The sequence below is a fragment of the Buteo buteo genome, chromosome Z, assembly GCF_964188355.1.
Source record: "Buteo buteo chromosome Z, bButBut1.hap1.1, whole genome shotgun sequence".
Taxonomy (NCBI): domain Eukaryota; kingdom Metazoa; phylum Chordata; class Aves; order Accipitriformes; family Accipitridae; genus Buteo; species Buteo buteo.
This window is the reverse complement of record NC_134204.1, coordinates 42,544,172-42,688,350: the sequence shown is the minus strand read 5'-3', so window position 1 is coordinate 42,688,350 and position 144,179 is coordinate 42,544,172. Positions and strand designations below refer to the sequence as shown.

Genomic DNA, 144,179 nt, shown 5'->3' with positions numbered 1-144,179 from the left:
ATTCCCTGTTGAGTGTGTCCTGTTCTAGATAGGTGGCTTGCTCAGACACTTGCTCTCGTTTGTCAGATAACTTCAGTGAGCATATCATAACTTAGAGCATCCTTACTGTAGAAGGTGGAGCAATATCTTCCTAGGCTGAATCATTTGGAGTATCTTGCTCTGTGTTCTTGTAAGCTAGAAGAGTTCACGTGTTGTGAACTGAATAGGACATCTCACTGAAGATTTCCTTTATGTTTTGGGCTCTCCAGTGAAGTGATACCTGAAGCTGTGATAGCTTTTCTATAACTACTTTTCAACTATTATGAAGAAGATCACTTTACTTGTAAAGCTGCTTAGATTTTTCAAGTTTTCACTTTCAAAACACTTCTTGGAGGCAAAAGCAGTAAAACTCCTCATTGTCTTGCAAAATGGTTCTTCCACCTCACTGCTAAACTATGTTTCTTATTAACAACAGTGGAAAACTTCTGAACCCTTTTGTCTTTCAGTTTAAAGTATGTTCATAACTTTAATTCAAACCAGTTTTATTTTCAAGTCATACATGCATACATATCCTAGTAGCACATTCCAGCAGCCTTAGGCTTGTATATTACTCTAGCTCTGGGATGGATCCAGACTGTCTTAGAGCTAAGCACCCATCTGGACAGTTTAGTTTTGGCTTTCAGCAAGCTGAAAGCTATCTGTCAAGATTTTGTTGGTATACCAGAGCGCTGCTTCCTTCCCTTCCTTTTCCCCTTCCCTGTATCTCTAAACATTGCAGTCCCAGAACGCATGGGAGAAGAATGGGTTTATTTATTCTGCATAAAGCAAAATATAGTTTGTCTGAATGTGGGTGTGGCAGAAATACAGGAAAAGGTTTTAAATGTGTTAGTTGACACCTTGAATTAAGAAATTTAGCCCCAAAAAAGATTTTTATTCTTCACTGGGGGGTGACAAGCTCAGTAGGGAGGACAGTAACTTAACTTGGAGACTTTGGTAATCAGCCAAGACATACTTTTCACACTTACCTTTAAATTGTGAAATAGTATTAAAATTATAGCACCGAAGTGAGTGTGTGTCAGTGCCCTACTTTCTTCGTATGCCATCAGTGTGATACTGTGATAGAATCTGATCCTTCTTTGATCTGTGTGCCTCTTAATGAAATTAAAAGATCTGACTCGACAACTTGCAGTGTTCTGCTACTCCTTTTGCATGGCCTGATTAAATTGTAAGATGGCCTACTTTCTTTTTCTAATTAGTCCACTGCATGTTATTGCCTGAAGTCTTTTTCCTCGTAGTATGTTTTTACAAAGAAAACTGTGCTTTTTAATAATCTGTGGCATTCTTCGTAGTTAATAACATTTTTTCATTAATCTCAGTTTCATGAGTAAACATAAATCTGCAAGAATTATTATTTGCCATTTAGTGCATGTATGTTCATGTGACCCTTCATCATTATGAAACTGGTTTAGAGCCCTTAAGACTCTTGGTTTGTATTTCAAGATGTAGTGCCTGATAGACTCTCAGCTGTAAATCCATTTCTTCCCTTGTTTATCTTATTCAAGAGAAATAGATTTGAATTATAAATCCGATGAGGCTATACTGAGTTGACAGACTTTGCTAGTGTCTCTCCAGGGCTTTTACTTACTGGGTATATGTGGGATTGAGCTGGGAACTGTTTCTGTCTTCATGCCCATGGAGGAGTTAAGTATTGAAAGTTCTGAGAAATATAACTACTCTGTAAGGGGTCATCATACATAGAAAATAAGACAAGTATTCAGACTGCCTGGTATTCAGAGTCCTGTGTAGAATGACTCTTAAGTGATACATCATGAAATTGCACTCCCATGACAAAGATCTGCAACTAAAGAGGTGTGGGTTTCAGTCCTGAAGAAAAGCACGCATGGCTGCCCAACAGTATTTTAACTATGATTCCTCTAACAGGCAGTACTCAGAAACGTCATCTCTCCTCTCTCAAGTATGTGTCTAGATCATACCTAACTAAGCATCTGATTTTGGTGCATAAATACAAAATTAGAAGAATTGTTAAGGACAGTATATTTAAACATATCTTTCAAAAATTTCAGACGATGTACAGATTTGAAATGCCTTTCTCTTTTTAAATATATGTAAAAGGAGAGATAGCTAACTGTTCCAAATTCTGCCCTTAATAAAACAGTAAGTCTGTCTAGATTCATTGGTGGAAATCAGGACAAAATTTGATCCAGAGGACATAATATGCTAATTACATTAATAGTTCTGTAAATTAAGTAAATCGTCCCTCAGTCAGATATGATGTGATGAAGAACATGTTATAAGTTAAATTATCAGATACTTGACCTTTTCACTTTTTCAGAAAAGTCTGACAGAATTAGAGGTAAGACAAAAAATGAAGGAATCATCTCTCTGGTAAGTTAGTTTATGATGTATTATGTCCTCTAGGTCAGGCTTTTGCTCTGTATTATTCCAGCAGATCTGGAGAAATTTGCAGTTTTATCAAAAAGAACAGTTTAGAACTTTTCAATTTTTAAAATCAATTTGTTTTCTTAAATAAAGGATTTTTTTCTAGGTAAAGTATATGAATCCATATTCCAGGATATGCTGCATTTAAATATGTATCGCAGGTAGCTCTTCTAAACATATAAAATCTCATGGTTTCAGTGCAATAAATGCAAAAATGAGTTCCAGCTTTATAAGAGAACCAGTAACCACTTGCAGTTATGGAAGGACTGGAGACATTACATACCTGTAAAATCTGGTTTCATAAAAAAGAGATTTTCATTATCTTTGCAGAGCTTGTTAAGTACTTCGAAATGGCAAAATAAAGGATGGTATTTATTGATGCTTGTACATATTTTTTTTCTGCATTAAGGCATATATGATTTCATATAGCTTGTGTAGGTCTATGGTGGTTATGAAAATGTGGGCTTTTTATAGGTAGAGATCCTTTTTTTCCTGTGTTCCCAGAGGAAGAACAGAAAAGACAGGATGCAATTTCCTCAGTTCAGCTAAATTAATGGATTAATAGGCTAAGAGAATTTTTGAAAATTTCTAAACTATCAAAAAGCAGATACTGTCTTTCCTGAGGTATCGTCAGAGGCTGCAAAGCTACAGAGGCATTGGACAGCATAAAGTACTCACTATTAAAAGAGAATTTTTAGAAGTAAATCAGTATGAGTATTCTGAACATCCATTGCACAAAATAAATTGGGGGAGAAATGCCAGTTTAGATTATTTTGGTCAGAGCTGATAGATTTTGGTTTAAAAAAATAATAGAAATACAGTTGTAAAATGTGAAGTTTTAACAGGATTGGAGATAAATGTTGCTAATACTTAAAACTAATATTCCTTCCACTTTGAATTTTGAGTAAGGAATTGCACTAATGCCCAGCATTATAAATACATACTATGTATCCTAGATACATATGACTATCTTATATATGCATCTCTGTGCCTTAGGAGAACAATGATTTTTTTCATTATTTTACTTGTTAAGCAGTTTCTCTTCACTGATGAATGAAACCACGTATAAAAGAACCATTGAAGTGCCTCTTCCTTTGTTAAAATAGTAACATTAATATAACTTTAAAAACTTGTTTTTCATAGGGTGGTTTATTTGCTGGGTTTTCACTGACCTTGAATAACAAAGCAAATAGAACCTATTTTTCTGTTAAGGTCTAATTCATTTATATATCCTATCCAGACAGGTAATTTGCAACCCTTTGAAGAGGTTTATTAAGAACAATTATTGATTCTTTTTAATCGGAGATTCTTGTTAAGTAGAGTACTGCTCTTTTTATAAAAAAGCTTTTGTTTTAAACCTTTTTTTTAAGCTTTTGTTTGTTTTTTTTAAAGCTTGTACTATGTCTTAATAAATTTTATTTAGCTGCAGCCAAAATCGTTAGTGTTAACATAATAAAGTGTAACTGAATTTCTCTTAAACCAGTATTTCCTTCCCTTTAATCATCAGAATTGTCATCTGATTTGCATTAAAGCTTTATAGAAAGTACCACCTTATAATTCATGTATTTACAGTTTTGATCCCAGATTCCAGTTCTTGCTGAAAATGTTTGTAATGTATGAAGCAGGCTGGAATGGCTTAAGAATTATGAGGTTTTAAAATAACAAAACTGATTCCTTGGCTTAAGAAATCCTAGAAACATGCCTTCAAGCTATGTCTAATATTACCATTACTTCCTGTGTGTCCTCCTTTCACACATGTTAAACTATTATCTAGGTTCTATCTTTTCTGTGATCTTGACAAAAGCCATATTGCTCAATGGACAGCCACAAAAATGATGACATAAAAATAGTTTTCCCAGCTTCTTGCTTTTGCCTTGTGTTCATCTGTCCACTGGCTTTCACTTCCTTATGATGTGGAACCAAATGGTTTGTCTGCTTTAAGGGCCTGCATCATCTAACCTGGTATGATAACCAGATTGAATCTTTTTCGTGCCAGTCTTGATCAGTCATCTTTAAAATATTCCAACAAATACTTTTGCATGTGTTACCATTCTCCTCATTGTGAACAGGAGGTCCCCGGAGACTTGCCTAATCCTGCTCCGTTGCTGCTGTGTAATACCCAGTGGTGTAGCAGCCAGAGCTGTGGGAAGACTGCTGCTTGCACTGTTGTGAATTCTGCTTCTATAACTTGATGCTCTCTCATTCTGTTTTCAGCATCCTGTTGTCTTACAGATTTATCCTGAATTTATAAACTTTTAAAGCAGTGGCTGTTACTTAGCAGCAAAGTGCAGCTGTGATCCCCCATCAAGTCTTGATGTTCCTGAAATGTAGACTAGCCCGTTCATTTACCAGTAGCAGATGTTTGCATGGCAGTAGCAGTAGAAAAGCATAACATTTTTGAGATGTGAACAGAACCAGAAGTGACTCAAGCAACATTTCCAAAAGTCATTGCACAAACCTTACAGAAATTCAAGGGGGTAGGCAGACGAATGGAACAGGAGAGGTGGAAAGAAGAAGGTACATGTGACTGGTGGAGTCCCTTTTGGAAACAGTGGAGCTAAATAACCTGGGAAGAAAGTTGTTCTTAAAAATACTTTGTCCAAAACATTACCAGCAGGGGATCATTAAAACTGTAGTGACTTAATAGTCTGTAAATACAGTGGTCCTTGGTAAAACTGTGTTTAGCTTGGTGTTCATAGATCAAGAGGGTTGAAACATGATAGCTACGTATGAGTGTGTGAAGTAGAATTGGTTGCTTAGAGGGGTAAGATCTCCGTCCTGGAGAGAGACGTTCAAAGCTTGACTGGACACAGCCATGAGCAACCTGATCTAATGACAGAGTCCTGCTGGGAGCAAGAAGTTGGACCAGATGACTTCCACAGGTCCCTTCCAACATAAATTTTTCTGTGATTCTAAGTAGAAAAATCATAGTTTGACAACTGAAAGGATTTTTTTGTTTGTTTCTTTGGGGATCATCTTTGTGATCATGCCATAAGGTTTTGCCATAGCTTCTTTAAAACCCTGAAGAACCCTACTTAATTCAGATATCCACCATGAAATCAATGTAGTTACATTCACAGTACTTAATTTACACTGAAAAGCTGCCTTGTGAATTTATTAGAAGTAACACTTGTATGAAGACAAAATAGGATATTTAGAAAATTAGGGCTTCAGTACCTCAGCCACAACTGCAAATTGATACTGGAGGAACTTTGTAGAGTGGTTTTCTACAGTGTTTCTGTGCTTCAAGTACTGAACAAAGGCACAGTGCAAGGATGTCAGTTCTTTAGACTGATGGAAAATTTTATTATTCTTAGGTTGTTCCAAGTAGAAAGGATCAGTGTTGCTTGGTTTGTTAAAGAATATTCCAGTTAAAGTCTAATATATTAAAATTACATGAAACCCAGGATAGGTATTTTTACTGTGGATTCATTTGTGTGTGCGTACAGGTATGTAGGTGCAGGCATACATGCTCATGTTTTGAATCTGGACAAAACACATCTGCAAAATAGAGGAATATCCAAAGCCTAGATGGAACTTCAGTAGTGTTCATCAGTGCACTCTGTTAATGGGTGACAAATTGGTACAATGTTTGAGTTGCATTTTCTTTTGATATGGGACAAAAGTAAGAAATGACATGAGGCTACAGAGTTCAGAATACTTTCAGTCTTTATGGAGGTGATTATCTGAAGCATGTATTTATTTTTTTCATCAGAACATGCTTCCACTTCTCTTCTAGCACTATGTGTTCCTTATTCACAGGCTAGCCCTATATAGCTTAGCATGAAGGCTGAAAGAAAACAATGTTGAGATCAGAGCACTTCTCTTTTTCTGCATTGTGAATAAACATAATACTTCAGTTGTTTGGTTTTTTTCATCAACATTCAGCAATCCAGAACAACTGAGCATAGAGCAGAGGGATAATATGAACTCCCAGATAGAATTAAAATCCTCAAATGGTCTTCATAATTATTTAACAATGTTATTTCCATGGGAAATAAAATCTCCAGAACTCATTGTTTATTGCTGTGTGTATTGTATCTGTTCATACCTCTTCACACATATGCATGTGTATTTTCTTTTTGGTTTGTGGATAAAGAGCCTTCCAAATGTAAAGTATCAGTAGTGAGAAGCAATTGCATGAGGAAGAGCCAGAGCCTCTCTGTCTTTTTGTTTAAGTGGGTGGTTCATAATGGAAATGGGAGGTTGAATGACTGTGAACCAGCTTGCAGAGGCTGCCAGAAATGCTGCTGGTAAATGTTGCTATTGGCAGCAATTGCTGGCAAAGACAATTGCCACTTATTTTATTCAATAACCAGTGTCAAAACTGTCCAGAAAAGGGCCTTTTCAATGACAATTTAATTTTAAAATATTTTCACCCACTTTTCTCAAAAATATGTAGGTATTAATGAAAAAACATTTATTCTGACATTCATGTTATTTCATCAAAATTAATTTAACAGACTTTTTTTATTTAAAACATTTGACAGCAATGTTTGGACCATGTTTTTTGACCACTTTATTTTGAACAGTATTTTTGTGCTTTGATGGTTGTTGAACATGTTGATTTGATGGATTTCAGCTGTCATTTGGTTCATCTGTCCCTCTGCTGGGTACATAAAATTGCCATATAATTGAGAGTGCAGTGTTGCAACTTTAAGTTGTTGGAGAGGTGAGAGTTATTGTCCCAGGTGATTTAAAAATACAGTTCCCATCTACAGAGATGTCTTCCAGTCCTCTACCAGCAGCTTTTTTTGTCAGGCTTGTTTGCAGAAAGATTCAAGACCAGTGAAGAAAACAAAGGAATTATTCCTGAGCTCTGTGTTAGAAGTTGTCTTGTTACTGCATTTGAGTTAGTCATCAAAATATTTGTACAACCATTGCAGTTTTTTCCTAGATGACTAGTTACAGCAGTATAGCTGCAAGATTATACCTTGTACTGGTGGCAGAAATCTGAAGTGCTTCCAGTTTTGATACTGTGTTTACTTTTTTTACATAGTGGAGGACTCTGCACTTACCTCCCATTTCCTGATTTCCTCTGTTATTTCCCAACTTTCATGTAGCAGCTGTATTAAATTTCTAGCCAAGGAATACACTGTAGGTCTTTCTGTGCAGCCAGACAGTGCTTCTACTTAAATAATTGCTGGAAGTCTTAGTTAGAGAACGGAGACGTTCCTAATTAATACAGACTTTCGCACAAAAACCATTCACATGCACAAGATTTTGTCAGGTAAAATGATAGACTAAACATTACTAAACAACTTCTGAAATATTAACCCCTGCTTTTTTTTCTGAAGCTGTCTTGTGTCAGTACCTCCTCTTCTACAATTAGTGTCTCTGAATGCCCTCTCAAAAGATTTGTTACCAGCATAATGTAGTTATATACACAGTCCAAGTTGTTGACTGAAAAATGCATCTTTTTTACCTCTGCACCACCTTCTCTCTTATCATATCAACAAAATTCAGTCTTTCAAAATTCGTGAAATCCTAATTTTAACAGACAATATTTAAATTACTAACAATTTTAAGAGAAAAATTAATTACATTTTTTGTTGAATATGTAAGTTACAGTATGCCCACTAGATGCCACTCTAGACAGTCATAAAGACAGTAATGGGTGAAACTCCACTACTGCTTCTGTATGGTTTCAGATTAATGTTGTACTTAGTCTTTTCTGTCAAAGCACTATGTTTGTTGGCTGGGAAATGCCGCTTTCCCTTCACTGGGGTACAACTTTTAAATGCTATGTTAGCACTCTTCAGGTATTTTTCAGGATTAGACTTCTTAGAGTCAAATGCTTATAAATTATGCCAATTCTATTATTTCTGTAATTGCAGGAGTAATTGCGTATTTTTTGAGAGCAACAGATAGCAAAGGGAACTTCAATATATTAATCCAAACTATAAATCCATCATTTTAACATGAAAACTGAAAGTATAGGATCTAAAAAAAAGTGGAAGGAAGTATACTCTTTTTTTAATCTATTAAAAAATGAGGAAGAGTAAGAGTTCACATTTGGATAAAAATGTGAGAAAATGTGATTTGTGTGTCTAGTTACACTTGTGTTAATGTTTAACCATCGTACAAAAAATTATCAGCATAAAATCTTTTATATAGTAAGAGATACATGGTAGAAAGCAATTTCACTTTATTTATGTTTCATAAAAACATGTTTCTAGTCATAAAACTGGACGGTCCCATGATTCATGAATAACTACGGTGGTTTGTCTTGATATTTAATAAGAAATTGGAATAATCCTGTCCAAAATCATATGATCTGTTTATAGTTAACAAATTTGTATTCACTTGTGGAGTTTGTCGGCTGTGTTTTTTATTCTGTATTTTGTGATGGTATTTTTACATTGAACTGGTGATGGTGTCAGGTTGTGTGGAGCATGGGAGAATTTTATGCTGGCATCTGCATATTCTAACAAGAAAGATGGAGTAATGGCTGGCAATGCCAGTATGCCTTTATGCAGTTCAGGACTGACCGACATAAGCAAAGCAGGGAAGTTGCCCAGGCCAGCAGATCTTGGGGGATGCTGCAAACAGTGATCCCGCTGCTCATTTTCTTTGTGCCAGCTGCCTGCAAAGCCAGGGAGGCCACTATGAGCTGTTGCTGCTGTCAGAGGGGGATTGCTGTGAAGACTGGCGTCACTGCTGAGAATGGCTGTCAGCTACTGAGAAAGCTTTGAGCCAGCTACAGCTGCCCATTTCTGTACATAGTTATTCACAAGTTTTTTTCTGCAGCCTTTTCCATTGAAGCTGAAATAAGACTTTTCTGGAAGCAATTTAGTGAGGTAGAGCTGGCTTATAGAATCAGATCCAGTGCTTGAACAAACTATTAAATACTGCCTGCTCCCCACCATTCATGTCCTCTTTTCAAAGAGCCACACTGTCTTGCTTGGTTTGGCAAGGCTTCCTTCGCATTTCATCTGACAGAAGGTCAGATCCCCAGTGCTGGCCTTTTTCTATATTCCTTGTAATCCTATCCCTATTTCCAGTAAAAATACTGTAACATGAAGCTGTTTCTTACATAAGGAAAAGTGCATCCTGTTAATGACAAGTGTTTTTCAGAACAGTGAGTAATTCAAAAATTTCATCTTGTCAAACATTCTTTAATTAAACTGATTAAAAATATTATGGCAGTAATGTTGCATAGATGTTTAATAAAGGAAAATGGTGAGCATGGAATGGTATGAGCTATCACTAGCAACAGAAAACCTGTTTATGAGAAATTTCAGAGAATATTAAGCAGTATTGTTGGGAGAAATTACTTCTGGAACAAAAATAGTTTTATCTGCCATGACATCCATAAAAGCTGATTTGCCTTAGAAATTGGATAAACAGAGAAATGAAAGACTGCAGAAGGTTAAGCAGAGATTGCTTAGTCAAAAAATTAATTGCTTCATATTTTTTGATTAATCCTCGAATCATTCTAAAATGAAATAGTGAAGCCATGTTAGAATGTTTAATCTGTTATGATAAACTCAGGACCTATATTGCTTTATCTGCTCAAGCAGATAAAATCTACTTTAAAATCTCTAGGCCATCTTTCAATTCCTGTAAAACATCTACAGAGTACACATCTGAGTGACAAAATACAAAATGTCTGTTTGCCATCCTTAATACAATTCCCTTCCATTTCCCTCTGAAATAATTGCAAAGGGTTTATAAATGCAATTTTATGATCCCATGAACTGTTCAGGAAGGCATGAAGGTCCCAGAGCCCATATCCTGTGAAAACAGAGGGACCTGAGCTTGTTCGATCTAATGAAGAGGACACTAACACTTGCCCACAAGTCTCTGAAGAGTTGCAAGTGTACCATGGAGCTGAAGTTTTCTAGGTAGACAATATAATAAATGGTAGCTTGGGAAGTTCAGGCTGTATATTGGGAAACATTTTTCCCTTGAGCATTAGTTTAGCATTGTGACAGGGAAACCAGAGAGGTATTGAAATCTCCTATCTGTACAGGCTTTCAAGACTTGCCAAGACAAAGGCATGACTGATGTGCTCCTGTGTTGTCAGTAGTCCTACTTGAACTAAGACTAAATTAGATGAACTCTAGAGATGCCTTCTAGCCAACATTTCAGAGTCAATACTCTGCTGCAATTTCAGTGGTGTTTCAGTGGAAGATGTGTGAGTCACTGTGAGCACTTAGAGCTGTTTACATTTAAAAAAATTGAAGGTGGAGTTCTTATGTTTCCATGTTGTATGGTGCTTAATGGCATCAGCAGTGCTGCAGCGTCCCTGCTGATGTGTATGTACGTAATCATGCTGTCTGTGTTCTCTTAGGTTATAATAGTCACTGCTGTCATCTAATTGTAGTGTTTTTACCACTGGCAGACCTACACCTTACTTGGAAGCCATCTAGGTAGCCAGATCCTGAATGTATATTGGGTAGGAGCAGTATTATTGTTATCTCAAGAGTCTGATTTTGGAACTAAACTGTAAATTACTGTTTCAAATTTTATAATGAGTAGTTTCTGGTGAAGCAAAGGCAAAATTCTTCTCTAAATATAAGCGTCCCAATGTCTTAGTGCAGAGAATGTAGAAGGTTGCTTCTTGGGAAGAGCTACTTAGAAATGGAAGAGCATATGATGATACTACTTTCCTAACGGAGCATCTGATAGCAATATCTTGACTTAAGTCTAATAAGTAAAGGAGTAGCTTTGCAGAAGTGCATGCGTATTTATAGTTAGCATTGTGCTGAAGTACTTTGCTGAATCCAGCTTCTTTACATTTTAACAACATAAGAAATTAATTCTTCTCTCAGTGTTCATCTTCAGAGCTTGTGTTGGATTTTTATCAGCTACACCCACATAAGTTGACTGCACTTGCTCTTCATTATAACTATGCTGAGTTCTTTAGTGACAAGTTTAACAAAAACACTCCTTAAATTCAAAATACAGATTGCAATTTTTTCCTAGGAAGTCCATCACTTTCCATTAGTACTGAAGCTGTAATGTTTAATCTCTGTGCTTCCTTTATTGTGCCTTGGCCTTCTTTTAAACTTTCTGACTCTTCTGTGTTAAAACAGAAAACTATGAAAAGCAAATGGATTGATTCAATATGTGGGATAGTTTCAAAAGGAGAAGCCAGACGCTGATTGTTTTTCGTAATGTTACATATTAATTTCAAGTTTACAGTGCTGGCTTTTGGGACAGTTTTTAAAATGTTCTGAGAGTTTAGTATGTATTTAATGAGATCCTGTCTACTTCCTTTTAAGGATAGGGAAAGGGAAGAAGCCAGTGAGATTTCCCATAATTCAAGCAACTAATAAGCATTTTTATTTACTTGCTAAGGGCTCATTTACAGAAAAACCACTGACCTGAAGGTGGGAGTTACAGGGAGAGAGGGAACAGAAGAGAGAGACCCTTTAGGTTTTAGTATGTTACGACTACACACCAAGAGAAGATATAGGTATGGTCAATATACAGTGAGTATCTGTTTTCTCTTTAGGGCATGTTAAGTACTTTGTTTTCTTACACTTTGATAGTATTGTCCATACTGTAAGTACAGTTCATGGAACTAAGGCAGAAAAAAATAGTAAAAAAACCCCAACCTGAGTATGAAGCTAGGACATCTATTTACTAAGTTTTTTCCCTTCCTCTGAGTCCCCTTGAGTTTTCATCTGTGATATTATTATTAGGTCTATGCATAATAAAGTTTATAAAAGAACTGAAAAAAAAACCCAAACCCAGAGTTAACATTCAATTATGGATTTTGGATTTACTTGGTTTGATCTTTAGATGTCAAAACTACGATGTTAATGTCACATATGACTGCAATAACAGCCCTGTAATTTACAATGCTGTCAGATACAACTGACATTTTTCATTCAGACAATCCCCATGAACAATACAAATGCTAAAATAAGCAAGTTCTGTAGGAAGAGGTGAAAATTTTATTAGACTAGCTGATACAATCAGAGAAAACAGATGAGCCCGTGGACAGTTCCTTCATGATGTCATTGCATCTAAGATTAGTTTTTCTTCCAGTTAGATAAAATTGACCTTAGCAGTCATTCAGTAATACATACATAATGTTATGTATGTCATACAATGAACTGAAAAGGAATTTTCTTGATTAATATCTTTATGAGGCTTTGCAAGACATTTGTTAAATATACGAATTACATGAAATCTGCATTGAATCCCTGGAATTGACTGATCTGCCTTTTTAAAGCTCTAGCAGTACTATTTATTCCATATGTCTTTTGTAAAGGCATATTTGTTTGTGGAGCATTGCAATGTGACATACATTCAGAGAAGATAACCAATGGTATCCTAAGTGTTTTTTCCGTGCTACTATTGTAGGGACAGAATATAGCATTGTGTGGTCTTTTCCTTGAGAAGGATCATGAAAATTCGTAGACCTGTCAATTACGGATCTTAAAGAGAGTGACCTTTTTCTTAACTGATTGGACAGCTTGTCATCTTTTGCCAACTCTTTAGAAAACATCTGCAATCTTCCTGATGTCTTAATCCCTGCTGTATGCTTCATTCTGTGGATGATGTTGTGGTGGGGGACATTCTGTAGTGATGTACACTCTGAAGTAATCCTTATACTGAGATAGTTACTGTTCCTCAGAGCTACCATTTGGTGCTCAAGACTTTACTGTCTTAACTTCCCAATATCTTCATCTGGTACAACTGTACAGGGCAAGATCCTTGTGCTGTAAGAAATAATTCAACTTCAGTGGGCTCTGGCAGTGTAGTATGCATTTTTTATCTTTTCCCACAATTCTCTGACTCCCAGTTAATTTGGTTTAGGACCAGATAATTTAATACTAAATTAGCAAGAGCAACAGTCTACTGCTGTTGCCTCTTTAAAGCCTATTCTCCCAGAATCAGGAACAGATTCAGAGTTACCCTTGCTCTTCCTGGAAATATAGTTAAATGGATGACTTTTCGAGGCAAGTGGCTTTGAAATAGAACTTTGACTGTACTAAAGAATACAGTGAAGTGAATGAGGGTGGGGTAATCTGGTAATGTTTTTTTGACTTCAGTTACTGACATTGTGAACTATTAATTTTTTCTAAAGCAGTTGAGCATTTCTTTCAGTTGTGTTAGACTGCAGATATTGACCACTTCTGTAAATTCCTCAAGGCTGTGATTACTTCCTTTGATAAAGCATAATTTTTTGTGAAGCAGCTCTTTTACACTGCCTTCTTGGTAGTATCCTTTCTTTTTTGGCAGCCCAGATTGGGTTTTAATTAACTGAACTACCTTTGAAATCATGGAAACCTGCTTTATCTCTGATCTGTCGGTTGGGTGGAGTCATTTGTAGATATCAAGAAGATGCCTCAAATCAAGTCTGAAAGGACTCAAAGGAAACTTACATATTTAAAATAGGAAAAAAGTGACTGTGGAACACAATTCGTATTATACAGTATTCATAACTAATATATAACACAAGACATACTCTTCTTACATTGAAGACACAGTATTTTGTTCTTTATTGTGTATGTCTCCTGGTATTTTTATGACACACAGCACTTACAGAGTTAATGTTTTAGCTGATAGGATGCCAGAAATTGTTTTAGACATGATGTCAATAGAGCTTCAGTCTGCGTGCCTTTTCTGCTTCATCTTGTTTGGCATCCCCTTCAAATAGAAAATGAAAATGTGCTCTGGGTCTAATAACAATGTTTGCAAAACAGTTTTCTTGAGCTTTCCTGGAGGAAGGGTCATAAATTTATCCAAACTGATTTATTTATTTTATCTTTGCAACTCTGTGTTATGTATATGGAAAAAAATTGGCATTATAGATGAAAATATTGCAGCCCTCTTGAAGGGTTTTTGTGAAAAGCAGGAACACTTAGTCTAGGTAAGTAATTTATGTTTTCTGTGCACTTTTCTTGCTGAAAAGTTTTCAACAGCTTATAAATAAATTCACTGTGAAAGATCACTGCTGTTTGAGTTGTGATGCTGTTTTACCTTCTGAGAGTCACATTAGAACATAGCAAGTGTTAATGAGTTCAGGTAAATATTTATAATTCAAACAGGAGTTTGTAAGACTATATTGTCTTCTCTTTTTCATCAAGCTGTAAAAGTGAAAACTATCCTGTGTAGTTCACATTGCCTTTCTCTAAGGCCTTGTTTAGAGAAGAATTCTATATAGAATGTTGAGAAGAAAACATGGTCTGATTAACAGTGTAAGGACTTAGGTTTTATACTCAGCTGAGTTGACATTTCAATTTTTCTCCTTCTGAATGAAATCCTGGCGCCATTGAAATCAATGTGAGTCATAAGAACTGACTGCAAGAAGGCAAAGGTTTTACTCCTCTGCATTAGTTTCTTAATCTATAAATTTGGCTATTTATTTTCACCCACCACTCCAGCATGTGGTAAAGATTTATAAATTGCTTGAAAATTCTGTGGTAACGTAAGAGACCAAACAATCAACTTCTACAAAATGGAATTTTTTTAGGGTTTGGTTTTTGTTTTTTTTGTTGGTGGTTTGTTTGTTTGAAAGTTCCTATTCTTCATGTTTATGTTGGTTTCTTTAAAATGCAAATTAATGCAAGTAAAGCTACAGTTATTACAAAACTGAGTTATCTGACAGATTGTTGTATGGCTCAGCAACAGCAGAATCTGCAGGTTTCACCTCCTTGCTGTTGTTCTTAGGAGCCCTGTTTGGTTGTGAAACAGGTTTTTTCAGGGGACTGCAACTCTAAATAATAATAATAATAATGATGATGATGATAAAGAGTAAGTTAATTGCTTTGTTTTGAACTCAATTTGTTCTGACTCTGTATTAACCATATCATGTCAGCCTAACAGTTCTTCAGAACTTTATCAAGTCATAACATAATTTTACAATGACAGAAAAGTGTTAAAAATAGAACTGTAGGCTTCACTTGCATTTCAGCTATAATGCAAAGTGGTTTTCAGGAGCAGTTAAGCAATTAAAGTAAAGGCTAACCCAATGTTAGAAATGAATTTAGCAGTTTCCAGATTTCAGATTTTATGTCATAAGCCTTTGATGTTGACGAAATTATCTCAGGTTCCAAATTTACATGCAGTTATTGTAAAGCTGATCTCTTTCTAAGAATTATCTAACTCTGCATTTAAAGTTCAGGAAAGGCCTATAAAATAAAGAATGTTCTTAAACCTTGAATTGATTATTATGTCTTCTTGTGGTATACTTGTCCCTACTATGAATCACATGCATTTCAACACCCACCAGTTCATTGGCTGGTCATAATTGTGCGTACTCAGACATTACAAATGTACCTGTTACAGCTTTAATGTTCATGGCCTGTGTTTTACACTTGAGCAGTTGAATTTGCAAAAGGAAAATGCCTGCATATTTGTTTAACTGCTTACTTATTAACTGTAATTTAATTACTTGAACATTATGTATTGATAGGAAGGTGCAAAACATGAAATGGATCCGTTTACCAAATGAAGTGAAATTGCATGAAATTATTGCAAAAAAATTTTAAAAATTACTTTCATGACCACCAAAATTTCACTTTTTTTTATTCCAGAATCGAATGGAAGAAAGCAAAGCACTCTTTAGGACAATTATCACATATCCGTGGTTCCAGAACTCTTCAGTCATTCTGTTCTTAAATAAAAAAGATCTCTTAGAGGAGAAAATTATGTACTCCCATCTAGTTGATTATTTTCCAGAGTATGATGGTAAGTATAATGACATCAGAGCTCATGCTCTATTTACACTAATGACACGTTGTAATAGCCTTGTCCAAATGCCAGACAGATAGATCCTTTGATATATCTTGCTCTTTAAAAAAAATGGTGCTTTGCAATTTTTAATCATCTAAATTTTTAAAATATGATTGAACTCTTGTGGGATTTTTTAGCATGCTAGGATTTCATTTTATACTGTAATTTATTGTGGGTACGATGGCAGAACCTTTCATAGGAAATTATTGACTTTTAGATAACTATTGTCATATTAGTAGTGAACCACATTCTGTCCTTCATCCTAAGTTGGGGTGGGTTTAAACTGAAGTACAAAAGCTAAAAAGAAATAAAAATGCATTCCTCACTTTTACACATTGTCTCCCATACTCTTTTTTTTGAGGTTTGGTTTTGTGTAAGGCTGAATATCTGAGGGGAATTGTCATAAGCTCTCTGTGGCAGTCAGAGAAACTAGTACCACTCCTTCCACCCTTTTACCATACCTCTTTTTTTCCTTTATTTTAATTTTACTTTATTTACATGAAGCTTAATGTGTTTGTCCATAAAATAATTATATGGATTTTACAGCTGTTTCTCCTAAAACTGTACTTCCAGAAAGTTCTCCTAGGGTAAAAAGCTAGGTATTTTGAGGTAACTGAATGGAGGCCTTGGTAACAGAGAAAAACTCATATAATAAGAGGTCTAAAGAACTAAATGCTTGTATTTTTAAAAAAAGAATATCTGTTTTGTCCCACCAGGGAGCAAATAGCAGATTTGAAATCTGAATAAAAGATTGAATCTCTCATGTTCTGATATGGAAAGTAATAATAGGAAAAATGTGCATTTTGTTTCCTGTTTAAGGGGAAGGAAACAGTGAACAGCCTGCAGGATCAGACCATATTATTTATGAGTCAGTGTAAGTTTAGTTTTGTAGTGCTTTGCAGAAGAGAACTGGCAGTTGAATAGAAATATGCACGTTCTTTTGAGTTTACTTTGTATGACAGGTTCCCTAGATGATGTCCTGAAGGTGAGAAAACTCTACAGTCTGCTTTGTTACCACCACCTAAGTGACGATAAAGCCTGTGTTAAATGCTTGCCCAGAAAAAACAGACAAAACTCAACCACTCATCTCAGAGAAACCCTGTTTCTCCTGTCTTTTGCCATTGGTGAGGGAAAAAAAAAGATAATGGATTGGTAAGGCTGTTGCAGTCAAGACCTGGAAGTCTTCAAGAGTCTTTGTCTCTTAATTCTGCAGATTTTGCTGGATTTAACTCCATATACAAAGTTATGGTTTGATTTGATTTCTTCTGGTGGCAGGATGGGGTCTGTGGCTTGCAGAGGTCACCATGTGGTCCCCTCTTCTGTCCCAGCACACTGGGGAGAGGTGGGAAGATCTGAGGAAGGGATCAGAATTAGCTATTTTTCAGCTGCATCACTTCTCCCATCTGTTTTCCTGTGCAAGGGAGAAAGTAGCATCTGGATGAGAACTGCTAGCCAGGATTGCAACTGATCAAATTAAGCTAGGCGGTACTGCTGCACAGTGTATTCTCACAGCACTGAAAGGGGGACTGAAGCATGCTCAGGGGTTGGTGTATCGCATGAAGACATCCTTGCATGGCTAGTAGTAGAAGACTGACTCACAGACTGGAATGAAGAGCTGGAAGAGGGAGAGAGGACAAAGACAAAAAGGCACCAGAGCTGGAAAGAAAAGAAGAGAAAAATATTGATGCAGTACTTCTTATATAGACCTTGAATGTATCATGTAGAGACATTCTTCGCAAGCTGCTGATTAGGGAGCAGTGGACAAGAAATGTACTGATTTATATAGTAGTTCTTTTCCAAGACTCCATATTACTTAGATCACAGCCACTTTGCAGTCTAAACTTAACATTGACTCATACAATTTTTTTCTACATTCCTGAGATCGTAAACATTCTTTCTAACCTCAGTTTTCTGTACTTCAACTTCAGTCAAACCAAAATTTAAATTACATGATACTCAGTAGAGGTGTGATTAAGTAAGCAAATTTGGGTATAGGCTTTGAATAGTGCAGTAGATTTTGAGAGAGTGCTCTGTCTAGCTGCTATGAAACTGTTCAATAAAATTGTAGGAAGTTGTTTAAAGCAGTGGTTTATTTAGAAGAAATCTAAATAGTTGTCTTTGAAGTTCTAAGAGTTTTCTTCACAAATACTGCAAATTTGTTCATGGTAGTGTGAGACTTACTGTTGCTGCTGTTTCTATAGAATCTGGGTGACCAACTCAAAGAAAGGCTAGAGCCTGTTGTGTTTTAGAAGCTTTATTGTGTGTAGAAGTGTTGAACAGTCCTCTGTCCTGCTTCAGAGAGCTTATGATCCCTAAATCTCAGGAAATGTGTCATCTGTGTATGTGTATGTATGTACATATATGTACATGTATGTTCATGTGCATACACCCATATATTGCAGAATCTTACTCCCCCTCGAGATGGATTTAGAGCACACCAGAAAGTATGTAATTTCTTTTCCATGCATTCCCTACCTACATTTTATGGAGTTATCCAAATTGGAAACGTTAGCAATTGTAAGCTTGAAGTATTAAAAAGAAGCTTTATTATCCAGTTGTTGAAAAATATGTGGGCATGTGCTAACCCCCAAAGTACAGATTTCATAACTACTGAAGGACATATCTACATATAACAGCTGAGTGCTGGAATTTATATTGCCATGTAACAACAGGAATAATGAAGAGTATAGGAGGAGGAGGCAACGCAGAAAACTTGCGTGTTCTGTAGAAATCCACATTACAAAAACAGGAGAGCAAGGGAGTAATGGCCTTTGGAAATGGCACTGGAATAATAGAACAGAATTCAACAGCTTGGGGCTAATGTTCTTACTTCTGCACTGCTCTTTTGGCTGTGAACGTGAATGAATCTGCACTGTTCCAGGCTGGAAGTCATTACTTTACATTCTGTCTTCTGTAAAGCTGAACATGTGGTTTGGTTGCATACATTCTCCATCCTTCAGAGAATTACAACCTTAATTTAGGTCTGATAGGATCATTATCATACCTAATCTATATAACAAGTGATTTGTTAGAACATGAGCCTTTTGCAATCAAACAGCTTCAGCTGGAGAGCATGTGTATTTTATTATCACTGAAGTAAATAAGTTCTATTGGTGACAGTGTCAGACCAGTTCAGGATATGGCTTCATTATGCTACCTATTAAAGTCTTCATAAAACTAGTAAATGTTGCAGTGCTAAAAGAACTTAAGTATAATTTAAATATAGTAGGTGTAGACTGAACATTCACCAATTCTATTAACATTTGAAAAGATTTACTAGTATAGCTAATTTTTCGTTTTCATTCTGTGCAGTTATAAATCACCTGTTTTGAACATTATCTTATGAAAGAACAAGGATAGTCAGCAGGAAAAGAACAGCTTTGACATGATAGTTCTAACTTGATGAACTTCTGAAATTTCCTTCCATCTTTATTTTTCGTAGTTCCTATGAGGAAGAAAGTAGCCAATATATGATACTATTGATGAGTAGAAAGTAGAAAGTTCCCTATCTTCTCTTATGTGAGGACCACAGACTAAGTCTTTCTTGTTTTCTGTTAAAGAAGTTCAAATATTGAATCGACTTTAGGAAAACTGACTTTCTCTTCTTAATTATCAGGACCACAACGGGATGCACAAGCGGCACGAGAGTTCATCCTGAAGATGTTTGTAGACCTGAATCCAGACAGTGACAAAATTATCTACTCCCACTTCACGTGTGCTACAGACACAGAGAATATTCGCTTCGTCTTTGCTGCTGTCAAGGACACAATCCTACAGTTAAACCTGAAGGAGTACAACCTGGTCTAACTGTGCCTAGGAGGCCCTCCAAAACCAACTTTGCGTGATTGAAGATATACAAGAGGGACTGTATTATCTGTGAAAAAAAATTTGCATAATACTAATTTATTGCCGGCCTGGACTCTGTGAATGTCCACAGAGTTTGTAGTTAATATTATGATTTTATTTAAACTATATGGAGGAAAAACAAAAGATGCTGAAGTACATTCACAGCACGTTTCCTCATTTTTTAGGCAAAACGTGACTCAATGTGTTTTAAATTCTCAGTCGTACATTTACAAAAGATAGCAGTTTTTTGCTATTGAAGCAAAATCAAGCTGGTTTCCTCTTTCCCTGACCCTTTCTCTCTCCCTCCGTCCCCTCCCCCCTTCTCTTTTACAAGGTACAATGGCCTGTTTTGTCCCAGTTGCATTTCTGGGTAAAATATTTTCTGTTGAGTGATTTGGTCAGGAAAATACTATCGTCAGAATCAGTCATTATAATTTTACAGTATGTACTTTCTCTGAAGGATCAAAAGTATTGATACTGTGATTTTTAAATTCTTGACATGGGTGTCTTCATTCTGTCTTCACTTTTGAGAATAGAATATTGGGATTGCAAAATAGAACTACAGTTGTCTAAGGATGTTAAAATTAACCATATTTTCACAGTTGGGAAAGGTGCACAGAAGACAGTAATGAAATAATTAAGACACAACCTGCTATGTACGTGGAATATGTTAGAATCTCTTTTTAATTGCCATGTGCCATTTTTTCTCTCTTCTTTTATTCACAAATGCCAAATAGAAATGTCATAGACACTACATTTTCCCCAGTGGCTACAGCCTGAAACAGTGGGTTTTTTTTCTTAAGTTAGAGCTTTTTTTTAAGTGTTCTTTTTCCACAGTAGAAAAATTATTTTTATTGTATAGAATTAATGTTGCCAAATCTGGCTTTTTTATAAAACCAATGCTCTTGAAACATAAGATACTGATTGAAATGCCAAACTGATGGGTTGGGAACTGACCTGATTGAGTCAACTGCCAAATGATAAACAAACACAGTTTCAGCTCATATGTTCCCTTTTTTAGAAAGTGTTCCATTTTCTAATGCCAAAACCAACAGTGTGAGTGAAAGTGCTACGAGGTGCACCATGCACATGCATGTGGTCTACTAATTTAAAGACAGTTTAAATCTCCTTATGTCAGATATGGCATGAGATTGTTTTCTGTAATAATATCAAGGCACCTTTAGTTGTATAACAAGAAATTATTGATGAGAGATCATATTCAGGAACCTTTCTTGATAAAGTTGCTTGTTAACTAACTGATTTACAGACATTTGATAGGCTTTCATGCAAAATAGCCTCTCTTAATGTTCTTTAGAAAAGATTTATTAATGTAAATGAAACAAGGAGAAAATGATTCTTGAAATTTAAATGTGCAATTTTTTAACAACAAAAATGCAGCACACATTGATGAGCCTTTATTCTGCAGCTTAGGTTGAAAGGTGTTTTTTGACCAGGTGCATGATTGCTAGCAAGCTATAGAAAACTCAAGAGTTCAGACATGTAATTGGATTGATTATCTGCAATGCCAAGTAGCACTAGAGTGCACTTAACACAGAAATTGCTGCCTTGTAGCAGTGCATGGGAGGTGGAAAAAAGAATGGCTTATTAGTTGATTACCAAAGTTAACAATAAATACTAATGAGGCATTTTTCATCCTTAACCCTCCCAACTCCAAAACAGTAGTAAGAACAGTTGCTATTTTTTGCTCCCTCTTAAAACACCTTGTAATTTAAAACTGGTTGTAGGTATAGTGCAATTATGAATGCTATAATCATTGTACATACATCTATATATATATATGGCAGCATCCATATTGGCTTTGTAATCATTAATTTTTGGCAAATTGAATGTGCTGTATTGATATGTATCTATGTAATTGTATTGTATGTCATAGCTAATTCACATTTTAAATAATGTTATTTTATTTACTTTTTTAAGAGAGAAGAATGTAAATTTTGTCAGTTTATTTCTGACTAGGGATTTGTTGTTTTTTATTTACAAAACAAAAAAAAATACTATAGTACAGAGCGGTACTAGCATCGTGCTGTATAAAATCATTTGCACATTCCTGAGTAGAAGTAAATTGGAGACACCCAGACAAAGGCCATTCACATTCAAAATAATGCTTAAATCTTGTTAGGGCTTTACACAGGTGTAGAAACCAGTCTTATTAGAAGAGCTTATGCCATTATATCTAGGATTGGAACATAAGCTTTTAAATATAAATTTAATTTCTATTTGACAGGTTCATGTTAGGTTACTTTTACTTTTCTAATAGGCTTTATTAGAAAAGTAAATTTAGAGATCTTTCAAATCATTGTACGTAAGTACTAATGAGTATATGCTGTTGCCCTAAAAATACCATGAAAAAGTACGGAACATCAATCAAACAGTCTTTCAGAAACTGCAGAAACCTTAGCTATAACACCAACAACAACCAAAAAGTCACTATTGTTAATGATTTTAAGGAGTTAAGGAGTTTTATTTAATAAAGCTAAAGCAGATAGATCTAGGTTATAAAAAGTAACACTGACATTCTGAACTGGGGATCAGAGCAGTGACTCTTACATACAGCATAACAAAATTGGTCCTGATCTTGCTATAAATGCAACAAAGCTTCTGTTTGCACAGTTCCAGTGTTGATAATATCCCTTCTTTTAACCTGGGAATACATTCGCCACGCTGGATTCAGTGCTGTAAATGGAACTGTAGCGAAAAACAAAAAAAAAAAAAGAAGAAAAAAAAAACAAAAACAAAAACCCCCAAAAATAGACAGTGGTGTCTAACGAAAGTTAGGGTTTGTTTTGTTTTTTTAAATTTGTTTTCTTATGGGATATTGGGTGGGGGAGAAGGAAATGTGGTTCTGAGTTTTGTATAAAAACAAAAACAAAAGTTTACTCATGCTTTATAGTTCTATTGTGATTGCAAAAGTTTTCAAGAGTGTGTGCCACTGGGCTACTTCTGGTATATTTTAGGTAAGTTAAACCTGTGGCAATGTTTAGATCATTTGAGCATGTTCAAAAAAAAAAAAAAAAATCAGTACGCCAAGGCAAGCTTTACATGAATCACCTAACACAGCATTGCAGTGTGACAGTTTACAGAAACATTTCCTTTTTAAATGACACAGCTGTTCCCACTTGCAGTATATTCTATTGTGGTGGTGGTGGTGTTGCTGTTGTTTTAATTGGTGGTTTCTACTATGCCTTATAGTGCTTAAGTCCAGAAGTTTGTGCCTCTAACATGAAGCTGAAGGCAAAAACATCAAGACAGAAACCCTTCTAACTTTGCCAAAATTACGTGATTTCTTTGAATGTCATAAATGGGGGAGGAGGGAAGGAAAACATCTTGGGAATCTGTTCTAGATGTTCACTAGCACAAGAAAGCTGTAATACGTGTTTTACAGAAACCTTAAACTTGCCTTTTTCACAAATTAACTGGCGCTGTCCTTACATATATAGAATGATGCAGCTATAAGGGCAGTTTACTTTTTATAATTCAGACTCTTTTGATTGTCAAGGTGTATGGACTGTAATTTTTAATCATACTGCCACATGATTGTGAATCACTTAAGTTTGAAAGTAGAGGAGAGACTTTTTATGCTGGATATCAGTCACAGTTGACTGCATGATTTGCAAAAACTCTAGATGGGGGGGAAAAGGGCTGCATATAAAGACATTGCTAGACTCCCAGCCTTTGATTGTAAGGTGCAGAAGACATTCGGATTACTCAAACCTCAAACCTTTCCTTGTTACACATTCTTCACAAAAGAATGAAGTATTAGGAGACAACAAAGACATGTTATCCCACATGAAAAAATAAAATTTAGCCAATTAATTTATTATATGTGCTGCTGTTCTTGGAGCTCTGTGCATGGTTATCCTGCAGACTATTACATTAGTGAACTAATCAAGTGTGCACAGCATATTAACAAGGCCTACAAATGACCTACCTCTAGCTAAGAGACCAGTAAATTAAATATGTTTTGGAGAGACCATCATAATTTAGGAAATTAAAATGTCCTGGTGTAGGTAATGATGGTATTTTAGAAATTCACACTTTTGTAAATACGGTCCCTCTTATGACGTAAACTATAAATTCTAAAATTTAATACGCATTAAACAACTAAAGCCATCCGTCCCTGTCCAGTTTGTTAGTTTAGAAGAGATCTTGCAAAACCATACATTTAGTTTGAGAAGAGGAGCTACTGATATTTCCTCTTTTTTGGCTTTTGGTTACTCATAATATTTTGAGTTTCATCAATGAAACCAGAAACATTTCTACATAGTTAATACATTGAGGGTCACTATTTAGCTAGTTAAAGGTATTTTACTGTAAGTTTCTCTCAAGCTTTTTCACAGTAGCCGTGCTGCAGGGAAGAAAGGAATAGAGGGAGATTTCAAAGATAGTGTGAAAAATATAAAGTCAGCCAGATCAGTCTTACTGTAAATCTGTTGGTTTGTTTTTTTTCTCTCAAAATAACAGTTTAAACTGAAGTCTGTTGCTGGATTCCTTGTCTACCATGCTGCAGGAAATCTTTATTTGACCAATCCAATTTTATTTTTTTTGGGGGGGGGGGGGGGGGGAGATACATTTTTAAACTTGCAGTATTTAAAAATAAAGATCATATTTGCTGTTCTTAAAGTGTCATTTAAATGCATGTATTGTGTGTTGTTTGAGGGACAAAAATAGGGGATTTGGAAAAAAACTAATATTGTACAGTTACTGCCCCTCAGAAATGTTGCTGGTTAAAAGTACAATATTTTTGGCCATAACTTAGTACTATAGTATCTTCATTCCTTGAAATTTAGCTTTTCTGGAATATTATTTGGGCTTATTGTTGTCCCAAAATGTTTCTTATTATGATAAATGTTGGATAGATGTATTATTCCATTATTGCTTTTCAATTATATGTGCTCTGTCATCATTGTCTAAATATTAAAATTTCCAGAATATCTTTACTAACAGCCAGAATGTTCAAAACAATTAAGGTTTGTTACAGTGGGACAGTTATTTGACAGTATTATTAAAGGGGTTTTTTGGCATGTGTACAATGGAAACTTGGAAGCATGGGGGGAAAGAAATAATAGCCTATATCTCACTAATAGAAAACTTGCAGAATTTGTAGATGGCAAGGTGAATTTCATAAGCATTTTGGCTGATTGCAGTAGTACTGCAAGAGCAGACTATTTCTTCAATCTTATTGTTCACCTATGTGACGATAGGAATAACAGAAAGATGCCTACGTGTTGCTTTTCAGGAGTCTGGCTCATATCTGATCAACAATCAGTGGATCTCAAATCCTCATTACTGAAGAAAGATTATTTCAGGCCAGTTGCAAAAATAAGTTTGTTCTCTGTTACATGATCACAACAGTTAAAGTGAGATTCTTGGAGTCCAAACGGTTTGCCTAAGCAAGGACTTGAGTGAATGGTTCCTGATTTTTCTTTCCTATTGCAGAATGTAATGGAGAGGGATCAGTGGGGAAGGATTTATTTTATCTTTATGTCTGAGTGAAGATAATGTCAACAAAAATACAGTATAAGTGGTGATACTTAGATACATGAAATAGATGTAGAAACTGTATCTGTGTGATAAATTGTGCATAGTTGTGATAAAACCTTGGATCACATAGTATCATCATATCACCTGAGTGCCAACTGCTTTGTAGGATACTGTCCCAAAAACCTAGGACTTCCAGAGTATTTGTAGACTGCCACAAAATACACAGTTACCAGCTCCTCAGGAACACATCTGGTATCAGTATCTGGTATCAAGGCAGCTGACCCCATCTCATAGCTTGTTGCTACCAGAAGGAACTACCTGCCGCTTGGCCAGCCAATAAACTGGGTAAAAAAAAACCACTCATTTTTGCTCTTCTTGCTTGACTGGTTCAGTAGCCTTGATTTTCAGGGGTTTCAGCAATTTGTCTAAGCTGACTAAGTGGAAGAGGTAGAATTGTGTGGCCAAAAGACTTGGAAGTCAGGAAAAAACAGAGCAACACTCCCCTCCCTTTAAAACATAGTCCTGAAGAGTGTGTAGTATCTAAAACTTCCATTTTATGCACTTCATGGGCTGTTAGCTGTTCTGGCTTGGAAGGATTGCTGTTTTCACTTTCAAAGATCTTGTTTGCATTTTTATCCTGGGGAAGGAAAAAAGAAATGATAGGACAAGGAAAACTTTTTGCTGCTACCCTTGAAGAATAGCAAGTTTGTGTATACATGGACTAAACCCAACTGTAGTCAGACTGAAGCCAACAAGTCACACTTGGTGATGGGGATGGAGAAATACAAGAACTGGGCTTTCATTCATCTCAGAAACAAACAAACAAACAAACACCCAAAAAAACCACCCAGTTCTTGTTCATTTCTAGTAAGATCTTTAAAAAAGTTTTCCATCTTTAGGTATTTACAATGACGTGTCACTGTGCATGACATTCAAGGTGTACTGTATCTTTCTCCAAGGCACTCCTTCCTTCTCCATTCATACTCATCTATCACACTGATTAGTTACTTCCTGCCATCTAAGGAAAATATTTTTACAGTACTGCTTTATTTATGTACACAGGAATACTTTCTGATCCTTGGGAATTAAAGGTAAATTGGTCTGCTAAAATTGAACAATTGATGAAGTGTAACACAGCTGAAGAAGACCGCACTTCTTGCTTAATCTTATTTCATGTTCCTCCTGCCATCTTCTTCTAATTATTTTTCTATATCTTTCCTTTATCCTGTTTGCCACAAAGAGAATGTTGCTTGACATATAGGATTCAGTTCTGCTAATCATTACAGAACTGATTATACTGGCTTAATTAAAGACAAATTGTGAATAATAATAGCTTCAGAAAGTTCCTGTAATCGGGGGCAGATCCAATTAGCCTTGTGGACAGGCATTCAAAACTGTTAACACTATAGTTGTAATACAGTCAACTGAAGGATATAATAGGCTAACATGGGCCAAATTGGGCCAAAATACCCATTTTAGTATGTCAATAGAGAAGTGTTTGCCAAGATGTTCCTAAAATTTGCTTTCTTTCCTACAGTCCTGTATGAGGTGGTTAATGCAATGAATGATCAGACTGGCACTCAACTGAAGGAATGCATTAATTCAACAATAAGTTCAAATGTATTCTTGCAGAAATAAGTTATTGCATAAGATTACTTTATATGATGCTAACAACAACAACAAAAGATTACTTGCATGCAGTAAATATTTAAGATATTGCACTTTTATACATTTATTATAAAGAGGAATCACTCTCTCCCTAAAAATAAAATTCCATTTATCTCAAGATAAAGTATCTGGAGTCTCTTAACAACTGTCAGTTAACTGTGCACACAGGTATGATTATTGTATACTAGAGGTTAATCAATTTGTTACCACATGCTGTAGAATGTTTGGTTTATTCTAAATGCTGATTTTGGAAAGGCAGAACAATGTTTTGTATCAATAACTGGATTGCTACTTTTCTCAGCATGTCGTAGGAGAACCTTCATGGTTACTGATAGGACCTGATTTATTTTAGCTCAAGAAATTGACTGCCATGTAAAATCCATTATTAAGGTTTTTCTTCAGGTACTTCAGGACTTGTCTGTTTTATCTGACTTTACCTAAGTTAAGCAACCTGAGTATAACTGAGAGGCAAAAGGCCAGATACAAATGTAATCAAATTGGATACTTCCCTTGCATAATAATCTTTTCTTTAACACATAATAATATCAGTATAATTTAGCTGATGAAGCTTTTCCTCTTGAATTGCAACAGGCTATGGTGGTACTAAGAAGAAACCAGTTTTTCTCATCTTGCATACATAATATTATTCAGATTCTTTACCACATGTCAGAAGTGTTCAAATGATGTTATGACTAATACTTGTAAAAGCAGCTTAATTGATTTTCAGTATTCAATATGGTCTAGAAATTGTTTGCATCTCCCGTAGGGAAGTATAGAAATGGTGGCACAAGTGGAAGATTTCTCTTTTAATATATATTCACATTCATACCTGCTGATTTCATTTCTGCTAGTATGAAACAAAAGCAACTCCACTGAAGATAGAAAATGTAATTCTCAATGTCAAACTAGAAGAGCAAAACATTATATAGGTCTAGGAGGTGAATATAGGACTCATCCTTGATGATAGTGTTAGAGTATAAATGAACACACCAAATTTCATAAGCAGAGAAAAGCTTAAGTAGACTGAGAAACCATTTTTTAAATTATATAGGTGAGTGTTCACTTGGTTAATAGGAAAATAAAAACTGGGTATGAGATACTTTGTTAGGATACCTCTAAGAGACTTCTTTAAACATGTGTCACAAAAATTACCAAGTAATCCAGGTTAAGAGTACTTTCTCCCTTACTCTGGTGTTCAAGAGTTAAATCATACTATTGCAGAGCACTCAAAATGAAGGACACCTCCAAATTGTAGCAGAGAGTAATAGTGTAATGCTGCAAGGCATGGAAGGCTTACCATACACCCCCAAACAAGCAAGTGAAACTGATTTCACTCGCTGACCTGCAAAATATGCATAATTCAATTACTTGGTATGTCTTCGCAATAGAAAATATTATTGTGACATCAGTAGCCTAGCAGATGATCTTTGTAATTCTTTACTCTTCAGTCATTCTAATGGAAATACGAAACAACAGTTGTCTTACGCTAGGCTACAAAAGCAGAAGGTGAATTCCTTTCCCCAATTCCCAGCACTAAATGTCCTGATTTGCTGTCTTACAAAGCTACGAGTATAGCCTTTATTTACTCTTCTGTTGCACAGCAAGTGAAACGACAGGTCTCTGCCACTAGAAATTAATGAAATGGCAGACAAGTTTAGCTGCTGCAGACTTCATTTTCTGCAATCTATTCATACTACTTTAGTCTTTGCTTTCAATAATCCTGTGCCCACTACAGTTTAGTAGGAGGAAAATAAATACATTTGTCTGCCTGAAGGTCTTTGAGTAAAAATTTTACTCCACTGAGATCTACAAAAAAGCTTCTTCTCCAAGGAGGCTTCTGTTAAGAGCTGATCATTGGAAATTTCCCATTAACTTGCTAGTTTAAGTTCTGCAAGTAATAGAGATTGAAGCATTAGTGTAAAGAAAGCATGCATTTCCATCACCAACATGAGTCTGTCTTGACCAGACTGACTCAGACTGACATGGCATTATTTTAAATGCTCATGGTTATTATTTATAACATTTAAAATGTACATGAAAATTCCCATATGGCAGACTGCTGTTACCGTGACCCACTGTGCCACCTGTGAACCCAGGGTCCCAAAGGGTGGAAATTTTAACAGACAGTCTTAGTGTCTGATGTTTCTGCATTCAAAGCAAGAACAGTTCCTCTATTCCTTTAGTAGAACAGAGTTTCTCTACCATGGAGATACCTCATTCACTTTCTGGATTTTTCCTTTCCCTCTCTCTCATTTTTATTTAAAAAAATAACTTGCAAGAGCACCAGGAAGGCTAATGACATCCTACACTCACATTCCAGACAGCAGTTTTCAGTAGTCTTGTTTGAGCCCACAAGACACCGATAAGTTTATTAATAAGATCACCGCCTATTGATTTTGAGCCTGTAATTAAAACATCAAGCCTGTAATGTTTGGTGGGATTCAATATGTAAATACCCCTTGACCTTTGGGAAGATGCCTTTACTGATACTTTAAAAGGTGGTTCTCAAGTGGCCAGAAAGGAAGTAATTGATGATAGATGGCCATTTACAATGTACTGAGGTCTACATTGAGAACTGGACACTAGACTGTGAAGTATCTACACACTGAAGTTACTGATGCAGGAGGAGGGGACTTTCTTTTTGTAGAAAACTCACTCGGTAACTACTTATGCTTAGGCCAAAAGTACATTGAGAAAACAGCAACGTGGAAATCATCATGCCACTTAATAAAAATTCTTTTGAAAATACAAAAAAGGTAAAATCTGAGGCATTTGCCAAAACTTTGAGGCTGTCATTAAAGACAACACAGGTTCAGAATGTATCTGTACAGCCATATACCGCCTAGCTATTAATGCAAGAGCTGTGACACTTAGGAAATGGCATATATAAATAATGACATAAAGAATTTAACACAAGGCCAATGACAGGCCACACAATTTTACACCTTTCATCACAGACAGGTACAAACACTTGTAAGTATATTTGTCTATATGTACATACACATTTCTATTGGCACAGCAAGCATATCAGGCATTTTATGATGTCTGAGAGCACTATAGTCTTGGAGATAACGCTTACCTGCTTACCTATATAAAGAATTTCCAGAAAGCTATTGTAAATCCATTATAATTTCATAGATTTTAATGAAAAATAGAAGTCATGTTTTCATGGGGTTTGGGGTTTTTCTTGCTTTAAACTAAATGGAAGTTTATTTTAAAGATGTTTTCTACAAAAGCCTGAGTTTCTTGATATGTCTAAGGACAGCGATGGTTGTTCTAGTGACTGAAGGGTATTAGATTTTCACAAACTACAATGATGATGTGAAAATCATGGATATTAAAGTAGTGTGTGGTCAAGAGACCAGAAGTACTTTGTGAATGTCTGAAAACAGAAATAGTCAGAACATACATATTTCCCAAATGGTTTTGTATATTTAATCATTTAAACTTCGTCATTGGGATTTTAAGTTTCAGGTGTCCTTCTCAATGTCTTTGGTGTTTAATACTACATGTATTGATTTTTAGCTTCTGATTTTTTAGAATGATACTGAATTTGGAACTAGTTGATCAATCATTTTTTAAGCAACTTAACCTATATTTATTAGCATTTACTACAAAATTGCATTTGTGTTCAAAGAAAAATGTTAATAGTGTGGGAATTATTTATCCACCACAGAATTAAGAGTCTTTTTTTATCATCCATGTTCTAGCACGGCGAACACTGTCACAGTGAATACTGTAAAAACAAAAAAGCACTTAGCAGATTCTAGAAGTCATGTAATTCTCATGCATGACTTCTCATTAGCAAAGGGCTTGTACTTTTCCCAGACTTAAGTGTTAGTTATAGGGTCACAGCACATCTGAATATCAAATTCAGAAGAACAAAACAAAAAATACTTTCTATTTCTTGATTGAATTTCCATCCTCCCTGGACTAGTGTTCAAGCAAATGTCTTGCATTTATAATTTGTAGTAGTTAGTGCTGGAATTCTGTCATATAAGTGCCTTGACACTGATTTCATAAGCCAACCCTCACTGTTGCTTAAGCTCAGGACAAGCACCACTTTTGACCTATGGGAGCTATTGGAGAATATTAGAGTTCTAGGATTGGTGGTGGCCCTCTGAAGAGCATCTGTTGACATTGGGCCTTTGCTTCCCTCTTTGTTGGGGTAGAAATCTAAACATCTAGTCCTAAGTGCACGATTTGGGGACTGCAACTCATTGTGATTATCCAAGGAGTTTGGACATCAGTACCTGCAGATCTGGTACAATTTCACAGTAAGTGAACCAGTAAGCAGATAGCTTTACAGAATTGCAGTCCATTTTGTTCACAGGGAAAATACACTGTAAAAAAATAGTCTACACAAGTGCTAATGAGTCATCCACAAAAACCCTGACCATCACTGTACATAACAGGCTCCTCATAAGATTCTTAGCAATTTATTTTTACCAAATTCCGATACCAAAGGTATTTTCTAATTTCTGCTGGAACCGTATGGACTGCTTTGTTGTGGATGAATGTTCCTACTTTAAGTATCAAAACAACTGAAAAGTAAATTAAGCATGCTGTGATGGAGGTTATTCCAGGCCTTGCCCTCAGCTTTGGTACTTTTTTTCACAATTTTTCCCTGTGCTCAGTGGGCACAAATGAAATGTTATGTAATTTTAAAATTTCACCAGTAGTTACAAGTGAATGATATGTCAGTCACTTTTCCAAACAAAACTAAAGGTCGTCAGCTACCAGGATGATGCAAAATCATGTCAGAAATATGGAGGATGTTTTCTTCCTGGCAGAAAAATTAACTATATAAACCACCAAAGATGCTAAAGATGTAGGAGTTAATGAAGCAGTTATTTCTCATAAATAGATCAAGATGGGAATTTTTTGGTAAACATAGAATTTGTATTTTGATCAAATTTGCTATTTAAAAAGAACATACCTATCTTATATGTTGTTATAAGGACAGAATATTAAAAATCTGTACATTTTAATAGATCTAGAGCATCATTCATGGCAAAGAACCTGTCCTTCTGTGCAGTCACCTGTGCATGCTTTTTTGATACCTGCTTGAGTCTTCTGAGAACGATTGATAGATTAAACATTCCCATAGAGATTGACTCTGTTTAAAATTCATTAAGTTAAGATAGTTCTCTGTTTCCTCAGTTCCTGAAACCTATTACTTCCTTATGTGGTCCCATTTTGAGGCTGCATAGACTGCAGGAGTATCTTCCCTGTACAGCAGATGTATTGGTGTGGTGTTTCTGTGCAGTCTGCCTATGAAAGGATCTGACTGACCAGCTAACTAAATATCCAACTACAACTTCCTATCTTCTGAAAGACTTTCTTTGCTTCTCCTTAGCACCATGTAATTCCCCACTGAGTTCTGGAGGAGGACAAATGCTGAAGGAGGCTTTAGCTAACTGGGAAGCAATAGAGAAGCCTCCTTGATGTCACAGTGCACACCACTTTCTCATTAGAATTGCTACACACCGTTAGCTGTCAAAGCCCAAATCTTTGTGGTCTCAGAGGTATAAAATTCAGCCTACATTCCACTATTCTAACACATGGCAAATGCAGTCTAGTGAACGCCATACAAACCATTACTGTACCAGCTGTCCCTAAGTTAATACACATGATGATGCTAAACTGCTACCATTTTACTCAGAAAGGTTATGTTTTTCAGCCTCTGTATCTTGTATCCTGCACCTTGGTGAGTCACTGTATTTGCTTTGTCCAGTGAGGAGTGCCTCAGCTCCCTAGGCAGACCAACATGGGCAAGTGGACTTATTTTTTAACTTAGTGTATTTCTTAGTTACCATCCCTTCCAGAGGTCTCAACTGCAGTGAGATTAGGGCATTTATTGACCTTGAAAGAGCAATTACCTAACTAAGGCACATCTAGCATCCAGGAAAGTGTTGTTCTAAGTTGCATAATGTTAATGTTTCTTTCCTGAAGAAAGACCCCATTTTTCAGAGGATTTCTCTTTTTCCTCCCCCATAAGCCTTGCACTCCATGAATAATCACACATCGAAAGGTTAAAATTCCAGTGCTTTTTTTTTTTTTTTTTTTCCTGTCTTGCATATGGCTAAGGCTGCCAGATAGTCTCTGTGGCTCTTCAGGTCAATTTGCTAAATTTTTAATGATAAAGATATTCCGAAAAGGAGAATGTCTAATTTGATGATGATTAGTATCACGATAACCAGACTGTTAGTGTAGTTTTATGACAGAAATTAGAGTATACGCTCTACAGAGCTTCAGGTGAGTACATCAGTAACCCTGCTGAAGAATATCTTGATTTTGAACATCTGTGCATCATATACCCCTAACACTACTCTCACATATACCAGCTGCTGCAGTGTTGGGAAGGTTCTGTCTGTTGCATCTGACAAAGGAGTCCCTGGCTGACATCCAGTCTGAGGGACAGTTGAAACCTATCTTCAAGTTATTGTCAACATGAGAGAGGTCGTTTCTTGGAGTTGCTCAATGTGACTGTATGTGTGACTACTCTACAGGAAAAATGGTACTTTGCCAGTAATCAGAGACATTCAGGTTACAAAGAACGTACATGCACGTTCATCCCTTCCTCCATCAATATATGATGTGTGCCATCTTTTGTATAAGCCAGATGGCAAATGAGGTGAGGTAGGATGTATGCATGGCCTGTAGATAGCACCTCAACCAAAATTTCTCTACTCATGCTAATAACTTTGTGGACAACACATCATTTCATTGCATCTCACAGCTTGTGCTACTGAACTGATTTTTCACATTTTAGATAACGTAGTATAATAAAACTGTATATGTTTCAGGTTTATGCAATACCCATTTCTACATGGATTCAGAGCTTTTAAATGAATGTTTAAAGTTTGCAAGCAGAAGGCCTAAGGAAAAGTAGGCTCAAGTTTTTCGTTCTAACATCTCTATTTTTGTGAAATGCAAGTGAATTCTACAAGTTAATAGGAGAAGGGTTTCTTGTCCGTGATAGATCAGGACCTGGAACTCTAATACAGGTCTTTATTCAGTAAATTGCCTGAAGTCACAAGTGTATTTAGTTTACCTGCAGTACTTAAAAAGTCACACTCACAAGAACATGTGTTAGAGAAAGATAAAGAAAGAACTATGAGAATAAATTAGTCCCACAGGAACGTTCATTATGTAAAGTTGTCCTGGTTTCACCTGGGATAAAGTTAATTTTCTTTCTAGTAGCTGGTATAGTGTTATGTTTTGGGTTCAGTATGAGAAGAACATTGATAACACACTGATGTTTTCAGTTGTTGCTCAGTAGTGTTTGTAGTAAGTCAAGGATTTTTCAGCTTCTCATGCCCAGCCAGCAAGAAGGCTGGAGGGGCACAAGAAGCTGGGACAGGACACAGCCAGGACAGCTGACCCAAACTGGCTGAAAGAATATTCCATACCATATGACATCATGTCTGGTATATAAACTGGGGGGAGTTGGCCTAGGGAATCACTGCTTAGGAACTAACTGGGCATCAGTTGGCAAGTGGTGAGCAATTGTATTGTGTATCACTTGTTTTGTATATTCCAATCCTTGTATTGTTATTGTCATTGTATTATTGTTATTATTATCATTATTAGTTTCTTCCTTTCTGTTCTATTAAACTGTTCTTTTCTCAACCCATGAGTTTTACTTTTTTTCCCCCGATTCTCTCCCCCATCCCACTGCGGGGGGTGGCGGGTAGTGGAGTGAGTGAATGACTGCATGGTTCTTAGTTACCAAGTGGGGTTAAACCACGACAAAAATACAGGCAGAGTGCCAGTGGTCTCCTAGTTCCAGCACCAACAAGCCAAACTGGCTTACACCTCAAGCCTTTGTGCAGCTGTAATAAATACTGTGATAAAATGCTTTACCACTTCAGACTTTTCACACATCTGTGCCTCATTCAGACCTGTTCCTTCACCACTAATGAGTCCTCTGTCAGACCTGGATATGTCTTCTGATTATCTGTCCATCTTCAATTCTTCCAACCCTATGAAAACAAGTCTCCAGTTTCTGAATGCCATCATGTCAATATATTTTGCCTACTGAGACTAGCAGAAAGCAGTTGTTGCTGAACTAGAGTGAGTCAAGATCATGGTCACAGACCCTGGGGGAATGCCATAAACTGCATTCACAATGGTTTGATTTGTTGACTTTGTAGATTTTAAGATTGCTGTTGGACAGAGAGTTAGTGAAAGGCTTACTGGAATGAAAAATTTCCAGAAACTGAAAGCCTACAGTTCTGAACAGAAAAAAGTGACAGACTTGATTACAGCTCAACTTAATAATTTCCTTCCAAGAAACAGAAAAAAAATTGCTTTTAGATACAAGTCTATAATTTTTTAAAGTTCTTTTTAATTTACAGTATAAATAATTTCAGAAAGCCAATCACATCCCAGGCTGCATCAAAAGAAGCGTGGCCAGCAGGTTGAGGGAGGTGATTCTGCCCCTCTGCTCCACTCTCATCAAGACCCCACCTGGAGTACTGTGTTCAGCTCTGGACTCCTCAGCACAAGAAAGACATCGACCTGCTGGAGCAGGTCCAGAGGACGGCCACAAAAATGATCAGAGGGCTGGAACACCTCTCCTACAAGGGCAGACTGAGAGAGTTGGGCTTGTTCAGCCTGGAGAAGAGAAGACTCCAAGAAGACCTTACAGCAGCCTTCCAGTGGTTAAAGGGGGCCTACAGCAAAGATGGGGAAAGACTCTTTATCAGAGAGTGTAGTGATAGGGTGAGGGGTTAAAGTTCTAAACTGAAAGAGGGTATGTTTAGATTGGATGTAAGGAAGAAGTTCTTTACTGTGAGGGTGGTGGGGCACTGGAATAGGTTGCCCAGAGAGGCTGTGGATGCCCCATCCCTGGAAGTGTTGAAGGCAGGTTTTGATGGGACTTTGAGCAACCTGGTCTAGTGGAAGGTGCCCATGGCAGGGGGGTTGGAACTAGATGACCTTTAAGGTCCCTTCCAACCCAAACCATTCTTTGATTCTACAATTCTATGATAATTGAATGGTAGGAATAGGTGTAACTTTAGAAGTGGTAGGTGAACATAAGACAAACAAAACAGTAGCAATAATTCTGAGATGGCATGGTTCAAATATTTTACATACAGTATTGTATGAGAAAGGCCTCTTTCTTCCATGCTTTCCATGCTTCCGCATTAAAGTTAGTCTTCCCCTTTCAGATCCCTTTTTGTCTAACCCAAGATAGGACCAGAATGGCATTAATGATATTCATGGTAGCAGACCTACAAACTGGACTGTGGAGTTCATTAGCAGGAACTTGATGATGCTAAAGTCTACTGAGCAGTGGCTTTGAGCTCTTAGGTGGAGACACAGGCAAAATAGGCAGCACGTTCTCATGTGCTAGACATGAGACTGTCTTTGATAAATAAGCAGTTGATATTTTCTGTAATGAACAACCTTTTTGTCATATAGAAAATATTTTAATTCTGTCTGGATGGACAGTCATGGTGAGTGGCACAAAGACATTCAGGAGACACTAGTATGTTCTCCTAATTTTATTTTGATTACACATTTCTTTAAATGTATTGTGTTTTGTTTATAACCTGGCTTTGCATAATTCTATGCACAGAAAGAGTTGTTACCCACAATACGTATAAAAATATATATATTACTATCAGAAATACCCATCTATAATTGGCCTTAGAACCTCAAAGGAGTATTCTGGTAACTGCCAGATCTTCCTTGAGTCTCTTCCCAGATGAAATGGCAATTTGTAACATGAGATTATGTGTCACCAGTGTGAAAAAATGTGAGGGATGAGCCAAGAGCATTGTGCATAACATTCTATTATTTTATGAAACATACGCTGGTTGCAATCAGATGTAGTATAAATCTGATATATGTTTGAGGGAAAACAATTTAAATATGACTTACGTTTATTTCATTACTGATCTTATTAGCCATACTATTTAGTTATTTCAAAATGTTACGGGCAGAACTTAGAATCACTTGTGTTGCTGTTTCTTTACCAGTCATCACTCAATCTGATATCACGTATGTTTCTCCAGCTTTGACTGCTATTTTTGCTAATCCAGTTCCCCCCCAGCTGAATGCATTTTTTTTTAACTAAAGGTAAATTAGCCTTTTTTTCTCCTGAAATAAACCACCATGGACGTGAGTTGGCATTGCTGCTGACATTATCAGCAGCTCTAAAGTTTTTCATGGTACCAAAAAATCAGTGTGTATTTTAATCACTTTTATCTGTCTATTTTTTATTTTTTAAGTCAAACTTTCTTTCACATATAGTGCCTAAGTCATGCCGGATATTTGCTTCAAATATTTTTGGAAATTTTGTTACTCATTTCCCAGATTATTTGTTTTCTTTACTTGTTTCAACTGAAGGAATCCAAAAGCCTGTCTTCATTAATGTTTCTCAGTCTGTGATAATTAAAATGGATAGGCAATTACCTGCTCTGTTTCCACTGCCTGGTTTGCAGAACTTCATGTTTTAAATGTTTGATCTTAAATGCATCAATGGTCTTTTAGAGACCAGGATGTATATTCATAAAAGGCAGCATTCATTTTTGAAAAATTCTGTTTACAGCTGTTGAACTGTATTGTAAGCTTTAAGCCTTTTCATTTCATCTTGATAGTGTCAACCACGTTAATTCATGCCTACTACTTTCCATATAACTCTTGTGTTAAAGACAGGTTTTCAATTCTTTTCCCAATATTTTATGTGGTTTTGATTCAATGGACGTAGACATGATTTTGTTTTCTTCCTAACCTGTTCCTTCTGAGTCTTTGAAGGTATTATTGGGATAGACTTTAAATCCTACTGTGATATAAAATTTCAGTATTTCCTTTGATTACAGTTGCATCTTAGATTTTGCCAAAAATTTCATCCCTCAACAATTCAGACTATTTCACCTATCCCTATTTGATTCCTTTAAATGCTCTTCTTTACCCTTACCCACAAACCCAATTTTATATTTTAATGGTAGCTTTCAGAGCTCTTCCTTTAATATGGTTTACAACTTTTACTTATGTTGATTTTTGTAACTTAGCTTATGGACTGGTTTGCAGGAACGGAGCAGATATATCTGATTACAGCCTCTGCACTAAAAAAATGCATAAACCAAGCTGCTTGGCATTCTTAGTTAAACACACCTTTTCTCTGTCTGTAGTAGCTGATGACTCAAAGCCTTGAGGATCTTAAATGTACCGATACATTAACTAAAAAAAACCCAAAGCTGGCCGAATTAAAAAGGGAGAGAGGAAGGATATTATAAACCATTGAATTAAACAGGAATACAAGTAATTACTCTTAAATCTACTGACAGTAATGTGTTAGAAGATTGTCTTCTGGGGAGTATGAACCTAGCCACAAAGAAACCATAATTTCATTTTCTAAAAATTTTATGCAGGAACTTTCAAAACACAAAATCTTTGCACAATCTAGAGTAGCCTTTTTAAAAACTGAATGATGTTGAAGTTGAACATAAGTTCAGACCAGAAGCCAGTTACTGCGAAGAAACCTGTAGTAAAAATCTGATTAAAATCATAGAATTGTTTAGGTTGGAAAAGACCTGCAAGATTGAGTCCAACCATTAACCTAGCACTGCCACATCCACCACCAAACCATGTCCCTAAGTACCACATCTACATATCTTTTAAATATTTCCAGGGATGGTGACTCAACCTCTTCCCTGGGCAGCCTGTTCCAGTGCTTGACAACCCTCTTGGTGAAGACATTTTTCCTAATATCCAGTCTAAACATCTCCTGGCACAACTTGAGGCTGTTTCCCCTCAACCTATCACTTGTTACTTGGGAGAAGAGACTGACACCCACCTCACTACAACCCCCTTTCAGGTAGTTGTAGAGAGCTATAAGGTCTCCCCTCAGCCTCCTTTTCTCCAGACTAAACAACTCCAGTTGCCTGCATTTATTATGGGCAAGAGAGGAGAGTTCCTAGAAGTAGTATATATACCTGCTTCAAAAGTACCAATTTACAAAAGCTAGGGTGTCCTGATTTCGACTGGAATAAAGTTAATTTTCTTCTTAGTAGCTGGTACAGTGCTGTGTTTTGGATTTAGGATGAAAATAATGTTGATAACACACTGATGTTTCAGTTGTTGCAAAGCAGTTTATACAAAGTCAAGGACTTTTCAGCTTTTTGTACTGCCCTGCCAGTGAGGAGACTGGGAGCGCACAAGAAACTGGGAGGGGACACAGCCAGGACAGCTGACCCAAACTTGCCAAAGGGATATTTCATACCATATTATGTCACACCCAGTATATGAAATGGGGGGGAGTTGGCTGGGGGCACCACGGCTCAGGGATTGGCTGGGCATTGGTCAGCAGGTGGTGAGCAATTGTATTGTGCATCACTTGGTTTGTATATTCTATTATTATTATTATCTTATTATTATTACTGTCCCTTCTTTTTCTGCCCTATTAAACTGTCTTTATCTCAAATCACAAGTTTTACTCTTTTTTTCCAATTCTCTCCCCCTTCCCAGAGGGTGGGGAGGAATGAGCGAATGGCTGCGTGGTGCTTAGTTACCAGCTGGGGTTAAACCACGACAGCCCTTTTTGGCACTCAACGTGGGGCACAATGGGTTGAGATAATGACAGATCTTAATGGAATGCATTAGAACTGATTTGTTATAAGCATTCATTATATTGGTTCAATAGTCACGGGTCACAATGTTGATTTATTTGCTCTCAAAGTCGGCGCACTTGTTCCTAAAGTTGGATTATGTAATACCTTACTTGCAGTATGTGCTCCCTGTTGTGCTGTTTATCACCGTGGGAACTGGGCTAGAGTTATCATGTTGTTGAACTTTGTAACAGTGGCTTATGATACAATAGCATTGTTAGTTGTGAAACTAATCTGGTATTTGTACTCAGCATTGCCGTCACCTGTGTACTTTGGGAGCCATCTATCAGAAACTATTAATAATTACAGCTTTTACCTTTTCTCCTCGGAGAGCCAAGCCATGGGGGAGATACCTCCCTTCATCTTCCCCTTCTCCTCTGGGTTGATTACAATAGCTCTTGAGAACTTTGAATATCCTTGGGATGTTCAAACCAGCATGTTCCTATTGCTATGTCTCCTGAATGTGTTCCAGGTCTTGTACAAGGTTAAACAACTCTTTAAGGGTATCACCCAGAGATCTGCCCTGAGACTGCATAGTCATGAGTGGCATGTCATGTGGGAGAATATGGGCAGGTGTCTAGAGAACTTCTCTCCTCCAATGGTTTGGAGCTTCACTCCCGAACAACTACAGGACCCTCATAAAGTGATAGAATATTTGAAAGGAAAATGCTGTGGCTCTTGAAAGAGGCACGGCTTACTGTGCTGTGCTGGGCCCTGGCCAGTATTTGCCAAACACTGCTCAATATTATGCAGCACCCTCAGGGGGAAGGGAGGGAAAACAAACTGACAGGCACTGCGGCTATTCCAACCCCTGTGACAAGCACTGCAGCTACTCCAATCCCAGCAACAGGCATTGCGGCTGAACCAGAGAACCAGCCTGTACTGGTACCAGTCACCCCCATAGAGAAGAAGAAATACACAGAGAAATCAGTTTGCTTAGAGAGGAATGAAGATGAACCAGGGTGATCACGAGAACAGGAGGAAGAGGCAGAACCAGAGATAATCACCCAATCCCTATCCCTTGGGTGAGCTGCAGGATATGTGAAAGGATTCCAGCTGCCACCCAGGTGAGCACATTGTTACCTGGCTGCTCCGATGCTGGGATAACGGGGCCAGTAGCTTGGAATTAGAGGGTAGGGAAGCCAAGCAGCTGGGATCCATGTCCAGGGAAGGGGACATTGACAAGGCAATTGGAAAAAAGACACAAGCCCTCAGCCTTTGCAGGAGAATCCTGTCAAGCATGAAGGAAAGGTACCCCTTCAAGGAAGATGTTACATGTCACCCAGGCAAGTGGACCACCAAGGAGAGAGGTATCCAGTACCTGAGGGAATTAGACATGCTAGAGATGATTTATTATGACCCGGACAATGAACAATTACCCAGAGATCCAGATGAGGTCTGATGCACGTGACCAATATGGTGGAAGTTTGCATGGAGCACATTATTGTTGTATGCCAACCCATTGGCAGTACTGACCTGGAAAGATGAAGAAGCATTGACGGTGGACGAAATGGCTCACCAACTCTGGCAACATGAAGAAAATATCTCTTCCTCCCTATGAGCCTGCATGCTGGCTGTGGAAAAACTGTCTGAAAAGCCCAAAACACTGATCGAACTGATTGAAAAGTCCTACTCCCCACCTGTATGAACCAGTATCTCAGCTATTAGGAGTGAGCGTTCCTCTGCTCAAGACAGAAGATATAGAAGGTACACACCACGGGGTACCCAGTGGTTTTACCTGTGTGATCACAGAAAGGACATGAGGAAGTGGGATGGAAAACCTACCTCGGTCCTAGATACACAGGTTCATGAGTTGTGAGGAAAAACAACCAAAAAAGGGGAATCTTCCAGGAAAAATGGCACTCCAGTTTCCAAACAGAGCAGAAGGACTGATCTTATTTCTGATCCTCTTGAAGGGACTTCTGAGTCATTTTTACAAGAAGTGAGTAACAAATACTCTGAGCAGGATTAGAGAGGCCCTGCCTCCAGCAGGGTGGAGGAGAGGGACAACCGGGTTTACTGGACTGTGGGGATCTGATGGCCTGGCACATCAGACCCATAGGAGCATAAGGCTCCAGCAGACACAGGTGCACAGTGTACCTAATGCCATCGAGCTATAAAGGGGCAGAACCCATCTGTATTCCTGGGGTGACAGGGGGATCCCAAGAGCTAACTGTATTGGAGGCTGAAGTATGTCTGACTGGGAATGAGTGGCAAAAACACTTCATTGTGACTGGTCCATAGGCCCCGTGCATCCTTGGCATAGGCTATCTCAGGAGAGGGTATTTTAAGGACAAAAAGGGGTATCAGTGGGCTTTTGGTATAGCTGCCCTAGAGACAGAGGAAACCAAGCAGCTGTCTACCCTGCCTGGCCTCTCTGAGGACCCTTCTGTTGTGGGGCTGTTGTGGGGTTGCTGAGGGTCAAAGAACAACAAGTACCAATCCTACCACAATGGTGCACCAGCAGCAATATCGCACCGACTGAGACTTCCTGATTCCCACCCATAAGTTGATTTGTCAACTGGATAGCCAAGGAGTGATCCGCAAAACTCGCTCACCTTTTAACAGCCCCATATGGCCAGTGTGAAAATCTAATGGAGAGTGGAGACTAACAGTAGACTATCGTGGCCTGAATGCCGCTGCTGAGTGCTGCCATGCCAGATGTGCTAGAACTTCAGTATGAATGGGAGTCAAAGGCAGCCAAGTGGTATGCCACAGTTGATATCTTTAATGTGTTTTTCTCAATCCCTTTGGCAGCAGAGTGCCGGCCACAGTTTGCTTTCACTTGGAGGGGTGTCCAGTACACCTGGAATCGACTGCCCCAGGGGTGAAAACACAGCCCCACCATTTGCCATGGACTGATCCAGGCTGCACGGGAACAGGGTGAAGCTCCAGAACACCTGCAACACGTTGATGGCATCATTATATGGAGCAACACAGCAGAAGTTTTTGAGAAAGGGGAGAAAATAATCCAAATCCTTCTGATAGCTGGTTTTGCCATAAAACAAAGTAGGGTCAAGTGACCTGTGCAGGAGATCCAGATTTTAGGCATAAAATGGCAAGACAAGCATTGTCATATCCCAAACGATGTGATCAAAAAAATAGCAGCTATGTCTCCACCAATTAGCAAAAGGAAAACACAGGTTTTCTTAGGCGTTGTGGGTTTTTGGAGAATGCATATTCCAAATTACAGTCCAATTGTAAGCTCTGTCTATCAAGTAACCCAGAAGAAGAACTATTTTAAATGGGGCCCTGAGCAACAACAAGCCTTTGAACAAATTAAACGGGAGATTGTTCATGCAGTAGCCCTTGGGCCAGTCCGGACAGGAGAAGATGTTAAGAATGTGCTCTATACCGCAGCTGGGGAGAATGGCCCTACCTGGAGCCTCTGGCAAGAAGCACCTGGGGAGACCAGAGGTCAACCCCTGCGGTTTTGGAGTGGGGGATACAGAGGATCCGAGACTCATTATAATCCAACTGAAAAAGAGATATTGGCAGCATATGAAGGAGTTCGAGCTGCCTCAGATGTGGTTGGTACTGAAGCACAGCTCCTCTTAGCACCCCGACTGCTGGATGTTCAAAGGAAGGGTCTCCTCTACACATCACGTGACTGATGCCACATGGAGTAAGTGGGTCGCGCTGATCACACAACGGGCTCGCATAGGAAACCCCAGTCGACCAGGAATTTTAGAAGGGATCACAGACTGGCCAGAAAGTGAAGATTTTGGAATATCGCCAGCGGAGGAGGTGATGTGTGCTGAAGGGGTCCCACTGTATAATAAACTGCCAGAAAATGAGAGACGATATGCCCTGTTCACTGATGGGTCCTGTTGCACTGTGGAAAAACATCAGAGGTGGAAGGCTGCTGTATGGAGCCCTCTACAACAAGTCACAGAAACTGCTGAAGGAGAATCAAGTCAGTTTGCAGAGGTGAAAGCCATCCAGCTGGCTTTAGATATTGCTGTCCGAGAAAAGTGGCTAGTACACTATCTCTAGACTCATGGATGGTGGCAAATGCCCTGTGGGGGTGGTTACAGCAATGGAAGCAGAGCAACTGGCAGCACAGAGGCAAACCCATATGGACTGCCCCATTGTGGCAAGATATTGCTGCCCAGCTAGAGAAGCTAGTGGTAAAAGTACGTCACGTAGATGCCCACGTACCCAAGAGTCAGGTCACTGAAGAACATCAGAACAACCAGCAGGTGGATCAGGCTGCCAAGATTGAAGTGGCTCAGGTGGACCTGGACTGGCAACATGAGGGTGAATTACTTATAGTTCGGTGGGTCCATGACACCTCAGGCCATCAAGGAAGAGATGCAACACATAGATGGGCTCATGATTGAGGAGGGGTGGACTTGACCATGGACACTATCGCGCAGGTTATCCATGAATGTGAAACTCACGCTGCAATCAAGCAAGCCAAGCGGTTGAAGCCTCTATGGTATGGAGGGTGATGGCTGAAATATAAATATGGGGAAGCCTGGCAGATTGACTATATCACACACCCACAAACCCGCCAAGGCAAGCACCATGTGTTTACAATGGTAGAAGCAACCACTGGATGGCTGGAAACATATCCCATGCCCCACAACACCGCCCAGAACACTATCCTGGGCCTTAAAAAATAAGTCTTACAGTGACATGGTACCCCAGAAAGATTTGTGTCAGACAATGGGACTCATTTCTGAAAACAACCTCAAAGACACCTGGGCCAAAGAGCATGGCATTGAGTGGGCGTATCACATCCCCTATCATGCACCAGTCTCTGGGAAAATCAAATGATACAATGGACTGTTAAAGACTACATTGAGAGCAATGGGGGGTAGGACCTTCAAGCATCAGGATGCTCATTTAGCAAAAGCCACCTGGTTAGTCAACACCAGAGGATCTGCCCATTGAGCTGGCCCTGCCCAATCAAAACTTCCAGTTACTGCAGAAGGGGATAAAGTTCCTGTAGTGTACATAAAAAATATGCTAGGGAAAACAGTCTGGGTTAGTCCTGCCTTGGGCAAAGGCAAATCCATTTGTGGGACTGCTTTCGCTCAAGGACCTGGGTGCGCTTGGTGGGTGATGTGGAAGGATGGGAAGTCCAGTGTGTGCCTCAAGGGGGCTTTATTTTGGGTGAGAATAGCCAATAGATTAAATTGTATGATGTTAATTGCTATATAACCCTGCCACTATGAGTCATCATTATTATCGTTATGTGCTATATCAATGTTATTACAGTAAGAATCACTTAGATTAATGAAGAATGAACTTTGATAAAACCGAGTGAAGTGTAGTAGTGATGGAACCAGGACTGACTTCAGCATGCAACAAGCCAACACTACACACCATCCTCCTGCTGTGCCCAATCTCACCCGCCCGCAGCTCCCCACCAAAGCCCGATCCTGCTCTGCCAACTGAGCAGGCTTCGCACCATCCCTCCTGCCCAGACAGACTGGTATGACAAATGGAGCCCAAAGTCATGGGCTGAATGATATTTCATACCATATTATGTCACACCCAGTATATGAAATGGGGGGGAGTTGGCTGGGGGCACCACGGCTCAGGGATTGGCTGGGCATTGGTCAGCAGGTGGTGAGCAATTGTATTGTGCATCACTTGGTTTGTATATTCTATTATTATTATTATTATCATCTTACTACTACTACTACTACTACTACTACTACTACTACTACTTCTGACCCTTCTTTTTCTGCCCTATTAAACTGTCTTTATCTCAAATCACAAGTTTTACTCTTTTTTTTCCAATTCTCTCCCCCATCCCAGAGGGTGGGGAGGAGTGAGCAAGCAGCTGTGTGGTGCTTAATTGCCGGCTGGGGTTAAACCATGACATACGGAAAATTATGAGTGAGGTATGGAATGAAAATAAGCACAGAGTACTGCAAAGAAAAACCACAATTTCTAAGAAATTTATTAGATCAAGAAAAAAAGATTCAGTAACAAGGCAGATTTGGCTGAATGTTCCTCTTAACTCAGTAGCAAAGGGAGGGGAAAGGAAATGCAACATACAGAAAAGAATTAGAAAGCTTGCCATAAAACATAGGAATTCAAAGCTAGGGAGTACATAAAATGTTAAAGGGAAGTTTAAACACCAACAGGTCTTGAGGATAAGGTGACACTAAAAAGGCAGGTATTTTAAAGTATATTAGAATATATTAGCAATTTTAAAGGTCCTACATGGTTTTACCCAAATGGTAAAACATAAGGATGAAGAAATTACGAAGCAGGCATACCAGATGCTGATATCTGGTATATGTCTGAAGGGAACATAGTGAGGTGCTGTCATGTGAGCATGATTAAATACTTTCTAATCCATTAGTAACTAGGGATAATTGTGACTAATACTGAGCAGGAATGAAAGCAGGCCCAGATAACTTGCAGCCAAAAATTCTGAGGAGTTCTTGTTCTGTTTGATGTGAAATTTTAATAAATCATGAACTCCAAGAGAAATACCAGAAGACTGGAACAGTGCTCCTCTTGTGCTACTATCAGCTGTAGTTTAATTAATTAAACACTGCCATCAGTCAACACAAGTAAACACCCTGATAAATTTTAAAAACTGGTTGCCTGAATGTTACTGAATGCTTTATGATAAACTGTAAACAGGATGAGAAGTGATATAATCATGCTTCTTGTTCCAGCTGTGCCATTGTCATGGTGTGATCCAGTGGAAAAGGATTCAGTGTTCTCTTGCCTTTCAGATAGCAGCAGTGGAGCACAGGGAGTAAAAACAGTCCATCCAAACAGGCTTTTGTAGGAAATGATGATGCATTAATTTTAGTGAAGTTTAGACTACACGATAAAAGATAATATCTAATTGCAAAACTTTATTGTATTTGCCAGCAACAGAAACATGTATTTTTTTCCAAAACATATTTTAATCCAGTACGTTTCTAAGTCTCTCTTTAAACCTGCAATTATTTAACGTGTTTTTATCAGCACTGTAAAATACTCACACCTGACAAAATCTAACGACTGCTGTTAGGCCTCATCACTGTATCAGGAGATGGTGGGTTTAATTCCTCTGCAGATACTGAAACATTTATGTAACATTAATTCTAATTAGTGGTTTTAATAGTAGAATATGGGATTTCTTTCCTCATACAACAGGATTGTGGGCTTGTAGTTAAATGTGCATTAGCTCCTTTAATCCTGCACACCAAAAGCCTTTACAAAACACATTAATAAATCATAGCAGCAGCATGCACGTGTGGAGTTACTCAGGAAAAAATTTCCTGTCATCAAACCTTTAGGATCTAAGAGAGGAGTCTTTCTCTTATCCTTCCGCTTACGAGAATGATAATCTGAAAATTCCTTTGCTTTCTCATTTGCTCATGTTCCTTAATGTCTTTTTTATTTCTCTCATGAGGTAAGGTACACCAGCAGGTTTATTTTACTCTCATAATTTTTTATTTGTTTGTAGTGTTAGGGTAGTGGGTAACTTCACATTGCAAAGATGAGACTAGCCTACCATGCAATTAAATTAGCAAAATTTGGCTACAGTAAGTCTCAGACATCTGTTAGAAAGAAACCTGAGCTGCTGGTGGTGGTGGTGGTTTTCAAAGTATTCCTACCACAAGGACCAGTTTTACCTTTTGAGAATTAGACTCATTTGTGATTTTTATCATATTAATTTTTTACTTTCTAAGTGCTACTTGAACTGGTATCCTTTAATCCAGGCATTTCTGTTGAAGGGTAAGAGTATATTGAAAAATGTGTGCTTGGAAGGTGGTTGAGTCTGGGATATTTTTCACTGTACCAGTATTTGGGGTCATTGAACCTGTCAAACTTGTTTGGGCCAGTAAGAAAGTTTCTCTAAGTCTACTCCTTTTAAGGAGTGCAGCTACTGTGAGTTACTGAGCAATGACATACACAAAGTACACAGAGCAGCAAAGAAAATAAACAAGTCAGCTGGAGTGAAACTTTATCACTGTGTAAAATAACAAAACAAATAGAAACTAAACCACTCACCCTAAAGAGAAAGCCACACATGTTTCTTAGTGCAAAATTGAGTTTATTTTAATCTTCCAGTTTTGAAATATGCCTAACATTTGGGGTCTGTTTCTCTTTGAATCTCTGTATCCTACATAGCTGTTTACTCCTAAGAAAAGTGGATATAAACTACTATAAAATAAAAATCCTGTATCCATTTTTCACAGGTTAAAATGACCATGCTCTTTGAAGGCCCAGAAAAAAACAGATTTCTCATTTTTTCAGTACTTCTTGAGTGAATGACAGCAGGATTTCCAATGCTCTTCTACTGCTGCTCTTGCTCATAGTAGGTAAGAACATATTCTTAGCTAGAAATAGTTAAGAAAAAGTGTATATGTAATTTAATAGTAAAATTGAAATATTACTGGTAGTTAGTATTCTGCCTTGAAGTTCTGTCTTCATACCAACAATACCCAAAAAGCCACTGTCAGCCATCAAAAAAAACTGCTTTTAAAACTAGCAAAACTGAAGTTACTTCCCTCATTGAACCTACATTGATACATTTTTTCTCATGTTTTTTTCGAAACGATGATCTGCCCTGCTTCTGTACTCATTACCTTTTTTTATTCAACCAACTACTTCCATGTAAATCACATAATAAAATACGAAGTTATGAAACATCTACAAGTTCCTTTTACCGTAGCTGTTCTCCAGGTTCCTACCTGTACCCAAACCCACAATATCCACTCTCTTCGTGGTTGTTACGGAACACTGTTTCTTGGTCTTTTTAGTTGGTACCCTACTGATTTGAAGATGATGTTCACTCTTAAGGAAGCATAACAACAATGAAAACCTGATCAGAAGAAAAAAGCAGTATATGATTTTGTGTGCTTTTGCTCTTGAAGAATAACAACGTGCAAGCAGAAGAAAGAGAGAAGCACCTGTAGCTGTTTTACGATTTTGTTACAAGATATTCAATGAAAATGACTTCTGACTGTCCTCCATGAGATCAAACATAACTACCACAACACTTAACAAAAAGGAGTGATTTAAAACTTTTCCCGACTGCATGTAAGGTACTTCTGCCTACCCCTTAGGTTTTGGCAGCCTTCTCATGATTGTTAGGAGTTCGTACGCTTGCATCTGTGGGAGCAAGCACATCTGCTTAATGGTGGATCAGCCAGAGGAGTTAAGGGAAATGTGCTGGGTGCTAACCACTGGTCTAGAAAGACCCACTAAGTCTTAATGTTCTGCACAGCCTCTTGGAATATAACTGTTAATAATGCCTAGAGGCTGCCACAGATAAAAGTGGCTGCCAGGTACTTTAAGAAGTTGGATTTCTCTTGAGCTGCACCAAGAGAGATGTAGCAGCATTTTGGATAAACAAAACCCTCAGGAGCTCAGCAGAAAATATCAATAGCCTTGTGATCTGCACAATTCTGTTGCTGAGCTACAGGATAATAAAACCATAAGCAGTGGAAGTTTATTCAAGAAAGCAACAAGTAAGCTGGAAAAAATAGCACTGGTGATTGAAAGAAAGCTTAAATATATCACATAAGTGTTAGTTCCAGGAATAAATTGCCCAACGGTTTTCCTACATTATACTAGCTTGTTCTTAGATGAAGAAATAGGTGAAATACAGTGTAATACATTGGGAAGAGTTCTTCAGCCTGTTAAAAACTTTACAGGTAGGGAACTCCACAGTCACTGAGAAACTGTTTAGAACTTGACTGCACTAGAGTGCAAAAAAACCCTCATCTAGAAGCCTAGCCCTGCCACCCATAAAAGATGGGAATCTGTGTAGCTTCCCTTTTCCTCTCCCTTCCTTTGGCTGTTGCATTATGATGCTTTTTTGTTGTCATTGTTGTTAAACAATCACTGATGAGGGAATTGGGACTCTCCTCCATTGAAAAAGGAATTTTTATTGATGCTTCTTAAGAGACCTGATGTTATTCTATGGAACCATGGAGGAAAAACTGATATAGTACAATCCTGAAAACTCTTCTGTAGATGCTTATTTTTGCTTTTGAATAATGCTAATAAAGGTAAAAGATATACAGCAAGAATAAATCTGGATTTTGATTTTTTTCCTTGGAGATCCGACCCTAATGTGAGAACAGAGATATGATGTGAATTTTCAAAATTGTTAGTGTGGTGGGAATTGTACTGCTGTGTACACCTTTCCGTAGGTGGCCAAAAAAACCCTGATGCTGACACTTATCTCAAACTGTATGTACTGGTCATCAAATACTATTAGACAAGGCAAATATTTACTTGCACTAGCAATGAATAACATTATTCAGAGAGTAGCCACATTTGAATGAAACTCCAGGATCAGCAAACTCAGAGGATCCCAACTCCTTTAAAACCTACCTGCATTCTTTTTTATGTCAGGGAAGAATTTTAAAAAGTTCCTATCACTAAAAAGTATAAAAATATTTAGCTTTCAAATTATGAAGCAACTGCTTTATAATTAGTTACTCATATATATTTAATTGGTAAAGGTGAAGACAATTGTTTTCCATGGACCTAGAAATACTAAGCTTTGATTTTAAAAGTATTTTACATTCACAATATAAATACACGCAACTGCCTATGAGGAAGAAATCAGCAAATCAACTACTTATGCTTGTTTAAACAAATATTTGCTTATCTTTCTATTTTCTAATGGTTTCACCTATCACCATTGCATAAACTTTGAGTCAAAAGCTTGTTGCTTGTTGTTAAATGCATTTAAAACTCTGCAAGATCAAAAGTTCAAGTATCATTACAAGGTTTGTTTTCTTTAAAATAAAACAATAGAGAAAATAATGATAGGAGGATGACAAAGTAAAGAATCAAACCCTAAGGAAACTTTGAACACATGCACAGAGAAAGCAATGCTGAGAAAAAAAAAACTTTAATAGTTTAATTTTTAATGCATATATGGTGTTATTATAAACCTGAGGATCTAGTTCCTATGCACTAAATGTTTGCTACATATCCCCCCCAAAAAAAACAACCCCCAAAAACAGAAAAAAAGGATTTCTACACCTGAAATAACCTTGAAAAGAGATTTAAGTCATGTGCTGATTTTGCAGACCTTCAAGAGAGTTAGAAGGTTGTAAATATCATATTCTCCACTGTTTGCAAACTTGTAAATGAGTCTCAGACCCTGGGACATGGAGTATGATGTAGTTAGCCGGTGTGTCCTAAAACAGCTATGGAGATGATTCTGCTCAGAGAACAGAAGAGGCTGAACTGAAAAAAATCCTGAAGCCATGGGACTTCTAGCTTGAAGGAGTTCACACCTCTACCACCCTTAGCATAGAGTTGTATTTGTAATTTTAGCACCAGTGACTAGGTAGCCCTTTCTCTTTGGTGCTACCGTACTCAAGCAGCTTGCTTGCAGTTTCATGTCCTCAGAGGAGACGGTGGTAATTGTTCTGTAACAAGTCAGTGCTTTCTCTATTAAGGAAGAGCAAACATGCCTTTTGTAACAATGCTGCTAATTGCTATGTACCTGTACTACCACAGACCTTGAGCTACTTGTAGCAGGCAGAAGCAAAGTAACTGTTGCCTCACCACGGCATGCAGTAGGACGCCGAGGGGGCACCTGAAGCAGCCTTGTGTAAATGCTTCACGGGCGCTCTGAAGGATACTAGTTTTACTGCTGCAGGCATGACTTAGATGTGAAAGATTTTCCAAGACTGTATTCTTTACAAAACGCAAGCCAGTAAGGTAAGTGCTAGAGTCCACTATATAAGCAGAGAGGGAAACACAGCTAATTCCGAAAAAACTCCAAAATGAAAACCAGCCGACACCGACAGCAGGCACGTCCCCCTCCCTTTCACAGCTTCCATCCTTGACGAGGGGCAGAGGTGCTAGGAACGAAAAGCGACAGGAAGCCCCAGGTGACGGGATTTACAGCACCAGCCCCTCGGGTCGCCCCTCTACCCTCCGGCGGCCTCAGAGGGAGGCGAGAGCGGGGCGACAGCGTGCCGCCGGCTGGCGGGCAGCCCCGGCGTGCCGAAGCTCCCTGGTGGCAGCTGGCCTGCCCTTCCCCACCGGCCTCCCGACCTTCCCCGACGGGTGTGTGCAGCCGGTTTGGGGTGGGTGTTTTTTCGTCTTTTTTTTTTTTTTTTTTTTTTAGTTATTGGAGGGGTTTCTGTGTGTGCGCCAGGGTTTTGTTGTTTTAAGCGAGAGGCACCCCCCGCAGAGCCCCTCTCCGCTCCCCAAGCTCCCGGCGCTGCGGGAGGAGGGGAGGATCGTGTCCGCCCCGCCGGAGCAGCGGCCCGGCCGCGCCTGCCGCGTCTTTCACCGGCGGGAGGAGGCGGCACCCGCCCGCCCGCCCGGCTGCCTGCCCCGGCCCCTCCGGCGGCGGGAGGGGAGGCGGCAGCCCCTCGCCTGCCTCGCCTCGCCTCGGCACGCCGCGGGAAAGCCGGGGACGGCTTTCCTCCGCTCCCCTCCGGCGGCGGGAGCCGGGGGCGCCGGGGGCCATGGCCGGCTGCTGCCTGTCCGCCGAGGAGAAGGAGTCGCAGCGCATCAGCGCGGAGATCGAGCGGCAGCTGCGCCGGGACAAGCGGGACGCCCGCCGGGAGCTGAAGCTGCTGCTGCTGGGTGAGTGCGGGCCGCCCCCCGCCCGCCCCGGGGCGGGGAGACAGCTCGTCGCGGCGGGGCTGCTCCGGCGTGGGGGTGTCCTGCCGCTGCAGCCGGCGGCTCGGTCGAAGTTTCTGCCGTCGCTGCCCGGCGTGCGGCCGGGCCGGGGGGGCGCGGCGGGTTTCCGCAGCCCCGCGCGCGTAGGGCTGCTGCCCGGGCGGCTTTTCTTTCGAGAGACACCGAACCGAGCCCGGACGTGCCCAGGCACCGTGAGGAGGCCAGGTGCCGCGGTGCGGCGCCGTGAGGGAAGGATAGCTGCCCGCTCGGGAAGCCGTACTTGACGCGCCTCGGCCCTCACGCGTGGCCGGTCCGGTGGCTGGGCGAGCGCGGTGCGTTTCGGAACCGGTATGCCCAGCACCCTGCGGAAGGCCTCACCTCCCGAGGCGAGGAGCGGGGAGAGGCAGTACCAGCCAGCCCGGCCCAGCCCGCACGCTTCGGTTCGGAGCATCTCTTCTGAGGCACCGTTTCCTGCGTCAACCGCTTGACTTCTTCAGTGAGTGCGGTGTCACTGGTGGTAGTTAGGCGTGGTGGAGGTGTTGGTGAGAGCTCTGGTGCAAATGAAGTTGACAGCTTTAAGCCTTTCCGCCTGTTGCTTGCTCCATGCGGATGCCAGACCCTCCTGCGGCGGAGGTCCTGCTGCTCTGATACCGGCTGGGGGGGGAAACTAAGCTCCCAGCAGGGGCTGAAAGACAACAAGAAACTTGGAACCGAGTTCTATTTTCTGATAGCAAATCTCAAACTAAGGTGAAGCAGCCTCAGTCCAGGAAAGTTTTATGTTTCTGTGGCAGCTGTTTGTGACCAAACGGCTTGATGCAGAAGCTCTCCGGTGTCAGAGGTCCCTGGGGGGAACAGCTTCACTTGCTATAGCCAGTGCCAGAGGAGAAGTCTAGGTATGTAGTACAGCAAGTCCGTGAGCTAGCGCTACCGTGTGCTAGTGCTAACAGTCCCTTGCTAAAGACTCTGACGTCATCTCTGCTGCAGACAGGTCAAGATACAGCAGCTTGCATAAGGTACCTCACCAAATAACCAACCGGGCTTCAAATAGCAAGTTTTTAGGAAGTCTGAAAAGAACTGTATATCAGAAACCAAGTTTAAACAGGCAGCTCTCAATGTTGAATTACAAAATGATTATAACATGAAACTGACTTAAAAAAAAATGAAAATCCAAAATACTGACTCACCCTCAGTGCTGTATGTCTGGTTTGCCATTGACTTTGCCTATTACCTGTGTAGGTATCTGTGGCTGACTGATGCAACAGTCTAAACTCATGGATGTTGGATTTTGGATTTTGCAGTGAATTGTCTGTTAAAAACTCCTCTAGCGCAATGTTTTATCTGTGCGGCTGATGTCTTGAAAGATTGTGAAGTAACTTTTATTCCAATTTACTTTTCTTCAGTATAATGCTCTACCTTTATGCAATTTAAATGTTACAATATTTACTGTTTTCCCACTTTCTCCTCTGTTTGCTTTTGGGATTCCACATACTGCTGCTTTGCTTTAACTGAAAACACTGCAGCTTGGTCAACATTGTTGAGTCATGGTGGGGAGATCCAATGGATGACCAGCCCTGAGAGCTTGGTTCTGGAGTCTGGATTTCTCCAGCCCTTGAGTTATTTAGATGAAAACATTTTTCATAGCTATCTCAAAGGAAAGGCTTGGCTAGCTTAAGACAGGTTTGATGGAGAAATTAGAGTGAAATCGCATGTCCCTATTAGCCATGAAGTCAAATGAGGCTATTGGTTTGCTTTGGGGGCAAACCTGTCTGTTACAATGCTTGAGTCCAAGTTTAAAATTGTGAGCAACCGTAATGTCACAGCTTTAAAGGGCAAAATTAGGTTTGACTACTGTCTGTGTTCATCCGCTGGTTTTTGTTGCACCATAGCCACCTTCTCCTTCTTTGAAAAACAGTTTATTTACTTGTTGTAGTGCAAAATCATCATGGAAAACCTCAGGTGGAGCAGTAATATTAATCACTCACACAAAAAGACTGCAAACCTCTTGAAGAAGCAGTATGCTTTCAAAGAAGAGACCTTTCAAAAGCACTCATCTGTGGCAGTACTCATAGGTCTTGAGGGAATACCAAACCTTTTTTTGAAACTACCTTTTGCAATAAACAAACTAAAACTTTGTTCTGACCTGGTGGGACATTACCAGTATATGTAATACCATAAGAAGGGTAACTTGTTTATGGTAGTAATTAAGATATTTTCTTGAATATGGATGTAACCATGTACATCCAGATATTGCAAATATACTTTAGAAAGTGTAATTTGAAGCATGTAGTTCTGCTCAATAAAAAGTAAAAAGGTATCTTCTTGTCTGGCAAATTTAGCAGTTCCTTTAGTCTTTTACATGATAGGTACAAAGGTGGCCATTCTGGATTATTATCTCTCCAGCAATGTTTTGTTGTCAAACAGATCTTCAAGGCATGATGCAAGAGTGGCATAAACATGACTTCTCTCCCTTCCCTAGACTGTACTCTCAGCTTCCAACTGCTCCTGTCTCAGGAGTTTCCTGAGTCACGTGGGGGTTCTACGTTTTCAGCAACTCTCAGTGGATTGCTCTTCCATGCATTTATCTAGCATCCTTCTGCCATCCACAGCATGTTGTGGCAGGAGATGGCCAGCTTTCCTGCATTCTGTGTCAAAAACCACATCCTTCTGTTTTTTATTGGCCTATTCCTCTTATTTAAAACCTCTTAATATTTGTTTTGAAAGAGAGCAAACTGTCAGGTGCCTATGCATTCACTGCCATGCCTCTTCTGGTTTTACAGGCCTGTCATATCCCGCTTCATCCACCTGTTTTCCAAGTTAAGGCAAGCAAGTGATTTTTTTCTTCTATGTGCCCATGCACGTGCATGGCAGCGGTGTGCTCACAAAGGGGGGTATAATAGATTTTGAAATCTTGATCCTTCTTGAGAAATATACTAGGAAATGGCTAGGGTTTTGGGCAGTTTTTTTAAACATCAATTTTCATTGTTACTCTTGAGTATCTGTTCCCTACTTGCTTTTCATTTTCCTCCTTTGCCTTTTTTTTCCCCCCTTTGCCTTTTTTTCCCCCCTTTGCCTTTTTTTCCCCCCTTTGCCTTTTTTTCCCCCCTTTGCCTTTTTTTCCCCCCTTTGCCTTTTTTTCCCCCCTTTGCCTTTTTTTCCCCCCTTTGCCTTTTTTTCCCCCCTTTGCCTTTTTTTCCCCCCTTTGCCTTTTTTTCCCCCCTTTGCCTTTTTTTCCCCCCTTTGCCTTTTTTTCCCCCCTTTGCCTTTTTTTCCCCCCTTTGCCTTTTTTTCCCCCCTTTGCCTTTTTTTCCCCCCTTTGCCTTTTTTTCCCCCCTTTGCCTTTTTTTCCCCCCTTTGCCTTTTTTTCCCCCCTTTGCCTTTTTTTCCCCCCTTTGCCTTTTTTTCCCCCCTTTGCCTTTTTTTCCCCCCTTTGCCTTTTTTTCCCCCCTTTGCCTTTTTTTCCCCCCTTTGCCTTTTTTTCCCCCCTTTGCCTTTTTTTCCCCCCTTTGCCTTTTTTTCCCCCCTTTGCCTTTTTTTCCCCCCTTTGCCTTTTTTTCCCCCCTTTGCCTTTTTTTCCCCCCTTTGCCTTTTTTTCCCCCCTTTGCCTTTTTTTCCCCCCTTTGCCTTTTTTTCCCCCCTTTGCCTTTTTTTCCCCCCTTTGCCTTTTTTCCCCCCTTTGCCTTTTTTTCCCCCCTTTGCCTTTTTTTCCCCCCTTTGCCTTTTTTTCCCCCCTTTGCCTTTTTTTCCCCCCTTTGCCTTTTTTTCCCCCCTTTGCCTTTTTTTCCCCCCTTTGCCTTTTTTTCCCCCCTTTGCCTTTTTTTCCCCCCTTTGCCTTTTTTTCCCCCCTTTGCCTTTTTTTCCCCCCTTTGCCTTTTTTTCCCCCCTTTGCCTTTTTTTTCCCCCCCTCTCTCCCTGCCCCTTGTCAAATGCATCAGGGTTTCCCTCTTGACAGTGTTTGCAGACTTTGGATAGAGGTCAGATTGTTGCTGAGACCTTTTGCAGAATGGACCCCATTGCAGGCATTATGTATGCCTAAATAAAGACCCCATTAAAACCTCTTAATTAAAGGGATTTGTTGCTGGGAGAAGTGGGTATATTTTTAACAAAACCAAAACAAAATAAATTTAATGGCTAAGAGGGCTAACATTTTTTTCCTGGTAGCCTATTAGAGGACATAATAATTTATGAATATATGCTTAAGTTATGATTGTGAATAAAACTTCAGTGTAAAACCTCTAAGCATGGTGAAGATAATGCTGCTTATGAACACACGTAAGCATCAGACTGTGAACTGTGGAAGTGAGTGGTCCTGCTGAAGGCCCAGCAGGGCCATCTCAAGTAGGTTTTTTTCCAGCCTGCATCACTATAATGGCCAGGTGTGGAGAGGGTCACGTTTGACAGGCAGAGTCAGTTCTCCGTGATAAGCCATGTTAAGATAGAAGAGCTGCTCTTTCTATATAATGCAGAGAGATACTTTTGGGGGCAGTAATCCACAGCAGTTTTAAGAAATGATATAAAGATGGTAGGCTGGCAGTACATTAACTCCTGACTGGAAGCAGGAAGATCTCCAACCAGACAAGACTATGACAGATTCTGGTGGAGTAAGATTGCACTTTAGATAGACATGCTGTTGTAGGCCTTCATTTTCTTTTAAGCACCTGGAAAAGTTTACATTGATCATATCACATGTAGGTTGTCTATGAACCACTTTTTTTTTTTTTTCCCTTTCTGTCTAATTTTAGGCCATGCTTTGGCAAGGAAAAAGAGCAGAAAATAGAATCAGGGTTTACTGAAAGCTTTGCTGTCATGAATGGGACACTGTAGTCACTTAACCGTTTTCCCATTTAAAACATAAGGTTGACAGAAAAAATCATGAAGCTGTAAGACTGAACTATTTAATACCATCATTCACTTTGGAGTTTCTAAGGGAGTAAAGGAATTGACCAGCACTGGTTTTTACGTTTCTCAGAGAAGCATCCTATATTTAGAGAGAGAGTGATCACAAGGGTGTAGATTTTGACTGGCTTCTAATTGCAGCAGGAAGTCCTATGAAAGCTCATCTGATTCCGAGGATGGGACAACGGCCTGAAATATGTGACAGAGTCCTTCCGTGGGATCTATCTTCCCAGTTATGCCAAAAAAGAATGAGTTTCTAGACATACTCAGCTACAATCTAGTATGAAACAGTCCAGTTTTACATTTTCACTTATAGCTGGGTATGTGGACAGAAGCACTGTACCGAACCAGGAACTCCCCTACAGGTAGATGAAATGCTTTCTGGAATTCATTGCAGTAGCAAGGCATCTCTTTGGACCTTTTGTTTCCTTAAAAGAAGTCATTACATTTCTATAGGAAGCACAATTAATCTCTCTGAGAATAGGAAAGTTCTAGATGTGTCAGCCCGGTTAATTTTTTTGATAGCACTGGGCAGGCTGACATTCAGGTATGTGGTAAAATACAAATTATATTTCTGAATAGTGGCGTAGGAATAAGAAACCTCTCTATGATGAAACCAATTTGAATTTGCGCAAGTCAAAAAGATATGGAGAAAGGAAATATATCCATATCAGGCTACTGATGGTAGAGTCCATCTTCCCCCAGTCGTTAGTAGATTTGTACATGTTAATCTAAACCAGCAGGCTGTATAAATTAATAAAAAAACCCCCATATTTGGATTTAATGTAAACTCAAAGAGGCAAGACTGAGCATATAGAATGAATAGCATTTTTTTCTCAGTACACTAATGGTGTTGCATGTTAGTTTTTCAGTTTTCTGCTGTAGCTCTTACTTGGTTGTAATTACCAGAAACGTTTTACTCTTCCATTTTACATGTGGGTTTTATGCATCATTTTTATTACAGTTGGTAATCAGATCTGTCTGTGGGGAACGAAAGGCTGGTGAAAACCTTAAGGGCTGAGACAGAGCTGCGTTAATCAGTGAGCGTGACTGTACCTGAACCCATGTGGGTGTTGGGGGGCACAGTCAAGGCATCTCAGCCTGTGCAACTCCATAATTCAGGGCAAATACAGACATGAGAAAAACTGCTGCTGTGCCTCAGCTGCTCACTGTTAACTGGCAATAATGGCTCTTAGTTTGTCTTCCCAGGATATGTGTGCTAGAGAAGTGCATATATCCTAAGTCGTGAGGGCATATCTCATAGCGATTGCTTGTTTTTCAGCAGCCTTCCTACTCCAAGCTGTCTGCCTGCCTTTGTCAGACATATTTACTATGTCTGTGTTGGCTTCTGTGAATAGATTTTATAAAAAAACAAGGAATCCCTCTGCTTATCTACCTGGTAAATTTGTTCTCTTTCTTGCCTATCTGTTTGAAAATTAATACCAAGAAGCAATAGTGTAAAACTAATCTAGCTTGAATAGATGCAAAGAGAGCAGGCTGTCTTAGTCTGAAGCATAATATTATTAAGTGAATGTGGTTAATTGTTGTTTTTTTTTTTTAGTAGTTTGCTAACACAGGATTCCCAAAATCAACTCTAGAGAAAACTGATGCAATGAACAAGTGCTGGTTATGCCTTGAGATTCTGATTGTGTATTAAGGTTTCTAAGAGTAAATGAGATAATCCATTTCTTCAGAAGCTAATCTGAGCAAATACTTGATACAAATCAATTTCAGTAGCCACAGGCTTCATCATGACAGGCAGTTGTAGAATATTTATAAACTGTTTGGATTATGCGTGGCTGACTGGCATCATGAAGTCCAGATACAATGTAAGGATATGTAAGAACAGCTCTATCAGTGTAAAAATACATCTTCATTCTTAGTTATTTCTGAATCAAGTTACAGATAGTTAGATCAAGGTAGCATCCTTTTTTTAAATTAGTAAAACTCCATGTGCTTTGGTATTGAGAACCAGATTTTGCAGGGCTGACAGTGGACTGGTCCCTGGATGAACATGCTGGGTGGCAAAACCAATCATAATTTACAGCAACTAACTCAAACCTTTGCTGAGATTTTTACCCATCAGTATGTGTGTCAAGTCAGTAATTTTAATTGAACTGAATTTTATTTCTGAGAAAGGTATGTTTAAACAATCAAATGATAATTCAGGAATTCTCCCCATGTACCTGTTAATTAAAACAGCCTTTCTGCTCTTTGAATAGAACAGTTTAAACCTTTCTCTTGGCATTATTACTATGCAATTTGAAATGTTTTAAGTATCACATAAATATAACATTCCTTTGTTTGGAAGTTTAGCAAAATGATCATTAAATGTCAGTGCTTTGTGCCAAAAACTTTTTTTTTTTTTTTCTTCACTGAGTATTAGTTGAGAATGCCAGTTATTTTCCAACTCTAGTATGGTCTCTGCTTCATTTTGGGAGAATTTAACTGTTGTGTTTCTAGTTGGTGTCATCATTATCAAAACAGAATTTATTTATTTTTTTTAAATGTTCGAAGGGGTAGCAGTTACTAGACAACTAGTAGCAGTTGTTTTAAGATAAAACAAGCACAACATTTTGAGGAGGAAAAGGATCACACGGCCTTGCTGCCTTTGGTTTTGTATTACCTGGTATCCAAAACCCATGAAGCATTACTTTGGGAGAGGAGAGATTAGTAGTGAAGACATGAGGACATGATCTGCTGAGAATGCTTAGTACCTGTAAGGTCCGAAAAAGGTAATCCACTGAAAGGAATAAAGTGGCAGCCTGCAATTCTTCTATAAAGTGACACCTTACTATTGACCACTTTGGCTTTTTAGTGTACCATCATTTTTTGAGATAGCTAATGTTCATTCTTCATGTTCCTTGAAGAAAGCAACAGAATAAGGGGGAAAATGCTTTTTTTTTTTTCTGTGATTGCTATCATAAAGGAAGATAATTGAATATTTTTTTCATTTCATTCCATCTGGCCTTGTTTCCAAATGAACTAATAGCATAATAGGCAAAGCAAAATTAGAATTTTCTGAAATGATTGTTTTACTTAAAAGGGAGGTTAGTGCGTAGTATAATGTAATCAACTTTATCCTTCTGAAAGACAAAGAGTGAAGAAATGAACAATTATATTTTTATGATAATGCTAATCTTCTGTTTAACTGCCAAGTGATTCCTGTTAGGATTGCCTTCAGATTACTTTCCTTTACCGTATTTGCTTTTCTTTGCATAAGTTACTGCATTTGCCTAATATTAGAGGAAAGAAGTAAATAGAGTAGTATATCTTTCTGCTTTGAAACTGAAATACAAGGACTAGCTTAAACTAAGTGCTCAGGGTTCCACAGCTCCCCTGTTATGCAGGAACACCATGTATGAAATACTGGGCATTGAACAGATGTAAATGAACGTGGGAGCTTATACATTGCAAGCTTTGAATTTGAAGTACTGAGGAACTACAGCTTAAAACCAAAGCCTAACTCTTGGCTGAATTTCTTTTTGAGCAGCAGTGGCTGAGCAAACTAAGCAATAAATTGTTTCATTTGCACAAAGCAAACCCAATAGTGCATACATTCATTTTATCTAATCTGCTGTGATTCCTACAGTCTTTGCTATGGCTTCAATACTAACCCTTTCCAAGTGAACGACCTGCTTGACTGTTCAACTACATTATAAATTGCTTTGTAATATCACAATCACATTTTGCTCATAAAGTTTAACTAGATCTGATAAAATTATGATCTACTGCTTTAATATTCATAAATATATCTAGCTGGCTAACTTCCCTTTCACCTCCAGAATAACTTACTATGAATGAAAGCACCCAAAGAAGGCAAGGACTGCTGTATGCTATTCCTTTACCTTCTTTTTCATGGTTTAAGGGTGGCTGTACCATGTCTTTATTGATTCATAGCTACTATTAAACACACTTTTTCACCAAAAAAAAAAAAAATTTTAGCGAAGTCTGTCATGGGCCACCAAGTCACTTTTTTTCCCCACTACATAAACAGAAAACCTCTCCAAGTAATAGATGTTGATTTTATGTCTAGCAAGTGCTGAACCATGACAAATTAGTGCTTGGCTTCCACTTGAGTGTGAGAATCATATAAAACTACTATTAATTTTATTCCTTTTTGATTTGTGAGAGCAGATGGTCGGTTTGAACAAACAAATGCTTCTTAAAGAGTACTCCTGTTGGAAAGAATAAAACATAAAAACTAAAATATTGTCCTGGGAAATAGTTTAGCTCTAGGTTATGCAGTGAAATATTAAATGCAAACTTTAGTTATTATGTTTTGCTTTTCACTTTTTACATTCTCTAAATCGGTTCCAGGTCTAATAATTTCCTCTGCTGAAGAAAGCAAGTTCGATCATTTTTTTGAGTAGTAGTATACAAATTGCTGTCTCAAGAACTGTTTGTTTAAGGTGTACCTTCAAAGCCCTTGAGATTGATTTTTGCCACTTCCTAACATTGTAAATGTACTGTGTTTAATTTAATCTCTTAATCTGGATAGTAATCTAAGCATGCAGCTTCATTTGCAAACATGAAAAAAGGATCAGAACTCATTCTGAATTTGTTTTCCAAAGCATGTAGATATAGCATTCTTTGCATGCAGAATGCATGTTGGAAGTTTACCTTGACTACATCACTTTTCTCTGGCTTCACTTTGTTTTATGTGTTTAGATATTGCTGTCTTTTTTTTCTTCTCTTCTCTTCTCTTCTCTTCTCTTCTCTTCTCTTCTCTTCTCTTCTCTTCTCTTCTCTTCTCTAAATAATTTAGCTCCTTTGAACTTCATTTAAAAGCTGTTGCATGTAGCTGCCTCTGCAAAGTAAGTTTTTGAGTCAATATCACTGAAGGAGAAAATTCTGGAAAAAATTTTTGAACTGTTTTGGGTCAAGCACCAAATATTTCTAAGTACAGTACTTTGAAAATATTCACATATATTTGTAACCTCAGTGGTATTAACAGTTACTTTTGGGCTTGTTTTGGATGGAGAAATCAACTTGCTGATGTGTCTTGAAGACTCTTGGTAGCCCAATTGTTTATAAACCTGAGTACTGAAAAAGCTTACTCAAAATGTGCATTTGGGTTTCTGCTCAGAAGGGGTTGTCATGTTGTGCAGGTTGCCACTTTCAATATGCTAAAAACAGAGTTAAAATTTGATTCAAGTAAATAAAATCTCATTCTAAAATTAAAATCTGATTACAATAAACTGCATAGGAAATCTAAGGAAGGAAATTACTGGTAAATAACAGGTAACTACTAATCCATTTTATCCAAGTATTTTCCTATTTTCAGTCAGTAAATTGATCTAGCCTGCAATTTAAAGGGCTCTGAAGAAAGATTTTGATTTCTTTGCTTAGCAGATGACCAGGAAAAAAAAAAATAATTGAAAAATTAGGTTGTATTGATAACTTTTATCACTGAAATTTCCATTCTCTATCATATTTAATTGCTGAGACTTAGCACTAGTTCACAAACTTTTTTTGGTTATGGATTTTAAACTTTGTGTTAAGTGGCCTTCGAGCTGTCTTGCATCTTAATACTTTTGTGTAGTTACTATGCTTTACCTCACATCTGTTGCATGTATAAAATTCTGTGGAAATTTAGAGTAAGTTTTTGTAGATATAACTTTATTTGAAGTATTTTTTGAAAGAGTAAGGTAATTCTTCAGTATACCTAGCAGAGTGTGGTTTTCTACCCTTGCCCTTTGCCACTTCTCAGATATATTTCTTGACGTTTGACTGTTGACTGGATCGCTTTGTTTTTTTCTTAAATAGGGACAGTAATCTGCTTTTATTTATCTGAAATATTGTGTCTTACGAAGTCTTTTATCAGTTCCTATGGAAAGCAGTTTGCAATACCAATGCTAAAAGTACTGTAAGATATAGTTGAAAATGAATGTGCCGACATATGGCAGCCTGTTACGGAAAAGCTGTAAAAATTGAGTTTATTTACATCAGAATTATAGAACAATACTACAATTTCTTGGATGTTCCAGTTTCCACTGTTGCATAGTCAACCCAGAGTGATAATTTCAGCATAGGAAACTTTGAAATTATTTTTCCATCACTTGTATTGACAAATTTTTCACTGATGTATGAGTTCAAAACAGAGCACAGAGAGGGAGCATTTTTTATGTAAAACATATACACTTAAAGCAAGTATTATAAAAAACTGTGTGAAAAAAATGTTAAATGGTAAAAAGTTAATTATATAGTTTTTTCCAGTCTATGCTTAGCACAGCAATGTTCAAGTTTCAGATACTTAAAGTTATGTGGTTTTGTCCAAAAAAAGAAAGAAAAAGGATGTGCGTTTAGTATCTTGTTTCTTTTAAGTTTTGTTTTAGGAAAATTAAATATGAGGCCTCTTTTACTCAGGTAGTACAAATTAAGTATACATGCTCTTAAACAAAAATCAAAACATAAAGGCCAACTTCATTAGTTGTGATTTTGCTTCTGTTTTCTCAAATGTCCTTTTAGAAAGGTGTCCTTTTCCAGTTGACTGAATAGTTGCTATTTTGTACCTTTCTTCTAATATTCATACTCTTCTAATAGACTCATCATATGAAGTAACACAGGCATGCTTAGCTTTCTCTAGATAGCGTTCTGCACTGTAAATAGGAAAATAACCTGTGCCTGAAAATGAACTGCTAAGTTTTTTTCTTGGTGGCCAGAGAGAGTAGGCTTTGCTGTCTGAACATAGTATCTTCTGCTGGTAGTAGTGGTGGCTGTATATGTATTTTAAATTAAACTCAGATTAATTTCTTTCAAATATATTTACACTGGTTCTATTTAACCTATGGTTTCATTGGCCCAAGCCCATAGTTATGAAAAAAAATGTAGTAGGAATGAAGTTCTGCAGCTTTGGTAGGAATCAGTTTCTTCTGTGTCAAAATACATTCTGCGTTTTTCATTTCACTAGAGGCAAAAATTGTGTGAATGATAATGTGGGAGATGATGCCATCTACCATATTGCATATTGACTTATTTCCAGGCTTTCAAGCACTGATGTTCTTTCTACAGGCAGACCTTTCAGCATGTAATGTAGGATTCTCTCTTGAAAACTATCCTTGCCATACAATTAGGATTACAGGATGTTTTCTACAACAGTAGTGTGGGTAAGCAGATCTTTGCAAGAGCCTTTGTGCACAGTGACACTGCTGTTCTTTATCTTCTCTCATCATTATGGAATTTCAATGTGATTATATTAGGAAATTTGATTTAGCTTAGAGAATTATTTTTCAAAACAGTATTCCAACTTTGTAAGAGAAAAATGAGAGTGCTTGTAATGAATACTGAATATAAGTTAATAAAATTTCATTAAAGTTCAGGAATACTTTGAGGTATTTCATCATTGAAGTTCTTTTGGTTTCCTCAGTACTAATGCTCCTCAGTACTGAAATAACCATTTCTACTATGAAAACATTAGTTTAATGATGACATCTTCTTCTCTCTCAATGTTGAGCTAGAGCTGAAATAGCTTATTAGAGATACCTTCATTTGATATCTTCAAACTGAAGGTATTTCATGGAAGAAAAAAATTATTGTAAAACAACATTTAAGTAAAAGGAAGAATGGGTTGCTAGATGTATTACATACTTGTAATGTTTTGTGATTCCACTGTTAGTCCCAGGACTCCTGTAGTTAATTTCTTTTAAATGTGATTACTTTTCCTAGTGCCTGTACTTGTGCTCATCTTTTGGTTAAAAAGCATTAGAACTTCATGCAGAGCATCTTGGAAATATCTGTAGGTAGCCACTGGTTGGGAATTACATGGAACACTAACTGGAAAGCAAAACAATTTAAGTAAATAAAGATATGTGTCACAAATTAAGCCCCCCCCCCCCCCCCCCCCCCCCCCCCGCTTTTTTTAAAAACTTCCAAGTAAATACTTTTTGGTCCTAAATATTTCCAGGGTAATTGTGCTAAGCACTTATCCATAATTGTAATACATATTTTAAAAAGCAAATTAATTCCCAACCTGGTATATTTTCTTTGGTAGGAAAGGCCAAACAATTCATTTTAGCCCTTAGGACATACCCATTTCACAATTCCTAACTTTGTGTTTGACACGAAAATGTGTTTTTTGTAAAAACTTGGCATTCATTACCCAAGCAGGAAGCTTTTATTTTTTACTTGGTTTTATTGTTACTTCACAATCCGAAAGCCATGTGTCAGCCCATCTTTTTTCTGAGGTAGCGCCTTCTGTGACACTGTGCTATGTAACCTCTGAGCAGGAGCTGGTATTTTTTACTTGACAGACACATGGGGGTCCTAATTTCCAGATGAAGTTCTTAAATGCTAGCATAATGGATGTCAAGGATTTTGCAAACCTATGTTTGGGAGGAGTTCCTGCCAATCCCATAGTGCAGAGCTGCCACACCTTTGCCCTGCATGTGTATTAGTGTACTGTAGGTTTTCCTTCCCCCTGCCCCCCCTCCTCCCCAGTCATAGAGCAGTGTGAAAACTGAGTAGATGAAAGCAGTTTACTTCACTGGAAGTTTTCACTGGTTATTAAACTTTTTTTTTTTTTTTTTTTGCTTGGTAACTTTTGCAGTGTCAAGCCTTTTAAATTCTTTGTTACCTGCGAGTCTTGCCATCTGCATGTGTACAGTCACCTCCCAGCACAGCTGTATCAGCAAGCTGCTGTAAAATGACACCTGAAAAGTCCAGTTCTCATTGCTAAGAGAAAGAAGAAAGGGAGTAAACATGTTGCTCAGAATTACAAGCTGACCTGAGTACTGGCAGTCTGTCCCTGAGATTAGATAGGTCATAATTTCCCATGCAAAGGAACTGAGGCCCTATAAAATGTCAGGATGGCAGTTTATTTAGCATAGAGCTGCCTATCATCCTGTTACTGCATGAAAAAGAGAGATTTCAAACCTCTGTTCTTGTTTTGAAATTGTTTACGTGCTGAAAATCCAGGTAGGTGAGTTAAAGCCAGTTCTAACAGATTTACAAATATGTCTTCTAGAGAATGCCAGTAGGCCCAGTGAAACTTAGGGGAATTTAGATGTTCAGGTGACATGAGAGCTTTTTTTACTTAAGGGTGCATTTTTTTTTAAATAAAATGAATCATTAATTTGGTATGTTTTTAAAGGGTAGCAGTTTTTTATAAAATGGTTTTTCATTTTAACATAGAATAGTCTGTTATTGTACTCAGTGCAAAGTATGCTATTTAGTACATTTAAACTTAATGCAGCAGAAATTTCTTTTCATGAGATTTACTTATCTCTGCAAAAATAGAAAAATTTAGTTTTAAATTTGAAGTTTTTTTATTTTGCACTATTGTGTCTTGCTTTTATTCTTGTTTTTTATCAATGCAGTCATCAATCATGTTTAATCTGGTAATCCCTCACACTTTAAATCCTGCATCTCTCATCAGCTAATTGTTGCTAATACCTAAATATTTGAAGATCCCAGTTTAAGTGCTGGGAATGTTAAACAATGGATCTTTGGGGGATTGCATTTTACTCAAGTTTTTTATTTGGCTACATGGACAAACAGCTGGTGCTCTGTGGAATGCAGACTGAACAGAGAAACCTGCTTAGTATTTGTAGAGTTTTTATTTTAATGCATGTATGTAAAGTCTTTCACACTTTTGAGCTTGTATCTGAGGTAGAGGTACACACATTACATACAAAACAGTATTTCTGGTATATAGAGGATTGATAGAAGTACAATGATAATGGCAAGGGAATGGTGGTATGGTATTTCACTGACATGTTTCAAACCTTAATTCAGATGTTTTGAATTATGACCTGTGAAACCAGATGAGACGGAGAGACTGTGTATTGATACTATTAGCATTTAACATAAAGAACATGTAGTAGTCTAATCATAGAGGTATAATATTTTGCTGCTTTGGAACAGATTAGGACACTGTATCTCTTACTACCTTCTGAGGAAAATACTGTGTCTGTGACCAAGTATACTGTTGTATAAGTCTATTTTTTAATTATTCTTTTCTGGAAAAGTTACTGGGCATTTTGGAGCTCAGCACTTCTCTGCTAGTAACATTTACTGTAATCAGGCTCTGGTTTTGATCAGTTGACAGTGTTCATTTGGACCCATCTCAAGAAGATCAGTAAGTAAATTTTATCCTGTGTGATTTGTCTAAGCATCTGTTAGAGCAGTTGAATGTCTTCCACTGTGCTGAGTATGCTTTGGACTTAAGAGTGAAATCCCTAACTAGTATGTGTTTTACCTAGTAATTTACCGTTGCTAGGAGTAATTGTGTGGCTATATGCTGGAATAAAATACATACTTTATCACCTTTTACTTTATAAAACTCATATAAGAGTTATCTGTGTTCACATGTACAGTTCAGGGAGATGTGTGGAGATATTTTTTAATGCTCATGTATTACAAATATTTAATTCAAAAATTGTTCTTAAGCATTAAAAGACCTTTGGTAACAGTAGAAATATTCTCAGAAACTCCTATGAAGGCTACTTTGATTAGATGAAATAATTGTTACTCAGGTTACTTAGAAGCTACAGAAAACCCCTGCCCGAGACTTTAGTATAAGTATGATTTTTCTGAGAACAATTTTGTTTGACTACCTTTCTGAACTGGCTGTTCCTTTATGACTACTCTTTTTTCATGGGCCACACATTAAACCATTTCTACCTTCCTGGCAAATGACTGCAGAAGTAATCTTTACCAAATTTATCTTGTCTCTTAAATTGTTGTTTGGCTATTTATCTGTTACTTCTGGTTCTGGAGTAGGGTTTTGTAGTTGTTTCTTAAGTGCTGTACATACTGTATATTGAAAAGGCTAGCTATGTGCTTGTTTTATGTAACCATAAGGGGCCTGCCTGTATGCATCTGGAGGCTATATTTTTCTTCACTGCAAACCATAACCTTGAGATCTGAGTTATGGTCATTTCCTTAGGAGGATTAACAGTCTGCATTTCAGGAACATTGTTTTATTCTTTTTGATAAGATTCTTTTTGATAAGATTCTTTTTGATAAGATTCTTTTTCATAAGATTTGATAAGTCTCTTTGATAAGATTCATCCAGCCACAGGAAAGCAAATACTAACAGGTTGACATATGTTTATATTCTCTGGGGGCCAGGGTATAAAAGATAATTCTTACTGTAAATTCTTTTACTCTTGTTTGGGGAGGAGTGAGGGGCATCTATCGCTTTGCCCTTTGAGTCCAAATGTTAAGTGTTTTGTTTTCAGGTTACAGTGTTTTTGGTTAAGCTTACAACCCCAAATCCTTTTTAGTTTTTTTGCCAGTTTACATGGATCTATATTATTGTATTCCAAATGGATTTATGTTATTGTATTTGCATGTTACCGCATACAGTCACCCTTTAAAGTCCCTTAAGGAATTTGTAATAATTTCTTCTTATACCTACAATTTTTTGAGTTCTTCAGCCTCTTGATTGCCCCTGAAAAACAGTTCACTTTCATAGTATAGCTGTATTTCTTGGCTAAGGTGTAAATTTGCACAACACTCTCTATCTCGGTATTAATTTTAGCATTCACATAATAAATACAAGTGTTCCATGAGGGCTTTCAGCTATTAAAATCAAGCTTAAGAGGGATTCAGAATCAGTAGCTGATTTTTGGCTCCTGCTTAGGTTCTTAGCATTAAACTCTTGTTCTGTTTCTTAGTTTTGCCCTACAAGATGCTGGCTTCTTTGAGGTTTGGCAATGGTTGTATGTTCAAAGCCTAAGCCTGAATTTAGAAGTTTGAACATAACACGCGTTGGATGACTATGTGTTTGGCATTAGCAGCTGTGGAGAATGCTGTAAGTGTAAAGGGCCACTTAAGCTTGAAGGAAGGATGTTAAGTGTTAACTAAATGTGTACAAATGTTACATAATTTGACACTTTAATTTAGTGATCAAACTTGCCACTGTGGCAGTACCTGTTGGGATGTAAATCTAAAATGATCTGTAAAATGGTGAGGGATATTATGGTCATAAGTGGTTGCAGATGGTTGGACAGGCATGCACCAGCATGTGGCTCTGGCCCCTTACAGAAACCAGAGTCATTGTCAAGGAATTGCAATGGCATGTTACTGTGTCTAACGTGAGACTCACTGCAAAAGCTCTGGTTTTGATGCCTACGTGCCCATAGAGTTTCACTGAAGGACTGCATGGCATTATTCAGTGAAGACTATCTGGGAATTGGTTGCATCTAGTAAGTGATACCATTCTGGATTTGATATGCTGCATTACTGTTTGGGACTTGGTTCATTAGGTGCAGTGATGTGGTCCTCTGGGGCTGGGAGAATATTCTGGTCTCAAATCAGAGATTTTGGAGGTAGAGACAGGAGGTCAGAGAATTGTGTTCCTTGGAGTCAAATTTATCTTTTTTTTAACAGCTCACTGAAAACAGCAAAACTAGGAAGGATAGGGTTTTCACCAGCCTACATTAATTCACAATTTCTTTCCCTTGCTATGCTATAGAATTTTGCTAAGGCGTAGGTCTGGTTCAGACACTTTTCCTAGGTAACCTCACAGAAATGAAGGCATGACAAAAAAAGCACTTGCATATGTACAATTGTATGTATTGTTTGTATGCATACACATACATAGACACACACCTCAAACAATGGGTGCTGGTCTTGGGGGCTTCTCACTTTAAAGCTGTATATTTAGATCCAATGTGATTAACTTTAGCAATGTCCTACACTTTCAAGCAGTGGTTGGAGAGCTTGCTTGTGTATAGCAAGTAAGTTGCCACGTTGAAACCACAAACAGGCATGGGCTGCTTCTCTGTGTTCTGACGCCAAAGCTTCAAGTTCAGTAAGGAGATTACTAGGTTTCTTGTGTGGTAGCAACCTCAGGTCTGGAAATCATGCCTGTGTAGTGTCTGAATGGCAGGTTATTAGCTGAGGCATGGTGGCATTCAAAAATGACTCTGCTACTTCTGAATACTAAGGGTACTAAGTCCAAACTGTTCCAGTGTGTGCATTTGTTGGATGGAGTCTCTGCTGTCTTGGTATGTTCTCACCAGGTTCAATTACCTGTAGCAACAACAACTTGCTAACTGAAGAAATAGGAATCTTTGAAGCACCTATGGATAGATTAAGGGGCTGCTACAGATGAAATAGCATGAATACCATCATCTACTTTTCTTGGCTATTTAAAAATAACTTGGAAATAATTGCCCTATATTTCTTCACCCTTGTAAATGGCTAGCAAAATTTTTTAATTCTTGATGGGAAAATATAAAACTAGAAACTTTTATTGCTGTTTGTTAAAAATCAGGAAAAAATACTCGTTTTGAAAGCAGATTTTGCTAGGATTTATTATTGCTGGTTTCTAAAGCTTCCTGTAACTTAATGCAGATACCATGCTCATCAGCTTGTTCTCACAATGGAAGATTGCCATGGTGTACAAAGCTCATAGCTGTAAATAATGGCTGTCATCCTATGATGTTAGAGTTTGAAGCTATGTAAGGTAACTTTCAGAGCTTACTTTTATCTATATTAATGTGGTGTGAGTATGGATTTATCCCCATTCACCTCTTCTTCCGCAATAATATTTCAAAAAGAAAGCTGTGGGGCTGCTGATTCAGGGAGGACAAAAAAAGTGGAGGATGAGGAGAGTCTTTATAATTGGCAGTTAAGATTAGTATGTGGGGTTTGGTTGATTGATTGGTTTTGACTAGCCACAAAGTTTGTTTCTGGCAATGTGTAATCTTACTGGCAGACTCCAAAATCCCTACCTGCTATCTTTTCTGATATAAAGTCAGTAGTTTTAGCCTTTTTTGACCAGCAGTAACTAAATAATACTGTCAATCAAAAAAAAAATCTGTAGGAGAATAATAGATCTGTAATGTGTGGTCCAAAAATCTACACTAAATTTGGGTGGTATGCAGAACTGGATGTGCAGGAGCTGTGCTTTGATCCCACTCAGCCTCTTAGGAGACTCTTTCCATTTAGTCACCACTCCTTCTCTAGTTAAGATCCTTTTCTGTCTATCTCCCAGAGCTGTGCAGGACTGATGGAGTTCAGGTTGTTCTCTTGTCCTCTTTGTGACCCAAATAGCTTTTTCAAGATCAATATTATTTTGGCTCAATGGAAGTTTTATACAAGGTGCCCCTGCCTCTGGGGACAGGGTTTCAATCAACTTCTAGATTCTCCCTACCACACTGCTATGTTATTTTGGGCTGTGTTTTTATCCACCCAGTCATAGAATCACAGAGTCATGGAGGTTGGAAGGGACCTCTGGAGATTGTATTGTCCACATGCCTGCTCAAAGCAGGGTCACCTAAGGCAAGCTACTCACTACTGTGTCCAGTTGGGTTTTGAATATCCTCCAAAGATAGAGACAACCTCCCAGGACAGACTGGTTGAGTGTTCAGTCACCTTCACATTAAAAAAAGTTTTTTCTAATGTTTAAACAGAATTTCTTGCATTCTAATCTATCATCCTGTCATTGGGCACCACTAGAAGAGTCTAGCTCCATCTTCTTTACTCTCACCATCAGATATTTATGCACACTGATAAGACATACCCCTGAGACTACTCTTCCCTCTAGGAAACAGTCCCAACTTTCTCAGCCTCTCCTCATATGAGAGATGCTTCATCTTAGGGGCCCTTCACTGGACTCACTCCAGTAGGTCTATATCTCTGTTATAATGGAGAGCCCAGACCTGGATCCAGCACTCCGTATATATCTCACCAGTGGTGATTAGAGTGGAAGAATCTCCTCCCTCAACCTGCTGACCACATTCCACCTAATGCAGGTCAGGAAGCTGTTGGCTCATGTTCAACTCGGTGTCCACCAAGACCTCCAGGGTATTTTCTGTCATATTACTTTCCAGCTGGTCAGCACCCAGCAGGTACTGATGCCTGGGCTTGTTCTTTCCCAAGTGCAGAACTTTGCATTTCCCTTTGTTGAAATGCATGAGGTTCCTGTTGGCCTGGTTCTCCAGCCTGTTGAGGCATCTCTGAATGGCAGCACAGCCATCTATTGCATCAGGTTTTCCACTACTTTCCAAATTGTAGATCTCTCAAAGATATTGTTGTCCCATAAGCGGGGTTCAGTACCCACTGTGCAGTAAGCTGATCATACACACAGAGCCAAGATATTTATTTATTTCATGTCTGTGCAGAGATGGGTGCCAGGTGATGACTCCACAAAGCCGGCACCCCACACCAAAGAACTACAATGTATTTATTCTGTTACATGGTTAGTAAAAACCCACCTAAATTTACATTCTTTGGTTAGTAGTCACTCTCTCAACTACTATTGGCCAGTTATATTTAAATTAGCCTGGCTTGCTATGTAAATTATCACGCATGCTCCTTGCAGGTGGTGGTGAGGGGCAAGTTCTTCCAGCCTGGAATTGAGTTGGAAGTCGTGATCTTGCCCTGCCACCTTTACCTTTCCCCCTGTTCATGCTGCTTTGGCGATTGTCTGGCCTTCGGGGCCTTCTTGGCCAGGATGTTTCCCTAGTTCCCTCTTCAAGGGCATAGTCATTAGCAAAGTCTGCATCGTTTATACAAAGTAATCAGGCTTGCATAGCGAAGCTATCGAGTTATGGTCCTTCTTAAAGGACAGTGCATCATGTTTAACCCTGAATTGCACCACAGCTACACTGTAACTCAAACATATGACTACAATATAAGCCACTCATGTTTAGCAGACAGAGCTTATTTCAGGTAAACCTCAACAGGCATGAGTTCTGTGCCATCTGGTTCAATGCTGGCGAATGTAATAATTTAGAGACACTTTTCCCTTTTCTTCAAGTTCTACCCTTCTTGCAGTCACCAGTGCCAAACATACTTCTGAAGAGTAATCTGGTAATGCTTAGTAAATGACTTTATCACAAATACATGGCATCGTACTGGTCTTAAAAAGTTACGAATGCCATCATGCAGATGAATTGTAGCAAGGAAACTGCCAAATGCTGAGTTTTAAAGTAAGAGCTGTAAGAAATGTATTATACAAATACAAACATGTCTTCTCCTCTCTAGAAAACTTTAATTCACTGGTAGAAACTCATCCACAGTTGTCATACCCATTTAAGCCAGAATTAGCAACTACCCCCCAAATGCAATGAGCTATGATTTTAAGCTTTTCATATAATAAGGAAGGTAAATCCCTCAGTCATGTTGCCTCAAGCCTTCAAAAGACTGATAAATAAATAAGAAGGTGGTGATAGTTTAAAGAAAAAAACTAAAACATGGGAAGTGTGATATGTTTGCTATTCAAGGACTGTTTAGATTATGTGTACTCAAGGTAAAGCTTATGCAGTTAAAGATTCTGCTTATAATAGAGGATGCTTAAGACGTGTTTGGATAATAGTCAAGGCACCAGATAACAGACATTTCAGAGTCACAGACTTGCTAATTAAGGACATATAACCTCCTTCATCATTGAGAAAGGAGGGGTTGGCAAGAGAAACAAAGACCTTGGTGTCCTCAGATGATGCATGACCGTAAAAGGACAAAAGGAGTAGGAGTATTCTTCCCCAAATGACCACCAAAAAACACCAGAGACCCCCACACAGGTGTAGAGGACTCTGGGATGATAGCTTAAGAGAACAACATATGAATATACAATAGTTAGGTGGAATTAATGTATTAGGTGTGGTGTTTTAACTGTAGCGTGCAGGTATGAACTGAAAAACTCAGTAGGTGTGCTTGATATGTGGAATCTTCCACCTTGCACCCTGCGCAGAATAAAGCAATGTCTCTTCTCTAAACATACTTTTTGTATTTTGGGACTTACTTTCTGATCAGGTAAGTACATGGGCTAGAGTTTGGGCCCTATACTAGGGAACTTCACGATACTATAGCATAAAACTGACAGGCACATACACACGAGTTCTACTGAAATTTTTTTTTTATATCATCAGCTGACTGCTTGTGTAAGTTCATGTCCTGTTGGCACAGGCAATGAGTGTTAGCTTTCTGAATACTGGGTCTTCTTCCTTGAGTTAGAGGGGAAAGGACCAGAGAAAAGTCAGCCACTTAAAGTCCCTTTGGGCTATAACTACCTAGAAATAGCAGCAAGCCTCCAAGGAGTCACCAGCAGGGCAGCCTAGAGTCGATGAGATGTTCCTTCATTATATATATATATGCCCTTCATGTTTAAAAAGGAAGTGTATTGATAATTTCTTAGACAACTGGGAAATTTTCCATGAACAGTAAAATGGAGGCTTACAATGGGGAGATGTGTGGGGGGAAAAAAAAAAAAAAGGCAACGTTTTGCAAGTTTTTAGTCCAAAATGCAGCAAATAATTTCCAGCTATATTGCTTTCTAAGGAACCTTCAGAAGCAAGGCAATAGTCTCTACATTTTTATCTTTTCCATTCAAAGAACAAAAATGTTACTGTTTTTTCACTTGGTTTTAAAGTTAGGATAACATTCAGCATAATTGTCTATAGTTAGATTACTTTTTGTTGATTTGTTTTCCTGTTCTGCTTTGAAGTTGAAGTTCAATATTGTGTGTGATCAGGAAACATCTTGCTCTGCCACAGCCGCCCTTTTCATAATAAACTTCTCCCCTGAAAATAAGATGTTGCTATAGTTCTTTAAGTAGTTCTTGTGTCCTGGAACAGGAAAGGCGATCAGGCATATTTAACCTTTGGTTATGTAAGTAGAGTCGCAGCATATCTTCTTATGGGATACTGTGATATGTTGGGCGGAACACAGAGTTTGAAAAATAGAACTGAAATGACAGATATAAGCCCACAATATTAAAGCTCCCTCACCAAGTGGATTTCTTAGCTCAAAGCACAATATTATGTTATTCAATGACAGGAGGAAAACTCCTGTTTGAATTGTCAAAGAGTTAGACCCAGTCCATCAGCAGATCAAACTGGTTTTTTATGGGTTTCTAGAATTTATTCTGTTTCAGTTGGACTCTGGCACAACCTAGGCAAAACAGATTTTTATTTATCTTTTTTTTTTAGAAAAGTTTATTTTACAAAATATTCTATCAAAAACTCTAAAGCCTTTTTAAAAATCCAATTAGATAATCCCCATCACAACTGATTAACAATTTACTTAGCATCCCTGGTGATAGCAGATGACACTTGAGTATGGTTAACTTCTCCAAAACTTCCCATGTTCTTTGGCAAATTTGCAATGTAGGGAATTTCCTACTCTTCTTAGTTTACACTTTTGTAAGATACATGCTCTTAACATATGCTGCTGCCAAGTACCATGCAGGAGATGCCGAGTTCAAAGAGTTTGATGATGCTATAGACTTATGGAGTTGCTGCATGCTTTCTACTTCCTCAACAGCAGAGAAGCCCTAAAGAATTTGGAGATATTTTGGCCCTAGGATGTGAAGTAAGAGGAGAGCATGGCTGGAATGGGATTTTGTCCTTGGTGGTGTATAGAAAACAAAACTGGAAGTTAAGACTGAAAGAGTGAAATTCAGGTGGCGTTTGCATTTGTCATTCAAAGACTGTGTTGCAGTTGCAGTATAATTTAATGATTCAAAGCTATGGGAGATAAAAAAATGACTAAGACAACTGTGGAATGGCCTTTCAGAAAGTTATTTCACAGCCAATAGTGTTTGTCTGCTTTGTATAAGGTGGCAAAGTTAGAAGAAATGTGTTGAGAACAATTTTGTATTTTAAAGATGATTTGGTTTCAGATTCACATTTTGGATGGCAAATTCATTGTTTATCAGCAACTTGATAAGAAAGCTAAAAAAGGTCTTTGGCTTTTGTAAATACTTAAGTACTGTCCTCCTGAAATGTGATTTTGTGTCTTTTCTCGGAGTCATATATAACCACCCATAACAGAGTCCTGCATTCCCTGCATGGGGCCGTGATGGCAGTTGGAATTGGGATTCTCTCTTTTTGGAAGTGAAAGGAAACATAACAGGAGGCAACAGCAAACTAGCCTCCTTGTGTTCAGCAGCACAAAGTGCTAATATAAGGTCCAACTAATTAAGGACAATATCAGAAAATATTTTAGAAAAACAATTTGCAATTTGTGTATTTGAGCAATATATTATTGGATCATACAGGGTGGGAGACTACTTGTGATTTAGAGGGAAGTCATGAGTAATTCATGGTAGTTTGTTTGGTTTTTTTTAAAGTTATTTCAGGCAAGTGTCTAAGTCTCCTATAAAGTCAAGAGAACTTAGGTTGCTAAATTGCTCAGATCTTTCAGAAGAAATTAGGCTCCATCCTCCATGGGGGGAAAAAAAGAAAGTAATCCTGGTAGTTAGACTGTTAAATTCTGGAGGGAAACTTCTCCTATTTTAATCAAATACTTACTATATCAACCTATATATGCTTATAAGATGACCCAGCAAAACTTCTGTGTAGTTCTGAGGAAGTCTTGATAGATGAGTGTTTAGACTAGGCCGCAAATTGATCTTCTGACAAAGTTCAAAGTGTGTGAATGCTGACTGCTGCTGATCTCCCACTGCTTTTTGTCTCATGAGTAACTTGGGGTTTTGGTTTTGTCCCATGTATCACAGGGCTTGTCCAGATAGTGCCACAGCTTCCTTGGGTTTGTGCCAAATACACATGCAAAAGGCCAATGTCACTGGAGTAGTTTGTATTTCACTGGCAGTGTGTGTACCAGAGCTGAGATCCCTTGAGGAAATACTTCTTACAGTCAGAGTTGGTGTAACTTTTATTCTAAGAGAATAAGGATGCCTTCTGGATGTGAAGTTTTTAATGTCCTTACATAGTGAGGCAGAAGTGCATTATGGCTTCTGATTTCAGATCTGGTTTCCAGATTCTCTCCTGTCTTCAAAGCTGATTTAATTAATGCGGCGAATGTAAGCAGTGAACATGACAAGCAAGTATCTTGATTGCGTTTCACCTTGGTTTTGCAAAGATCTGCTACCAGCACTGCTGGGAGGACATAGAGGAGATCTTTTGACAAATCTAATGCTACTTATGGATACAAAGTATTTAGCTGCTGTCTACATAAAATTTTTTCCCGATTCTAGCTAGACTTCCCTGTGTGGTGTTTTTTTGTTTTAATCTTTTTATTTCTAAGCACCTTTTTTACAACAGCATAATTGTCAGCAGCAGCTGAAATTAAAACCGGTTGTCATATGCTGCCACTCCTATTTTGCCTCTATACCAATGGCATCTGTAACTGGAGCTATGTAAAGAATAACTTTCTCTCCTTCTGCCATGTTAAAAAAATTACTGATGCATTCTTGCCATCTTTTCCTTGTAGCTAAAGAGAACACATTATCGTGGTTCTTATAATTCTTCAGTACAAGTCTGTGTTTCCTGATAATACTAGATTCCTCTTAGGCTTTTCTCTCTGTCTTTAGTTTTAAAATAATCTGGCAGAGTAGGGAAAGCAAGAAACTGAACACATACTCAAAACCGCTTTATGATGTGGATGGGGAAGGAAGGAGATGCACATAACATTTTAGTGGTGGTAGCTTCCAAATGTCCTAGGAGCAGGGAGCTACTGCCACACTGGTATGCTAGGCATGGTGGACCTTGTGTTCTGCTTGCCTCTCACAGACGCACTAGCGGAGGCTCGCCTTGCCAAGTGACTGATCAGCTTTACTTGCTGTGTTTCTATACAATGCAGAACGTGGGTGTTGCTGTCACAGAACTTGTAGAAAGGGGAAAGGAAATGTTGAGATTACAGCTTTTTGGGGGGCAGGGAGGGAAGTGAGGGGGGCATTGCATGTGCTAAGCAAATTGAAAAGTGGTGTTGCGCAATGCAGTCATGTATTTGCCAGCTTTAATAACTTATGTGCCTTCTTAATTCTAAATGCTTTAAAAACGTTTAGAAGTTGCTAAGTAGCTGCTGTGACAGCCTAAGTTTGTAATGTAAAAAGTCATATGCACTCACTGTCCTTAATGAGTGCAAGCATATGAATTAGCAGCTCTGGAGCCGTCCCCTCCGCCCTTGCCTTTCCATACACCATGGCACTGACTCCTTGAGCACCGACACTCAGTTTTGACATGTCCGTTGTGACAATGCAAGGAAGGAGTTCTGTTTCCCTAAGCAAAACCATGCATTGGTTGTATTGGTTTTTGGAGGCTTCTGCCTTCAGAAGTCACGTGTGGATTTCAGGAACTACATTAACAACAGTGTTAGTTGTTAGGGTTTTTTTCTACTGTTATTGAAAGTGAGGGTATTCAGGATTACAGGGATTTTATGATTAATTTACAATCACTTTCAAAGCATTGGGATGAACATTTGTGAAGAAAAAAGTTGTCCTACCACTGAATATAAGAAATAGTTGTCTTCGTAGCAGTTATCAAGGCTAATGCTGTACAGAGTGCAGAAGAGATGAAACTCAGAGTATGATTCTTGTTGGGATTTATTCATTTATGGATGTGAGGCACTTAACTAGTTTGTTTTGGCACTTGCATTTGTACTGGCCCCATTCCTTCCCCTAAGGACTAACAGGGTATAATCTAGCAAGACAAGAGCATGTATTTGGAGGTCTTGTTGTATGATGAATTTTGTCAGTTTTAAAAAAGATTTTTCTTGTGTTTAATTTTTGTTTCTGCTTTTTACAGTACTTCCTATTACACGTATAACACCAAGAATATAAACTGTTACTGGTATCATCCAGGACATCCTGCAGCAGCAAAAGATTTTCTATTAAGAAGCTGTTTCACTGTTTCCTTTTATTTAGTACAAAAAGGGACTTTTAAAATAAATTAAAAAGAATATATAAAGTTGAAATTAAAAGAATGCATTTCCATGGTAAAAACTGGTTGTTATCTATTGTGAAGATTGAGAAATCCAGGGAAACAGGGAAATTTAGTTCAAAGAAAAGATTAGAGTATACATTTTTTTTTTTTCCTTAAACATGCGTTTGTTCTGTCAGATACATAGTCCCAGTTTAGCGTAATGGAATGTGAAGCCTGGGTAATCTCTTGAAGCTCTTGTAGCCCACAGAGATTTACTTATTAGTGCACAACTACTTTTTCATTGCCAGCTGAGGGAAGTGGAACATACAGCACCCATGGAAAACACGGGTTGCAGGCTGTCTGGTGTGGCCTGCTTCTCTGAAGAAAGGAAAGATGACGGTGTCTAGGAGGAAGGTGGGGCAGAATTAGGAAACTAAATAGCAGTGTAGGACTGTTACATGATTTCTTGTAGTCTATGTTGATGTTACAACAATTAAAAAGAATAAACTTCAGTTTGCTAAAGTCAAAAGATAGAATTTGCTGATGTCCTGGTTTTGGCTGGGATAGAGTTAATTTTCTTTCTAGCAGCTCATATAGTGTTATGTTTTGGATTTAGTATGAGAAGAATGTTGATAACACACTGATGTTTTCAGCTGATGCCAAGTAGTGTTTAGACTAAGTCAAAGATTTTTCAGCTTCTCATGCCCAGCCAGTAAGAAGGCTGGAGGGGCACAAGAAGTTGGGAGGGGACACAGCCAGCGAAGCTGACCCAAACTGGCCAAGGGGATATTCCATACCATGTGACATCACGCCCAGTATAGAAACTGGGGGGAGTTGGCTGGGGGGGCAGATCACTGCTCAGGAACAAACTGGGCATCAGTTGGAGAGTGGCGAGCAATTCGTTGTACATCACTTTTTTTGTATATTCCAATCCTTTTATTGTTATTGTCATTTTACTATTCTTATTATTATCATCATTAGTTTCTTCCTTGTTATTATCTCAACCCATGAGTTTTACCTTTTTCCCCCTGATTCTCTCCCCCATCCCACTGGGTGGGGGGGAGTGAGTGAGCGGCTGTGTGGTGCTTAGTTACCGGCTGGGGTTAAACCACAACAGCTGATTTTTCAAGGAAGATTCAATTTAGTGTGAATCTTGCAGATAAAAATAATTAGCAGATTTAGTTTTTCCAGGAATACTAGTACAAGCATGTTTGGAAGCTAATATACTTCATCAAAGGAGAAATGGAATTATATTTACTGTCCAGCAGTTGAAAAGCACAAGTTAACAGTCATTGGATGAGTTTGGAAGAAAAGAGGGAAGGTGAGGGAAAACCTCAGAAAGTTCAGTATGTGTAGCTCAAATAAGTTCCTTGATATTATTTCTCTTGATTATTACTATTCAGCAGTATTTTAATCATGAAGGATAATTTAGAAATAAGCAAGACTGTTGCAAAGTGGAGGAGCATTGCTGTGTCACTGTATGCAGTTTGCTCAGGCCTACCTATTCTCTGCATGCTTGTCTCGGTCTTCCTGGGTAAAACTTTTAATTAAAAACTATAGCAGCTTTATCTTCATTTGCATTTTCATTAAGCTATTCAGTAACATGGCATTTAGATTCTCTTATTCATATAGGAGTTTTCCATATTTTAAAAGAATATGAAGAGTATTTAAAAATTAAAAACTACTGGTCAGTGTTGATAATCTCCTTAGATTACTACTGGTTTTTTTTCACTTTTTGATTAGCTTTTGCTCATTGTATAGGAAATTACATTAGCATTACAGGCAAAGTAGAGTGTTTGGGGGGGTTTTGTTTTTCCTGTGACTAAAGCCAGCTGTTGTCCACCCAGAAAAGAGTAAGAGTTTTTCCAGTTCTGTTCTGGGGCTCAACATAGACTGTTTCCACACCCCCACCATATTTTTTGCCTCTCAGAGAAGTGGTGAGACTTACTGGTTTTGGCTGGGTAGTTTTCTTCTGTCCACTTTCTCGTTTAGCCTCTGGGAGAGAGCTGGTGATGCATAGACATACAGAAATGAGAAAAGAAATGCCCACTTACCTTTCTAGCCTATACATTTGAACCTGCTATGCACAAATACGTTAGGCTTTTCAGCACAGAGATTGCTTGGTGCCAAAAGAAATCAAAGTGGGTTGCCCTGAACCGGGTGACAGAGCAAGTTTTGAAGGTTTGAGGATCACCTGTCACAGCACAGTTCTCCTACTGCCTCAGTGAGGGCAGGAGGATTAATTTGAGAAGATAAAGCTAAACTGAACCAAGGCCACTTTAATTTTGAACACCAGCATGATTTAGTGTTTTTTAAAAGCATTTTCATATTGAACCTATTGCAGTGTGTCTTAGCACGTTGGCAGTTTCATTCTCACAGATTCCATTCTTAATGAGAGATGTTGTTACAACATCCTTCACTGTGGAGGAGGAGGACATCTGGGCTTTGCAAGAAGTGCCCAGAATCCCAAGTATGGAGGAAGAAATCAAAGGAAAAAGGATCAGCACAAGAGTGAGTACTGAGCTTTGAAAGATGGTGTCTCATCTTCAGTTGTGTGCCAGAACTTTTAATTTGTAGTTTTTCATTAACAGTAAGAATACTGGACCCCAGATTATTTGGGGGTTTTTTTGGTAGCCAAAAAAAGTGCAGTGCTCTAAAAAGAGCTAGAGGGTGGTTGCTTGGAAAATTATAGGAAAGGAAGCTACCCCCTCATGTTTATTCCATAGAACACTGTTGAAAGAGGATTTGGGGGACTACCTCAAGATATATCACGACATTGATTATCAGTGGTTTTTCCCTGGGAATGAGCTGGTGAGAATTTAATTTTGCCTGATGCTGCTGGTCAAAGTGCAATATTAGAATTGATTGAGGAAAATGATCTACTGAGTATTGGACTTGTCAGAAAACAAAGCAATAGCAATGCTGTCCTGTTAGATGTTCAGATGTGTTGTCATCTAGATAGGGTAAAGGAGTTGGCCTTCATGACATACTTTGGCCCACACCTTCGTTTTCAATGTATTTTAATTATAGCAGGTTTTTTTGGTGTCTTATTTACATTACAGTCCTATTTCTTGGGATTAACAGTAGTTTGTAATACGTATTTGCCTGAAGAACTGCACAGAAATGTAGCTAGAAACGTACAAATCCAAAAAAAAATACAGTCTCAATAAAGAAGAAAGATGAAGAGTGGGAATGAAAGAATATAACACGGGAATATCTGTGCGGTCTTCACTATTTATTTATTTGTTACCTGCTTAGATTTTTGTGAAGCTTGTGTTTCCGAAAGTGCTAGCTAAACTGAGAAGAAAGGAAGAGGTGGGTCAGGAGGTAACGTATGAGATAGGTGAAACTGGGAAGAGATGGAGGGAGGATGGAGAGAAAAGGGATCTGAGAGACTGTGAAGGGAGGGAGGGAGAAAGTGGGCTCAGGAAGAGCACTGTGTCAGTCATTCTGTATGCTATTTACTTTCTTCTCTTTTTCCTTTACATTTAGAGAGACAGATCTTTCTCTTTCAAATCACATCACTGTATGGTAGAGCCTTGCTGGTAGTAGTTTTTTCAGCTTCTTGTTTTCATTTGATATGTGGTGCTAAAACAAAGCTTCTTTCGCAACATTGAAAGAAATCTCTCTGGATTCTTGTATCACAGTTATTTTCAGATGTCTGCCACATGAACTTCAGAACCAGAAGAACTTTTGGGTGTTTTGCCATTCCATTACTTTTGAATTTGGTGATGAGATGATTAATTAACTGCAGCATCAGCCGTTTTGTATGATATAAATGAAACTTCCTATTCCACATTAATTGTTAACTATAAAAAAAAAAATACATAGCACTAGCATGTGTATATGACCTTTTTAATAATTATTTGCCCCATTTTGCATCTCTTTATTATACTCTGGTCACATCAGTAATAGCATGCTTGAAATGGAAACTTCCTGTCATTTATTTGCCAGTATCTGCAGGAATAGGCTGGCGAGAGGGTCAGGCGAACTGTAAATTCTCATATTGCCCCTGTTCAGCTCCGTGTTTCTCAGTCAAAGATGGGTTTTCAGGCTACCTCTTTCTTAAAATATTTACAAAAATTTAAGTCTATATCCTATCCATCACTAGATAGACTAAATTTCCTTTGAAGTGAGTAGGAGCCACCCAGGTGTGTCAAAGGCAGGATGTGGCCTTTTATGGATTGAGATTGCTGTAAAGGGACACACATATGTTGAGGTTTATTACAAAAGAACATCTTGTGCCTAAGAATGTTTTGTGGTCCATCACAGCTTGAAATCAGTGTGTGTGCTGGCTTCCACTAATGTGTTTACTGGGAATTGTAATGCAATTCTAAATTTGATCGTAGAGTGGGTACATTTTTAAGGAGGTAATAGCAAATTTGCTATCTTTTTCTAATGACCCAAGAATCTCAAATACACTCTCCCCCCCGCCCCCCAGGTATGTGATATTTGTAAATGAGCATGTCTCCAGACTCAGTACGTTAATGTTGTAAGGTTGCCTTTGCTGAAGTCAGTCACCTGCAATGTGCTCAGGAATTGTAGCCACAGCAGTAAAAGCACTTGGCAATTAGCATTGAGGAAGCGTTACAGAAAGTCTGTCTTTGGTTTGTGTGTATGTTACAGTCAGTTTAAAGTTGGTGGCTGGAGCATATGAATGTTGTCTGAAACAGCTACTGCTGCTTGTGTTGCAAGACCTTTGTATAAATGTGTGCATATACATAGTTTATTTCCTATTTTATAACATTAGGCTAGTCTGCAGCCTCTTGTTACTGCTGTCTAGTAAGGACATTTTACTGTTCACTAACTGCAGCATTCACTGTTTTATGGATTATGGGAAAGGTACTTGAACTAAAACATTAAGATTTTAAAGTAAGGTATTACCCGAAACAGGACACTTTGATGCAGGGAAAGACTAAAGAATGATGGATCAGTCATTGCCTTTCTCAGCTGTCTCACAGTACATGACAAGGTAGGGTTACTGACAGTCATATTCTGTAGGCAAATTTTGCCTCAGCTGTGGTGTCTTTTTGGTGCAAATACAGTGTAAATTTGCCTCATCCTTCTATTTCACGAATGAAATTGCCAAAAGCTGGTTTATGATGTGGACTAATGGACATGGCTTGTACACCTAGCAAGATGGCCTTAAGTAGCCAACTTGATTTTGAAGTGGGTGGCCTCTGTTCTGTAGGAAAAGTACATTATTTGGGGAATATTCACTTTCAATTAATTGAGTAATATGAGAATATTGTGATTTCTTTAAAGGAATAACCTCTCATGAACTCTGATTAACAAAACAGTATTCCCTCCCTGCTCCCCCATCTTCTGGTGTAATTTCTGAATGTGGTATTAGTTGTGGCATAACTTTAAAACTTATGAGAACTAGCTAAACAGGTAGATTTGGATCTTAATGGAGTTAAGTTCAGGATGAAGAGTAAGGAAAGGGACAGATGATTCTGTCTTACTAAAAAGGGAAAGGAGCTTAGCTGAGGGGAATGTTTAGGAATCTTCATTGCTATAGAAATCTGTTAGGACTAAGTTAAACTGTATACTTACAGCTTTGGTATGATGGTATTTTTCAGAGGATTAATTCAGCTGACTGTAATGAGTTACTACTGAGTAACATTGGTGTAGGAGAAAGAACTGAGCTGAAAGGTTTTCAATTGTGTTCTTGTAGGGTAAGAAGCTTTACACATTTGTCTTACTGGAAAGCTACAGCTGTTAGAGTTTCAGACTCAGCTTTGCGCTTGTTGGGTATGTAACTTCCCTTTTTCACAGCTACAGGAGTTTTCCAGAGCCTTGTTTTCAGTTGCCTATCACTGAAAAAGGGTTTTTAAACTCTTATCTTTCCTTTTGTGTAAATGACTTGTATGCTTTGTGTAGCATCTCGTTATGTAAATGTATACCCTAAGTTTGATTTATCAGAACTGCATAACATGAATGATCTTGCTGATACAAAAACATTGTTGAAGGACACCTTGATTAAAAGACAGCTGGACAGCTGGAATTAGCCTCATGTTTGCATGCCCTGGCCTTCGGTGGGGACCTCAGCCATCCTGATATCAGCTGGAGGGACAACACTGCATGGCATAAGCAATCTAGGAGGTTCCTGGAGAGCATTGGTGACAACTTCCTGACCCAAGTGATAGAGGAACCAAGGAAGAGAAAGTGATCTGCTGGGCCTCATACTCACAAACAAGGAAGGACATGTTGGTGATGTGGAGGTGGAAGGCAGCCTTGCCTGCAGTGATAACAGTGCAGAGCTCAGGATCCTGAGTGGAGGAAGCAGGGCAAAAAACAAGATCACAGCCTTGGACATCAGGAGAGCAGACTTTGGCCTCTTTAGGGATCCACTTGAAAGACAGACATGGGATCAGGTCCTGAAGGGGAGAGGGATGCAAGAACACTGGTTGATACTCAAGGATTACCTCCTTCAATTTCAAGAGCAGTCCATCCCAACAAGCAGGAAGTCAAGCAACAAGCTAGAAGGCCTGCGTGGATGGACAAGGAACTCTTGGCAAAACTCTAATGTAAAAAGACACTATATAGAAGGTGGAAGCAGGGACAGGTAACTGGGGAGGTATATGGAGATGCTCTCTTAGAATGCAGGGATTAGGTTAGGAAAGCCAAAGCCCAAGTGGAGTTGGGTCCACTTGCACCCATGGGTGTCAAAGGCAACAATGAGGGTTTCTGTAAGTACATAAGTAGCAAAAGGAAGACTAGTGAAAATGTGAGCCCATTCCTGAATGGGGCAGGGGGCCTGGTGTCACAGGACGTGGAAAAAACTGAGGTACTAAATGCCTTCTTTGCCTCCGTCTTTACTAGTAAAGACGTCAGAAGAGTCTTCAGAAATCTAAGGACCCAGAGACCAGGCAGAAAGTGTGGAGCAAAGATATACCTTTGGTAGAAGAGGATCAGGTTAGAGAAAAATTAAGCAAACTATGCATACAGAAGTCCATGGGCCTTGGTGGGGCAGCCACGAGTACTGAGGGAGCTGGCTGATGCCATTGTGAGGCCACTCTCAATAATCTTTGATCTGTCATGGTGGAATGGGTGGCTGGGAGAAGTGCTTGAGGATTGGAGGAAAGCAGATGTCATGCCCATCTTTAAGAAGGGCAAGAACCCAGAGAACTATAAGAAGGTCAGCCTCCACTCAATCCCTGGGGAGATGATGGAGGAGCTAATCCTGGAAACCATTTGCACATCAAGGACAAGAAAATCAACCAAGGTGAAATCATGCTTGACCAATGTGGTGACCTGCTATATCAAAATGACTGGCTTGGTAGATGAAGGGAGAGCAGTGGGTATGGTCTCCCTAGACTTTACTAAGGTTTTTGACACTGTCTGCCATAAGATCCTCACAGAGAAGATGATAAAGTAGGGACTGGATGACCAGGCAGTGAGGTGGGTTGAAAATTAACTGAATGGCCCGGCCCAGAGGGTGATCATCAGTGGCCAACAACAAAGTCTAGTTGGAGGCCAGTAACTAGTGGTGTACCCCAGGGGTCAATACTGGGTCCAGTCCTGTTTAACATGTTCATTAATGATCTGGATGATGGGGCAGAGTGTACACTCAGCAAGGTTGCTCATGACACCAAACCAGAGGGTTATGCTGCCATCCAGACACCCAGGACCACAAAAGGCTGGAGAAATGGACTGACAGGAACCTCATGCAATTAAATAAAGGGAAGTGCAAAGTCCTGCACCTGGGGAGGAACAACCCCAGACACCAGTTACTGTGGGCTGACTGGCTGGAAAGCAGCTTTGCAGAGAGGACCTGCAGGTCCTGGTGAACACCAAGTTGAACACGAGCCAGCAATGCACCATTGCAGCAGCAAAGGCTAATTGTACCCTGGCTACATTAGGAGGAGTGCTGCTGGCAGCTGGAGGGAGGTGAGCCTTCCCCTCCCCTCACTGCTGGTGAGGCCACACCTGGAGTGCTGGGTCCAGTTCTAGGCTCCACAGTACAAGAGAAGAAGAATCACAGAATCATCAAGGGAAGTTCCTGAAAAGTTCTTTTGTTTCCTATTTAAAGCCTGTCCAGGTGCTACTATCAGTTTTATAGGATACACACACATGCATGTGCACATGCATATGTGTGCCTGTATTGACTGCGATCTCCTTTTCTATTTTTTTTATCAAATTATTTAAGAAGTACTCTCAGTATTAATAGTTTCAACAGTAGCAGACACTTTTTGTGGGGGTGGTATCCTTTGCATGTTAAGCATGTGAACTGTTTTACAAAGCCTGATGTCCCACGTGCAAAACGTTGGAGGATTTGACCAGAGGTTGTAAGTTTTGGTTCCAGTGATGATTTTATTCCGATGCTTTCCTTCAAGGTGTTTGGAAAGATTTAGAATAGTGGAATGAAGACTAAATTGATCCTGCACTTTTTATAGCACAAAAGACCAGAGTGAGCTATGGAACTTTTGATTTATATAATTGTTCCTCACTAAAAAAAATTATGTATTTAAGCTTTTTTTTGTTTTCTAAGAATCCTGTAATTGAGTAGCTTATTTGCAGATGTATTGTCACTTCCATCTTTATACTTAGTATCAGAAATGACGTTGAAATAATGACTTATGTAGGTGTCAAATAAGTGGTGCCAGTGCAGAAGCAGACATTCAGCTATATGTGTAGCACTAGTCCATATGGACTTCTAAAAAAAAAAAAAAAAGGCAATTTTTCTTTTCTGTACAGAGCTTTTGATGGTGATTATTAAATACGTTTGGAGCCTCTCCCTCTGTTAATTTAACTTCAGAAATTGCAAAACTCTTATTCTTAATCATGTTCCCTGTCATCAGCAGGGGAAAAATCACCAGAACGTGCCTTTAACATGCAGGATTTTAGAATGAATGAGAGCTGTTTCCCTGGTAACAGATGTGGAAGATTGTTCTGAATCCTACAGGATATGAATGGAGTATCTGAAATAGCTGCTGTTTTTTGGGGGGTTGTTTTTTTGGTTGTTCCCACCCCCATACATTGCGGGGGTGGGGGGTGGGGGTTGTATTGTTGGTTGGTAAAAAGTGACAGATAATAGTTGAAAATATTGCCTGGCACAGATATCAGGAATGCTTATTGGTAGGTGAACAAGAGAAGTGAAAACAGATTTTATTTTTGGGTTACATTCCTATTGGAAAACAAGAACTGTGAATGAGTTGTAGAGTTGAAATCTTCTTTGGCTTTTCCCCAGGTCATTAAAAACACTGTCTTGTCCCTGCCTCCTAGTAGTGGAAACCATTGTGGCTTTGTTTTCGTGTAACCATGTGCATTACATTGTGAGGCTAATTTCAGCATTTAATATGGTACCTCCATGAAAGTAGGTAACAGAATTGGCAGAGTAATTCTCCAAGACTGCTGAGTGACTCTAAAGATTTTCCTTTCTGATAAACCTCAAAAATTTCCTTTCTCTTGCTTCAGGTCTTCTCCTTGAAATAAACAGAATTTCAATCTGTATAATTTTTCTGCCTCTGTTTTTTTAAAAACATAAGTTTTTGTTGCTCTAACCTTATAAATTTTCAGTAAGTCAGGTTTATTTACTTGAAAGCCATTTTTGTTATTCCACATTTGTGCACTAGCACCATTTAGTTCTGTATATCAAACTGTTAATCCTACAGTTATAGAAAGATATTTCCTTCTGTCAGTTGAACAAGCCTAACAACTGCAGATACAACTACGAAATACTGCAGATCCTGTTTAATTATACTTTAGTTTTTAATGCAAGCAGCAAATCTCCTAATCTAATTACTAAATATTGGTATTTTTATTCTCATAATTATTTCTGCCCATGAAATAGCTTATTTTTGTTTTTTAAAAAAGTAGCTTTTTTTTCTGTAAAGAGAGTCAGAAATGTGGCCTGTCATAGAGGCTTGAGAGCAGAGACTTGAGGATACTGAGTTTTGCAGAGCTGGTAAGTCAGCTATAGCTATAACATGATTCTGTGAGTGACCCTTTTCCAGTGGCCACTTATAACAGGAGAAGAGGTTTAATACTAGATTCTGGTCTAAAGATGGCATCCAATATTACTTTTATGACCCTGTACCTTACCTTTTTGTTTTACTTGTGGCATTTTGACTTCATCATGTTTATCAAGCTTGACAACAAGGACAGTTGGGAAGGTAACATGGACTTCTCTTGCTTCTGCTGGGACCAGGGGTTTGCTCACACAGATATCCAGTGACTTCACCCTTACCAGCACCTCAGCTTTTGAGTGAGACACTGCTGCTGGGACAAGAGTGAAACCTCTTGTCATGCAGCAACAGATGAAATATATTTGCTTACTAACTGATCTATATCTATTGAGGTATAGCAAGTGGAAGTGAGCACATGGGCATCTATACTGTAGATGAACATATCATTGCCATTTGAGAGCTGATAATGATGAAGATTAACCCAGACCTCAGGCATTTGAACTGCTCAAGTGTGGATCCAGGATTTACAGTAGGCTTGATCACCTCTGCCAAAACTGCTGTCCTGCTGTTCTTAATGGTGGGAGGGTTAGCAAAACTACTTAGTTTTGCTTTGTCCTTAGCAATTACAGCCTTCTTGTTTTGTTGTGGCTGTATTCACAGTCTGCTCATTGATGTGATTAAGTTGCACACACAAAGTCCTTAGGACAACGAGAGCATAGAGTTGTGTTGTTTGGGTTTGGGTTTTTGTTTGTTTGCTTGTTTGTTTGTTTTTTAATAACTTGTTTCCTCCATAAAGATTTGCTAGATTAGACTTGGAAAAATAAAGCTGACAGGCAAAGAAGGAGTTAAGGACAAAAGAGACAATGGCCAAAACAGATAAAATGTTTTATTCCTTGAATTAACTGGCAAAATTCCAGCATTTCTTTTAATTGAGAAAGTGTATTTGGGTAGGTAGCACCTATGTGGCAGTCAGTAGTTGGAAGCAGAGGAAAAAAAATGAATGCTTGAAGTGACTGGAAGGAGGATAAATATGTGACACTAACTAATGTATTTACATCTCACCTTTGAGAATACTCTGTCTCTTGACCTAGTCAGTGAAATATGTATTCCATATTTTGGCAGTAATGATTCAACAGATCACTTCCTGAAGATAAATGCACTAAATGTATTCTGGGCAAGTGCTTACCACAAATGTCACTGAGAAGTAAAATACACTTTTCCTGGGTTTTGGTTTGGTTTGGTTTAGTTTGTTTTTTTTTTAATGCAAATAACCTTTTTAAACTTGCTTGTAATAATAGATTTTCAGCACCTTGGAGGTATATAGCCATGTTTGAAAGCCCCCTATTCTCTAATGCTTCTAGAATGGATGGCATTAAGACATGGTTATATACCTCCCAGGTAAATAATACATCAATATTTTATTGTTCTATTACCTATACTTTGTGTACTACCTGCTTTTTATTACCCTATTACCATTTTTATTATTCCTAATGTAAAAACTCTACTCCATTTTCTTAAGTCCCACCACCTGAAGTCTTAAAACGCAAATCCAATTTGTATGTCTCCATTTGTTTTCCAACTATTTCAATTAAAAAGATACTCAATCCAAATCTGATTGTGTATGCAGTTCCACCCTGAAATGCAGTTATCTTTAGCTTAATATCTCACAAGTATGCATATTGGCATGACTACTCCATATTCAAAATCTTTTTGAAAGCCCTGCCACTTTTTAACATGCTTTAAAATGATGCTCTGTCAAGATGTGCTTCAAAAGCCTTGTTTCTTTTTAAGCTAATGAGCCCTGAAGATTTTTTTAGATCGCTTATGGGTATGGAGAAACAAAGAGCATGTATTGTTGGCTTTGAACAGAGACCCTGTATTCTGGGTTAATGACAAGAGGTGCAGCTAGGCACATAAGTTGCTGGAGGGAAGAATACCAAAGGAAGACTGTGTGCTCTACTTAAGGTCAGGTTAGGGAGCACAAAGCTTTTAAATCAACTTGTGCGCAGGATTATGAGATGTCAAAAGGTAAAGCAGAATGGCTCTGTTTATTACCCATGTATTTGTACCACTTTATAAATCACTTGGATAAGCAATTTTTGTTTGCTGTAGGTTGATATAGATTAGATCAAATCAGGTAATAGTAAAATATTAACCTTAAATTTCTTAAAAAATTAAATTGGATACATGCAGGGAAGAACTCTAACTTGGATTACAGATGATGATCTCTTCAAACCTGGCTCCATCTACCTTTGGTGTTTGTGGGCCTTGGAAAAAATCTCAGAAATTAGATTTTTTTTTTTTTTTTTAAACTTGATTTCACAAACTTAATTGCTACATATCCCTGACGGTGAAGTTAATGGTTGCACGATGGTTTTTCTTTACTCAAACACTAGTAGAGGGCACCACTGCAATGTGATAGGACTGTTTATTCTGAGTTATATAAAAACTTAGGCCAGCAATTCAACCTGGATTAATCAGTGTTTTCCTCTCAAATATAAGGGTTTCACTGACAGCTAAAAAAGTTGGTGGTGAGGTTTTGTTTTTAAACTGAATTGTACTTGAATTGTATTTATGTTGACTTCTTAAAGCTGACATGCCAGGACTGCCTTTCTGAGGGCTGTGATATATAACGTAACATCAGCATTTTACTGAAACAAATTCCTCCAGGAATTTGTTTCACATGTATTCCAGCATATCTCTATGTTCCATCTCTCCCCCAAAAAACAATACAACACCAAAATTAAAGAAATTCTGAACATTTCTTGAAAGAACAGCTGTATTAATCTTCCTTTTACAGACAAAAATATTAAGTATTTCTTATTGCTTGATTAAAAAGTTGCTTCACTTTTCTTCTGATGAGTGCTATAGGTCCTGATACCTGCAGAGCAGAGCTATGCTAGCAATGTCCTAGAGAAGGAGTGTTGAACAACATGGGCTTGAATAAGGGACAGCTACAGCTTTGAAAGGAAGTCCACAGTGGGTGATGCAAAATACGGAAGAAAGGCATAGAGTAAGAACTGATGACAGTGATAAATATTTCAGAAAAATGGCTATGATATACAAGTAATACATAACATGTTGCACTTTCCTAGGTTACCTGGGTTTTGCTTGCTATTACTGTTAGTGGTTGGAGCCCTGCAGTTGCATGATCTTTCATTACAATGATACTATGGTCTGCTATGGTACTGAGATACAGTATGATGTGGTGGGCACTTGCAGTATATTCCTACTTTGTTATATCTGAAGAAGTAATGTTCAGAGCAACTCTTTCCTCTTTGTGCTGATATAATTTCGACACCTAGTGGTACTAAGTGCAAATTACTGAAAGTTTGTTAATGGGAATACTATTTTACCAGCAGTAAATTCTTAGCAGAGGAGTGAAGCAAATCCTGTAGCTCAGCCAGAATGGAGTTAATTGTTAAACTAATGAAAAAATACAGTGAAGATTTTAAGAAGAAAGTATAACAGGTATTTTTTGCTCCTGTACTGTCCTTTCAGTTAGGGAAGAACAAGAAAAAGCTGTCCGTGACCCTCTCATACAAAAGCTCTGTGGGATAGGAATGGATTTGTTCAGTCACATCACACTGATGCTGAATAACAGAAAATATAGAGAAAATGAAAGGTCTGGTGGGAAAGCAGTTGAGCAATTACAAGAGAAATTTTTCTGCTCAGTGTTAGTCAAGTTTGTAAGGATGACTGAAAGTTGCAGAAGGGTGTCACAAGAGTAGGCAATGAAATGGCAGGTAAAGTTAATTGTAGATCACTAGAAAGTAATGGAGGTGGAGAACAACTATATAGCACATGCAGTCTCTCTCCCTTTTAATTACTTACAGTACAGATAACACAATGATGCCTCTTCATTGTCACAACCTGTGCTGGACAGACCAGGGAGGGGTCATGGTGAGTTCAGAATTCCCTTGGGCTAAATTAAGGTAAAACAACACCAACCAGTCAGTTAAACGTTTTATTTATGGCAGAAGCAACCTGAACTTGGAAGACATAACAGCAGGTGGTGGGGTTTCTCACAACAGGAATTGCCATGAAACTACATCAGTAAACTGTGTAACAAGTGGTAACCACGTATATATCGATTCAGGGAAGACAATAAGGAGATCCCTCCTGTTGAGTCACGAGGTTCAGAGCAGACCCCCTTGCTTTCTGGACTCGTTCTCAGAGAGGAGCCCAGGGGCAGCTGGATCCACTCCTACACCCAGACTTGGTCAGTGGTTTTATGTCTAAAGGGATGAGGTGTGGAGGTTATGGAAAAAGAGAGAGAGAGAGAGAAAAGAGAAAGGTTCACCAGCCCTGGGTCCAGCATTGGTCCCACCAGCCTAGAGGCCCACTTCCAGAGGGCATGTGTCAATTAGTCAATTCCTGTCCTTTTATAATCTCCTCGCCCCTCCTTCATGGAGCACCTCCACTTCTCACCTGCTTCCTTTGGTTTTATGCAGGTTCCTTGTTATGCAGGACTTGCCCCACCACAGTGTTTGAGACATTAACCCTTTCAGTCCCTTACATGTGATGTTGCTATGCAGCCTTGCAAGCAAGTTCCATTCCTTCCCTCAACCGCAAAAGCCAGGTCCCGGTTTCTGCAGGCCCCAGTCTCTGTCCATTACGACGGGTGTTTGAGGCATTGACTCGGTCCAGTCTCTCACATTCATAAATCTAAGTTTTGGCAGCACCTTAGTATTTGAAATGTTAGTACTCTAGGTATATCTCAGAGGTAAACAGAATGGAGAAAGCTTCAACAGGGTCAAAGGGATGATCAAGCTATGGAGTATCACTCACCTGAAAACCGAATTGACCTGGTTAGGTCTCTCCAACCTAGAAAAAGTACAGCTGAAGGTGAATATGTGTGGTGGGTTGACATTGACTGACCTCCAGGTGCCCACCAAGGTGCTTTATCACTCCCCCTTCTCAACAGGACAGAGGAGAAAATATGATGAAAAAATTCATAGGTGAAGATAAGGACAGGGAGATCACTTACCCATTACCATCACAGGCAAAATGGACTTGGCTTAGGGAAATTAATCTAATTTATTGCCAATTAATAACAGAAGGACAGTGAGAAATCAGAACAAATCTTTAAACACCTTCCCCCCATGCCTCCCTTCTTCCTGGGCTTAACTTCACTCCCAAATTCTCTACTTCCTCCCCCTGAGCAGTACAGAGGTGTGGGGAACAGGGATTGTGGTCAGATCATAACACTTCATCTCTGCTGCTCCTCCCTCCTTGTGCTCTTCCCCTGTTCCAGCCTGGAGTCCCTCTCACAGACTAGTCCTTCACAAACTTCTCCAATATCAGTCCTTTCCACAGGCCTCAGTTTTTCAAAAGCTGCACCAGTGTGGCTCCCTTCCATGGTGTGCAGTCCTTCAGGAACAGACTGTTCCAGCATGGGTCCCCCGCAGGCCACAGGTCCTGCCAGGAGCCTGCTCCTGCATGGGCTCTCCATGGGCTGAAGCTTCCCTCAGGGCATGTCCACCTGCTCTGGCCTGGGGTCCTCCACGGGCAGTGTGGATATCTGCTTCAGTATGGTCACCCATGGACTGCAGGGGGACGACCTGCTCCACCACTGTCTTCTCCATGGGCTGCAGGGGAATCTCTGCTCCAATGTAGAAAGCAGAGGTGCCTGGAGCACCTCCTCCACCTCCTCCCCTCCTTCTGCACTGACCTTGGTGTCTGCAGGTCTGTTTCCCTCCCATTTCCTCACTCCTCTCGCACACAGCTCTTGCACAGCTTTTCTTACCCTTTCTTAAACATGTTACAACAGAGGTGCTACCAACATTGCTGATGAGCTCAGCTTTGGCCAGCGGTGGGGTCCCCTTGGAGCTGGTGCAACTGGCTCTGTCTGACATGGGGGAAGCTTCTGGCATCTTCTCACAGAAGCCACACCTGCAGCCCCCTTGCTTACCAAAACCTTGCCATGTAAACCCAATACAATATGATAGAGATGTATAAAATCAAGACTGTGTGGAGAAGGCGAGGGCTAGGGGAGGGGGCTAGATTTATTGAATGCAAGAAATGGAAATGAAGCTGGTGGATCCAAGCTCTGGACAAATAATGTATCATGGGTGATAGAGCTCTGAAACTCCTTACTAAAATGTGTTGAGGATGCAAAAAGTTTCCGTGGCTTTAAGGAGATACATGCCCAAGTACTTCAGAGATACAGTAGGGCTACCACATAGGTAGGATTTAGCTAATGAACTTCTAAGCTAAGTCCTAACTTTTAAGATGCAGGGAGGGGTTTGTGGAGGAATTGTCATATATTCTGGCCCCTCTTTTTACTCTTCTCTTGACCACCACTTACCAGCTTGGCTGGAGAGGGGACACTGCCTGAATGGACCCTTGAAATGAGTCAGAGCAGACATTTTTCGGTTGTCAGGCTAATAGGAAAGAACAAAGGAACAAGGCTTATGTCCTGAAAAATGTTAGGAAATACATTGTTATGTCCTGTAAGTGGGCTTAAAGCAATATGTACATGCAAAATATTATATGAATGATGTAAGTTCGTATATGACTTTATAATATCTGTTTGTTGGGGTTTTTTAAAATAGAATCAATGATCCCCAGAGTAGCTGACAGTAATGAATGCATTTTTCATAATTTCAGTTAACATGTTTTCAATCAGTATTTATATAAGAATCAGTAGAAATGTGAAACTTAGTAATGTGGCCTAATGATAAAATTCTTCCCCAAGTTCAGGATTAGTGCAGGCTCTATTGTTAAGGTGTAAATGGTACATAAACCCTGTACAAAGTTCCCAATGTTGAAGAATTTGACCCTTGCACAAACAAAATTTCTTTCTTTTGTACTCACATACCTTACTTGTTTTCTAGTCTGACTTCTACCTACAGGATTCTTAGATTAAACATTGTAGGATATATTATGGTAAGATATATATATATTTTACCAAAATCCCTCCCAAGCCCAGCAATGCAAATATTTTGAGTAAAACAATATAGATTATGGAGAATGGAAAATTCAGAAATGATACTACAGTTAATGGTGACCCTTATGATGCTCAGATAAGGTGCACATCCTTGTATGCATATTTACAAATATTTTCAACTGCCAGGATTTGCAAATACAAATCTTTTTGTCTCTCTCCTCTTCCCCCCTCTCCCAGGCACAGGAGAAAGTGGCAAGAGTACGTTCATTAAACAAATGAGGATTATCCATGGATCAGGTTACACAGAAGAAGACAGAAAAGGCTTCACAAAACTGGTTTACCAAAATGTATTTACTGCCATGCAAGTGATGATCGGAGCCATGGATACTCTCAGGATACAGTACACATCCAAAGAGAATGAGGTAGGCCAGTACAAAGAAAATACTAGTTGCAGGCCATGAAATTTCAGTTTTTACACAAATTATCTGAGTCATAACCTTCTACAGGCAGAACCTTAAAAATCCAGATGTCTCGTGGGGAGTTTGGTGCCCCACCGTCTGATTCTACAGAACAATGTGGAGTTCCTAGTGGAAAAAGGGGCAGGATGGAGCTGGTTAGGAAGGGTGAATTTTCAAAGTTTCAAGCTGGTAATAATTATAAAAAAAAAAAAAAAAAAAGTTTGTTTTTTGGAATCTAAGCTGTAGAGTTAGACTGTGCACAACAGGAATATTCAGACAGAGTCTAGTTTGTCAATAGAGCTCCAGAACGAGGAATTTTGGGTCTGTTGCAGGAAAACATCAGATCTACTTGATGCTGGTGTGCTTTGAAACATACCACCTAGAGCCCTTTTACAGATTTGGTAGCAACCTTGTTTAAATGACTTGAAAATGTAGAATGTCTTCTCCAACCATTCTTTAGTTTCAATGTATGTTATACAATTACATTTTTGGTTTCAGCGCTTATGATTATAGAACTATAAAGAAAAAAATCTGCTTCAGTTAAATCAGTTGCATCCTTTGCATCCATCTGTTGTATCAGTAGTTCAAGTATCATGAAGAATATGTAAGCAAATTATTGGTTGCTATTTGTTTAAATTAAGAGGGTTTCCAGTTGGCTAAATTTTACCATTAAGATAAGGAAGACTGTGTAGGAAGTAATAAAGCAGTATTAATTTCTAGAATTTATGTATTTATTAACTGAAGTACTATATGAAGAAAATACAGTTGATAGACTACTTTTCATCCAAAAACCACAATTGCATATGAACAATACAAACCCCAAAATTATGATCAGATTTTTTAATATTTAAGTTGGTTTGTGTTATTTATTCTTCTTAGGGTTATAGAGAAGAGGGATAGAAAATGTTGTTTAAAATAAAGGACTGGGAAATTAAAATCCTTTTATTTTTTATCACAAAAGAACAGATGGTGTCAGCAAAAACAAATTTTGGCTATCAGAGAGCTGCGGTATCGGGGTAACTCCTACCTAAAAAAATATTCTGAGGTTTAGTAAATTGTTGTTTGTAAAACACCTTTAGATCGCTAAGAAGGCAGCCATTAAAGAAACAGCAAATGTGATTGTGAATATACTTCATCCTACTTCAGATGTGTATATTTTGATGAAAAATTATGATAATCAGAATCTATTTGAAGAAATACATTTGCACTGCCTCTTACTGAGTTAGGGTGGTGGTTTTTTTTTTTTCTTTTCTTCCCATTAAGAACAAAATACAAAGCCTAAATAAACAGCAAAGTTTTTCTCATTCTGGGCTCTGAGAGCTGAGCTGGATACATTCCCATAACACACTATTCTGGCTAAATTGTGTTCTTGATGATAGCTGTGCTGCCAGTGTCTTCAGATTCAGAAGATTATAATGCTATTTTACAGTTGTTGGAGAGAGGCAGAATTTGGTCTTTTGTTTCTTTATTAAAGGTGACAAAGCACTAAGCGGTAACAGCACAGTTCGGCAAGCTCAGCTTCAGTGGCATTTAGAAAGCAAAGTCATTTTTGCTTACACGGAGAAACTCTTGAGAGACAACATGAAAATAACCATGAGTCGCTCCAGTCACTTTGCAGGAGACAACTGCATTTTAATCTTTCATTTAGGTGATGAATATAATGCAAAGTACTCTAAATCTTGTAACTGCCTTTCATTAAAGGTCTTAAGCCTGTAATGAAAAACAGTTGACAACAACAGTGATAAACAGAGGAGTTGTGATTCTGCTGTCATAATTGTATTGCAAATGTGTGTCCAGTGACTGTACAGAAATTGTTCAGTGTGCTTCTTCACATTTCAGTATGTCCATCTTCCCCATGGCATGCCTTATTTTCACTGAAAAATTTGTTTCCCTCTGGCCCATATATTAGTTTTTGTTAGTTTGTTTGTTTGTTTTTCCTGTATCCAGTTTGCTTTGACCAGGTCAGGTTTTCTCCTCTATGGGCCCTGGAATTCTCTGGCTGCTGCATAACTTCATTTAATGTTTCTGTAGTGAAGAACAGATTGTTCTGCACCGAGTGTCTCCTCCCTGTAAGTGTGACCTGTGAAAATTTGTAACTCATATATGGACAGAATGTCCCAAAAGGCCTCTCAATCCTCTTAATGTTTGCAAATAAAAGCAAGTTTTATAGATGGTGTTTAAAGAGGTTTCTTATTGCTGTTGTCAACTGCAAGTATTTAAGTAAATGGTCTGACTTTGTATAGATGCTGCATTGAGATGCGGAGGGTTTTTTGTTTTTGATGGGTTTGAAGTTGCTTGGATGAAGTACTTGCATAGTCATGCTTGACCTTTAACTTTAACTCAGCAGGCAATTTTTATCCTAATTTCAGGTAGTGTGTTCTTTGGGATAGTTTGTCTCATCCAGTTGAAGTTGGAAGGTATCATAGCATGTTTTGGGTATATTTTAAACATAAATCCTGCAGAGTTTTCAAGGAATTCAAGGAATTATTATAGTACTATCTAAACCCCATGGTTTTGGAATGGATTGTTTGATTTTTTCCTTCTTTTTTCCTGTTGTAACCACTCTATAAAATATGGGGCTAGGGGTGAACTACTTGGGGTGTGAGGTGGAGGAAGTAATATTTATTATCTATATGTCACTTTTATCAATGTCATAGAGTGGAAATTGGTAAATTGAGTGTTGGTTAAGTAGCCAGTTACAGTACAACATGATTTACAGTCTCTGAGGATAGTCTTTTTGTGTGAGGGCTTGAATCAACTACTTCTACAAACACTTTGTCTTTCCATGTGATAATAGAGACTGCCAAAAAGCAAGCTGAAAGTTAATGGCAGCCTGTCTCTTGGCTTCTCTGAGATATTGTGATGGAGTTAATGTGAATATTAAGATAAGTGAATGAAAGAAGGAATGTATATATGAGGCATAGAGAAATAAAAAATCAGCTGATAGCTGGGAAGTAGTGAAAGCACTTTTTCACTGTCTGGAGTTTTTTTAATCAACTTAAAATCAAAGTGTAGGAAAAGAAAACTTCAAACAGGAAGAGGAAAAGATCAGGTGATATTGGACGAAGGGAAAATAAGCATTCCATTTGTAAGTATACATCAAACCTAAAAGGCAGATTTAAAAATATTTCTTGGTTGCTTGACTGTGCTGGGGAGTCACATCTTGCTGGATTATGTTATTTTTTGCTGTATTACAAATATGCAGAAGAAACAAGTTGTTTAAGCCTATTAGAACTGGAGATGCAACAGAGATTTTAAAATATTAGTTCACTGGAACTTTTCCCTGATCTTCCAAACTAGGATATATCCTATATCACAGGAGGATCACTCTTTTCCTTCTCCACTGAAGGCAACATTAGAAATTTAAATTTATTTGCATTTTAAAAAAAAATTATGCACTTAGCCCACTGCGAAGACCTTTTTATATAGCTGTTCAGGATGAGGATCATAGAATAGGATTTCAGTCCTGTTGTTGTGGGTTGGTTTGTTTTTTAAAATACCCTGGTAAGATGACATTGCATATGTTTGCAATTAACAGATCTTTGTAGCAGTATGAACAATTACTTTCTTCGTAAGGAGAAAAACAGAATAGTGTGTAAAAAATGCATTTCAGAAAGAGGCCATCACGTTGCATCTTCAAAACATTTCTTGCTTTTAGTAAGTAGTAATCTAGTGTCCTGTCTTACCAAGTTGCCCCAGCATGAACGTGTGTCAGCAAAACTAACATTTTTCTGAACAAAAGAAGTAATACAATGCCAAATGAATTTTACAGGACAGGTAATTAACTTATGTCAGAAAAGGGGAATGCAAAAAGACAAGTACAGTAAGATGAGATTTGGGAATTACTGAAGGAAGCTATGTAGCTGGGAAAAATGGAAAACATAGTGAAGAGTAATTATTGGTTGCTTTCATTGCATGTTTGCATTTGAAGATGTGCAAAATGGTGTAACACAATTCTTTCTTCTTTTAATTTTTTAAACCTTAGCAGAGAAACCATTGCTTATAGCAGGTGATTTATTTTAAAAGTAATCTGGTGGTATTAACGTTACCTTATGCTTTTAAAAGTGCTTTTTTATGACAATCAAAATTAACTTTTGTCCTGGTTTCAGCTGGGATAGAATTAACTGTCTTCCTAGTAGCTGGTACAGTGCTATGTTTTGAGTTCAGTATGTGAAGAATGCTGATAACACTGATGTTTTCAGTTGTTGCTCAGTAGTGTTTAGACTATAGTCAAGGATTTTTCAGCTTCTCATGCCCAGCCAGGGCACCTGACCCAAACTGGTCAATGGTGTATTCCATACCATGGGACGTCACATCCAGTATAGGAACTGGGAAGGGGGGAGGCAGGGATTTGGCCGCTCGGGGACTGGCTGGGTGTTGGTCGGCGGGTGGTGAGCAATTGCCCTGCGCATCATTTGTACATTTCAATCCTTTTATTACTACTGCTGTCATTTTATTAGTGTTATCATTATCATTATTAGTTTCTTCTTTTCTGTTCTATTAAACCGTTCTTATCTCAACCCAGGAGTTTTACTTCTTTTCCTGATTTTTTCCCCCATCCCACTGGGTGGGGGGGGGAGTGAGTGAGAGGCTGCGTGGTGCTTAGTTGCTGGCTGGGGTTAAACCACGACAACTTTAAAGATGCAGTACTTTGGTAACTGATTTACATTGTGCTAACATTAATGCAGGTGATAAAGGGCTAGAATTTATAGACAGTCTAGGTGTATTTTTAGCAGTTTATTTTATAGATACACTGATTCAAAACATTCCAAAACATATTGCTTCCCTCTTCATAACAAATATGTTTAATTATGGGCCAATTCACAAAGACTGAGTCTAGGCACTCACAAACAGAGTTTTCACTTCGATTTTCCAAGGAAATGAGACTGATGTGACCATATTAATTTTATCTGTCTTTGGACCTCCTGTCTGATTTCTGCTGCATTCCACAGAGAGGTTGAAGTTAAAGAGCTAAAATTCTTGGCTTCAGAGAGTTTACTGCTGCTAGACAGACAAAGGAGAAAGCTTCTCCAAGTAACCCAACTGAAGTAAAAGCAAAGAATCAACAGAGGAAAGCCTCCTTTCAAGTACCTGTGGGAGGGACTGGTGGTCACTCGGTCACAAAATGTGATTTAGCTGCCCATGCATGAGCATGTAGCATCATACGCTTAGACACTTGGGCACAAAACGTTAAACCTTCTGCTTCCTCCCTGTAAGGGTGTAGATTTTTCGTGTTATTTTGTGTTTTGTAAGTTATTTTTTGAGTGAGAACATGGCCTCATTCTAAAGCAAGGAGATTAAGTATCCACTCTGGGGGATTAAATTTGTGTGCTGCTTTACATGCGCAAATATAAAACATTAATACTGGTTTAAGTGCTCTCCACGTGGAAGTCAGGAAGGAAATTTTCCACTTCTTAGGTGACAACCTTCCCTGCCACACGAGATGTGCATGTACTCGGTTGGGACTGTGTGCATGTTTGTTGACATTAGACTATGTGGGACTTATTGAGGTTGTGTGGGGAGTTTTTGTTTGCTTGTTTTGTGTTGCTTTTGTTTTGGTTTTTTGTTTGTTTGTTTGTTTTTGTTTGTTTGTTTGTTTTTATGGTCACATTCATCAGAATGCCTTATCATTTCTAAAAATTGCCAGACCCCTAATGAGATTGTTTCCAGTAATACCACTGTCTTGAATGGTGGAGTTCTTATTCTGGTATATCATAGTAAAAGCGTGTTCTTATAAACAATAATGCTAGTTACTAATTATTGTTAAAAGACCTATGGAAGTGCAGTACAGGCCTGTAAACATATGGACCATGGCTTCCTTTTTACTTTAAAAACTTCCGAGTTATTCTACCATGCCATCTTGTTGATGAGAGTAAACACTGGGATCTATTTCTTTTACCTATACTTGCCAATACTGGAGAGGTTGTTTGCACCATTGTTTGCATTGCTCCATTGAATTTAAATAAATGTGACTGGCTAGCTTTAGAGTTGTTTTTTGTTTCTTCCTCTTCCTCTTTGGTAAATTCAGAATCATGGGCTGCTGGCAGACTTAATTCCTGAATAGTTTCTAGACAGACCTAGATGCAAAAGCAATGTTGACACACTTTTGCTTTTTTTCCTATCATGCAGGCTCTAAGTACCCACTTCCCTGTTTTCCAGTGAAATTGCTGTATCCATTTGTTCTTTAAAATAAATGGCTATTGCTTGGAAATCTTCAGGTGCTTCTTTACCTTCTAAGGTCTTAGAGCTACCAGAAATCTAACAGAGTTTTCCTTCTAACTTATTCATGAATGCATACCAATTTGGGGGTTCTTTGGTTTTTTTTTCTTTTCTGTCAGTAAAATCCTATGTTTAAGTTCTATATCTTTTCATTTTCCTTTTGGTCTTTGGCACTAGAGGAGATGGTTTAGCTTACCAGAAACAAAGCTAACCTTTCCAATTCTTTCGACTAATTATAACAGCCTTTTGGATGTTTTAGGAAAAAAAATAAGTAAAAAACTGTAACTGGAGCAGTATCACAAGAAGAAGAGCAGAAAGGAGAAAATGTATGTCTTAAAAAGCATGTACATTTAAGGTTTCTGGCAGAGAAGTGAAAGATGGGAGAAAGACTGGGTGTATGTATTGGATTTTTAAGAAAGTTTGGGCTGAACTGACTTATTTGAGTCTATAAATAGTTGCATTTGTGATAATGGTGATTTTTAATTTCTTAGCTCTTCCTGATCTTTGAGGTAGGTGCATAATTCCTTCTTTAGAATGAACATCTCTTTTCTTAAAATACTAGCAAGTGCACCTGTACTTTAAATTCTGTTGTTTTTAAGAAAAGTAAATACTGGTGGATACTGGGTTCATGGTGAGAAAAGTTAAAAGTTTTCTGACCAATAGTAGCGCTTATATTTTCATAAATACGAAAGTTTGGCCAGAGGTACACCAGTAGATCTACCAAAATCAGGTACTTCTCAGACTTGATACTTTGTTAGACATTTTCCAGAAAATGTCATATCTGTGTCTTCTGGAATTCATTGAGGCTTTTTCTCTTGACTTGGCCTTTCATCTAAAATGTTCTAACTTTATAGTTACTATTTCTGTGAAACATTTAACATAACACACAAAAATACACAAACACACAGCATGTAAGTAACCAGGCTTGATTTTAGTGCATCATGAATGATTGGGCTGAAGCCCTTCAGCAAGCAGTGAATTCATTGCGCGTAGTTCTACTCTTACTTTACAGTGTTATAAATCTTACAGGTATCAATAATACATATAGATAAGAAGTGATCTGATAATGAAAAGGAAGGACAGAAGTGATGAGAAAAAATTATTAATGATGTAGAGCTCGTGAGTGAAGACTCCAGACTTACTTTTGTACTTGGAAGTGTAGGATTGCATATAAGGGCAAATACTAGAAAGATATGTACAAGTGGTTAAGATTTTTTGGCCTTTCAGAGCAGGCATTAATGTTCTGTAGACCAGATATCCTTTCTGTTCCCCATACTCCTTTGTTTGTAACAACTGAATAGTTTCATTGCTGCCTTTGAGGCTGCAAAAGCATTATTTATTGGCAACTGAAACCAAGGGAAGTCTGGTAAACAAGTCGTGCTAATGGTGCAGAAGATGGAGCAGAGTCCAGTTATTCTCTGCACTGTGGGTTAGAGAGATAAAAAGTGGCAAAACTTTGTTATAGAGGCTGAAACAAGGTCACTGTACAAAGGCTGCTGTGGCTGAATATATTTTCTCACCCGGCTTCTGTCAGAACTTGCTGCTTCTGCATCAGAATCAGCATGGAAGCATACGCCTCTGGCTATGTTGCCTGAGTTCAGTCTGGCAAGTTCACATCTGTAGTTATCACAACAAAATTAGCCAGAGTTCATCTGGTCAGAGCTCTTGGTCAACAGAATGAGGAAAAAATGACTCTTAATCAGAAAGCAACAATAAATTGTCATTTTTGAATGATTGATTTGTCCACAGCTCTATAAAAATAATGTTTAAAACAACACAAAAGTCTGCATTTTCAGATTTGGCATGAGGAGCCAGAGGTTGAATCAGTCCTGCAAGGAAGATACTTGAAAATGTGTGTCGCAGCTGGAGGCTTTTGATATCTGCACACAACTGGCTGTATAAAAGACATGTTCTCTGTGTGAAAGGCTGTGTGGCTGGTTTTGCTGACAACTTTTTCCAGTTGATGAAGTGTTCTTATGTGGTCTTCTTTGCATACTTTGCTTTTTATTAAGTTAGAAATGAGTGAGTGCATACAGTTGAAAACTCCTAATTCTCAGGAGACAGACATACTATTTTATACAAGTATTTACTGTAATGTGGGACTAACTCCTTGCAATGGAAAATCTGAGGATTTTTTTTAATGGGAGGTTTAATGGGTATTTTTCTAAAGGAAAATTGGCAAATTTCTATGTTGGTGCAATTAAATCTCTTAAAGAACAAGAAGACAAATAAATAAATGGCAGATGAAAAGACCAATTAGTAGCAACTCAGCCAAAAATCACTTAAATCAGCATCTGCTGTCATGTTAAAAATGAAAAAGCCACTTCAGAAAGAGAAGCAGCTAGAAAACTCCTCTAGGCCTGCTCTTTTCTTAGTGCTAAAGCCTGTGACACATTTTGTGGATTTATGATCTGCTGACAAAATTATTCTTTGGAATGAATTTGCCACAATGAGGAAGTGTTTTTAGTTAGTCTATTTCCTAGCAAACACCATGATGCCATTTCTTTACTCTTTTTTTTAATTTTTTTTATTTTTGCCTTACCCATATTGAAACGTGATGCATATTGTTCTTTTAATGAATTTAACTTATATATTCTTACACTGTATGAAGTGGTTCTAAGGACCATTATATTGATGTTGGTCAGCAAGCCTGAATATCTATCTGACCTTCTTTCCTGGAAGGATACAGAGCATTTTGGTGGGCAGAATATGCTGCTCTGTTACTGGATGTCTCTTGGCATGTTGTCAGTTGTTTTTTCTTGCAAGCCGTTTCCTCATCTCCATGTTTGGGAGATTAATTTAGAGGCGTGGAGAAATGCCTGCTGCTGCCTGGAGTCCACACTGCCAATGCAGCAAGGAGGCTCTGCTAGTCTAGTGGGGTTGAAGGTATTTATTTATTTGCAAGGGCTGGACAACTCTGGGTAGGTGTTGTGCTCAGTAGCTGTCAAGTAGAGCCTACAAAGGTCCTGTTTGCTCATGTAAAATAGGGATTTCAATGGCTTTGACATTTAAACCAGTATTTATTTACTAATCCATAGAGCAACAAGAATACAGTAAATTAAGGCCAGATGGATTTTTGTGTGCAAACCTTGTTCACTCTGCTTCATCAAATTGCAATGGTAGCAATTTGAGTTTAGCTTTCCTGAGAAGAGGAGTGTGTGTGGTAATAGTGGGGAAAAAAAGCTGGGGGTGCACCAGTCAGCAGCTTGTCACAGGAAAGGAAGGCTTGGAACAAACATTTGTACCTTTTAAACTAAAGGCATTTCTTTCTGTCACTTGATTCTGACAGCCTTTATTGAAAATCTGCAGTCATATAGAATACATCGGATTTGGATGCAAGATACAGAGGAGAAATCTGGAATTATTTTTTTTATTTCTTGCTGTACAGTGAAAAATCCTATTTCTTAGAAGAAAAAAGTAGTATATTTTATACACACATTTACTCACTAACTAAATTAGTGTGACATTAAACAGTGTATCTCATGTCTTTGAGGTTCTTATAGATTGCTACTTAAAAACTGAGGTGAAATAAATGTTGGCTAGTTTGCCTTTAGGCTACAGTGTATAACAAATTTCAAAGCAGCAACAGAATAAATTGACTATAGGCAATTCACATTAAAGAGGAAAAGGATAAGGATGTAAAAAGCTCTAATAACATATGCAACTATTCACGGGCTTTAGGGAGCTGACTTCAGGTCAGATTTCTTTTCTTTTCTTTTCTCTAATGTACTCCTTTGAACAGGTTTGGTAAAACAAGGTCTTATACTAGAAATTCTGAAGAAAATTAATTCTTATTTGGGAATTAGAATTGTTCTTTTTTCCACTTGGTTATTGGCTTCTTAAATCTACAGGTCTGTCCCTCTGAATCCCCCCTCTAGATTTTGTTCTCCATCTTAGACCATACAATCATCTAAATGGGCAGATACGCTATTGTAAAGGAGGTCAGTATTAATTTACCTGGGAGTCTCTGTTTGAAGCTGAGACTGCATGGTGGGCAGTACAATAAAAAACATAGTTGTTGCATGCTTTATGGCTGATATGTTTCTTTCTTGTCCCTGCTGTGTTTGTGCTGATGGTATTTCTTCTTTTTTCCTCTTATCTCTTAGTCATTAACAAAAATTAATCTTAGCTTTCTAGACAAGTCTGAAATTTCTAATACTTTAAAGGATTTTTGTAATTTGCAATAGTTTCTGAAAAAGTTAGCTGAAACATCTTGTGAAAATTCTTGGGAATTGGCAAGTACTCTATTAAAACAGAAATCTAAGTGTAAGTGTAAGTGTCCAAGGAAACTGGAAAGACAGTATAAGTAATAGTATGGATTGTTCAGTTGAATACACTGTAACAAATTGATTGTATGAACCAATGACTAATGGCCAACACTTTCAACAGGATGCCTAAAAACTGCGTGCATTGCCAAAATTCTTCTGAGAGAGGAGCTCCAGTAACATAAGCCATTAATGATGTTAATGGCATTATTAATGGAAGAGTACTGATATTAACTGTTAAGCACTCACAGTATTTATTTGTCCACATCATTGCAGTGAAAACACTCTGACCATCTTGCAAGGCTTCTGCCACATGTGCTAGATGGCAGCTAACCTGGCAGAATTTCACATAAACTCTTGCATTTGCACACCAATGTCTGAGGTACTTCAGCACTTCAGTTATGTGTTCAAACCATGTATGCTAACATGAGCTAAAGCCAGTCTTTGGGAAAAAGTTGGATGGGATGGGCAGCTGATGGCTAATGGAATAAGAGGCAATAGTCAGAAAAAGAGGAAAGTTTCTTAACTCTGGATGACCTCCAGAGGTCTCTTCCAATGTCAACCATTCTGTGATTCTGTGAACTCTACAGGGATGGTGACAGATGGACAGTGGAGAGGGCATGGCCCTCAGGGCAGCGTGGGAAAAGGTAGTCTGGAAGGTAGGTAGTGAAAAAAAGGTACAGAGTGGACTACAGCTTTAATGAGTTTTGTCAGAAGATACCCAAGAGGTCCTTTGGTATCTACACACCTGACGTCCATAGCTGTGAGCCACAAATTTGTGTGTCCTGTGTTAATTAAGTGTGTGGCAAAGCCAGGAATATCTAGCATTGAGTTTGTTAGTCTTAAAGAGACTTGTCAAGAGATTTACCAAAATACTAGGCTTTTCTCCTTGCTTTTTGATTTGTTTCTTTTGCTTTTGCTTAAAGGGACAATTGTTGTCTGATGAGCGGAAGCAAAGAGAAGGTAATTATGCAGGCTACAGACACTGTGGGTATCACAAAAAGAAAGTAGTGAAAGGTAAAAACCTATTTCTGCTTTAGTAGTAGAAAAATTTAATTATTGGTAGAAAGACTACACTGACAAGACTTTGTTACTTCCTCTTTTCCCCCAAGTCAAGAAAAGTAGAAAAACTAAGGTATTTTTCAAGGATAATTCCTGTGACCGCAGGGAATGTTAAAGTATTCTTGTACAAAAAGAAATGGTTGGGATAAGAGATCAGAAAGCAATCAGGGAAGCTTAAGACAGAGGTGTAGGAAACCCAAAGAGAACAGGGGACAAAGAATGAACTAGAAAGAGGAATAGAAATTCTATAAGTAAATAAAGCTTAATATTGTATAAGTTAATATTTTATTCCTAGTTGCCCTTTGTTAAATTCCTGAGTGTCTCCTTTTCCATTTGATGCTAGATTTGCATTGTACTTGTAATTCCCCTGCTCTGCTGGCTTCTGCTCCATGTTCCTGCTAGGGACAAATTAAATTAAATACATGGAACATAACACACGTTGTGCTGAATTCCAAGAGATAACATTTCTTAAAAGTATCTCAAAATTTGACTGCTATTTTTCTGTTATGCCATGCAAATATACCCCAAAAGTGCTTGGCCCAAAGGTACATTATAGAATAACATAATGGACTAGAGAGATGGTACTGCAATTATCTGGTCTGATTTCCTGTTCAACGCAGACTATAGGACTTTCTTGCATTCCAGCTTGGCTGTTTTTCTAAAAGTTATGCTCCAATTCAAAATAAAGTAAGAATCACTGTAATAGTAAATTCACTTCAATTCTTGGTAAAGTATTCCAGTGATATGTTAGTCTCATCAGAGTGGATGGAAAAGGCGCCTTGTTCCGTTCCATGCCAAGCTTCCACTTTTGGCATGTGGATATTGTTACATATTTGCTGGTTATCTTGCAAAGTCATCTGTTACTTTCTGTTCTACACTTCAAGTGATTGAGTTACTTGTGCTTACTTTCTTTGATGCCTTAATAGTTCCAGTTTTCTCATGAAGGCACATGTTAGACACGGCTCCAGTCCCTTAAGCAGGATCAGTTCCAAGGTTCTTCATGGTGTTGGCTAAAAACCAAGAGGCAGGGCGGCTAAACTAGCTTTTCCCCAACTCTCAGTGTGACATGATTCCTGGCTTGGAGGGGCACAAGGCAGTTGGAAAACTTGCTCTCTGCTTTGGTTGGGAGTTCTACATTAAACCAAATACAGCCACAGTGGAGTGCAGGGCAGTGATTTCTGCTGCTTCTGTCAGCCTAGTGTCCTAGGCAGCAATCTCCCTTGCATAGGTGCAAGTTGTCTTGAATGGCAAAAGAATGCCTTTCAGCATTGTCACTTTTCTATAAGCACTCTCCTGGGTGTTTGGGTACTAAAGATGAGGGTCAACAATAAAGAACTGCATGAGATAAATAATAAATAAAATAGCAGATGAAATTCAGTGTAAAGAGAGGCTAAGTAGTGCCTATAGGGAAAAGAAATCCAAATTTCACACAAAATTACAAACTCTGTTGCTGCTCAAGAGTGATATTTTGGGGTCTTAATAGATCATTCCATCAAAATGTCAAATCAGCACTCAGTAGCAGTCAAAAAAGAAAGTTAAGAAAGAAATGGAGATGTCTGTGCCACTGTATAATCCTCCACTCGCCCAAGCCCTGTTTATTGTGCAGTTCTGGTTCCCCATTGCTAAAACTGTATAGTAGGCCTAGAAAAGGATGAACAAAGTTATGAAATAGTTACCATGAAGACAAGTCATTAAGGACTGGAAAAGAGGTGGGTGAGGGGTGGTTATAGTGGTCTATGAGACCTGGAGTAGCATAGAGACGGTTAGGAGAGGTTGAGCTAGTCTTCATTTCTTCAACATCAGGAACTGTAGAGCACCAAATGGGGACTGAAAGCAAAACAAGGTGGTTCTTCACAGAAATTAGCCAAGCTTTGGAATTCCTTGCTGTGGGATTGCAGGCAGCAAGTGAACCTACTCATGTAGGTTCAAGAGCTCAAGCAATCACGGTCAAATTCACAGAAAGGAACTCTCCTGAGGGTTATTAAATACATAGAAACCACATATAAATCATAGCCTCACTGAAATGGAAGTGATTGGATGCTGGAAGATACACATGAAGGTGAAATACAGTGCGTGCTTGTAGTCTTCCCTAGATGTCCCATTGGGCCACAGGTGAAGACTAGGATAGAAGGACATGTAGTCCAATCCAGCATTGTCCATTGCTTTAAAACTCCAGAATGTATTTGGAATTCCTATAGCAGTGGCATCCATGTCAAAAATGGAGATAAAGTTCTCTGCTACTGCTATTGTTGTGCTTTTTGATTTTACTACCACAAGTCACATTAGCCTATGTAACCTCAGTGTGGCATTGGAGACTCATGTTCAGCTGTCAACATAATCTGATTTCCAAGTCTGTTTGAATTCTTTCTTCCTAGAACAGAGTTCTGTCTCTTTCCTTACCTCCCAGATTGTTGAATTTTCATTTGTTTATACTGAAGTGTACAGTTTGCTTGCATGCCATAGACAAATAATCTAAATTGCTCTAAGTGAAATACTAGCTGTTTATCACTTTCTTAGGTTTTGTATCATGTGTAAATTTGAATTAGTTGTCCAAACAGAATCGAACTATGAAAAGAAGCAAAAGAGCAGAAATGTTGAACAATATTTGCCTGTTTAAATGTGGTCATTCTTTGTGGATAAAAATTAAAATTTAGTTTTAACTAGGTTTTTAAGTAAAATGTGGCATCATCAGGAGACTGTAATTTAGTATGTGTACTGAATTGTAGGAGTTGATTTTTTTTTTTCCATCAAAAGTATGTATAGTACGAAAATTTGTCTATTTCTGTTGAAAGAGTGTATGAAACCTTTCTAGTACATCTGCAATGGAAGTATCCCTACAAACTTAATTTCATGCACATATGAATTGCAGCAAAATGAAACACTTCATTAAACAAACATGTGTTTTTCCTTAAGAATTCTTGTCACATTCAAACTATATATGACTTGAGTTTCCGTTACTGGTTGTGGAGTTATTTTTTTAACACTGTAATTACAGGCATTAGTACTTGCCTGTATTATCTAAGAAGACATGGAAGGAAATCCATCCAAACCATAACAGGCAAACAGTTGATTAAAGATCTCAGGACTTTATTTACCTTGTATTCTCTACAGGCAATTTGGAGTAGTTCTGCTGTGCTAAAGCAAGTTTAGCTTGGTAACCTAGTTAGTATGCTTAAGCTGAGCAGGTTTGGGGTTTTTTTTACATGTTAAGATCTCATGAGACTCCTCATAAAGAACAGAGATTGGTGTAAGTTTTGGCCAGTATTTTGTTTCTCAAGAAAATTAGATTTACCATGTAGTTATCGTAGAGCTTTTATGGAATGCCTGAAGCATATATCGACAATAGGGTTTTACTTTGGTTGAAAAGTGTGTTTTCATCCCCCATTGCTGTTCTTTGATTTGGATGTTTGCTTACATAATGTATTTTAGAACAACAGAAGAAACCGGTTGATAAACAGTGAAGCAAAGGATGCTTTTGTCGTTGCAGAGGAGGTAAGAAGAGCTTGTTGAGTGTGGTTAGTCTCATGCTGCAGTCTCACAAAAAAGAATATCTGTGGATGCCTTTTGGTCCTCTCTGCTACAGGAGTATACTGACTGAACATAACTGTAAGGACACATTCAGGAGTACTTCCAGCAGCTTCAGAGAGAGAAACAAAAATTTGTCAGAGAATAAATTTGAGTTTCATACTGAGCACTATTGGTTCCCAATGATCGTAAGGCTAGATGCTGGACAGTCTGGGTAAATTTAAAGTAAGATACCTCTATTTTTGACTCCCAAAGTTGTTGAGAACACTTATTTCTTGGCAGAATAATTAGGATCTCACAGGAGTGTTCTTAATCAATATGTAGTGTTGCTCAAGAATAGATATTTCTTTCTTACCTATATTGAATAAGACACATGTCAAAGCTGTATCCTCATGTTTAGCACAAATAATTTACCAGGGTTCTGGGATTTAGCTAGTATTTGCATGCAGCTTTAAGTATCACACAAGAGATGGTTTGTATTCAAATTCTCAGATTATTCTCACTGAATAATCTAATTTTATGGTAGCATCATTGTATAGTATTGATTCATTTACATTGTCTAATAATACAATCGCCTGCCATTAAGTTTCTTGTTATGTACTGGATGGTGCAGAATAAGTTCAACTGTTGATGATGTTCGTTGTTAACAATAACATGAATAGTGAATAGTGGCAGCATTCAGCATTGCTGTTCATGAACCAGCATCCTGTTACATTAAGCCTTATAAAAAAGCTAATTTAGAAGTGTGGGTGATGCCCAGGGAATTTAAAATCAGCAAGATAAAAGATGTAATGCAGACAATAGACAGTTGTGGTCAGCATGAGAAACAGTGGCCCTAAATCCATACTGACATCCTGACTTTGTGAATTTTTCTCAGACATATGTCATGGTAAAGAAAGATTTTTCTCAAGAAATTGGAAAGAAAAAAATGAAGTTGATTTTTGGAGGCTTAGGAGGACCTCTTTCTAAACTTGCAAGGGACTTCATGGGAGAAAAATATGAAAGGATTGGAATCGGATGGTGTGTGGGCACAGGAGAGAGCAAGATGGAGTACAGAATTGAGTCACTGATAAACCTGGACAGGTAAGTATCAGCATCTGTGGCACAGAAGATAAAGATAACTTCAGGATAGTGCTAGTTTCTTGTCTTGAGGGAAATTGTAACATCAGACATGCTGGTATGCAGTAGTAAGCTGTATGTCCTGGCCTTTGGACATCTCTGTTAAACCCTTCAAATGTTTGGTAAACTCCTCACTGAGCAGAGTGAGTGCCCACTCTTCTGTGGGCAGAGATGCTGAAGTCATCACAGTAATCTTTGTTAAGTGAGTGCTGGAAATATGCTATTTCCACTCACAAAAGATTCTGCTGAATCAGAAGCAAATGAAAATGTCCTCTGCTGTGGGGAAGTAGAAACAAATATTTGACAAAGCAAAAACATAAGGCAAAAGAAGGAAATTACTATTTTGAAAAAATGTGAAGGATGTCATTGGGCAATGACATTCAGAGATGTCAGATAATTGTTGCCAATATTTAATGCACATTCTCAGTTAATTAAAAGAGAACCTAAATTGTGAGGGTAAAGGTCTATTCTTTATTCAAGTGAAATCCAATGATGAGACTCTGTGGGATAGTTCGTCTGTTCTATCTGATGTGGTTTTGGGCTTGTCTCCATATACTTGGGACAGAAATGTGAAATTTTGTGCCAAAAGCAACAGTGAACACATGTCTGCACTTGCTATTTTCTAAGTGTTACAAGAGAAAAAATGAAAATCCTCTGAATTTTGTAAGATGGCTGCTTGGCAACAAGGTGCCTGATGCTTTATACTATTAAGAATCATCTGCCTTAGGAGAAAGCTGATGTTATAAGGAATAGAAATGGCAATTCATGAGCTAGGCACAGGCAAAACACTGGTTAGCCTCTCATTTGTTTAAGGTGAGATACCTTACTTTTATCTGTTTCATTAATTTTCACTTGTCTTTAGTCAGTTTGAGTTATGTCACTGCAGTCTGCTAAGGTAGGAAATTTTCTCTGTGTGGCACAGCTTGTTGAAGGAAGGAGGAGAATGAGAAAGTTGAGAAGCAGAGTACCTTGGTTGAATATTGTTCATATTGCAGTAAGATAGTAAATCAGGTGGTTAGTGAGGTGTCTTCAAGAAATATCTGCTCCAGACTCACTTGCTAGTAGTTACCCTGGCTTCTGCTGGCAAACAAACTTTATGTTTCCAGGGCAGCCAGGCACAAAACTTTGAGTCCGCCTTGTGGTAATGCTTTCCACGTGGGGTGCTCAACTCCAGGGTAGCCCGGCAGAAATATGAACGTGCACACTGAATAAAGCGTAGCAGAGCTAATACCTTTGGACAGTTTCCATCCTCAGTCCAGGGAAGACAAGATATAATTCACTGGAAAAGAACAGCAGGATCATTAATGCAGCACACTGGTTGAAGTGTCAGAGAGAACTGGCTGGTTCTAATGTGACTCGTCAGCATTGATGGTCATAGCAGAAGCCTCTTCCAAAGCTGAAGAAATTCAGACACCCAGAATTTAGTTCAGAGAAGAGAGCTGGAAGTTGAGTAATAGCAGCTTCTCTTATTTCAGGAGTGACAGGCCTATTATTTCCTATGCAATTGTACATAGGTATTGAGTGTGATATTCTTAAAGGCCAAGAAATACACTGCTGGGGAAAAAGGTCTGATTTTTTGCAACATTTGTAGTTGCTGTTGCCACTACTTCTTTAATGAGATAAGGAAAAATGACTTCTGATGCCATGGTAAGTTTGTAGATTTGTAATTTATGCTTGTAATTTGGTACATTTGGTTTTAGCCTTTCTTAATGCAGAAAAGCTTATGACAGAACTGAGGCTTTTGACTCTACAGTTGCATACATTTGGAATCCATACTGAGAAGTGCAGCTTTGTGGTGTTGCTAGTGTTCACATCATAATTTATTAAAAATAAACAAAATCATAAACCTTCCTCATCTTTTACACCCCTTGCTCCTTATGTAGAGATCTACTAGTTTTGGAAACAAACTGATTCATTACTTGTGCGTGGAATGATATTTTACAGCCTATCTCCCAGTTTGATACCAGAAACATTTTCATGAGTTAGGCTGTATACAATAGTAAGTCTATGATGATGATTCTTCTATATTCACAAATGTTTAGAAACAGGGAGGGGCTTTCCATAGAAACAGATGACATACAAAGAAAAAAATAACTTGATTATGTTTTGTATAATTTTTAAGGTGATTATCAATAAAATATCTAGAATTGATTGCATAGATGTAGAACTAGAAAGTTAATTCTAAAATAATAAGAATAAACAGGCCAAGCTACATTTTGTTAGTCTTAGTGTGCCTTTTGTGTCTGTGTATAATTATATTCTACTATCTGTTAATCATTAATTACTTTTTTTTCTTTTGCAACCTTCTATCATGGATTATTCTTGTGATGAACTGAGGAAGAAAATTACAGGTTTACAATGACTTAAATTAAGAATATAATACCAGATATATTTCATAGTTATTTAATATGTGCCTGACCCTCCTAACACTGAAACAGATTTTCTTAACAGGCTTTATGCCTAACGTTGGCCTTTGTTGAGACTGAAGTATTTTATAGACATTGGAAAACCTGATTTGGAGACACTGTGCAAAAAATGGATTTTAAAATTGCTGACTGTTTTGTACTTCTCTTTTTGCTGTTTGAAGCAGTTCATTGAACAACTGTGTTATTCCTTTTGTTCACTCTTAGCTGTACCTCTCTACCCCCACACCCTGAAAAAAACCAAAACCCAACCAAACAACAAACCACATGACAAAGGTGTTAAATCTAAACATAGATGTCAGGGTTGGAAATCCTGTCAAGCTTCTGTGAGTGTTAAAGCCAGTTATCATTTGTGCTTTTAATCCCTCCTGCAACATGCCTGTTTTAAATAATGTGAAGAAATGAGTAGAAGAGAGTAAAAGCAGATCCTGTACATATATAAATGTGCCTTGTGCTTCAGATATAAATTCCTTTCAAATCTCTCAATAATTCTGAAGACATTTCTTAGGAGTGGAGTTGCTCCTTATTTACCTGTTGCTGGGTTTCTTGCCTCTGTCATTTGCGCGAGTTGTGGAGATGTCTCCAATGTCTTCACAGAGGCTGTTTTGAATTCCTTAGACTGTGGTGTAGACAGTCACCATTAGTAGAAGTCACTCTGCAAGCAAGAATTCATAACTGAGAAAAAATCCTGCCATAATTTGCTGTGACAACACTATTCTATTAGACTTGTCAATTAGAATACAAACAAGTGTAGGGCTTGTTCTTATTTGCAAGAGAATTACACTTTAAAAGTAATTTCTTTTGGAACTGTATGCATCTAAAATTTGTTTACACTTACTAATTTGCAAGGATTCCTCCTGAAAGGTTTCTGGCTTTCTTCCTTGTGAGTAAACTTCTGGGTGGTCTGGGAAAGCAGATCAAAACCCTACAATGTAGTTTTCATTGGAGAAGGCATGCTTGTGTAATGAAAATCTGCTTTGAACTGTCATGAGTAAGTGATTGGACATCAGAAAATAAAAGCCTTTGCTTATATGAATGTTTCAAAACAATTTTGTTTGAGCCAAAAAAAAAAAAAAAGCAAAGAACACAGGATAAGCTAATAGTTTCCATTATAACTTTGTAGCTTTGAAGGAAATAATCTGAAATTTGTTTTCCACAGAAACTAAGTTGTCATTCAAGCAGAGCCAGCTGAATTCCATTAAAGATCATAAATCCTGTTCTGCCAAATAAACCCAAAAGTTCAGCCAGTCCTACTAGTGAGCCTTAGGGCCCATGAGTGAGGTTTTAGGGAAAGTCTATAAGAAATAGGGTGTGATTATAGTGATCTCTCACACTGATTCTTTCCAGTGCCTGTATGTGGTATGAAACAGAGGCCAGAATCAAGACATTTGTACTTCCACTAATGAATGATCCTCTGGATTTTTTTATTTGGGGGGTTTTTTTGGTTGATTTGTCAGTTTATTTTTCCAGTCACTCAGCACTGTGAAATTCTTCTGCATTTGCTCAGTGTCAGCTTTAGCTTTTCCTGTCCTGACTGATTTTGAGTTATGTTCAGACTCTGTAGCCTCAGTAAAGGTGTAATCTTTTGTGGATTATTTTGTGGAAGGGAGTAACAGATACCTGATCAAATCTGCTGCTGAACCCTCTCCTCTGTGAAGATGGATCATCTAATTCCCCTGTTATTTTTTTTTCTTTTAGCTGCTTCTTAATCCATAAGATTACTCTCCTGCACTTTGGCTGTGATAACTTAATATCTCTAACAGCATTTATTTAAGGGCTTTGCTGAAAGTGTATCCATGTTATTAATGTTAGCTGTGTCATGCTTCCTAATGTACTTGATGACTTTCTTAAAGAGGTCTGGTTGGTAGGTTTGCGTGGTAGGACTCCTTTTATAAAAGCCACTTCCTCTGTGCTTTAGAGGACTCCAGGATACAACAGGAAAAAACACCTGCTGAGAACTGGCATGGAAGCAGGTGCCAGTGAAGAAAAGCCATCAAAGGACCAATTCTATTATGTGCAGTAGGCCTTTTGTGCATGAAGGAGTATGTCCTTTTCCTTAATGTAAAGAATTGTCATTTGGGCTGAAATCGTTAATGGAGACTTAGGCATTGCTGTATCAAGCATTTCAGCACTCAACTGTTTTGAGGTTTTTCTGCCTTTGTTACAGGGACAATTTAAATCAAAATGAGCAAGGTATGCCAAACAATCAAGCCTCACTTGATGGTGGTGTGGCACTTTGTGTAAAGTTACATAAAACAGTGACATTCAGAAGTGCTTAGTACACGTGAGAGCAGAGGTGAAACTTGAGGTGTCCATTCTTCAAGTGAGTGCCCCAACCTCCAGATTAGGAGGTGGAAGGAATATCTGCTCTTCCTCTTCTGTTTCTGCTTAAATAATTTTGATTTTGAAAAACATTTATGTGCTTTTTAGACTGTCAACTGGAAAAGGCAGATGTAGATTCCTAGGCTCCACAAAATATTTGTTATTAAAGAGTGGCATTTGTAAGTACTGGTCCACTAGAAGGGAGGTTGATTTGGGTGAGAAATCATTCGCTCTCCATCTCCTGTCCCAATGTATATAGAGCATTTGGAATAAATGACCAACAGCAGTATGTTAGAACATATGATTTAAAATATTGGTTCTTTGGTTCTTCCATTCATTTTTTACCTCTTCCAAAGTACCAGTCATCCTCAGGATAGAGGAAAATGGGTTTTCCAACCTCCATTGTTGAAGTAAATCATTAACGAACCGGGCCAGCATTTAAGATGCACCTTCTGTCGTGTCATATTGTTCTTAACAGCCCGGATTTTTCAACCAATACATCAACTTTGATGTCAATTGGCAGTGTTTCATAATATCTAGTATTTTCCTCAAGAGGTATAAAACTGTCAAGGTGTTAGTGGAGAAAGTGGGTTTCTGTTTGCTGGAGTCTATATATTTGGATTATTTAAAAAAAAAAAAAAAAAAGATTGTGATAGGAATTTAAATGTGAGAGCAAGACTCCGTTACCCAGTGCCACTGCTGATAAAGACAGCTGAGAGAGGAATCAATTGTGCGGTTGGGAGTTGTGTCATAGCCTAAAGTCTCTTAGGTTAGAGGGTCTTGCTACTTAAGGAAATGACAATATATCTCATTCCTTTCCTTTTGCCTTTCAAAAGTCAAAACCAAAATGCAGAGTGCTCTGCTTCCCCATATTTGAGCACATAAGGGGAAAGAAAAGACTGGGCTTTCGTGTCTATGGATTTTAAAAAGCTCAGTAGAGAGTAATGAACAGGAAATGGCTTTCATGAAAATGTGGAATTAATTTCTTAAATAAAGTTTGTTGGGTCTATTCATTGCTTAAACAGGCAATTTAGTAAATTAAACAGAAGCTGAGAATGCAAAATCTTCAGAGCTTGAGGAGAGAAATTGTATTAACAGAAGTCTAACATAAGATTCTCCATATCCCTGTTTGAGAATACAGGGGTATTCTTGAATATAGAAAAATAACAACAACATTTGCATTTTGCAGTCATCTTAACTTGCTTTTCTGCTGGGTACTGGAATGAATGCTGCATCTGGTGCTCTATGTGAGTTCAAGGGGTTAAAGAGGAAGCACTTCAGACTGGTATAAGTCTGAAGCCATGCTTACATGGGCTGTGCTGTGAGGTGTCTGAAGTGTCTTTAGAATGTAATCTCTCTGGGCAGGGACTTGTTATGTTTGGCAGCATTCACCTGCTGTACCACATGATGTACCCTTACAATGCTACATAAGATAATATCCAAGGAATTCACTTAGCAAGGAAATTAGACAGCTGAATGGCTTGTCTCAGTGGGAAAGCATGCACTTCCAAGGACATTGTCCTTAAAAACAGTCCTTGGTAATGAGCGAACATCAAAAGACTTGGAGTTCATTTTAGTTCAGATACCAACAGCATCTAAACTAATTGTGTCTACAGATATGGACTGGAAATCTGGTAAAGCAGATTGTTAGATATTGTTAGATATCTGGTACTTCCTGTGTTTAAAATTTTTTAGAAATTGAAGTCCTGCATTACTTCACAATGATGGTTGATTTATTATTTCAGAAAAGAAGATGAGAGAAGTTTGGAAGAACCAGCCTAGTATGTAGTGCAGTATAACTAAAATGTTAATCCTAAAGACTGAAATGTTAACCTCATAAACTAAGATATGTTTGGGGGAATCATCTAGCTTATTTAGATTATTGCCAGTTGAGGCCTGAATGTTCTTAAAGATGCACTTTTACTTAAATAATTCTTCCATATTTTCCTGTGTACTGAGTTAATGAGAGTACTGAATAGGTGGTATTTTCAGGGAGAAGTGATATCTTCATTTTAATGCATTTCATATGACATCCTTAATCAGAACTGAGTTTAAAAAAAAAAAAAAAGACAAAACCCAAATCAATCGACACTCTTCGTCTCTGAATATATTGAGAGCTAGGCTCTGAGACTGGGAAACTGAAAACTCGGAGCCATCTTTTATTATTTAGAATGGTTATATCAGTCTTGTTCTCAGTAATTTTCTCACTGTTACACAAACAATCATATTCAGCTCTATTTGATGAAGCTGTTATACATATTAATGAAATACACTTAAAAGTAACTGTCCACAATTCAAAACCATTTCTGCAAATAGTTTGTATCCTGTAAGTACATTAATAAGGCTGCAAGAGAGTGGATTCTTGCACTGTGGTGTGGCCTGTCAAGTACTTTAAAAAAAGTCCAGCTGTTTAAAAAAAAACCAAAACAACAACATGTAGAGAGTGGTAGGTGAATGTTATATGTCATTATTAAGTACTGAGTGATTATGGAGATGCAGCACTGTGTCCTGAAGGGAATGGGTGGAACTGTACTATATTTGCCTCTTTTGTTCCTGTAGCACGTTGCAGAAACTTAAGGTGGCCAGGAATCACATTTTCTCCAGATGCTCTTAACATGGAGTCACCAAGAACATGAGGTAATTCTTGTTATTTGCAAGTTTGACATTCATGTGTGTCTTAAGAATGAGACAATATGAGATTTCATTCAAGGTACCTGCTGATGGCATATGCTGTCATGTATTTTCTTTATTCAGGTCAGGATTTGTGGTGTCAGAAGTTCACCAGGGATGGAAAACTGTGTATAGAAACCACTGACACAATCTCATTCCAGGAAAGCAATTTGTTTTCAAGAAGGGCTTAATTTATTGGCAGTCTTGGTACTTCAGATGTGCAGAGACGAAGCTGCTGCTTTGCCTAGAGCTGTTTGAGAAGAGACAAGTAATAGTTCTTATTTTTCATGTATATTATGTTTTTATGACACAGTCCTGGGAAAGCAAGACATTTTTTTTTTGAGATGCCCCTGGTTCTATCCTAAAGTCGAAATCATCTGGATCTTGTCTCCAGCTGCCTGGGAGGCAGAATCTCTATACATTAATTTAAGAAGTTGGAGCTAGAATGCAGGAACACTGAATTGCTCAATTCTTGCAATTTTGGCGTACTGTAAATATCCAGAATTGTTGTTCATAATTATTCACTGCATAACTTCCTTTGCACAATGCATTCTCATTCTCTGTAATACAAGAATTTTCTGTTTCTGAGAGGTTGAGATATTTTCTGGTAGAACTGCAGGAATAAATGAGAGGAAATTAATCTTGCAGTTTCAGTGTTTACTCCCTCAGAACTTTGCTATCTTAATAGGTGGAAAATTTTCTTTTGCGGGGGTGAAGGGCAATCTAGTGAACTTGCACCAAACTGTAGAGATTAGACATCCACATTCTTGTCTTTTTTCTCCTTCTTTTTCTTTTCTTTTTTTTTTTTCTTTCTTTTTGTGTGTGTATGTGCATATGTGTGTCTTTGGCTGGTTGGAGAACCTCTTTGTGACCCCAGTAGCTCTTACATATGTAGTAGTCACATCTTCAAAAACTTACTATGTCGGTGTTGCCCTACACCTGCCAGTTTCTACTGCGAAAAATCCAGTGTTTTAAATCTGTGCACTTCAGAAGTAAGAAACTTTATGCAAGTTCTGCCTGAAAATTTGTTTTCTTGGACTAGTAGTTGAATTTGTTGCTTTGCCAGAAGATCATTCTATTTCATCTAAATGCTTGCATTTTGATTTGTTTTCTTTCCTGACTCTTAATTCACTAATTGAGACTTCCTCACCCTAGGAAATCTCAAAGTAGTCTGTATCAACAGGAGTCCCACCTCTCCTACCACTTGAAAAGTTTGCTCTACACACAGGGCTGTACAGAGCAGAGATGCAGGCTTTTGGCTCTGTGAACCTCATTACTTCCAAGGAAGGAAACCAAGGCATGGATGAATTTCCTATTCTTAGCCAGCTGCATTTTTGTGTTTTGTTTTGATTTGAGATCAATGTTATCTAATCACAACTTTTTGCCCTGAATTTGCTTCCTTCCTTTCAGGAATCTACACATATTGTACCTCCAGAGAACCTTATTCATGCTTTTCCTGAATCACTATAAATCTGAAAGAACTCCATTACAGTCACTGGTGGAATATGTGTATAAACCAACCAAATAGCAAAATCCCCAATAACTTTCTCCCTAATTTGAACACATATAAAGTGAGTATCATTATTTAGAAACTTTTTTTTTCTTTGTGGAACTTGTTTTTTAATGTATTGTGACTAATTCATAAGGTTTTTCTATTGTTTTATAAGGCTGGAATAAATCTAGTAAGTATTAAGTCTGGTTTCTTAAACAAGAAGTATTCTGTGATCATGCTATGTGCATGGCTGCCTTTCTTCATCCCTTGTAAGTTTTAAACCCATTGACGTGTGTCAGCCAAAGTTGCAGAGGAGAGAGATCTCAAGGGTAATTAGGTTCTGGCAGGTTTTGTGATAAAGGTGGCTGGATAAAGGAGAAAATTGTTGCAAATATATCACTGTAGGAGAAGGAGGTGGCAAGAAAGTATTGGGCAGAAGAAGATATACAAGGTGTGTGCAGTTGTGCCTGACCCCTGAAGAAGTATGAACGCTGCATTGCTGCAGAACTCAGAGGCACATATTGTTAGCTTTTGTGTGCTTAGAGGTATTCCTCTGATTTAACCCTTGAAACAATGATAGAGATTAATTCACATCTTCACACTAAACTTGGTTGCCTTTCCTCATAATATACTGTGAGTAAATCAGAAGCTATGTACAGGATTAGCTGGATTAAAGTGGTAGCCCAAGTTAGTCTATGTTCCAGGGTTAGTTAATCAGAATTATTTATTCAGGAAAAGAGACAATTACTGTTATGGATATATATTTGTGTATCATTTGAAGGGGATGAAAATTGTTTTATTCTTTATTTTTAAGCACTGTCTGGAAATGCAGATAGAGAAGTAATTTCGTTAATTTATTATGCTAGTTGACTTAACAGTGGTATGTTACTGCGTTACTTACTATAAATGGTTGTTCTAGGCTATTCTTTTTATTAGGATTTGAAACAGCACTGATTGAAATCTGTGTAACTGCTAGAGTGTAGTAGGTCCAGTGTAAGTTAAGAAAAAGTAAGAGTAAGGAATATCAGAATGTGTTCACTTTTTACAATTTCTTTCTTTTTCTGATTTTCTGGAAGCCATACTTACACAAGCAAATCCTGAAGGAAAATAAGATAAAGTTATTTCTAAATAAATCTAGTAAAAACAGGATACAATCATATGAAATGGATTCTTTTTATCATCGCTTTAGTATAAGTGATTGAATTAAACTATAGATTTTGGCATCACAGACAAGTAGACAAATTTTCCTGAATAAAACCTGTTCCTCAAATGGGTGTCATATTCTTGACATAATCTCTGCTCAAAATCATTGGAAAGGGAGTAATAGGAAAACAGAGAATAGACTATCTGGGGTTATCAGAGAAGTTTGTGAGACTAAAGACTAAGAAGCAAACATCTCAAATATTTATGTGCAATATTAGTAGAGAATATTAGTGCAGTGCCTAGATGTGAAAATACAATGGCATTGTATGGTAAGTTGTGACCTTTCAAGAAAATTTTTTTTTTCTCTTCTTCTAAAAGCTTCATGCTCTTGAAAAAGAACATGGTATTATCAAATGAATTACTTCTATCTTTTGTCCATTTCTCTTCCCGATAATCTGATAACTTCTTTACTTCTGACCACATCTGTATCAAAGAGGGAATAATTTTTTTAAAATTGAGCAATTCAGCTAAGTTGAAATCTAATTAACTGATGCGTAGTCAGATTTTCTCTTGATATCTCCACATTTTCACTATTACAACAACAGATCATCAGCAGGGTAAAACTATCCTCACTCTAAGAGAATGTCTTGTGAGAATGCCAGTATTTGCCATTTGTGAATGATAGGAAACACCCTTTCTGTGCTGTTTCAGTCCTATTGCATGTAGCACTGACTAGGCCAGAAAATGATGAAATCCCAACAGAACTGAGATTCGTTAAACATAGGCTGAGGAATTGCATAGCAGTCAAGTGTTATTTCTGAGACCTGGTAGAAGATTAAAACCGCCAAATTCTCCATAAAGAAGCATGATAAGCAATCCTATAAGTCCACTTAATGAAATTAGAGAGACTAGCTGAGTAAAAGAAAGGAGAAACGGGGTGATTGTATATAGGGTGTATCAAAGCCTGAATAAATGGTGCAGAAATCTATTTGATATCTCAATGCTTAGATTTCTGAGGTTATAAATAATGAGGTTGCACTAAATGACATGAATTATTTTATAAAATAGGCTCATTTAAACAATTTTGGGTTTACTTGGACAAATATGGTAGGCTGTCTTTAGGAACAAAGAATGTTGATCTGACTATATTCAAAAAAAGAATTAGGAATAAGAGTAGATAACTGGTTGAATATGATGTTCTTATATATTGCTGTAACAGAGAGAGAGACACCTCATTTTTGTATGTACAATGAGGGGAAACACAAGCTGCAGAGAGAAGGTATTACCTTGCTAAGTGGTCATCTAAACTGTTACGCTGCTACAGAAAACTTGCTTTCAGTTCTGCTGCTAACACATGAATTAAAAAAAGATTTGAAGGATTGATCTAATTATATAAAGCATACCTTGTTTGTATACTGCTTGTTATATACTGATTGAGGAAATGCAATTAGTTTGTCCTACTAGAATAACAGAGCAAATCCGAACTGCCTTGACCTCACTAATGGCTCTTCTGTCACTTTAAGTATTCACATAAAGGTAGAATAACTTATATAAAGAACTCGCATATCAAGCTGAAATTATGAGCATGAGCAGTAAAATGATTGCTGTTGTTACCTGATAGGAAATTAGGCTTAGGTAAGTATGCATGCTTTTAGAGGAAAAACCTGGCATGTGAGCGAAGTGTGCTTTTAGGAAGAAAGCTAACCAAACCAAACAAACTCCCCCTCAGTATATTTTAAATTTTGTCATTTATTGTGAGTACTAATTTTTAGGTTACTTACAATGTGCTGGTTTATTAAGAGCATAAACATTGCCTGTTAGTCCTTATTTAATGTATCTGAGAAATTTTCCCCACCCACAAACCTGAAAACACAGGGATGGAGTTTGTCAAATGCATTTCTCACCCAATATATAGAATCATTTAGGTTGGAAAAGACCTGTGAGACCATCAAATCCAACATTAACCTAACGCTGCCAAGTCCACCACTAAACCATATCCCTAAGCACCATGTCTACGTGTCTTTTAAATATCTCCAGGGATGGCCACTCCACCACTTCCCTGGGCAGCCTGTTCCCGTGCCTGACAACCCTTTCAGTGGAGACATTTTTCTTAATATCCAATCTAAACATCTCCTGGCACAACTTGAGGCCGTTTCTTCTCATCCTACTGCTTGTTACTTGGGAGAAGAGACCAACACCCACCTCATTACAACCTCCTTTCAGGTAGTTGTAGAGAGCAATAAGGTCTCCCCTCAGCCTCCTTTTCTGCAGACTAAAGAACCCCAGTTCCCTCAGCCACTCCTCATAAGACTTGTTCTCTAGACCCCTCACCAATTTGATTGCCCTTCTCTGGACACGCTCCAGCACCTCAATGTCTTTCCTGTAGTGAGGGGCCCAAAACTGAACACAGTGCTCGAGGTGCAGCCTCATTAGTTCCAAGTACAGGGGAACAATCACTTCCCTTGTCCTGCTGGCCATGCTCTTTTTCTGATAAAGGCCAGGATGCTGTTGGCCTTCTTGGCCACCCGGGCATGCTGTTGGCTCCTATTCAACCAGCTGTTGACCAACCCCTTCTGCCGGGCCACTTTCCAGCCACTCTTCCCCAAGCCTGTAGCGCTGCATGGGGTTGCTGTGACCCAAGTGCCGGACCCAGCACTTGGCCTTGTTGAACCACATACAATTGGCCTCAGCCCATCGATCCAGCCTGTCCAGATCCCTCTGTAGATCCTGCCTGCCTTCGAGCAGATCAACACTCCTGCCCACCTTGGTGTCAGCTGCAAACTTAGTGAGGGTGCACACGATCCCCTTGTCCAGATCATTGATAAAGATATTAAACAGAACTGGCCCCAATAGTGAGCCCTGTATATGTCATAGCTGAATACCAATCCTGATTTTGTTTGAGTATGTTGCTTCCAGTTACTATGTGGTTTAGTTAGTCCAGACACCTTTTGAAAGCAAATCTTATTTGGTACCAATGTCGCTATTGCCAGCTCATTGCTAATACTTACGTTAAATAAATACATTGAGTAAAATATGAAAGAATTTAGTCTATTTGGTTGTTCTTGTTCTTAGAAAGGCTAATGAAAAATTTTGTTTCCATGACTCTTTGTAGTGTCAGAAAGGTTACCCAAACTTGTCAATACATTTGTGAGACAATTCTCCAGTAGGCATCAGCTAAAAATACTGTACAAAGTGACTAATCACACAACTGATTTTTATATATATCTGTCCACATGAAAGTGTGATTAATAATCACAGGCAAACATACCCAGATAGCCAGGATGTAGGGTAGATTTCCTTGGTTTTACTTCTAGTAAAGGTGACGAGAGGCCTAAGCATCTCTTTTAGTGATTTTAAACTAAGTAACAAAGCCAAACTAAGATAAGTGTTGTTCTGAGGCACATATTTACTTGTTCATGTTTAGTCTTACCTCTAGAAAGGTTTTATTTTTCCCTGTGTACACTTAACTTACTTCCAAGAATGTTGGTGTCACAATTCAAAGATGGGACATAGAAAACTAAAAAAGGCGTGGAAGTCTTAACCCACCTAATTCCAATGATCACAGATTAAAGAAATAGTGTGGGTTTGTAACTTCTTGTTTTGATCAATCATAAAATATCAGATATTAAGGATCTGAATGGTCTAGGAAAAACTATTACTAGTTGATATTCCATTTGAAAAAAAAAGTAAGAACAATCTCTAAAGAGAAGAAATTTCTTTTTTTTCCTATTTGGAAAGAGCCTCAAGAATCCATTTATCTATGTCCCCCTCCACAGCAACATCAGCTCCATTGCTTTAAATCTTGATATTCATGTAATTTGTTCTTAAAGATCTCCAGTAAAGCAAACTGCTTTGCATGCTCTTTTCCAGGGTTTATCATCATCATTTTGTCGTATACACTATGATCAGAGAGAAGGGTTATTTCCTCCTCTACTGCAATGACAGCAGCTCTCCTTTTTTTTATTTTTTTTTTTTTAAAGGCAGTTAATGTCTTTTCTCATATTTGGATTAAATAACTATGCCCTTTTATCTGTTGCTGCTTTTATTTTGTCCTTTGGACACTCTGATAGTCCACAACACTCTTGAAGTGTGTGTTCAGAAGCAAAAGTAATATGTCACTTGTGGCCTTGTCATATTAAAAAAAATGTATGAAAGGCACAAGAGCCCCTTACAACCTACATCTCATGTGTTCTCATATACCTCCCTGTGTTTTTTTTTATTTTGTTTTGGAAAACTGTATTTCTGATTTTTATTCAGCTTCTTCAACTTCTGGATCATTGTTTGTAAAATTTCTTAGTCGTCTTTGTGCTTGAAAGAAATTTCCAGGAAAATTGCTAGTAATTGCATAGAGAAGTAGTCATGGCAAGTGGTCCATTGGACTCTTCTATTGCAGCTGGCACCTGGAACCTAGGACATGGTGTGTCAGAGTGAAAGACACTTTCAGAAGGTACTCACCAACAACTAACATCTTCGGTTCCCTCCTGTGAGTGGTGGTTACAAATCTCAAAGCCTCCATGCTATGCAGATTGTCTTTATTGGTCTTGAAAGTTGTATTTCTGTTGGTGAGATAAATATTGCCAAGGAATGGGAAAAATAATTTTAACGAAACTAGCAATATCTTATTTTTAAGAAACAAAAACTTGGCCCACTGTGTAAGCCCTGAGAAAAATTACACATGCTCTTAACTTTGAACTTGATAGCATCACTAGCATGCTGAAAATGAAGCTTCTGCTTAATCTTACAAACAAGATTTCAGTGATCATGTACATTAGCAGGAAGCAATGTTGAATTTGCAAGTCTGCATTCTGTGTCCAGCAAGACTGAAGTTTTTAACACTGCATACATTTTCTATGACGATGAAAAGGAAAAGTTAACATGTGTTAGATGACAGGCATTTTAGTTCCTTGGTAGAGGGGCAGTTTCTCCTTCTAGACTCCTCTTCTTTCAAAATAAAGGAAAAAAAAGTGCAATATTTTTTTCCTTGTCAATATATGCTAGCTACTAAATGCTTTAATAAAAGGGAGAATCGCCCCCCACACCCCCTTTATAAAACCATGCTGTGGGTTAGTAAATGTGGGGAAGAATATACATTCAGCTCACTTGCACACAGTCCTCTCAAACCATTCCTGATGGCAACTAATGGCAATGTGTAGCCAGGAAAGAAAGAAAACAAAAAAATCATGAATTATTAAAGTGACTATTTCAATTGGAGATTATTAAATCAAGCTATGACCCAAATATTTTTGCAGGGTGCCACACAATGCTCTCTGTCCTCTACAGAGTGGAAAAATGAACCAAGAAATAAAGGATGTCACTTGATTATACCTGGGGATCTTATATTGATAGTTTTTGTTTCTCCCCCCTGTAAACTAGAAGTGTTGGAAAATGAGGTTTGGAAGCCACAAATTACGTATATGTGTACCTGTGTGTTTATAAGCATAGTTCTGTATTTATATGTATACCTGCTTACTTTTAGTCCATGTGTATAGTGCATGTAATACTTCAGAAACAACTCTTGTGTTTGACCAACATTTACAGATCCATGGATGTACTCTCACACATAATTTAACAAAACGCAAATACAAAAAGATTAACTGCAAACTGTTTCGTTTTGTGAAGAAGAAAACAAACATTTTGTGATTCTCTCTTTTTTTTTTTTTTTTTAAGGGTAATCCGTTAAATTTTATATAAGACCTGACTGTGAGGTCCTGTTTTCAATCAGGTCTTTGCCAAAAATTTTGTGTTGGCAAGTGCAATCTGGGTGGTGGTTTGGCCTGGTATTTTTACAGTTGCACTGCTTAGTTTGCTTTGCTTACTGCTAGCTGGTGTGCTGTTTACTATTCCTGCTGTTATCAGAGATGAGGGGACTAACTTAGAGAAAAAATTTACTACAGCCTATGGGTGAAAGACAGAATAGGCTCAGTAAGAAAGACACAATCAAAGCTCATGGTAAGTGGTTGGTGCACAACCAGGATGGTATCAATTCATTATTTTAATTTGCAAAAATTTAATCTTCAACTTAATCTGCTGTTCCTATCCAGTTATCCAGACTATGACCAGGTACCTTTTCATAGCCATAGAACAATACACTATTAAAACTGAATAATGAAAGACTGTAAAATAAGCAATATTTCTTTATCTTTAGAATATAATGTCCTAACTCTAAATGCTTGAGTTATTTAGTTCCCCTGCTTTTTTCACCTTCCTTAATTTTCCTCTTCCAAAATATTCTTTCACTTAGAAATTAAACCAACCTTCATATACTTAACATTTGTCTCTTCCTCTGATGGTAATTGGGAGGTACTGGCAATAGCAGCAATGTATACATTTTATGTACAGCTCAGCTAGTTGTTAGCTTCCTTTTCCTTAGTTTTAAGGGTTTATATTCAGTTCCTCCTGTCCCCAAAATATGTAAACAAAGCATTCATAGGTAATTGTGTAGCTAATTTTAGAAGTCTTTTAGTGTGTACTTTTCCTCAGTAATAGAGGTTGAGATATGAAAAATACTATTCCTCAACCAGAGGAGCTATATGCAGTGCTTTTAATTCAGCAAAACTTAGTAGCCTTGCTGGTACCGAAAGGAGATTGACTTAAGCATTTGGGTCTGCATTTGGGCTTGAATTTGGTTCCAACTCAAAGAATTTTCAGAACAGCAACAAGCCAACAGAACTGAAATTCACATAACTTCTATTTGTTAATCAGTAACTTCTACTAAACTTATATATGACCTGAATAGCAGCTTCCTATCCCTATTGTAGTGAATTATAAAGTCTTAGGGGTTTTTGTGGTTTTTTTCCCCCTGTTTTATGATTTCTCTTTTTATTTCTTTAGAAACAAACACACCCTATACCTTATGTCAAATTAGCTGATGGGACTGTTTCAAAAAATGAGAAAAAAATTAATGCAAACATGGTTTTAGTAAAACACAATGATTTTCAAAATATATTACATTATACTCCCAAGAAGTTCAATTTATGGGCCTAACAATGGTATGAAGAAGAGACAAGTATTTATTTGCATATTTCTACTTATCCTGTAGTGAGATATAACCTGTATTTCAGTGGCACTGTAAAAGTAAAAATAGTTAGAGATGTTAAAACAGGTTCAGTGATGCTCAGAAACTTCCTATTCACATAGTAAGAAAACTTGAACTCCTGCTGTAGCTAAGTATCTCTTGATAAACAATATTTTTCTGAAGCAGTATACACCCTTAACTGGCTGTTCTTGTAACCTCCCTATATTGAATAATTACCTTCTGTCCCTTCCTGTGATCCTCTGTTTGCTGTGAAGAACCTGCTATATCTTCCAAGAACAACTTTTATCGGAGCATTCTGTAGTTTGTTTTGCCCAGCCAAATGAGGAAGGACCTGGGGTATGAAAGTGAAGTGCAAAGACCATAAAATATAAGTGCTTAGAAAAAGAGGAGCACCATTAGTTCTCATAGCACTTTTAAAAAATAACTACACCTTCAGTAGTTGTTGCTCCAAACCAGACTGCTCTTCTCAGAAAGCTTTTTAAAGGAGTAATAACCTAGGTTATGGGTGAAGAAATAATATGTGTATAAATTCAGGCCTTGTAAATATAAAGAGCTTCATCATAAGGTAACACATAGAGCCATTTCTGGGTTCTACTTAACATTTATCTTCCTAAGGAACAGGACGGAGCTGCAAGGTATCAAATCAAATATAATTTTTTTCCAAGTGTGGAGATTCAGGCCCTCCAAAAAGAAGGTCTACTGAAATAATCAGTTCTATGCATTGCATGTAACAGCTGGAGATAGTATTTATTCATACATCTAGAAAAATGGCAGTTCTTGCCTGTGGTGTTACCCATTTATTGTTTGGCAAAGATTTGTCCTTACTACAAGTTGCATTTAATATTACACTCATTCAGCTAGCATTTGTGCATGTTTCTTGGCACTTTCACAAAAGGTGAGAGAGCTGCTTTCACCCAGTGGTATTACCATGTGAAGTGAAAAAGGCATATTCAAGACCCCCTCCTGATTATTTTGTTTCTTTTTAGCGTATCTTTTTGATGAAAACAGATTAGCATCGAAGTGTTGCTTGTTATACATCATCAGTTGCCCTTTAATTGCAGAATTAAGTTTTATTTCCAGTAGAGAATAATGTAATAGATTTTTAAGAGACTAATAGATTTTTAGTATTATAAGTAGCTTACGCACAGGTTTTGAATGTATTTGCCAAACAATTTTGCCACTGTCTTTCTTTGTTATACATGATCAGTTTTCTTTCCAGGATCATACAGGGTTTTTTGGTTTTGTTTTGTGGTATGTGTTTGGTGTTTTTTTTTTAAGTGGAGTAAATATATTCTCCTACTTCTATTGTATTCAAAATTACTTACCCATATTTTATCATCTGTATTCTTTTCTCCACCTGCACCATGTCATCAGGAAGCAGAAGTCTACTTAAAACAAATGAACCTGAAGTAATGTAACTTCAGAACAGGGATTTTGAATAGAAGAATGTTACAGCACTTTTAATGTCACTTTTGCTCTTCCTGCTTATACTGTGTTTAGAGAGACCATAATGTGCTATACATATTTTAATTGAGTGAATTCTGGAACTCATCTGTTGCTTGTATTTCATTTAAAAAAATCTTATGCCAATAACTGATGTTAACGTGTGCTTGTGCTGTTTTGTGTTTCCCCTCTTTGTTCCTTGGTCTGGTCTGTAATGATTGTAGATTTCTTTCATTTTGCTTTGTTTTCTTCTCATGTTAGTGAGCCCTTTGAGTTCTGTCTGTAAAACACCTACTGCTTATGTATTACAATGCTGCATATTTCCACACATCTCTTGGGCTAACTTCTTAGTAGTGAAAGTAAGAATTCTATAAAATTCCACTCTTGCTTTGAAGGAAATGAAAACTAAATTTCTAGTGTTCTTCTGAGTTTCAGAGGAAGGTTTTAAAATATGACCCTGTGGACTTGAAACACTGAGGTCCACTTCGTGCCAAAATCCCATTACAGTTTCATGATATTTAAACTACTTTTGTGTATGCAATTGGCAATGCAAAAAGATATTCGTTAAAATGAAAACTTAATATTATTACTAAGTGTTGATAAGATTTAATAACCCTTTTCTATAATTCCTAGTGGTGGGGTTCTACAGCAAAATAATAAAAGCCCTGTGGGGTGTCTTACATCACCCAGTTACCCTTTATACTGTTTAATCAGAAAGAAAAAGGACATTTGAGCATTTTATCAGTTGTCAAGCTACTTAAAGTGCTATGGCTGGTTAGAAAAGTCATTTAGCTTTCAAGGTTTGTGACAGATTCAAGGGCCACTTATTTGCAATAATCAGCAAAAATCCATCAGTGGGTTAGATACAATTGAAAAAAAAAAAAGAAAGTCCTGATTAGCAGAGCTGGTTCTTATTATGTTATGGAAGAGCTGTGTATAGAGTTTGGGGACTTACTTCATTTTGCCATGGCTTACAGATTTTCAGTTCAGTTGTGATTTGCATTTGTGTTGACCATGACTACAATACAGAAATCTGCAACTACACTATAGCTAATATCAATGTTTGACAATCAGTGTTACTTAAAACTAGATGTAAAACAAACAATCCATTTCCAATTATAATCCTATTTTACATTGATATGTTTTATCATGTCAACACAAGTGTGTAGAAAAATCATTTACCTCAATCATTACAGTAGTCAGAGGCTGAAATAGGTGGCATTGCTCTGGTTGTTACTTATCATGAATGTTTGCTGTTAGTAGTAAATTGTCACAGAGATGCACACATGCACACACACTCAAACAAAACCCTGCAACACCTGCCTTTTAGTTATAATGCTGGTATTTCCCAGTACAAAAAATATAGGACTCTCCTGCTGCCCAGTTTGAAGGACTTTCTGCTGGTTCTAAGGACATCTTAGTGTGTTTCAAGTTTAATCCCCTTTTCCATCAGATCCTGGCTGGGTTATTGTACCACAGACTCCTAAGATTACTCATTACTAATTTATCCTGAAGACTGCATTTTAAGGAAACTGAAATTTTCTATATCTTGCTTTCATGTCTTCTTATCCACCCATAATTCACACCAAAGTTATTTTTTATTAGTAACATGCCTGTTTACTGAGGATGAGGAAGACATGATGTGTTGTGGTTTAACCCCAGGCAGCAACTAAGCACCATGCAGTTGCTCACTCACTTCCCCCCACCCAGTGGGATGGGGGAGAAAATCGGAAAAAAAAAGGTAAAGCTCATGGGTTGTGATAAAGACAGTTTAGTAGGACAGAAAAGAAGAAAATAATAATGATAATGATAATAAAATGACAATAATAATAATAATAATAGAATCAGAACATACAAAAAAAGCAATGCACAATGCAATTGCTCACCACTCGCCAACCGATGCCCAGTTTGTTCCAAAGCAGCGATCCACCCCCCCTTGCCAAGTCCCCCCAGTTTCTATACTAGACATGATGTCATATGGTATGGAATACCCCTTTGGCCAGTTTGGGTCAGCTGTCCTGGCTGTGTCCCATGCCAACTTCTTGTGGCCCTTCAGCCTTCTTCCTGTCTGGGCATGAGAAGCTGGAAAATCCTTGACTTAGTTTAAGAACTACTTAGCAACTACTGAAAACAGCAGTGTGTTATCAACATTCTTCTCGTACTGAACCCAAACCATAACTCTATACCAGCTACTAGGAAGACAATTAACTCTATCTCAGCTGAAACCAGGACGGCATGGAATGATACTAAAATCACTTGGTGTTTTAAGTAATTTTTCACTTCATTGTAGGATTTGTTTCCTTTGAATTACGGGCATGAGACTAGCTGTCAGTGTTGAACTCTAGTTGTTATGTACTATGGAAATAAAGATTAATCTGAATTACTTTCCGAAAAAGGATTTTTCGTGATGGCACTTGGCCGCATAAGGGGACTGGCGTTTGCAGATGTAGACACAAAATGTTTTCACAAGGACCTGATACCAAAGCTGGTTTTGCAGCTACAATTACATGAAGTCCTCTTAGATACATGCAAAGTTTTAGCATGGAATGAAGCCCAAGGCAATCCCAGTCAAAATGCTGTGATGGCTATTTGCATGTCAGTGCCCATTCTTTTCTTTAGAAAACGGTATCTGTTCTGTGACTTTAGTGAATTGAATTAAGAGTTACTCATAATCCAAATTATTCTGTATGTCTTTAACCAGATAAGATTGAAAATAGGGAGAAAAGTTACTGCCAGGACACATGGTCTCTAATCTCTTGCCTCATACACAGTGCCTGAATACAGTATAAATGACAGGTAAAGCTCTTCCTACATTGTTCTAGATCAGCATGAACATTTGATGCAATACTTACAGAACAGTAAAATTTATTCAATAGACAATATTACTTGTCTTGCTAAAATAGTTAGGCGGTGTAAAATTAAGGTAGAAAAAAATATGATTTACATTATATCTGTAAGGAATCTACAAGAAATACCAACAGGAATGTTTATACCATGATGCATTTTAAACTATTATACATTGGTTACCAATTTACAGTGTAGCAGTAATTAGAACAGTCATGTTGAAAGCTTTCAGCTACTATTTAAAAAGAAAATAGTTTTAATAAAAATTAGAAGACTTGGCATTTAGTTTTGTGTAACAGAATACCTATAAAATCAAAGATCATTCCAATTATGGAGAATTTGCCCAGGCATTATGACTACATTGTAAAACTTTAATACAAAAACTCAGAAGAGTAGGATATTCACCACATTTTGGAGATTTACAATATTTAAAATTAATTTGAACTGAGCAAGGAGAAATTGCTTTTGAGGCATTAAGCTCTATGTTACATAGTTTTGCAGTTGTTCATGATAACTTAAAAGACCCCATAACTACAAAAGCCCTGTTTTCTGAATGATCTTTATCTCTAGATTAACAGGTCTATCAGTATTGCGATTTTTCCACTTCAGACCCAGGAATTCACTGCCCTGGATTCAAACCAGATCTGTATACAGCATTACTATTTGTGACTTAAATAAGAGGTCAAGAAGAAACCTTATTCCATTTTTGAAGAGGATGTAAGTTAAAACCTAGATGGTATCTAGCAATGTACTAGAAAAGGTGTTGACAACCTGAATTTACAGCAACCAATTTGTTACATTCCAAATGCTAAATAAGTTCATTTATTTCAATATTAAATGCATTTCACAACAATACTTTTCCAGACCATTAAAGGTATTAGCAAACATCAGTGTATACTCAGTTGAACAGTTACAGAAGAGAACACTTCTAATCGTAGAATAGTTTGGGTTGGAAGGGACCTTTAAAGCTCATCTAGTCCAACTCCCTTACCATGGGCAGGGACATCTTTCACTAGGTCAGGTTGGTCAAAGAAGTCCCATCCAACCTGACCTTCAACACTTCCAGGAATGAGGCATCCACAGCTTTTCTGGGCAACCTGTTCCAATGTCTCACCACCCTCATAAAAAAATGTCTCCCTTATGTCCAAGCTAGAATCCACCCTCCTTCGGTTTAAAACCACTGCCCCTTGTTCTGTCACTACAGAACTTGGTAAAAAGTCTCTCTCCAACTTTCTTATAAGCCCCCTTTCTATATTGAAAGGCTGCAATAAGGTCTCCCTGGACACTTCTGTCCTCCAGGCTGAGCAACCCCAACTCTCTCAGCTTTTCTGCATAGAAGAGGTGTTCCATCACTGTGATCATTTTGTGGCCATCCTCTGGACCCGCTCCAACAGGTCCATGTACTTCCTGTACTGAGGACCCCAGAACTGGACACAGTACTCCAGGTGAGATCTCACCAGAGCAGAGTAGAGGGGCAGAATCACCTCCCTCTACCTGCTGGCCATGCTTCTTTTGATGCAGCCCAGGATACGGTTGGCTTTCTGGGCTGCAAGTGCACATTGACGGCTCATGTCCATCTTTTCATCCACCAGTATCCCCGAGTCCTTCTCCACAGGACTGCTCTCAATCCCTTCATCCCCCAGCTTGTTTGCACGGGTCCACATCTCAAGCCTGTCAAGGCTGCTCTGAATGGCATTCCTTCCCTCAAGTTTATCAACTGCACAACTTGCTGCAGAATAATAGACTCTTTCATATGCCTTAAAAGCAAAACTTACATTTATCTTTGCAATACCTCTTAACGCAGAGAGCAAAGAAAAATTATTTCTTTCCATAGAGTAGTTCCTTGGCTGTATCTCACTGAGATAGGCATTATAACAGAAAATGGCTTGTAGGAATTTGGTCCTACTTGATGACTGTTTATGCTAGGCCAGCCTCTGGTTTGTCCTGAAAAAAAACAAACCAACAAACCAACCAGAAGTATTTGTACTAATGAAAGTATCTAGAATTTTAGAAACATTACCACTGTTATAAATTGGTATTAAAATTTAGTGAACTTAAAAATACTAGGTTTAGAGCTCCTTCTGACCTTTGTCAAGGTCCCCTTTTAAAAAGAAAAATCACACCTGGATGACAGCAAGCAAGACTAACTTGGTTAAAACATTCAGTAGCAGTCATCTCACTTGAAAAATTAAATGCATTCAAGGATTAAATCTGCTTATTTTTTCCTAGGTTCCTCATGCTTAGTCTCACTGATGGAAGAGCGTAATAAAGAAAAGGGAGACCGCATGCCAACGGCAATCCTTTCTCACAATATGTAATCATTTAATTGATTAGGAGAGTGCTCAGATGATCAAAGAAGTGGAAGTGGATAAAGTGACTGCGCTGGAAAGAAAACAAGTTGAAGCAATCAAGAAGCTCTGGGAAGACCCAGGAATCCAAGAATGCTACGACAGACGGAGGGAGTACCAGCTCTCAGACTCTGCTAAGTAGTAAGTACACTGAGAATTACAAGAACAAGCCAGACTTAATGAAGTTAATTACAGAGTCATTGGAAAAAAACCATAAGATCATCAAGTCTAACCATTAAGCTAATGCTGCCAAGTCCACCACTAAACCATGCCCCTAAGCACCACATCTACACGTCTTATAAATACCTCCAGAGATGATCACTCAACCACTTCCCTGGGCAGCCTGTTCCAATGCCTGACAACCCTTTCAGTGGAGACATTTTTTCTTAATATCCAATCTAAACATCTCCTGGCACAACTTGAGGCCGTTTCTTCTCATCCTACTGCTTGTTACTTGGGAGAAGAGACCAACACCCACCTCGCTACAACCTCCTTTCAGGTAGTTGTAGAGAGCGATAAGGTCTCCCCTCAGCCTCCTTTTCTGCAGACTAAAGAATCCCAGTTCCCTCAGCCGCTCCTCATAAGACTTGTTCTCTAGACCCCTCACCAATTTGATTGCCCTTCTCTGGACACGCTCCAGCACCTCAATGTCTTTCCTGTAGTGAGGGGCCCAAAACTGAACACAGTGCTCGAGGTACGGCCTCACCAGTGCCGAGTACAGGGGAACGATCACTTCCCTGCTCTTGCCGGCCACACTATTTCAGGTACAAGCCAGGGTGCTACTAGCTTCCTTGGCCACCTGGGCACACTGCTGGCTCATTATGAAGAGATAGGTTCACTCTGATTTTATTAGTTATACCTGTGTCTCTGTTGGCCTGTGGTACACAACAAATTTTAAGCTGCAGTGATGAAACAAACTAATTTCAGGCTTTCTGAACATACTGGAACCATCATCCGTCCCAGTTCCGAGGTCAACACAGCTGGTACATAACTGAGTTTCCCTTGGGGGAAATAATGAAAAACAGCTGTACAAAATATATTGACAACAAGCGGGCCCACCAGACAGTTCAGTTAATGAAAAGCTTAGAACATAAATAAGAATGAAGATAAGTCTCTCCCCCAGTTTCCAAAGAATTTAATTGTGAAAAAATGATTGTTTCATGGGAACAGAAAATTTGCATTTCCGTTTCTGTCAAAGTTGAGAAGTAACAGGGTTAAATTTCAGCAAGGAACATTTAAATGAGGCATTTATGGTAAACTTTAACCCTGAGTGGTTACACATAGGCAATCTGTTCCTGTATGTTAAACATTACCAGTTCTTGACAGATGTTTGTCTGCCTTGTTCTTAAATAATCCTATGTTGGAGAAGAAAGATGCCACTTAATGGTCTACTGTAGCTTCATTTTCTAAGAAATCAGCTACAATTGAAAAACGGTTTTATTTTAAATTTTATTAAATCTTTCTTGTACTGTTAATTACAATGCAAGTCTCAATAACACTATACTACACTGCTGGAGAGGAAGAATTTTCTTATTCTTAAGAGAAATCTTTTCTGAGTGGTAACATTAGGTGTAAGAATTTTTTAATTTGGAGCCTAAGTGTGAGGGATGTTTGGGCAGCAAGGGGAGAATACGACACCCTCCCTCCTCCACCAAAGAAAAAGTGTGGAATTAGTGCTTAAATAAAGGAAGGTTTGTGCTACAGCCGTGTTGTATGATTGGGAAGACACCTTACACTTTTTGTACGCCTTGTTAGGATTTTGACTGATCTAATGTTGCCTTCTAGTGGTGGGAAGATAGATTGCAGAGAGGAATACCAGGCATCTTGTGTCTTGCTCACACACTGCTCATTTGTTGAGGCACAGGAATGTCATCCTAGAATTTAATCCCCGCCATGAAAAGCGCAACAGTCTTGTGAAACTAAAGAGGGTAAAGTTAAGAATGACTGCATGAGCACACGAGAAATTAAATGCAACATCTTTTATATTAAAAATGTATAAGTTTGAAGCATTCATGTTTGCAGTGCTTTCCATTAATTACATTTTTAATTCTGTCCATCAACCTTTCACAGTTGTGTCTAATATTAGCATCATGGATGAAGTGACAGGGGATAAAGTACTGTTGGTGAACGTTACGGCTAGGACTGATATTTATATTTGTGTTCAAATCTTAATTCTGGTGTTTATTTTGGGGTAATAGCAAAGAATATTCAATTAAAATTCATCATTTTGGGTGTGGGCAATTGTCTATAGAACATTCAGGCATCATCTCTTTTGATTAGTATTATTCTGTAGGAAATGTACATCCAGGTCTCAGTTCAAGTAAAGGGGTCTATTGTTTTATGCCAGCAATAATTGCACCAAAGCCATGCACAACTGAATTTCTGTTTAGCTGCTTTTATGGGAATAATTCTGTGATGGCTGGTTCATACTTTGGTTTTGAAACTCTGTAATTAATTTATTATATTGTTTCTGTTGTATATTTAACTTTTCAGTTATCTTACTGACCTTGATCATATTGCTACTCCCTCATTTGTGCCAACTCAGCAAGATATTCTTAGAGTCCGAGTGCCAACTACAGGAATTATTGAGTATCCTTTTGATTTAGAAAATATTATATTTAGGTAAGACTGCCTATCAAATGATGAAAACTATGAAAATAGTTCTTGCAACTTTACTTCTAAGGTCCTTTAAGCTTTTGCATTCAATAACTGTTTTTACATGTTTCCGGCAGACTCCAAAGTTCATACAGTAACTTGAGTGGCGTTTCAAAACATTCCTTTTGAAATTCACATTACATAAAAACAGCTTTTCAATTCAAGCAGCCCAATTACCATGTATTCTGAACTATTAGTTTAATTTAAAGCCTTGGATGGGGGAGGTGCAGAGGAAAGGTATTTGTGGTGACGAGTGCTCATATTGGCAGGTAGTTTAATTCCATTTAGAGCCAACAGTTTCTGCCTCCTGCTTGTAACTGTTTGAAAGAAAGGGCCCTAATAGATATGCTAAGGCCTTCAAATGAGTTTACAACTTTCAGTTAGATAAAGTTAGGGAAGGGAGTTGGAGACACCAAGGGAAAGAGAAGGAAAAAAAGAAAGTGGAGGGTCACAACTGTAGATACTTCTATTCTTCCTGCCATGTAACATAGCAAAAAAAAAAAAATTATGTTCAGTGGAATTGAGAGAAACAAACAACTCAAAGTCGAAAGAAAGTCTGAGAAGCACCTTAAAATTCTCTTATCTGCTACTAGACAAGCTATTGCAACAGGTGGGGTTACTGATTTTCTAAGGGAAAGTATTTTCTTTTATTTAAAAATTGCAGAATTCACAGTAGCATAGATGTTCTTCCACCAAACCACCCACTTCATCATTAACAAACCCCTGCCTGCAGTTACAACACAGAACCAGAATCCACTCTTATAACACATGGTCAAACCAGCCTAACTGTGATTTTGTTGTTTGTTTGTTTTTTCCTGGAAAATGGAATGTTCTAGGGAACACTTTGACCTGGATAAAATGTGAGGGACTTACTTACTTAACTCTCTGCAAAACCACAGGAATTTGATGTGAAACTAAGATATTTGTGAGCATTTTGATTGTTTCGAGTAGTGAGATATGACTAAGCTGAGTTTTTTTGCAGGGGCCAAGGGAGATTTTGGAGCGAGTGTGGACACAGCCAGGCACATGACCTGAACTAAACAAGGACATATTTCATGCCATGTAACATCATGCTTAGTGATAAATTGAAAAGAGGGGGCTTTATGGAGGTTGGCCATCTTTTTCTCAGGAACTGGTTGGGCATCGGTCTACACATGGGAGGTGGTGAGTGATTGCTTTTGCATCACTTGTTTTGTTTTCTTTATCTCTTGTGCCACTTATCCTTCACTTATTAATCAATTATTATTATTTTTTAATCTCAACCCCCAAGTTTTCTTGCTTTTACTGTTTCTTTCCTCTGCCCCTGTCCACCGATTGGGGGGGGAGGGGGGGGGGGGTAGTGAGTGAGCAGCTGTATTGTGCTTCGCTGCCCACTGGGATTAACCCACAAGACTAAAGAACAGTGAAAGTTGTAGCACTACAGCAAGTGAATCAATTTTAAATATTAAAGAGAACATACAGTGGTAAGATACATTTTTCACAGTTCAAGCTTATCTCAGGTAGGTGATCTATCGTAAGGCCTTTGGAGTTACTTTAAGTATCTTATGAAAATGACTAATACATTGACTGTATTTCTGTTTAACAGGATGGTGGATGTAGGTGGCCAAAGGTCAGAAAGAAGGAAGTGGATCCATTGTTTTGAAAGTGTTACGTCCATCATTTTCTTAGTTGCATTAAGTGAATATGATCAAGTATTGGCAGAATGTGACAATGAGGTAAGGAGTGGGAGCATATAAAGTACAGAAAAAGATGTGTTCTTTTTAAGAAACACAGCATTCATATGTGACCATAAAAGTATTTGCAAATACTAGAATTACATTAAGAAGCTGATCAAGCAGTCCTGAAGTTGTATTAAATTAGCAGCCTGCCTGTAAAAGTGAACTCTACCTTAAAAGACAAAACATGATTTAAAATGTTTTGAATCACTTAAGCCATGTCAAATGTTTAAGAATTTGAGTATCAGTAACATCTCTAAGCAAGTAAAACTACCTCACTCACCTGTAATTAGTTTTTTTGTTTGGTTGGTTTTTTAAGTCTCTGATGTTTCAGAATTAACCTGTGCATTAATTAAAGAAAATTAAAACAAAATAACTTAAAATTTACCTCATTCCTAAGGTTAGAAAACCTAAGATGAGTTCTCCCATCTGTTCTAGAGTGCCGTAATCCGCAGTAGCCAGATGTTGTAGAGAAAGATGCAAAAAAAATAGTAGGCAATTAGGGAAAAGCATATTAGTAGAACTGCATTACTTTTGGTAGTGGTTGCTTTACATCCTGCAGTATGAGGACTCCTTCAAATGTCTTTCAAAAATACTTAATACCATTTGAACCTTGAAGTCCCAAAGACCTTTCAGATCACTTTCTCAAGTTCTGTTTGAAATGTGAAAAGCATGCCCTACTTCACTTGAAGTGTCACAACATCCATTGTAGTTGAGATAACAGTTTTCAATGCATCTCAGTGCACGAAAAACGTGCAGAAAACGAAAAATCTTTTTCCTTCCACTATCTTGAACATTTTATTATGCTTACTTTGGATGTTAGGAAAAAAAATAACAAACTGACTGCCATCACAAGCTTATCCCCAGGAACTCCAAACAGCAGTCTCTGAATGTGGTGTTCCTTACATCTCTCTTGAAATGGGACAGACACTATTACCAGTATACAGCAGTATGTATGTTCTTGTCCTTTAGCTATGTTACAGTATGTTAATATCAGATACTTGAACAGATACACCCTGCTTCAGCTCTCACTGTAAGGTCAGAAGAAGCTTTTGTAAAGCAGCAGTCCATGGCTGCTCACTAAGTCATACAAGAATTCAAATAATTTCTATTATTAAGGCTTACCTTGATTTCACATACCATCATGACTTTCATAGCGGTGATCGAAAACCCAGTAAATAAGAGGATATAGAACAAGAAGAGTAATGAACAACCAGTGCATTGCAATTGCACTTAATAAAAGTAATATTTTTTAAAAAGCTTTCAAAAAAACCTTTATGATCTCTGGCTGATGTGATTTGTATATGCTACTGTCTGGAGAATGTAACTTCATGTTAATTTTTGTTGTAGAATCGAATGGAAGAAAGCAAGGCCTTATTTAAAACTATCATTACATATCCCTGGTTTCTGAATTCTTCAATCATTTTGTTTTTAAATAAAAAAGATCTTCTAGAAGAGAAGATCATGTATTCCCATCTAATTAGTTACTTTCCAGAATACACAGGTAAGCATTTATTCCACACTATCTTCACAAAGCTAAAAGTCATATTAAAACCAGTCAGGTTTTCCTCATTAAATTGAACACAGAAAGTGGAATTATGCAATATATTTGATATCTATGCTTTTCTACTCTATCCTTTAAAGTACAAACTTAAGTTACTCAGTTTTACTGGAACTTTGTTTTTTTTACTGGAGCATTGTGGACAGAGTCTTAAGAGATATATTGCAGCCGTTCTGTTACTATTAGAGTAGCATGATCACTATTTATTTATGAGAATAAGCACCTTCTTCATCTTCGATCTCAAAAGACAAGATAGGAGGGGAACTTGGGGAACACGGCTTTTAATCCAACTCTTTATATAGTAAAAACCCATAGTATAGTTTTGCATTCATTATTATGACTTGTTATCTATATAAAAGTCCGAACTTAAAATGAAGCCTGAATAACTTTCCTTAACATTACTTATACTTAGTCACCAAAAGAATGATGAAAATAATCACATGTTCCATTACCTAATACAGTACTATACTCTGCAAGACATGTATCATGTTGAATCCTACAATTAATAATGAAAAGAGTTATTATGATTTAATAGCTACAGAGAAAACACACATCCCTTTCTTGGCCAAAGAGAATCCTGTTTACTTTCTGTGTTTTAGAAAATTTAATTTGTCTCATGGTCTTTGACATACTACAGTAATGTAGCAACCTATTCATATATGCTGGGTAATTTCAGTTGCATAGGTTTTTATAAAAAATTACTTCGACCTGTAATGTTTATGGTTGAAAAAAGCATACTCCACACATTTTAGAAAGCAGTGTTGCAACAGCTTTTGCTCCATTAATATATGAATGAGAAAATACAAACAAAGGAGTATGTCTTTATGGTGATTTGACATTTAAATATAAAATTAGCCTGTTAAGATACTGTCCATATCACTATGTTTTCAAAACCACTAACTGTGCTTTTGACTAGGACCTAAACAAGATGTCAAAGCTGCCAGAGACTTCATTTTGCAGCTGTATCAGGATCAGAATCCAGACAAGGAGAAAGTAATCTATTCCCACTTCACTTGTGCCACAGACACAGAAAATATTCGTTTTGTCTTCGCTGCTGTCAAGGACACGATCCTGCAACTAAACCTGAGGGAGTCCAATCTGGTTTAAAGAAGAAAACATGGCTGCAGCCACAGAGTGTGGCTTACTCATAGCACAACCTGTGTTGGTTAAAAAAAACAGTGTCTTTTTAAATATCAATTACAGAAATGGGAGAAGGATTTATATTTACTGAAGAAGTATGGATTGAGAGAACTTTAAAGAATGAGTTTCAAAGTTTACTTTTCAAGCTATACATTTAAAATATTGTGTTCATCTTTCATATTTTAGTTTTGTCTGTGAGTTATTTTTTGACTGCTGGGGGAATTAAATATATTTAGAAGAATGTACATAACTACATTGCTGTCCAGCTTGTATTTTCTTAAGATTTTTCTTTTTTTATTATTTATTTTTATTTAGCATTTACAATCATAGCTTATAAAATTTCAAACAGCATTGCCTTAAAAATGACATGTTAGTGTTATTTTAGTGTGCTAGACAGTTTTATATTCTTGTTCTGAGCAATGTAGTTGAAAGACTTAGGGTAAACCTATTATACTTTTAGAAGCATCTCTCAGTAGCCTTGATAGGCCAAACCTGTTAATGTTCTAGGAATCATTACAAAAGATTAGTTAGTGGTGACCCTTGCATATCACTGCCTTTTTGTTCAAGCGCCTTACAATCATAAACTACCTTTCACAGATAAGGAATGACAGATTAAGATCTTGTAGGCAGTCCATGGAATTTACTCTTTTCTGAAGGGGAAATGCATTTCCCAAACAGCAAGGCATTTAGCAAACATTCTCAGCATTCACTACCACTGGAGCTCAGAGATCATCCACAGATGCTTACAATAAACTAGGCCTTAAATTCCTCCAAGTCACTAACATAATTTGCTGTTTGCACTTCGCATTTTCCTGTTGTTGAGCTTCACAGGTAGTTTTGCATGGATTAGACAGCAGTAAATCCTCTCCTCTAGAAGATTTCCAGCCATTTTCCCATCTCCTCCGCTCCCTGCCTAACTACAAGCCTCGCCACGAAAGATAAGAGCACCACTAATAGCTCAGTCAATTCTCCTTCACTGGGTCAAAAATTCTCAGACAAAATAATAAAGACATCAGGGCAATCTTGAAAACCTTTTTTATCCATGCAAAATCCATGGCGATCATGGGCCCTTGATCAGCTAACCCAGCAACACTAGTAAGGAGAGTGTATTAGTAGAATAGTCTGTTATTAGCA

General features: G+C 38.1%; 2 protein-coding genes across 2 annotated transcripts in view; both read left to right on the top strand.

The window, feature by feature from the left end:
- The window catches only part of LOC142027323 (guanine nucleotide-binding protein G(q) subunit alpha), a 134,560-nt gene extending 112,544 nt beyond the window's left edge, over positions 1-22,016 (top strand). The window contains exons 6-7 of the mRNA XM_075021280.1: positions 15,939-16,092; positions 19,754-22,016. Of these exons, the coding sequence (XP_074877381.1) occupies positions 15,939-16,092; positions 19,754-19,944 (345 nt within the window). The 3' untranslated portion in view covers positions 19,945-22,016. The remainder of the gene's footprint in view (positions 1-15,938; positions 16,093-19,753) is intronic.
- Positions 22,017-52,192: 30,176 nt separating this feature from the next.
- LOC142026980 (guanine nucleotide-binding protein subunit alpha-14) lies at positions 52,193-143,520 on the top strand. Its single transcript, XM_075020514.1, has 7 exons — positions 52,193-52,313; positions 95,843-96,027; positions 135,961-136,115; positions 138,468-138,596; positions 140,215-140,344; positions 141,695-141,848; positions 142,822-143,520. Exons 1-7 carry the CDS (start codon positions 52,193-52,195, stop codon positions 143,010-143,012), a joined length of 1,065 nt encoding a protein of 354 aa, XP_074876615.1. The 3' UTR covers positions 143,013-143,520.
- The last annotated feature ends 659 nt before the right edge of the window (positions 143,521-144,179 follow it).

Coding starts and splice junctions, on each gene's coding strand:
- LOC142026980 (XM_075020514.1), top strand. CDS start 52,193: ATGGCCGGCTGCTGCCTGTCCGCCGAGGAGAAGGAGTCGCAGCGCATC. Junction 136,116..138,467: donor CTCTCAGACTCTGCTAAGTA/GTAAGTACACTG, acceptor TTAACTTTTCAG/TTATCTTACTGACCTTGATC. Junction 138,597..140,214: donor TTAGAAAATATTATATTTAG/GTAAGACTGCCT, acceptor TCTGTTTAACAG/GATGGTGGATGTAGGTGGCC.